The sequence below is a fragment of the Glandiceps talaboti genome, chromosome 15 (genome assembly GCF_964340395.1).
Source record: "Glandiceps talaboti chromosome 15, keGlaTala1.1, whole genome shotgun sequence".
Taxonomy (NCBI): Eukaryota; Metazoa; Hemichordata; class Enteropneusta; family Spengelidae; genus Glandiceps; species Glandiceps talaboti.
The window spans coordinates 23,590,874-23,735,052 of record NC_135563.1 but is presented as its reverse complement, the minus strand read 5'-3'; the positions used below and the strand labels follow the sequence as shown (position 1 = coordinate 23,735,052).

Sequence of the window (144,179 nt, the reverse complement as noted above, 5' to 3'; positions counted from 1 at the left end):
TGCCTCTATGCTACCTGTTGAGTTTGTCATCATTTGACACAATATTCTAGTTATAAAAAACAAAAGATAATATATCTTGACCTCTAGGAGTGCTATATGGATGCAGCCAAGTTTTGTTCTTGAAACTATGGTAAAGGACAAAACACTTTGAAAGCTAGGGGTCATTTGGTAGAGCACATAACTTAGCCAACTCAAAGCAGTTCTTCTAGTTAGCCAGTTATTGCATCAATTTAATTTTTAAAAAAAGGTAAATTAATTAAACTTGTAGCAGTGTTTTTGCTAATGCTGTGGAACCCCGGTAACAGCAAGGGGAAAGAGGTAAAAGTTGCATAGTTTCCCATACAATCTACCATAATTTTGTTTGGGAACCTTGGTAAAATGATTAGGAACCCTGGTAGATTTTACCTGCTTACCGCCCTTGACAAAAACACTGTCTAGGTTTGTATTCAGACACAGATTATAGTTTGTTGTATTCTTCAAAAAAAAACCCTCCTGGAATGTTTTATTTTATTTATTACTATAACCTATAACACGTAATATAATATTCAGAATGCAATGTCGCCATGTACATTCTACAGAATGCACCTATTCATGGCTTCTCAGATAGCAGTGAGTATCAAACACAGTGATATACTAGTAATTCAATGTCTGTACCCACCAAGATGTAGATGCACCCCTTAGTGTCTAACTAGACATCAGTGTTATGTGTCCTTATACACACACGTTAACACGAAGTGTGACACTAAAATCTGAGTAAGCGAGCTGTCATTATGAAAGCTAATAAATGATGATTACTATTTTGTAACAGCACTAAACCAATCAGTTGACATATTGGATCATAAGTCATTGTTGATCACACTATCACCATTTGATGAGACCCATTTTGAGATCTTCATTTTGTAAAATCTAAATGCCTTTTTGTGCAATACCCCTAAGCCACTAGGTTGTTAATACCATAGAGTACAATGTACCATTTGTCAGCATATGACATCTCAATATATTTACATTTCTTTTGAATGTTAAATTGACCATTTAAGTTACTGTTGAATGTTAAATTGACCATTTAAGTTACTGTTGAATGTTAAATTAACAACTCAAGTTACTATTGAATGTTCAGTTGCTAATTTCAGTTCCTTTTGAATGTTAGATTGACCATTTTTAAGTTACTGTTGGATGTTAGATTGACCATTTAAGTTACTGTTGGATGTTAGATTGACCATTTAAGTTACTGTTGATTGTTAACATGTATCCTGTAGAATAAAAACAGGAATATAAAAAACCCACAATATATTGCCAAAAAAATGAAGTGGAAGTATTCATAAAAAGATGTATTCAGACTGAAAGACAAGTTTAAGTCTTTATAGGAAACACAGACCCCTTAGCAGATTGATGAATGGATGCACACATGCACCACTGACAGATGGAGCCCACTGTAATAGTTCCCTCCCCCCTTACCGAAGTGATGATTGGATGCACACATGCACCACTGACAGATGGAGCCCACTGTAATAGTTCCCCCCACCCTTAATTGATTGATGAATGGATGCACACATGCACCACTGACAGATGGAGCCCACTATAATAATCCCCCCCCCCCCTTAACGGATTTATGAATGGATGCACACATGCACCACTGACAGATGGAGCCCACTGTAACAGTTCCCCCTCGGGAGGACTAAGAAGACATCTGGATTAAATATGCCACTTCTTCTAAACTACAACTTATATCAAAAAGAAACAAATAGCAAGTTAAAGAATTTAATTTTTAGCATAGCGATTTTGTACAGATTGCAGACAGTATCAGTCTACTACTTATGTCAATTCATTTGTCGTTAAATATCTAAGTGGATGTGCCTCGTTCGTCAGAATACTGTCATCTTATCTACTAGTCAGTCTTGACAGACTGAATAGCTCACAAGCTGCTGTGACTGTTGTATTACTTTCCCACTTTCTTTAAAAACACCCAGTAAGTTCCCCAGATCTTTTGCTGAAATTCTGTAAGGTCAAAAGGTGACTCCCAGGTGACAGTGCATGCTGTGATATCTCAAGTAAATCTAACAACTTTAAGTGGGACTCTTGTTACTGTATTATTATTATGCATGACATCCAAGAAACAAATAATAAAACTGGCTGACAGGACTCAGTCAGAGTTCATTCCGTCAACCAATATCTTCATCAATATTTTGATGACTGACAGCTATTGTCATCTGGGAAAGAGGCCCTGACCCAAAAGAGGGCCACAACCTCTAGCCCCAGGTAGTGTAAATGTCAGCAACCAATTCCCTGGGGTCTCCTCCCACAGTAATGATAGGGAAGGTTTGGTAGGTACACCAATTCCCTGGGGTTTCCTCCCACAGTAGTGATAGGGAAGGTTTGGTAGGTACATCAATCATTCCACCTTGGGCATAAAGTCCTGACCCCATTTTTGGGCCATGTCTTCATTTTCAGATGAGGTTGGCTGTCAATTATTGTGATGTTGGATGTATGTAATATTTACTTCACTATGGGTTGATGAAATTAACTGTTGCTGAGAGCTCTACACAGTGAATGAAAATTGTTTAAACACTAACAGGACTAACTGCATGTAATTAAAAAGAAAGGCTTTATTCCTACTCTGCAATTCCCCTTAATTACTGTACAGATCTCTTGTCAAATACATACACAGTAAAATTATACAAATATTACAAAATGTTAACATTCATTTTTGTTTGCATCAGGACTGTATAATAGATGGAATTAAGATACCTAAGGACTACGCAGCAGTTTACATTACATATGCAGCTCACAGGGACCCCAAAGTATTTCCTGAGCCTGAGGTATTTCACCCTGACAGATGGCAAACTTAGTAAGTAGATTGTTGTTGTCTGTCAAACTATGATAGATGTCACAACCTATTGGTGTTAATCAATGTACTGATCGTTATGTGACTAAAGGCTGAAAACAGATTTGAATCCAATAAAAAATATTGACTTGGCAGAGATTTGTCTGAAAATGATTATGAGAGTGAGTTTGGGAGATCATAAGAGTGATAGAAGGGAAATACAGTGACAGACAGACAGACAGACAGACAGACAGACAGACAGACAGACAGACAGGCAGGCAGACAGACAGACAGATGACAGACAGACAGACAGACAGACAGACAAACAGACAGACAGACAGACAGACATATAGATAGATAGATAGATAGATAGATAGACTAATGGAGACAGACAGCCAGTGATGGAGACAGACAGACAGACAGTGATGGCGACAGACAGACAGTGATGGAGACAGCGTGTACATAATGATTTAGAGAGACAAGAGACATCAAGACATGTTTTATTGGTTCTTCGTTTAAAATATAAAGAATGACAAGTGATAAATATTGGCATTGATCTATATTCTGACCTTTTAAGTGATAAAGGGCTGAAGACAGATTTGAATCCAATTACACCTTGTCTTGTGTGATGTATGTCAGAAAGTGATATATGTCATGTGTGATATATGTCAGAAAGTGATATATGTCATTGAAAACACAACAGAGAGAGTTCAGTTTGAGAGATCAAAAGAGAGACAGGAGGCAAATATGGGGTTAAAGAGAGACAGAGAGAAAGGTACATTGTAATAGAAAGAGATGGTGAGAGACGCACTCAAAGACAAAGACAGAGATACTTAGTGAAAGATAGAGACAGACATCGAGAGATGTAGTGGCACACCAGCAGACAAACAGACAGATGGACAGAGATACACAATAGTGTAGAGAGATTATTAAGAGACTGGCATACATGACTGCCTACAATTCTAATTGTCAATGTCATGACTTCTTAATAATGGTATTGTCTTTTGATCCAAATACATATAATATATCTATTAAACTTAAAACCAGAAATGTATACTACATTTGTCAATTTGATTTAATGTCTTTCTTCTATGTATGTGTCCATATATCATATTTAAAGTGTATAAGCTGTTCACATACATCAAAGTCATTAAAACTAAAGATGAATTTATTATTATTACCTAAATATGATTTCAAAATCTTCTGCTCTCATAAATATCATCTTTGAATATATATTATAGAGTAATTAAAATTGTTTGGAAGTCATAGGAAGTCACTTAGTTTAATACTGTCCATTTCACTACTTGAATCCTTTGCTAACACAACTGAACTGAGGTTGAAATATAACAACTGGGATCGGTAGGCATGTGGATAAACATATAAGAATGATCACTTGTATGCTTAGCAGCAAGATCATGCCCATAGCAACAGCCAAATGCTGGTGTATGTAAATGCAATAGGGATGGTTGGGCAAGTGGATAAACATTAAAAGAAAGGAACAAACACACATAGCAACAAGACCACACCCATAGCAACAACCAACTGATGGTGTATGGCAACGATAAGAGGGTAGTTAGACGTAGATAATCATTCAAAAACATTGCATGATTTAGTCACCCAGAAACTATGATACTGCACATAGCAACAGTAAAATGATGGTGTACATGTATATTGCATGGGTATCAACAAGAATGGATTGGCATGTGGATAAACATTTGTCAAGAATTATCACATTAACTATACAGTTGTGTTACAATGCCATTGGCACTAATTTTAGTAAAGAACTTGAAGAATGAGAGCTCAAAAGATTGCCTATGTCATCACACTGAAGGCTTTAATAAGATTCTTTCCTCAAACACAACATCAATTACTTAACTGCCAATGTCATAGAAACCTGAATTGAAATGAATGATTTCACCAGAGACTTGATCACACCTTATTAGATAGACAGCTTCTTAAGTGCCTTTGTGCATTGCCAAATGTCACCACTTCACTCATTTATAACTCTATTTATTGTAGTAATGCTGGACAGGAAAATCTACTCAGCTGTTATGGCGGAGGGCCTAGGGATTGTGTAGGAAAAGTACTGATGGAGAAAATGATACAGGTAAGACAGGTTGCTACCAATATAGGCTTTACTTTGTCTTCTGTATTAGTATATCATCTCCCAGTATTTTTCTTTATTCAGCCGGAAAATAATCATGACCTAAGGGTTTTGTCACTACTTGTCTTTTGACTCGTAGTGACAAGGCCCCCTGGGTCACTCATTATTCTCTCAGAAAAATATTGGAGTCAGATATATATTTGATTTTTAGCGTGGGTTTTTTCGGGTAAAATTCAAATTTCAACATGGCCGCTGTCAAAATTGTTTCCTCAAACATCGTTTACGATGTAAATAACAGCTCTGTTCGTGAAAATTTGTATTTAATTTCAACTTGGATGGCATTATTGAATACTAGTAGGTGGCTGTGGAAACTCGGTGTAGTCTGTGAATTGATCATATTACCGTGGCATACATTCAAATGGCAAGCTGTCGTGAAAGCATGCATGGGAAGATCATCGGTCAAACCAGGTCAGCTTCAACTTCCAGGTCATATTGCCTCTCTTTCTACTGAATTTTCTGGAATGGACCAGACCGTTACACAAAGACATTACCAATATTTTTCATTTAAAGCACATAAGAATTCATCTTTTTTTGAAATGCCAGGTTCTCACATTAGTGTTATCTTATCAGTTGAAGGCCAGGGTTTCAATCTCAGGTTCTCACATTTGTGTTATCTTTTCAGTTTAAAGGCCTGGGTTTCAATGCCAGGTTCTCACATTAGCGTTATCTATCAGTAAAAGGCCTGGGTTTCAATCTCAGGTGCTTGCAATAATGTTATTTTATCAGTTGAAGGCCTGGGTTTCAATCCCAGGTTCTCACATTAGTGTTATCTTATCAGTTAAAGGCCAGGGTTTCAATCCCAGGTTCTCACATTAGTGTTATCTTACCAGTTAAAGGCTTGGGTTTCAAACTCAGGTGCTTGCAATAGTGTTATCTTATCAGTTGAAGGCCTGGGTTTCAGTGCCAGGTTCTCACATTAGCGTTATCTTACCAATTAAAGGCCTGGGTTTCAATCTCAGGTGCTTGCAATAGTGTTATTTTATCAGTTGAAGGCCTGGGTTTCAATGCCAGGTTCTCAAATTAGCGTTATCTTACCAATTAAAGGCCTGGGTTTCAATCTCAGGTGCTTGCAATAGTGTTGTCTTATCAGTTGAAGGCCTGGGTTTCAATGCCAGGTTCTCACATTAGTGTTATCTATCAGTGGGTACCATAAGGATTACATCAGATCACTCATTATTCATTACCATAGACCCTCCACCAACCGGGTCTTTGTCTGTACCAAGTTTTCTTTTCGTAGCTCATCCAGACAACTGTTTTTCACACATAAATATTAATCCTGATCTCCTGATCCTGTAAAAATGATAAGATTCAATGATTGTTTTTCCAGACTGTGTGTCAGTATCTCCTAGATCACTATACATGGAAACTACCAGATGACCAGGACCTCACACATAAATGGCTACCTGTATCAAGACCCAAGGAGCAAGTCATGGTTACATATTACCCTGTATTGAAAGAAGAACAATCATCATCACAGCCACAAGAAAATAATCCATGAGTAAAAAGGCAAGGAGCTGCATACACAAAAATCACTTCTATGTCTCAAACTATAGGGTTTTAAATTGAGATAACCTAAACTTTGAAATCCCTGATAATTCAAGATGGAGTCTAAAGTGACTGTAAGTTCAGTCAGTGTGATTTTATTCTAAATTAATAATTATCAGTCCAGTAACTATGTGATGGTTTAATACAACTCTTGATTCGTACACAAGTTGTCATCTTTAACTCCTGATTGGGAAACAGACATGTGGACAAATCACTTGTAAGGTTAATGTCGACTGGTGACAGTGACATTATCACAGAAGGTGGACAGTTAGATGTACATAACTGACAAGTACTTTCACACCTGAATTTATATATATTAAATCTAACCTTTTCACACCTCTGGTTATGCAACACCTCCAGTAAATTTGGATTATTCTGTCAGATCCAGTTAGACACTAAAGGAGGACAAGTGATTTATTCAAATATGTTGGTTTTGTCAATCAAAAGTGGAAGAAGAGAACTTGTGTTTGAATCTTAGTGCTTCCATAATGAACATAAGTAGCGTGATAACACATGATGTCACTGCTTCTGAACAAGAATACAGTAACAAGTTTATGCAAAAGAAATACAGGAACATTTTCCCTGATGGACAAAATATCCCCCTGCCAATACAAGTAGTTAAATGTACAGGACATTTTGTATAACATACACATTACCTTAATGTACTTGACAATTCCATAGCAGGTATACTTTTATTGCCTGAAAGTTCTTTTTACAAGAGAAAATAATCAAGTACATCTAATCTATAAAACTTAAGTTAAATTTCCATGGATCTCTTATGAACCAAGTGAAAATGTCAACTGTTTAATGAAGTAAATTCCTCAAAATGAAAACATTCCAATGTATTTGAGTGTGACGTTTAGTTCATATCATAAATTAACAGTTTTTATATATTTGTGACAACTATAAACTTAAAGTCTGTTTACTGTTATGTGTCATTTGTTGAAATTATTCAAGCGCATGTTATGAGTATTTTAAGTATTTATGTAGAGATGTATGTAGTTCACAGATTACAATATGATCATTCTGGGGACTTTCAAGCTCTCAAATGTCAGATACATCTGTATCATTGACTTTTAATTTTGAATAATTTTATATATAATAATGATAATAATCTTACATAATTTACTTATTTTATATTTTGATTATATTATGATAACAATTATTAATTTCATAGATAGATGAACATTTGTAGAAATCATTAAAAAATAATTAATATACTTTTTCAGTGTGTTTTGTCAGAACTATACTGCTTGTTTTTGTATGTCACTGGTTTATGTACTTTGTCCTGGACCAAGGAATATAGTTACTTGTAAATTGAATTTCAGAATAAAAATGCATATCTCATCAACTGCGTAGCAAGTTTCAATACCCCCATATTGAACCGCCAACCATTTATCAATGACAGGAACAATTTACTATAGGTGTGAATTACTGTGTCTGTAATTAAGTGTGTTTCGACAATACATTCCATTTGCTAAATGAGTGAAATGGTACACACTAAATTGTTCGAAATGGTACACAGTTAACATTTTGTGAAATGGTACACAGTTAACATAAATGGTACACAGTTAACATAAATGGTACACAGTTAACATGTTCTAAATGTAGTACACAGTTACAATGTAACATGTTGAAAGTGTGATCATAAATGACAATGTTACCAGAATTCAGAGAAAATGTACATCAGCTGAAAGGATTAGTTCTATAAACATGCAGTAAACAATAAAATAATTGTTAGTCTTATTGTTACTCAGTAAGTATGAAAGTGGGTGTGAGCACAGTTGATGATTAACACATGGATTTGTACTGATAGTGTCTTCCACTATAGTATTAGCATTGAAAGTGGTCTACACTTTAGTACAGTGACTTTTTCTATGCTTTGATCTGTAGGAGGAAGTTTAGTTTGGCTTTACATCTTTTTAATGATGATGCCATTTTTGCAAAATTCTGTCATAAAAATTTAGACTGGTAGAATTTTGAGGGGATCACGGACAAAGAATGAAGTTTTCAATATGTGGCAAATAAATGCAGTTTTGAAATTCTTCATCAGCTTGAATGTATACTAAACAATCATATGGGACTAAGTGATGCTTTTGTCATGCACAAAAGAAATCTAATTTGAATTTGTATACAATGAACTATTTTGAATTTGTGCATAAATTAATTTTTGTTTAAATTTTGTACAAAACTACTCATTTTTGAATTTTTTGTTTAGTTTGTGAAATTGTGCACAAAAGAACTCATTTGAATTTGTGCACAATAAACTTTTTTGAATATGTGTAATTAAATTCAATTTTTGTTTTAACTTAACAGTTTTGGATATTGTGTACAAATGTTCACTTTGTGTACGAATATACTTTAAGTTTTCAGTTTGTGCATAAATGAACACCGTTTGAAAATGTCCCCAAATGGACATGTCTTTGCATTTTTGTAAGTGACAGCAACATAAAACTGCAAGTTCAGTGTAGAAATAAGTTGTGACTTAACCCGAGTCATCCCTATATATACATAAAGTTTCTATAATTACACAAGTGTGCAATTGATATGTGAAATACTATATCAATTTACAGTATGCATACTAACTAAGTTGTCGTTGAGTTGAGTTGAGTTGAGTTGAGTGTTGTGAAAGTATTGATGTCATGTCTACTGATCAATGCTAAATGTAGTATATTTTTTATCTTACAATGATTGATAATCTACGTACATTGCCGATAAATGCATAAATCAATTCTTGCAGTTAATATCTCTTTCTCTGTCGTATAAATGTCATTTAAAATCAAATTTGACTGAAAAACAGGTCTTGAAGAGTTAAATGTTCATTCAATAACCCCACCACATTAACTTATCTATGGAATATTGTGGTTTTTTAAAAGAAAAATGAATTTGTACTTGTTTTATTATTAATGTTAATGTATTTCCAAGCAGGTTATAATTCTGAACTGTCAATTCTTTCTGTTACATGAAAGAATGGTTCTGTTTGACTTTTGAAATAAAATCTCTAAAACTCATCTGTACACGTGTCCACATTTCTATTATTAGATTGTTACATTCACACACCAGTGCACCTCACATTCATACCTCACAACCTATATTACTGTACACCCTGTATTCATACCTTGCAAACTGTATTACTGTACATCCTGTATTCATACCTCACAGCCTATATTACTGTACACCCTGTATTCATACCTCACAACCTATATCACTCTACACCCTGTATTACTGTACACCCTGTATTCATACCTCACAACCTATATTACTGTACACCCTGTATTCATACCTCACAACCTATATTACTGTACACCCTGTACTCATACCTCACAACCTATATTACTGTACACCCTGTATTCATACCTCACAACCTATATTACTGTACACCCTGTATTCATACCTCACAACCTATATTACTGTACACCCTGTATTCATACCTCACAACCTGTATTACTGTACACCCTGTATTCATACCTCACAACCTATATTACTGTACACCCTGTATTCATACCTCACAACCTATATTACTGTACACCCTGTACTCATACCTCACAACATGTATATTACTGTACACCCTGTACTCATACCTCACAACATGTATATTACTGTACACCCTGTACTCATACCTCACAACCTATATTACTGTACACCCTGTATTCATACCTCACAACCTATTTTACTGTACACCCTGTACTCATACCTCACAACCTATATTACTGTACACCCTGTACTCATACCTCACAACATGTATATTACTGTACACCCTGTACTCATACCTCACAACCTGTATTACTGTACACCCTGTATTCATACCTCACAACCTATATTACTGTACACCCTGTACTCATACCTCACAACCTGTATTACTGTACACCCTGTATTCATACCTCACAGCCTATATTACTGTACACCCTGTATTCATACCTCACAACCTATATTACTGTACACCCTGTATTCATACCTCACAGCCTGTATTACTGTACACCCTGTACTCATACCTCACAACCTATATTACTGTACACCCTGTACTCATACCTCACAACCTGTATTACTGTACACCCTGTATTCATACCTCACAACCTGTATTACTGTACACCCTGTATTCATACCTCACAACCTATTTTACTGTACACCCTGTACTCATACCTCACAACCTATATTACTGTACACCCTGTATTCATACCTCACAGCCTATATTACTGTACACCCTGTATTCATACCTCACAACCTATATTACTGTACACCCTGTACTCATACCTCACAACCTGTATTACTGTACACCCTGTACTCATACCTCACAACCTATATTACTGTACACCCTGTATTCATACCTCACAACATGTATATTACTGTACACCCTGTATTCATACCTCACAGCCTATATTACTGTACACCCTGTATTCATACCTCACAACCTATATTACTGTACACCCTGTATTCATACCTCACAACCTGTATTACTGTACACCCTGTATTCATACCTCACAGCCTATATTACTGTACACCCTGTATTCATACCTCACAAACTGTATTACTGTACACCCTGTATTCATACCTCACAACCTGTATTACACTACACCCTGTATTCATACCTCACAACATATATTACTGTACACCCTGTATTCATACCTCACAACCTATATTACTGTACACCCTGTATTCATACCTCACAACCTGTATTACTGTACACCCTGTATTCATACCTCACAACCTATATTACTGTACACCCTGTATTCATACCTCACAACCTATATTACTGTACACCCTGTATTCATACCTTACAACCTGTATTACTGTACACCCTGTATTCATACCTCACAACCTATATTACTGTACACCCTGTATTCATACCTCACAACCTGTATTACTGTACACCCTGTATTCATACCTCACAACCTATATTACTGTACACCCTGTATTCATACCTCACAACCTATATTACTGTACACCCTGTATTCATACCTCACAACCTGTATTACTGTACACCCTGTATTCATACCTCACAACCTATATTACTGTACACCCTGTATTCATACCTCACAACCTGTATTACTGTACACCCTGTATTCATACCTCACAACCTGTATTACTGTACACCCTGTATTCATACCTCACAACCTATATTACTGTACACCCTGTATTCATACCTCACAGCCTATATTACTGTACACCCTGTATTCATACCTCACAACCTATATTACTGTACACCCTGTATTCATACCTCACAACCTATATTACTGTACACCCTGTATTCATACCTCACAACCTATATTACTGTACACCCTGTATTCATACCTCACAACCTATATTACTGTACACCCTGTATTCATACCTCACAACCTATATTACTGTACACCCTGTACTCATACCTCACAACCTGTATTACTGTACACCCTGTATTCATACCTTACAACCTATATTACTGTACACCCTGTATTCATACCTCACAACCTATATTACTGTAAACCCTGTATTCATACCTTACAACCTATATTACTGTACACCCTGTATTCATACCTCACAACCTATATTACTGTACACCCTGTATTCATACCTTACAACCTATATTACTGTACACCCTGTATTCATACCTCACAACCTATATTACTGTAAACCCTGTATTCATACCTCACAACCTGTATTACTGTACACCCTGTATTCATACCTCACAACCTGTATATTACTGTACACCCTGTATTCATACCTCACAACCTGTATTACTGTACACCCTGTACTCATACCTCACAACCTATATTACTGTACACCCTGTATTCATACCTCACAGCCTGTATTACTGTACACCCTGTATTCATACCTCACAACCTGTATTACTGTACACCCTGTACTCATACCTCACAACCTGTATTACTGTACACCCTGTATTCATACCTCACAACCTATTTTACTGTACACCCTGTACTCATACCTCACAACCTATATTACTGTACACCCTGTATTCATACCTCACAACCTATTTTACTGTACACCCTGTACTCATACCTCACAACCTATTTTACTGTACACCCTGTACTCATACCTCACAACCTGTATTACTGTACACCCTGTATTCATACCTCACAACCTGTATTACTGTACACCCTGTATTCATACCTCACAACCTATATTACTGTACACCCTGTATTCATACCTCACAACCTGTATATTACTGTACACCCTGTACACCTCACAACCTGTATTACTGTACACCCTGTACTCATACCTCACAACCTGTATTACTGTACACCCTGTATTCATACCTCACAACCTATTTTACTGTACACCCTGTACTCATACCTCACAACCTATATTACTGTACACCCTGTACTCATACCTCACAACATGTATATTACTGTACACCCTGTACTCATACCTCACAACCTGTATTACTGTACACCCTGTATTCATACCTCACAACCTGTATTACTGTACACCCTGTATTCATACCTCACAGCCTGTATTACTGTACACCCTGTATTCATACCTCACAACCTATTTTACTGTACACCCTGTATTCATACCTCACAACCTGTATTACTGTACACCCTGTACTCATACCTCACAACCTGTATTACTGTACACCCTGTACTCATACCTCACAACCTACATGTATATTACTGTACACCCTGTACTCATACCTCACAACCTATACTACTGTACAAACTCCTACCTTTCGACTACAAGAGACAGTTTGTTCTCATTTACCCACAATTGTATAGTCGTTTGTTCCTGTGCAAATAGTAAGACATTCTTTTTTGAGGAAAACATGACATATTACTTCAAATCAGTTAGATTCCACTCAATGATTCATAAAAAATATTTGTAAAATAATACCATTGTCTGTCCAGAAACACAAAATGCCATGAGGTGAATGAAATACACTAGTGCAATACATGGACATTGACCTAGATGTGGTATTTATTGAAGGAAATGAGTAATACTAGACATCTTTTAAAAATGTCATACTTTATATAAAAATCATATCTACTTTGACTCATATATACCTTTCCTGTGTACTTGACAGGGACAAGGTGATGTCCTGACTTCTGCATAGCATAGAACCAAACACTACATGAGTTACTGTCCTCAAAGGAAAAGTGATAGTGGTTGAAAATTGAGTGAATGACATTGACTTATAGCGAGGATTATGCCTTAAGCTCTGTTTGGTTTACCATGTATTTAATTCTTTGTACAGCCTTAAACCAGAACTCAAACGTATTACAGTATATGAATACTAAAACTCCATCGTATGCTTGGAAGTCAGAATTCTCTCCCTCTCTCTCGGAGTCAGGTAATTAGACTTCCAATTTAGGTATTCAGTTTATATGACAAAACCCCTGAGAGTTACAAAAGAGTGATAGAGTTGAATCTTTCCAGTAATTTTATTTCTTCATTTCATTTTATTTTATTTTGTTATTTCTCAGGAGATTTGTCGGTAGTTTTTGCTGCACGTTAAAACGAAATGTTCTACCTTAATAAGTGACACATACTTCATCACCATGTAATATTAGTAGAACTCAAACCTGCATGATATAGAAAGCATTTGATGGCATAATTCAGTATACGTTGTATGAACATTCAGAGGAAACTGTATTGCACCTTGAACTGTGTTAATCACACCAGATGAAGAATTCAAATGCCATTGAAGGTATGTGTCGATATTAAGATAGTAGTAATTTGAAAGTATAGTGTTTACCACCTAATGGGATAGGATATTGTGTTTGATTTTGGAAACTAGTATTTGTACTATATTTTTACTCATAATAAACAGTGTGAAACAATAGAGACCAAGTCTTTGTTTGGAAATAATAGCAACATGTTGCAAAAATCTGTAAAAAGTTTTTTATTGTACGTATGAAGCAATTCAACTCTGCTGAATTCACTTCTGGAAAACGTTATGAAATGTTTTGATTCAAAATCCAAAATAAATACCTATTTCTCATTCATATTACCATTTTAATATAAATGTATTTAGATGTTATTCTGATATGTTTTTCTTGATTCAGCCATTGCAAATAAGAGTGGCCTATGGGACATTGTCATAGAGAGTTGAAAAACAAGTATTCATGACAGAAGCCTTGGGTTACTAATATATTCCGGCTGAACGATGAAAATGTTTGGGAATAATATAATTATGCCCCACAATGAAAAACAGTTGTGGCGATTTTAAATATAATGACTTGTGCTTTGAGCACCACAGAATCATGGAAATAAGGGAGCCTTCAGAAATTACAAGGGGGAGGGCCGGGGGGAATTAGGGGGTGGGCCACTGTTTACTTGGGGAGGTAGAAAATGGAAATTAGGGAAGGGTCACATTTTACTTTGAATCCATTTTTTATCTACCTATGAATTATTTTGTGCATTTGACAAGATCCCACCTCTGCCACCGTTGCAACTCCTACTGCTACCATATACCATCACTTCCACCATTCCAACTCCTACTGCTACCACATACCATCACTTAATCCACCATTCCAAATCCTACTGCTACCATATACCATCACTTCCACCATTCCAAATCCTACTGCTACCACATACCATCACTTCAACCATTCCAAATCCTACTGCTACCACATACCATCACTTCCACCATTTCAAACCCTACTGCTACCATATACCTGTCCATCGCTGCCACCATTGTAAAGTAATATCACAACATATCAGTGAAATGATTTGAATTAACTGTTAGTTGTGGTGTGAGGACAGGAGTAGGTCTCACAGTAGAAAAGGGTAGCAGCATGGCATGGCAAGATATTGGGGATAATATGGTGGAGTGGAGATGTTGACCTTGGTCCTGAGGTTGTCAGTTATAAACTCAATCTAGCCTTTAGGAGTTGTGGCCTTCAGCTCAGCCAATTAGATCCAAAAACAGGCTTTGATTTAATACAAACACAAACTCACTGTGGTGGTAATAGTGGGAAACAACAAATGCCTTTAAAAATGATCAATGTGGTAGGATCTTACTGCCCTAACAACCATGCCACAGGGAGACGGTGCTAAAAAAATTTCATTGACATATTTTAACAAGTGGAGGGTCATGTTTTAGAGGAAAGAAATTGAGGGAGGGTCACTTTTTAGCACAACAGACAAGGGGAAGGGTCACATTTTATGCCACGGACCGACTTGATTCCCCCTCCCCTTGTAATCACTGAAGGCTCCCTAATACTTCCATGACAACCAGTGATCATGTAAGTATCATGGGAGATACTTCCATGCAATGAAGTAGAAATTGTGATCTAGAACGATGAGGATACAATTCCATATTTTTTGGCCAAGGCAACTTGGCTTGCAAGTGAGTATATTGATGGTGCAAATCACGAGATCTGATTGGTCTAGACATCACACTAACTGTGCTATAATAGTGATATATGCATAGTTAGCATGCTTCAAAGTCAACCCTGAATGAGAATAGCGCATACTCATTTCCCAGACTCATTTGTGATCAATGTCATCTGCATCCATCATCACGGCTGCCGCCATATCAGTACCATCAATCGCCCACCCGCGCGACATTAAATATAGTCCATGCCGAACACTAATATTTTCCCTGGCTGAGAGGAAATGAATAAGATTACCAAAGGCAACACTTGGAAGAACGAGCGAAAATTTAAAAAAAAAATATCCAAAAATCAGTTAGGATACCCCTTGGTTTTGACCAGTTGATAATAATAGATACAAAATGTCTTCTACTTTTTAATATAAATAATTAACCAATTTTTAGTGAATATATCTTTGGTTATATTGATTGTCTTAGTTGCAGCCAGTGCAGGTTTAACAATGATAGAACGATTTTGTAGATTAAGACAGCAATTTTAATTTGTTGCTTCTCAACTAATTCCATTATATTTGAAAGTGTCTTTTAAATTATACAACTGAGTTGTCAGAATAAAAGTAAATATATAAAACACTCATACGAGGTTTTGAAAAAAAAAATCTTTTAATTTTTCATTCATGTTAGATATCTTTATGTGATGATGTGAACTGTTATACAAATCCGTCATGTGACTTAAATGTAAAGTGGGAGGAATTCAGATTTTGTCCGCATGACAAAGTAATCCATTGAGTCGAAAAGAATGGTTCTTGAGAGCCCCTGTTCACGAAAAGATTTTAAAAAATAAAAGCTTTATTTTTTATTCATGTTTGTAATCTTTATGGGGTGATGTTATCTTTACAAATCCGTTGTGCAATGACAAGAATTCAGTCTGAGATATTTATTTTAAGGAATTCAGAATTTTTTCTATGGTAGTTCAAAGGCAATCGCAATCCATACAGGGAAACTGTGCCTGGGGATCCCTTGCCAATTGCTTGTGCATATAATTCCGTGTAGTATACTAGTAATGATGAAGGATTTTCTTCATAATACATACCTAAACAGACAATGGCTGCAGATAAAAATAGTAATAAATATGTCAGATTGTCATGTGACGGGTACAGAACATGGATTGCTTTGTACAAAGATTGCTGACAGGTATGACTGTCACAATGTACAATCCTCGACAAATATGCTGTTGATCAATATTAAAATCAAGTTCGCAGTAACAAGAAGGCATGATGCATAAAATTTGAAGAAAATACTCTTATGTATAATGTCATGTATAACCAAATGATGCTCAGTTGTTTGAGAAACAGAAATGGTATATAATACTGGTTGACAGTAAATTATATTGACAGATACATATACTATGTACTGCTTGGTAGGTCGAATATACGGCTGGTTGACAAACAGAATATACAGTTTCTTAACAGACAAAATGTATAACTTGGTGATAGGCAAAATGTACTACAGTGGATCGACAGACAGAATATACAGTGAGTTGACAGCCAGAACGCACTGCAGGTTGACAGTGGGTTGACGGGCAGAATGCACATACAGCAGTTTGACAGACAGCTTGTTGATAGACAAAATTTACTACATGTTGACAGGTAGAATTTATTGCGGGTTGACATGCAGGACATACTGCAGGTTGACAGACAGGATATACTACTGGTTGACAGGCAGAAGACACAGCAGATTGACAGGCAGAATATACAGCGAGTTGACATTTAGAATATACTCCTGGTTGAGAGGCAAATTGTATGCTGCAGCAGGTTAACAGAATATACAACTGGGTGACTGGCATGATATATTGCAGGTTGACAGGTAGAATATACTGATATGATGGTTAACAGACAAATTGTACTACTGGGTGACAATAGAAAATACTACTGTTGACAGACAGAATAGAATGCCAGTTGAGACAAATGATCAAGGTGAAACTAGTTTGTAAAAGCTTTAGTGTTAGTACGCTATACTAAATACTAGAATTTTCTGATTTCATTAATACGTAGCAAGTGTGAAAAGAGGATTGAAATCAAAGTTGATTGCACAAAAAGGAATATTACTTTAAACAGAAAAGAAGTGAAATAGTAGTAGACGAGAGTGTTGAGGAATTTTCCAAAAAAGACACATTTTTAGCCCTAATTTGCATAGCACTAATGGGATCAACACGTCGTGAACAATTCTTAATCTTAACACCCTAAAGAATGTTCCCACCAAATTTCAGACCGATCTGCCCTGTAGTTTTTGAGTTAAAGTTTATTGACCAAAAATCACATTATTTGACCCAAATCACACACCGGTGGTAAGACCATATTGATTAGAACATTTCCCAACTACACACCAAAGGTAATACACCCACCAAATATGGCAATCGGTCCAGCTGCTTTTGACTTTAAGTTGTTTACACACATCCACACACACATCCACACATCCAGACAGACAGACAGACAGACAGACAGACAGACAGACAGACAGACAGACAGACACTTTGTCATGCCTATAGCAATACTGAACCTTATCAGTTCAGTTGTGCTAAAAATGATATCCTCAATTTTGCCGAAGGGATGTGATGATCACATCATTCTGTATGTTGACATGGAGATACAACATATTATTTTGAGATAATATAAGATGCTCGTAGGAATATTTGATTTATTTGTTTGCCTCAAGGCTGGCATCCGTACCTCAATATACAATATCTTGTGATTCTCGTAGGGATACCAGATTTATTTGCATTGTCATTATGATTCAAGAAGACCATATTTATTCACTTTTAGAAATAAATAAGACACACTTTACAAATACTCAGGGGATTGTATTTTCATAGACGTGTTAATTGAGGTCACCAATTGTATTATTACCAAGACAAAGATATATGTATATAGTTGTGGAGAAATCAACTCAACTTAATACCGCAAAGGAAACAACAGTCATAGAGGGTAAAGAAGTTGAGATAGTTGTGAATAATAAATATATAGCTAGTGACGTAATAGTGAGTTACATTGATACTAGTATTAAGCCAGCATTAGTAATATACACCCTTAAAATAAACATTTTAAACCTTTGCTATTATACTTTGTTCCAACACAAACCCATTCTCAGTTAAAATCAAGAAGGCGCATCCTTGAAGCAGTTCCTACACCACGACTTCAAACTTTACTATCTCCTACACCATGACTTCAAACTTTACTATCTCCTACATCATGACTTCAAACTTTACTATCTCCTACACCATGACTTCAAACTTTACTATCTCCTACACCATGACTTCAAACTTTACTATCTTCTACACCACGACTTCAAACTTTACTATCGCCTACATCATGACTTCAAACTTTACTATCGCCTACATCATGACTTCAAACTTTACTATCTCCTACACAATGACTTCAAACTTTACTATTGCCTACATCATGACTTCAAACTTTACTATCTCCTACATCATGACTTCAAACTTTACTATTGCCTACATCATGACTTCAAACTTTACTATATCCTACATCATGACTTCAAACTTTACTATCTTTTACACCATGACTTCAAACTTCACTATCGCCTACATCATGACTTCAAACTTTACTATCTCCTACATCATGACTTCAAACTTTACTATCTCCTACACCATGACTTCAAACTTTACTATTGCCTACATCATGACTTCAAACTTTACTATCTCCTACATCATGACTTCAAACTTTACTATCTTCTACATCATGACTTCAAACTTTACTATCTCCTACATCATGACTTCAAACTTTACTATTGCCTACATCATGACTTCAAACTTTACTATTGCCTACATCATGACTTCAAACTTTACTATTGCCTACATCATGACTTCAAACTTTACTATTGCCTACATCATGACTTCAAACTTTACTATCTCGTAATACTAAGGAGTGTTTATCTACTGTCATGTAGGCACCATAAAGTCCTAAAGCTGAAAGCCAGCTTAGTTATATATATATCTTTAATCAGTCTGCCTACCCACAGTATCAGAATAACTGGTGAATTATATTCCCTTGACAGTATCAGAATAACTGGTGAATTCCCTTGACAGTATCAGAATAACTGGTGAATTCCCTTGACAGTATCAGAATAACCAGTGAATTCCCATGACAGTATCAGAATAACTGGTGAATTCCCATGACAGTATCAGAATAACTGGTGAATTCCCATGACAGTATCAGAATAACTGGTGAATTCCCTTGACAGTATCAGAATAACCAGTGAATCCAGTATCAGAATAACCAATGAATTCAGTATCAGAATAACTTGTGAATTCAGTATCGGAATAACTTGTGAGTTCAGTATCAGAATAACCAGTGAATTCAGTATCGGAATAACTTGTGAATTCAATATCGGAATAACTTTTGAATTCATTATCAGAGTAACTTGTGAATTCAGTGTCAGAGTAACTTGTGAATTCAGTATCAGAATAACCAGTGAACTCAGTATCAGAATAACTTGTGAATTCCTAACCTCAGGGATGGCATGTCTGATGCATCTCCGAAGAATTGTAAATTCCCAGTCGTTAGTATCTCAAGATAATATCAGTCAACGGATTAAAGTGTATTGAAGATGCAACACCAGATGTTAATATCATGCATTAAAAATTGATTATAGGACTCAGAGAGGATTAAACGAAGATGCAACACCAGATGTTAATATCATGCATTAAAAATTGATTATAGGACTCAGAGAGGATTAAACGAACGACGTCAATATGACTTCCATTGAGGGATCTATAAATTATTCACAAGAAAAAGAAAGCTCGTTTACTTGTAAAATGCATCGCAATAGACTATATATATAAGCTATAATTGAACACGTATGATACTTAGATCAAGTGTTTTAAATGTGAATTCCTGAGAAAGTAACATTGGATAACAATCGTGGTAAGGGCTGAGTAATCAAGTGAAAGGTAAATGTAGCGTCTCTACAATGAACTGGTATATGTATCTCTGGGATATATGTGCTTTAAAAACTCCGACACGTCTCTCTTCACCTCCAGGACGGAGATGTGTCGGAGTTCTTGGAGCGTATATATCCAGAGCTAACTTGTACACAGTGTTTGCATAACCGTAGTATACGTCGTTAACGTTGACGTTGACGTTGACAAGCATGTATTATCACAGCTGATCACAGGAAAACACCACATAGATGGTGACCCCAATAGACGAAAACACGCACATTACTTACAAACTGAGAGTTATTTTGGACGAGACGTTTCCGGATCGATTCAAGTCGATGGTTACGACCGTTTGTTGATTCACAAAGGGTCTTAAGGGGCTGATTGATGACGTGCGGGCAATCATAAAGATTAACACTTTTACAGCGAATACCCAGAGGGAATATACTTACCCGGAATAACAGATCAGTGATGTCTCAAATGAATAAAAATAAAGGTTTTATACCGCGTCATTGACTTTGTACAATTTCTTTTCAAGTACAGTCAAAGTACCTGCCATGCCAAACCTTCGATTTAATTGACTGTAAAAGGTGACTCATCCTAAAAACAGGATATCCAGTTAAACTATTGGCTACCTGCGTATAAGTACGACAGTTATCTTTGGGGATATTTGATTTGTGTAAATCGTGTAAAGACGAGTATAAGTGATAAGTGTGAGAAATGAGTACGTCATTATCTATGGAATGTTTAACTGCTATCTACAGTCTAGTGATAACTTGTTGTCAAATGCCTAAACGTATTTCAGATTAAAATATAAGCTAACACTACACAGTTTAATGACATCTTTTAAACTGCCCGTTTTCCAAGGAATTAAAATTGAACATGAATTTCGTATTGCACTCGAAACCAGTTGACCTCAAAACAAAACGTCGTCCGGCTTTACATAAAAGTCTTACTACCATTGCTATATTTTATAGTTTTGCTCGATAAAAATCTTATAAAGTTTGCTACATCATATCGTCTGGCACAACAAAAATCTTACAATACATAGCTGCATTTTATCGTGTTCACAACAAAAATCTTATAGACGTTGCAGCTACATTTTCCTTGACTGAGCAATCTTTAGATGAAGCACACATACATGTTCACTGAAAATGATTAAAATGTAAAAATTTCTGTGTTTAAACATAGATCCTACACGAAAGGGTCTATGGTTTAAATTGTTCTAGTTGTCCCTCCAGACGATAAAATATAGCAATGTTAGTAATATTTTTGTTAGTCGGACCAAGTTCTATTTCAGGTTACCTGGCTTCTGTATGTTTAGCTTTGATATTGCATAGGTGATCGTTATTTAGATATTGTACAAGTTAGTGTCCAATGTCCACCTTTACATATACTTACAATATGTTCAAATGGTACGACGTCGTTACATACAGAGTACCTTCATCAGTCAGTGGAGGAGCTATCACAAGCCAGGGCATGTTTTCCGCTGACGCAACTCTCTTGGAAAGTGCCGTAAAAGAGTTGGTATTTTTACAATGATTGATGTTATACAGCTCATTTCAGGTTACCGTTCACCGGCTCTGTTTGATCCAAATACGCGGAAACCAATAAGAAACTGCATATTCGACAGGAAGTTAGCAAGATCGCAATTTTTTGCTACATTTTGTCTCTTATGAAATAACCCATTTAAATGAACTGCAACTAGACAAAGGTACGCAGGTGCCACTGTTTTGACATCTGCATTTGATGCCTAATCTTACACCGTGGCAGATAGTTCATTTAAGTTAGACAGAATGTCTCAAGAAACTGTATTAATTCAATCTTGCTATCTTAAAGTGTAGTATGTGCAGTTTCTCATGCACCGGTTTCTGTGTGGTTGTATCAAACAGAGCTGGTGAACAGTAACTTGAAACGGACTGTATATCTCTATTGCAATTGTCTGGTTCCATCAGAGCTCCAGTGTGAATAAGAAATACTAGCAATTACTTAGTGCTGCACAATGTCTATTTATTCAAATACATATTCGTTCCTACAAAATAACTACTTTTAAAGAGTTGTCATTTTCTATAGTATAAATTCGGAATTCAAAATTATTACTACGCAACAATCAAACGTAGAATAATCCATAAACTGTGAAAGAAAGAAAAGAAAGAAAGGTATTACTATGAACGAATAGCAAGTATCACTGCAAACGTAATATTATTTGAATAGAAGAGAAGTATCTAATGTATATATATTAAAGAAGTAAATAGAATGAAGTACTCACGGTGCTATGTAGCCATATATACAAAAGTTTATAAGCAGTTATAGCTTAGATAGATAAATGCAATATGTTAAAAACTTAAGGAAATATTCCATCAATAAACAAAAGTTGCAAATTGTTCATGAAATTGTCGACGGAAAATGGCTGAAAAAAACTCTCGTAATTGAATTTAAACTAATGCATAATTGGTTTCCACTTTAAGCAGTCTTTTCTCAACATGCACTGTTATTTCAATTGATTGTAATCCTTAAAACATAAAAAATGAGAAAATTGCCTGATGGAATTATACATTCCAATAATCAAAGAACTGAAAACACATATACAATTTTATAGAATGGAAGAGACATACATTAGCCCGAGGGCTGTCCTGAAGCAAGTATTTCCCAATTCTGAAAGCCAAGGGTGGGAATATAAGCTTATATGCTACATAACAGCAGTGAGGGTATTATGACATCTTATAGTGTCCGAATATGGGTAGGGAATACATGTAAATGGGTCGTTGGTTGTTTTTTTTAATTACTGATCACATTCATAGGCATTTTATATAATTCAATAACCGTCCCTCCATCGAGCTCTCACATACTAATCATTGACCCCCTGAACAAAGTTCAACCACAAATTTCTTTTAGATCTGTTCTTTTCGATCAATTTCCCTTTTTTTCTTTTTTGATATCCTTGGCATCAACAAGTAATTGAAGTTCTTCCTCAAAGTCTTGTCATGGCATGTGACACATTCGAACCGCATTTGACAGACTCCAGACTTGCCATGGCCATTTCACAATAACAATCCGCAGGGCTCCTGTACTAGTACTAGTGCCCTATACAAAATGGGTGGTGCCCACTGTATGAGAAACTATGGTTCATACAGTGTGACATGGTCTAAACCAATCACTGAAGCGTATGCAACAGTAATGTGTTATAAAATATAACTAAAGCAAATATGAACTATAGTGACAAAACATGTGCCTGAAACATCCCGCTACTTCAGATCTCTGGGCCATCATCTGATACATTGAAAAATGCAGCAGCTCCTCTTCTTGGCTATTAAAAACCAGTAAGGCACCATTTATTGTCAATGGTAATTGGAAATAAACAAACTTATCTCTTGTTTACACGGGAATGTATTGTTTATTTCCAAAGATATGGTGGTTGGAACAGCAGGGCGCATGTTCCAATTAAGATCACAACGGCAAAAGTGATCATGAATATACGATCTATAATCACGGCAAGAAAACGCCAATCCTCTATGTCCTGTTGATCAAAAAAGAAAAGAATGTTTACTTCATTAAGGCATGAGTCTGAAATACAGTCATTCAAATTATAATAAACTTTTATTATTATGATTTTAAAACCTAATATTTCAATTCCTTTGTATTCACAAGTTTTTAAGCATTTTCTGTAACTTAGTTCAAGAAAACGCCAAGCGATTATGAGCAATAATCAAGGAAAAAAATCACCGTACATGTTTGAAAACTTGGTCAAACTTAACTCATCTTAGAATTCAAAATGGCTATCGAATACTTTTGGGAAAATAACAGATTTTGTATTTCCTTGAAAACAAGATGGTGGACAAAGGATTTCTTTTATTATTTCCAGTGGATTAGGAACAAGCTTTCAAATGATAGTATTTGGGGAGAATTGAAAAACTTAGATTGCAGGGAAATTAGTCCCTGTAAGGTGTATTTACCTTTACATTGTACTGTTATGCATTAGTGCATGTATGTGTTTATTTTCGTCCATTAAATTTCCGCTTTTGAACTCTAGGGTTTCTGTATGAATTTAAACTTTCTTCCAGAATAGAATCTCAAGTGCTAATTTAGTCAAGTGTTAACACTCGCAATCACTACAAAAATACTTTAAACTGGTGATACATGCATTACTGAGGTTGTAAAATCGATACCTATCTTATGTCTTATCAACTAAAACCATAAACACAACATATTTATTCCTGTGAGATTTGGTATAACACCACATGAAATGCATGGTTGTGAGATTTGGCATAACACCACATGAAATGCATGGTTATAACACAACATGAAATAGATGAAAAACATGGTTGTGATTTTTGGTATAACACCACATGAAATACATGGTTGTGATATTTGATATAACACCACTTGAAATACATGGTTGTAAGATTTGGTATAATACCACATGAAATACATTGTTGTGAGATTTCGGTATAATGCCACATGAAATACTTGAATGTGAGATTTGGTATAACACCACATGAAATACATGCTATAGTTGTGAGATTTGGTCCGTCTGTACCCCCCCCCCCCGCCCACTCTATCAAATGTGCAGGTAAAATCAATATGTCGAAGAGCACCATGCCATTTTAGTTTACCTGTCAATATATTGTTTTGAAATAATCTGGGTTTTTTCGTGAATAATTTATGGCGAAGCCAGAGCACAACGAGTACTCTCAACAGACTGCGATGATGCCCCATTCTAATCCCATTGGATAGAAAACACAGGCACTCAGGCGTTTCGCTGTTGTGATCTATACATATTTATACATGTATCTATCTAGTGATGTCAGTCTGGTATACACAATCATACTCATGTCATTAAATCCATGTCCTTGTTACATATGACAGGTAAAGGTTTGAAACAAATCAGTTTTAATTAAATATTATCAAATGATTTTCGTGTTTCAAACCCATTCCTATCTATAGCATAGCCTGCTTAACGCCGTGGTACACATGGAGCTAAAAAGTCCTTTGAGATTTTTAGTATCTGTATGATGAGTATAACTTAGTTTGCACTTTTTCGTATCTGTATCATGATTATAAATTTGCACTTACCGTATTTTCCCCTTCATCCGATTTCAATCTATTTAATAAAGAATGTGCGTGCTTCAGCATTTCCATTTCAAAAAAACTTAAGTTGTTTGGAATCTTTGATTTCTCCACCATCGATCGATACCCTTTGGCTAGATATTTCGATCTTCTAACGCCAAGTTGTTTTAAATGTATTCCACCTTCGTTTTGACGTTTTTTACTCCTTTTCTTTCCTTTGCAACATCCAACATCATCTCCAATTGCCATTTCACTCCTGTCAAGTTCTAACAGAGAACTGTGTCTGTAAACCGTGTCCGACTTCACCGAGTTTTCGTGAGAGCTTTCCTCGTCATTATCGGAATTTCTCTCTCGAAGCCAGGAGTTACTAATGCACAAATACTTTGCCATTTTATAGAATAAGAACTTTCTGAACCGTGGATTCATTTTGTGTATTTTTCCACTTCGACTGTGAATGTTTATCACCAGGATTGATATACACAACGACATCGTCACCATCGCCATGTTGAATAAGAAGTACTGACCAATCAAAGGCACTGTTTCAGACGTTGGCGGCATGATGTCTGCTATGATAAGTGTGAACACTGACAATGCGATCAGAAGTGAAATTGTCAATGAAATTTTCTCCCCTGATTCAGGTGGTAAGTAAAACACTAAAATAGTTAAGAGTGCCATGAATCCCCCTGGAATGATTATATTTATGACGTAATACAAAGGGCGGCGTCTCATAACAATGGTATATGTTAGTACACTGTACGTTTCTCCTGGACAGCATTCATCTTCCTCCTTAACAGTGACCACCGACGAATTTACAAAATCCCATTCCACATTGGCGATGTAGTTTTCTTTCACAATATGGTCATTCTTTGATACAAGCAGTACCGCATCGGTTGTGTACTCCCAAGGGCCGAAGGTCAGATCACAATACTGTACATCAAAGGGAAAATACCGAATATTTAAATAACACGCACTTTTTAGAGTTCCTGGTGGAGTCATCCATATTGTGCCATCCGAGTACACACTGGCATACTTCCATGTGTGCAACGAATAAGTTCCATCAATACTGAAAAAAACAAAATTTAGAAACAGTGGTATAATATGGTAATAGTTGTAATGCAAATGAAGCATTTGTATTCCAAGGCAAAATGCAACTTAATATAACATGTTCTTCATTGCATAAGTGACACACACACACACATATGTATGTATGTATGTATGTATGTATGTATGTATGTATGTATGTATGTATGTATGTATGTATGTATGTAAAACCCGAATCACTGACTTACCTGTTGTCTAACACTAAATCGGGATACCATAACCATTTGAATGGCACAATGGTGCCTTCAAGGCCACCGTAGTCTTCTGGATCCCAAACTAAACGGTAATCCTCCCATTGCTGTTACAAAAGTAAAATATACATGGCATTAGTTAATATTATTTCGATATACCATTTGCAACATCAAGTATATTTATTATTCCGTGTCTCTATTTTAGCAGCTTTATAGATTATAAAATTGGTTTGGACAACTGAGAAAGTAATTTGGAAATTGACATCGTCTTTGTCAGTGAATACATTTGTTTTGACAGCTGGAGACATTAAACAGAAATAATATTAACGTAGTTATTTGGACAATAAAGAGTATATTAAATTGGTATTTATGTTATGAATTGATTTCTTTATTTAGTCAGTTAAAGTAAGTAAACGATGAAAGCAGCTTAAATCGGGTAAACGTTACGTTGTATGCATGTATATAAGAACTGTATGCTACTACTTTATACCATGTTGTTATTGTTCCAGCCATGGATTGTTCTATGCAAATTGTTCATCCAGTGACTGCGATATGATTCTGGAATGACCTCATTTTAATGAGATTACGTCATTTTTGGTGACAAGCGCAAGGTCAGCGACTTCAGAGATTTCTCATGCCTTCAATTCAGCCGCAATACGTACAGTAAATTATGTAAACGCCACCCTATTAAATATATTTTCCAGCCAGTGTTGCAATCACCAATTTCCTCTCTTGATTATAATTCTTGTTCGTACTGATTCTATTTATTTGCAGTGATATAACGGTTTCTCAAGGTTATGCGCAAGGCATTTCCCTAAATCGACATCATTGACGGTTTATATGACATCCATGCCTGATTGTAACTACGCATGTGTCAGGTTTTCATTGATTTATCATCTCCAGTTCGTTGTTATCGTGAAATCGCATTACGTGTTATTCGCGTACCCCTCAAATATAACCACAGTTCAGATCTTTGTTTTCGTTTAATCGGACGAAGTCATAAGAACAAATTTTCTAACAACCAGCGACAGGCAAGTATTTACAAGCGGAACATGTTAGAAACAGCGAACGTAAATGAATTGGATTAATAACACTTGGCGCGTGCACTTCACACAGCATGTTTGAAGGACAGAGACTTGCATTGCATTTCATGGTTTGATAAGAACAGTTTTATGGTCATCATAACTCACAAACAAATTTCAAGTTCCCATGACATTTCATGTACATGTAAAGAGCATTTTTCATATTAAAATATGAAAGGAATACAAGTCTCTGTCATTCCAATATGCTGTAGCAAGTGTACAAGCTGATTTTACATGTGTTTAGGCGTAGTTTATGCTGCATATTTATAAGGCACTCGCAGTATATTGTACTTCTTGGAGCACACAGCCACTATTTGTAATTATCTGAACTCAAACCTGGTATCAAGATATAATTAAATAATGATCAGATGACGTAATTTATCATAGTATCAAACATGCTCAAGAAATCCCTACTATGCACTCAGTTGTTTTAACAACACCAGCAGACAACTGCAATGTTATAGAAAGCATGCATCCACATTAACATCATTTTCCAATACTTTAATTGAGGTTATTATAAACTCAGCTTGTGCCACATTACTTTCCCTCTTTGTAACAAGTGCTACTTGTAATGCTTGTCTGTCGCTGGTTATAGATTATTTTATGATGTAGGGGCAACAAGTGCTACTTGTAATGCTTGTCTGTCTCTGGTTATAGATTATTTTATGATGTAGGAGCTTTGCTCATGGTAATCTTCATATCATGTAGCCAGTCGGCCTTTGCGGTAAAAGGAACGTTCTGACATCGCCCATCAAGAATTATCATGTTACATTCCGTAAATACACTAAACGAAGCAATTAAATTCTTGATATCAGAACAGTATGACATTGGAAGTTTAATGGTCGGCTAATATACATGTCCAGATCGATGAAAGTCCCTTTGTTTGTTAAGAAAGTTGCACGTGAGTCGTCGTCTTGCGTTCACTACGTATAAACCTTCACCAATCCCAAGTTATAACCATAAAGTTGAATTTGGCTGATTTCCACGACGTCAAACTTTTCTATACGAAAAGGTCTTTAGTAAATCGTGGAAATCTTTGCTCAGAAATCTAAATAAGAGCATGGCATGACAGTACCGTGGAATCAGTGAATAGGAATGCAGGCCTTTAGATTTGCGTATACGAACATTGGGACAGAGTAGTATAGCGGCTGGGGATGTTTGATCCTATTTGTGACGTCACCATCAAACAAACCGTACTTTATCATGGTGATGTTTTTATGTTTACTGATATCTCGTCATTGTCATATTATTATACACAAAAATATAAAACTTGAAACACAATAATGACAGACGTTATAAAAATTCACCCAAATCACGATTATAAAAACATCAAATAGTGTAATAACAACAATACGAGGAATCATAGTACTGTCAGTCAGAAACGTCTAACTCAGTGATGATATAATACTTGTATGTAACAATAAACTAACGTTTATAATGAACAAATAATGAAATTGTTTTAGATAAATGGGAAAATGCTAAACTGAACTAACCATAATAAATTACTGAATATCGATTAATAGAAAATATAAACTAATACAATATAAGAATAGCTATAAATAATAATGACAGAATGATTACAAAATAACCTAATACAAAACAAAACAAAACAAAACAAAACAAAACAAAACAAAACAAAACAAAGCAAATTTTAAACAATGACTGGCAACCAAACAAAACATGTCAAGGCACTGATGCGATCACGTACAATATAAATGTATGTTCTGTATGTGCAATATATGCCTAGATATCTCACCTAGTGCATGCTATGTTTGTGTAATATATGCCTAGATATCTCACCTAGTGCATGCTGTGTTTGTGCAATATATGCTTAGATATCTCACCTAGTGCATGTTATGTTTGTACAATATATGCCTAGATATCTCACCTAGTGCATGTTATGGTTGTACAATATATGCCTAGATATCTCACCTAGTGTATGTTATGTTTGTACAATATATGCCTAGATATCTCACCTAGTGTATGTTATGTTTGTACAATATATGCCTAGATATCTCAACTAGTGTATGTTATGTTTGTACAATATATGCCTAGATATCTCACCTAGTGTATGTTATGTTTGTGCAATATATGCCTAGATATCTCACCTAGTGTATGTTATGTTTGTACAATATATGCCTAGATATCTCACCTAGTGCATGTTATGTTTGTACAATATATGCCTAGACATCTCACCTTAGGCTAGTGTATGTTATGGTTGTGCAATATAAGCCTAGATAGATATCTCACGTGGTGTATGTTATGTTTGTACAATATATGCCTAGACATCTCACCTTAGGCTATTGTATGTTATGGTTGTGCAATATATGCCTAGATAGATATCTCACGTGGTGTATGTTATGTTTGTGCAAAATATGCTTAAATATCTCACCTAGTGTATGTTATGTATGTGCAATATATGCCTAGATATCTCACCTGGTCTAACCATACGTTGAGTTCTATGCGTTGGTTTTTCTCGTCCTAGTTCGTAAAATAAAGAAATGTCAGTAATATTAGAAAGAGGAATAATCACGACATTTTATTCAAAAAATATATCATTAAAACAACGTAAACATGTTTCAAATGCAATTAAAATCAATCTACAGATAGAGGAATGTTTTAAATAAAAACATTGGTATTAGTTGATCCTTTCGTGATATATCTCATCCCCACATAGCATAGAATATTTGAATAGTTGATTTATGCCAATATCAGTAAATTATTTGTGTAAATAATGACTTATTGCCCCTCATCGTAACGTTGCTTTATATATCTTACTAAGGTTACGATCGCTTGGAAAAATAATGTATGCAATTACAATGTATAAATATTTATTGTACTATGGTTACGGTCGTTTGGTAAAACTATGTAAACAATTACAACACATAAATATTTATTGGTCTTACAATATAAATTAAGGAAGAAAGAATGAGACCAATGTTATATATGTCTTATCGGGAGTGTGGGAATAAATCCGCCGTCAGTGCAAGGTAATATGATAGATATATAACAAGAGTCTGTCATAATTATAAATGATATTCATGCAGCGGGGTTAAATTATTTTGAACTCCTTAAGAAATGTTAAAAGGTGGGGGTCAGAGATCAGATATGTTAAAATATTCTGCTAAACAGCAAATCACAAGGTAAATCCAAATAACTAGTTGTCAATACCTTGTTTGGGAATCATTGTACGGAAGCAGACATACTTCAAGTTGTAAATAGCTAGTTTTAACCTTACAAGTATTCATTCTTTACTAAATTCGTAAACATTCAATACTTAAGTTGTATCTTCTAAATAGAATTTGTACCAGCCGTTTTCGGGAAACGTGATCAGTTACACCGGGTCAGAATATTCAAATTAGCTGTATTTCCTACAACTTTTCATATGTGACAATGTCACGTTTGCAAAAATGGAAATATTATTATTAAATAAGATCACCAGGTCAGTAACATATCGTAATAATTAGTTCTTGTACCATAATGAGGGGTTCTATAAATTACTTAGAAATATTATTGTAAATATTCGTCCAGCTAGCAATTGCTCCTTCAATATAATCAACTCGCATTGTAGCCAGTTTAATATATTGCTACTATTCGGAAGCTTCAATTATACCACAACCGAACAATGACAGTAACCACGGCTAAGTTTTCAACCATCATAAATTGTTATGTAAAAGCTGTTTGGACTGGAATTACCGCAAAGACGAAGCTAGGCAGAATATTATCTGCCTACGAGGCAATCACACAAGCTGACGTTACGGACCTTAACGTTCCATATTTTAAAGCTAATTTGTTGACACTATTTAAAAATAGGTGTGAAATTCAATATAGTCACTATATTAATTTCATACTAATTAGACCATTTATTACAAACTATATTTGACATTAAACTTGTCGAGAGTATGAACAGTTAATTATTTACAAAAGATGAAAGATGTTGGACCGCCATGTCAGCTTTAAATTCCCTTTTGGACCGTGATTATTTTACTTTTCTACATCTATGATCGTTAAAACCGACTCGTTCTCTACGCTACAGTTACTGCAGCTATGTTCAGAGTGTGAATTGCTAGAGCAACCAAGACCTAATTAATAACCAGGGTCACAGTAGCATGACTTCCCACTGCATGGAGTAGTATTGAAGATGCCAAATCAGTGGGCCGTTCATTAGTAGTTAATACTTTATACAATACTATGAAGGAGGTCAGTGTGAATTCAGTGAGTTTTTTCTCCTGTACTAGGACTTTTGATCTAGCAACATGTGGGGTTCAGACTTAGAAACAATAGCGGATCCTCTAGCACTGTCCACTGGGCATGTCCTTTTAAAACATAATGCATCATTTTATGCTCATACAAATAAAACCAATTATTGCACGGAGCACAAAATAGAAAACGGTATTCTCAGAGCTCACAACTTTTCAGATACGGAATTTGTTCTCACATCTGATATTTTATCGAAATTCTGCTTTTGAACAATTCAATAATGATTCGTCGGTTGACAAAATGCAATTAGCACTTTTTGTAGTGAATTACTGCGGTTTGAAAACACACACAGATATATATAATGTATATATATATATATATATATATATATATATATATATATATATATATATATATATATATATATATATATATATATATATATATATATATATATATATATATATAACTCGGTGAGTATCAATCTGCTAAGACAGTGCTCTATACCGCAGTGGCAGAGCGTAATAGTTTTGGTAGTACTGGAACTCTTTCTTGGTTGTAACTCGGAGTTTCACGCATGGTGCGATCATCAGACATCAGTGTCTGATGATCGCACCATGCGTGAAACTCCGAGTTACAACCAAGAAAGAGTTCCAGTACTACCAAAACTATATATATATATATATATATATAATAACTCGAACACAAAACTAGCGAAAGACAAAATTTACCAAACTATCTACAACGGTATTTGCAATCTAGATTTTTTGGCAGTGCAATCATATATCAGTAAAGAAAACCTTCTAGAAATAAATTAAATGGCACAATGTCATGTAAAATACGAGGCGCAAGACTATTCATTAGTATGTAATATGTGTATCAGGTCGCCATTGTGAACCGGTTATATCAATAATTTATTGATGAGACAGTAATACATAGCTAACCTTTCGTTGGTAGTTACTCTTTATTGATATTTTACCAGATGGCATGATAGAAATGTTGACGCTTTGAATAATTACTTATGGCAACATAATACTTACCACATCAAGAATCTGTGTAATGGACAAACTAAAATTGAATAATACAGTATCTGAGATATTTGGTACTGGTCGTATATACTTTTCATATCCTTTAAAAATGATTTTCTGTAGTTTCTCTTCAACAGTAGCACCACTTGTACCTAAATGAATATATATATATATATATATATATATATATATATATATATATATATATATATATATATATATATATATATATAGAGAGAGAGAGAGAGAGAGAGAGAGAGAGAGAGAGAGAGAGAGAGAGAGAGAGAGAGAGAGAGAGAGAGAGAGAGAGAGAGAGAGAGAGAGAGAGAGAGAGAGAGAGAGAGAGAGAGAGAGAGAGAGAGAGAGAGAGAGAGAGAGAGAGAGGATATTAATAAAATCATCATGGAGTGTCATAATCTACCCACTTGGGAGTCTGGACAGGACGTCATGTTCTATTAGACATGGAATTGGATCGAAAGTAAAAGTATTAGCTTATATTTTACACGTAATGCCGAAGGTTTATGATTCTAGAAAGTCACAAAATAGCAAATGTGATCATGACCTTCAATACGCTATGGTCCAACATGGTACGTAGAGGATATATATATATATAACAATGGTAAGGTATTGTGTATTTGTGGTATGGTAAAATACTGATTTTTATATACGGTTAATTGATATATATATACTTTCATGTATTTATTAAGTCTAAAGATCTAGAACAATATCAAAACGAAAAACTGTCAAAATAATGTTTACGAATTGATAGTGTCTGATATTTAATAATACTGTATTGTCATATGTATTTGTACAATGAAATTTGTAGTGGTTCTGCGAAAAAAAACTCGATTTAAAATAAACATTTCAAACAACAATATTTACAGATTACTAAAACAAAGAATACATTCAGTAAAAACAGGACAGTGCAACAACATTATGACTCATTTACAATACGAACATCTGTTGGATAAAAACTGTTTTTGAAACGATTGGTTTTGGTTTTCAAAGATCTATAACGTGTACCGAATGGTAACATGTCAAACAACAGGTGAGCCAGGTGATAAATGTCACTGATGATAGACTTTGACTTCCTAGTAGTGCGGACTGTAAAAAGAAACTCTAAGGATGGGAGTTCATCGCCAATGATCTTAGCTGCTGTCCTATGATCTTTGGATGGTACTATCATACCAGACTGTAATGGAAAATGTAAGGACACTCTCAATGATAGCCCGGTAGAATTTCATTAAAATAACTTTGTTAATATAACCTTTAGACGTCGAAGGAAATAAAGGCGTTGTTGAGTTTTCTTGGCAATATGATTAACATTGCTTTTTCACTTCAAGTCATTAGGAAGGAGTGTATCGAGAAATTTGAATCTGGAACTATTTCCACATCCTTATAAAGAATTGTCAAAGGAATGTGATCAACCTTATTCTTTCTAAAGTCTACAATAATTTGCCTTTACAGTCTTTTGTCTTATTAACGTTTAGGCCTAAAAAGTAATGGTTTGGTTCCGGTTACCCGACCGCACCTAGTTTTTCACTGCCGACCCTAAACTTTTTTTAACGTATTTGAGAAAAAGATAATACAGTCGCAAAAATTGTGTGAAGTCTCGCGAGAAATAGTGGATGCGGAAACTGACATCAATTTAAAAGGACAATATAAAACTGTTCTTCCAATCTATAATGGCTGTACATCTGATGGAAGGAAATAAACAACACAGAGACCAAACAATGGAACACCTGAAATAGACACTCGCACAGAAAAAATATCTACCTACCCCACCTATTCTAAAATTGAGTGTAATCGGACCCACACAATGTTTTTTATTAGGCCGTACTTGCACATTATATACGACCACACCAGTCAACAAGTTTTTCCACCTCGAGCTCGATATGTTGACTCATTGTTTTTCAGAATAAAGCCTGTATTTAGTATGGTCGAATCCGAAAAAAGTGCCCCAACTTTAACAATCTGAGGCCTATTCAATAGGAAACCAAAACCCAGTTGCAAAATATGTTGTCGAAGCCAAGTCTGAGTAATTTCTCGTGAAGGTTAGCGGGTACTATGATATTAAACGCTGAACTATAATCAATGAAAAGGATTCTGGCATAAGAATTAGCTTTTTCGAGGTGATTGAGTACATGATGAAGAGTCATAGAGACAGCATCTTCGACGGAACGGTTTGTGCGATAAGCAAATTGATATGGGTCTAATGAAGGAGGAAGTACATACTTAATATGCTGAAGACAAGATGTCCAAATGCTTTCATGATCACCGATGTTAAGGCGACAGGCCTGTAATCATTAAGTTGAGAGATGGTAGTTTTTTTAGGAACAGGTGTATTATCGACTTCTTAAACAGAATGGGGACGTTACAAATACTAAGGTGGCCTATTGAAAATGCCAGTAAAACTGAAGGAAGTTGACTTGAGCATGCCCTTAATAAACGTGGTTATATCTGGTCTGCGCCAACCGCTTTCCTAATGTTCATGTCTAAAGAATATGGCTTAGATCGTTTAAGACATTGGTAAAACGTTAGCATCGGCAATATGAGTATGAGTTCTGGCTTTGTTACTTTGATTGTCAAAACGACTGTAGAAAGTGTTCAGTTCATCAGCCAGGTTTTTGTTATTCGTCATAGTTGATTTAGATTTAGATTTCAGATTTACTATTCGTTGAAGTCCTTGCCGCAAATATCTAGAATTACTTGATGTTAACTCGTTTTCAAGTTTGTCTCTATAGCTTCGTTTCGCTGACAATATGGCTTTTCATATCTGGCTTGTTTATATTTTCTGTTTGGCTATCAGTTTATGTTTTATATTTTTGTCAAACTAGCGTTTGTCGTTTGGATACTTGGTAACCGATTTAAGTGGAATGAACATATCCTTACAGGATTTATTGTAGTCGATGATAGACTCTGTGTACTCATCGTTGTTGGTTGCAGATTCTTGAAATACATCCCAATCGGTAGCATCGAAGCAGGCACGCAAGCTTTCGATAGCGGCATCTGACCACTGACGAATCGATCGTTGTTGCTATGGGCATGTTCTTGTTTCCAGGCATCTTTGCATTAACCATTGGATGTTTATCCATTTGCCTAACCAGCCCTGTTGTTGTCTTTATATATAGACCTTCATTTGGCTGTTGCTATGGGTATTGTTGCTAGGCAAGTTGGCATACATTTTATGAATCTTTATTCAGTTGTCTGCTAATTCCTGTAGTTATATTTGCAACGATCGATCGGTGAATCGATTCTATATGAATGGATTCAAGTGGAGACAGGGCTATAGTATTACATTGTCCCACATGGTGGCAATAATTTGTTATTTGTTGACATTTTACAGTCAGAATGATTTTTATATTATATCTTTTTGTCCTATAATCGACAACATTCCTAGAGTATTCCAGATTACATGTTTACATTAATGGTATAAGCTACCCCTACATTTATGTGGAAACATTCACTGCTACTAGAGATTACAATATTTAACTCTTTTACCGACCGATTAATCAATTTGTTCGTGTGGGAAATTTTCAAATATCGAATTTCGATTATCAATCTGTGTGATTGTTAAAAGACAGCTGCAAATATAACTCTATTTTTCTACTTGGTATAAGTAGCAGACACAAAGTTTAATTACTTTGATAACAACTATAAGCTTACATTTTCATGAAATGCAAGATATCATACCCTTAAGCAGAAAGAACCAACATGCATATGGAAACCCCAGTTCACTGTTGGGAAGGTATTTTGATTGCCATCGGCAATGGAGCTAAGCCAATTTATTTTGTGAAGTGCCAGGTTCCATCTATAGAGTTGACATGAATGTTAATGTCGCGTTCCTCAAATGTGTTTAATATGTTGGGAAAATTAGACAGTACTTTTCAGACGTATCGCTAAAAGTTATGAGGCTAATTTACTTTCAATATTTACGACTCAATTCACAAACAACACAATTCCGGTATTCGCATCACAACTGATATCGTTAAATCAAATAATTAACATTTATTTTTGAATGGCGATTACGTAAAGTGAATACAGATCTCACATTGCCCGATAGAGTTACTGTTAACATAACGTCATGCAGCTCGACTTAGACTTATCATATCATTTGGAAGTAGAAACGATTTGAAAGAATTCATCAAGGAGTATTGACCAAACAAAAAGATACGACTTGTAGACGTATAATTATGTCGTGGTATGTGTTCTTTCAAAAATGTGTTGTCCCTTCATGCTGGTTTCTTTGGATGAGCAATACAGCAATTCAAAACTATCTAACTGAAGGCTTGTGCCAAAATTTCAAACATAGTTTATAAATATTTCAAATGTATTCGTGTCATTAATCCGATCATTCAATCGTAACAACCACATAAGTTAAAAGAATATACTATTCAAAAGATATGGAAGACAACATCAGATTTGCTTTTATTTCGTAAAATTTCAAGTGTACAGTGTGTAAATAATTTAAACTGTAATATTGAAGTTCAAAGAATATTAGACTACTGTGGAAATGAATCATTAGAAATTACATTTTTGCATCTAGGAAACTTCAAACTAATCTTTCCGTGTAAAATCCCGATAACAGCTCATGCAACATTTTGAGAAAAATCGTTTGTTTTTTTAAAATGTACATTTATCCGCACTTTTATTTGAACTCGCTACTTTAGTTGATTCCAAAGTGCTAGCTTCTCTACCAACACTTTAAAAACTGAAAAGTTAGAAAAGAAAATCTTGTACATCGACACTTTAGGATTGAACAAGTTACACAAACGGAGGTTTTAGTATTTGGTATGGTATTGTGATATCAATTACATTTATCATATAGACCTATCATAAATATATTAATTAAATGATATTATTAATTTGATATTGATGTTGATATTGTACTGGGTATACCAGGTGAATAGTATGAGTATCTGTGTATGTTTACTGATTATGGGACCTTAAGAGAAAACAAGTTCATATTTGTACAGAAACCATAGATGTCAAAAGTTCATACCAAAGATAAGAGACAACGGAATGAATCAATTGACCAGGCTTTATATGTCGTTCACATCTGTGCAGTGATCTTATAGTACACAGTACTTTATGGGATATTATTGAATAAATCTCCTAATTTGTTACCACGTTTGTCAACAATTAATTTGATTACAGACCGACCATTTATTTGCGAGCATAGAAAAATTCTGAACAAATAATTTAATTCCACAACCTATATAATTGTTAAAATAAAGCTATATGTACATGTCCATGTGCCAGAGGTCACAAAAAGAGTGTATAAATGAAAACAGTGCATGAAATTCCATTAAACGTATGAAATCAAGATGCAATTCCTTTTAGTAAAACTCTTAGTATACCTATTAATATCCCTGGTGTATAGAAGTAAATTTCATTTAGTAAAATGCTACGTTTCATCGTTAAATTTGACGTGACTACAGATATAATGTATTTTTAGGTCAGAAATTTGACCGTACTTTTCTAGACGTGTTTAGAGGTACTTGCTATGAAATATCGCTATCTAAGTTAATTTTGTGTTTGTGTAATAATGCAAGTTATCAATACATTTATAATTACAGAGATCTATGTTCATGCATAACTACGTAATGTTATTGCATGTTCAAAAGTACACCAGGAATCAAAACCTGCAGTGTAAACGTTAATATGTGTAATTGAAAGACCGTGATAACAACTCTTTAAGTTATAAATTAATAATTCTAATAGTTTTACTTTTATCAAGAAACACTAAAGAATCATTAAGACCCCTCCCATAAACTTGAATTGGAGACTAACAGACACTACGTACATATCTGATTACATAAGGGAGCCTTCAGTAATTACAGGTGGGCCAGGGGCATTAGGGGATGGGTCAGATTTCACAAATTGCTTCTGGATGGAGAGTCATGTGAAAGAAAATTATATAAAGGGAGGGTCACATTTAAATTTTGCTCATTTTACAATCTAAATTTGCATTGCTTTGTGATTTGGTATCTTTCAATCTAACTGCTGCCACAGCCCACTCCTGTCACGTGGTACCGTACTGGTATACACAGAAGTTAATTTCATTTGTGAAGTGTTAGCTGTCAAGTGTGTTCTGTAGGACAGAAATGGACCGTACTTTTCAGACGTATTGCTAAACGTTCAGAGGCAAATTTATTATCAATATTTATGGCTCAATTCACAACCAATGTTCATCCTGTTTGTGAATCACAAATGAAGTCATTACACTAAATAATACAGACGCCACATTGGCAGATGGTGTTACTGTGTAATGACACAGCGCCATGCAGTTCAATACAGAGATTGTACTCATGATAGTTTCTTATATAATTTCAACCTTCGACATCGTAAGGGAGTGATCATGACGTAAAACAGCGAACTGTAACTATACTAGCCAACATTCTTTTAGATGAAAATTTAGATGTTATACTAGCGTTTGTGGGACATGCGTATTTCAAAAGTTTGCTCGGTGAATTGCGAAATATATAAATTCGATTATAAATGCAAAAGTTTGGTGACAGAGTAATTTGTCGATGAGAAGACAAAAATGACTTCCGCAAATATTCACGGCAGCACTCCGATTCCAAGGTATTCACTTGATTGAAGTAATTGTACACTGCATTATACACTACTTCAAAGTCACATGAAACGTTTCAGTGAAAACCAGACTCGAAACGAGACTCATAATCCAAGAATTCTGAAAAAGTATGGAGTTGTAAAAGGTATGGAGTTGTAAAATGCAACAACAGTAGACATAGAAAAAGTATGGAGTTGTAAAATGCAACAACAGTAGACATAGAAAAAGTATGGAGTTGTAAAATGCAACAACAGTAGATATAGAAAAAGTATGGAGTTGTAAAATGCAACAACAGTAGACATATATATATGTGTTTTGGATCACAAAATCATGTCTCAATAAAAAAACTTTTTTAAAAATCCATTAACCACCAAAATTCAAACCCAGGTGCAATTCCGTTTAGTAAAGTTCCAAGTAAGCATATCAACATGCCCGATGTAGAGAAGTGAATTGATTTGTTAAGTATTAGGTTTAATTTTAAGAGCTGATACGAAATGCTAAAGACTATATTCTGATGTTGTTTTTATCAAATGTGTTTTGTGGGAAAGATTAAATCGTATTTTACGAGACTTCGATTTATGATCTATATTTATCGTTCTATTCACAAACAATATTCATCCCCACTTCTAAATAACAAGCCATTTCAATAAATTGATAACATATTTTGAATCGTGATTACGTCAATAGAATGCAGATCCCACATTTACACCGTTACTGTTAGTTACAGAACATCATACAACTCAATAAGACATATTCACTAGATTATTATATAATTTACATAACCCTTCGACATCGTAAGGAAATATAGACTACCTGGAAACGTTTATCGTGAGATATTGACCAAATAACAGACGTGTCGCCGTATACTTATACACTAAATGTAAATGCTTTTGTTTCTAAACAGGTCTGCCTATGCGAACTGATCTCATTACATGAACAATACAGGCACGCACTATCTAAATTAAGTCTTTGCCCAATGTACCCTCAGCCAGGTTGAGTATGAAATATAACGAAAAGACATCCTTGTGCAAAGTACAGGTACACATTTTTCCAGCCTGCCAACTTTGACATTCTTGAAAGAACACCTTCAAAATCACGTGGCATTTGTATTCAGTCAAAAAGTCTTCAAAGGTTAGAATTTCATGGAACTTTGTGATCGACAATGTATGTTTCATTGTCAAGTACACAAAATTCACTGTGTATGATAGCCTTGGGAAATCCTTCTGTGACATGTATCGAACACATTGGGACGTACTGTCGACAGGAAAGCAATAGACAGTGTAAAGACACAAGTAATGCTAATTCACATTGGGACGTACTGTCGACAGGAACAGAATAGACAGTGTAAAGACACAAGTAATGCTAATTCACATTGGGACGTACTGTCGACAGGAACAGAATAGACAGTGTAAAGACAAGTAATGCTAATTCACATTGGGACGTACTGTCGACAGGAAAGGAATAGACAGTGTAAAGACACAATTAATGCTAATTCACATTGGGACGTACTGTCGACAGGAAAGGAATAGACAGTGTAAAGACACAATTAATGCTAATTCTCCCAAATTGTAAACAAGTGGGATTTGAATGAAGTTTTCATGAATATTCGTGTATTTTTGATTACGTGTTAGCACTAGATGTTTATTCAGATGGTGAGGAAACGTACTGTAACACCTTTTTTATGAATTGTGAACTATAGTTTGTTGATTATGACTAGCTGTCTATCCCTAATTAGGTTTGTTATGACTAGCTGCCTATCCTAGGTTTGTTATGAACACCTGTATTGTTGACAGGACTAAGTAGTCGGTTGGAGATTGTCGAAATCCGTTGATCCAAGAGCGTTTGAGTTAAACATAACTCGTGTGTATTTTTGATATGTGACCAGGACTTCACTATTCAGTTTCAAAGCGACGAGAACATACTTGTAAGAACATTTCTAAAGAACCTACCATCAAATCACAACATCCATACAGGTATATTCTTTATGTGAGAAATGCCAATGAAAACATAATCAAAATTCACTATTATTTTCCTTTAACAAGTTTGGGTCGTTAGCATGAACTAAATCTGGCTGCAGACCTAAATATTTGAAGGAACCGCAACGACTGTCAAAGGAATTTGGGAGATTGACAGTGTGTGATGGATATGATATGAGAGAGAACAAGTCTAAAGAAGCTAAGGGTATAAGCTACATCATAGCTTGACAGATAGTGAAGTATGTGTAGACATCGTATATGTTGTTTCATAGTTATACGACACACTGCGGTGGCAAGTTCAGTACCGTAGCCTGCGGGGGGAGGGGGGGCAGCTCCCCCCCTGAGATTTTGGAAAAATGAAAGAAAAAAGCGACTTTTTGAATACATAGCGATGTTTTTAAAATCGTTATTTGCGCGACGATTCCTAGCATGCGCGATTTAAATTGATAGGTGAATAAAGTCAAAGGTGACTGTACACTGACTCCTCGCTAATATGTATCTTATATCTCTATTGTACGCTGGCTTAACTTTGAAAAGAAATGTGCCAGTTAAAAATTGTAACTTTTTGCTGCATAGCAAATTAAATGCACTGTGCATTTTCCGCGAGTAACAGTAGTCTTGATAGTCTCCTTCATTTAAAGATAGCAAGTCGCAAATATAATGTCAGAGAGTGAAACTCCAAAAAAAGACGGAAAAAGTCGTTCAACGTGAGGTCTTCCAGATAATATGTAATACATAGAATAATTGTTTCAATTCTGGTATCTTATTACCATATTCAAGCATTGTAAGACTTAAGATTATGTCTATGGTTTGATATTTTATGCCTCTAAATGGCCTCCTATACTGTCTTATTTTCATTTGTTTTCACATTTGGAGTCGTCTCCTTCCAATCAGTAGCAATCAAGGTGATAATTGTCTTTCTCCCAAAACAAGATGGATGATGTCTGGCTAAGTAACCTCCCTGTACAAGTTAGAGCTAATTAGAGACATCTCCTTATGCATGTGAAATCCACATCCTGTCGAAAGTAATCTCGTTCGGAGTATTATTGTAGTTGGCTATCACTGTAATGCATCATTGTACCATATAATTGTATATCTCCACTGTAGTGTAGGTGACAGAAGGGGTGGCTAAAATAATGATTGAGTTTCATTTGACGGGGCTTAACATTTTTTTAGAAGAGAGGGTGAGAGGAGCTACAACATTTGTTTAACTGTCAATTGTGTACATTTCCTAACTGTAGCTATGCAGACAAATTGCAAGAGATAGTATCAAGATGATTGAATAAGTTCTATCTAAACTCGACCTGAAATATTTTGCTATCATTACATATGGTTTGTTTTATTCTTGTCAAGCATTTAAAAAATGAAATCTACCTACCTACCCAATGTGATGAGTTAGGTTGCCTGTTGACCAGCTTTTTTATTTTTTCTGGCCTTACATATGATATTTAATTGCGTATGCTAAAATAGGTGTTATGTAAATGGTATGCAAATTTATGTAAATTAGTCATTTCTCTAAATTGTAAATGCATGATTACACCAAGACAAAGTTCAAAAACAGCAGCTTGGCTGTAGATGTATTTCGCATGATAGTACATTCAAAGGAACATTATAATGCCAACACAAGTGCTGAAAAGTTTATACTATATTAATATGGCTAATACCACTAATTTACATATAATATTTTAAAGTACGTTTTTAACATAACAGTATTCTCGACCACACTGTAATGAAAGGCTTCAATGGCAACCAGGCTCGTCAGAAGTTGCATATGTACTGTACAAATACAAAGATAACGTTACGCATATGTATATGGTATGATGTTGCAAACGTGTATATTTAATAATGTTTCAAATTCCATAAGACTAATAAAATCAAAACTCAGATGCGATTCCTTTTAGTAATGTCTAAGTATATAATTATTATATTCATATTGTAGAGAAGTAAATTTCATTTGCGAAGTGTCAGGTTTCAACTGCCTTGTTAATGTTGTCCCCTAAATGCGTTTGCAGAGAAAACTAAATCGTACTTTACGAGAGACTTATTTGCTATAAATCAAGACTTCGATTGATGGGCTATATTTAGGGTTCTAGTCACAATGTTCATCCTGTTTGTGAATCACAAATGAAGTCATTACACTAAATAATACAGACCCCACATAGTGTTACTGTTATTGACACAACATCATGCCGTTCAATAAGACATATTCATGACAGTTTGTGATGTCATTTTAAACCTTCGACATCTTAACGACATTTTGATGACCTCAAAACATTCATAGAATGATGAGCATTGACTAAACAAACAAACAAACAAACAAACAAACAAACAAACAAACAAACAAACAAACAGACGCGTAATAATACATCGATGTAGGTGTTATGAATTTTTGTTTTTGTTTCTTCTGTAGAATATGAAACTTTTTATAAACTTTTTAATTATATCAATACAAGTTTGTACCTCCCGTGAGGGAAGTTTAATAATGTTATAGCTCTGTCTGTCTGTCTGTCTGTCTGTCTGTCTGTGGACTTCATATCTAACAACCTACTACATCAATACTAGTGAAATGTTATCCACATCTTGCTTATAGGACTCACAAGAGCCGATTAGGTTGATGTAAACATCGCATACATACATACATGACTGAGTCATGTCCATAGATAATCATTTCATATATTTCACTATAATAGAATATCGCAACTACCAATATATATACGGTGTAACATTTTCTATCCGTACGATAATGCCAGCAATTTGAAAACACTGAATTTGAAATATCATAAAAAGCAGAAGAGGTACACAGATTTTAATGTTCCGGTTACGCTTTTGATTATGGTAGAACTAAGTGACGGTGCTAAGATGTAAAGACCGGTTGCATTGAATGATAAACTTTAACCTCGCCGAATGCTCTAAAATTTCTGCTTTGTCAATCAACAGAAAGTATAAATTACATAAGACTAAGTATCGGCTATATGTAAACTAAGACCTGCGGCTGTATGGCGTTATCGTTTCACTAGGGTAATCACGTTATTGAAACAACATCTCGATCGTCTGGCAGATTATGTACGATTTGTACTACCAGATAAATGAACCGTCACTTGCCAATTTAATCAGTACATTGGAGAGCAAATATATTCAAAATTACGCAAAATGTTAAAGGGGGTGCATATAGTAATTTTGTACTTTGGAACATTGGAACACTATCGCAGGTTATCCTTTTGGACAAAGATACATGTTACAGAAGTGGTGATGAAACACGTGTACTTGTATTTGAACTTTGACCTAAACATAGAATATATGCAAATTAATGTGGTTTTTATAAATCATTGAAATCGTCACCGGGCTTACGGAAATCTTTAGCAGTGTCTGTCTTATATTAAAATGTGTTTAACATTAGCTGAGCAATTCATACATTCACTCAACACATTTCAACTTATATTCAGCATGTCTGTTAGAATGATTATGTCCTTTCGGCTTAATACTAGAATTTCTAGAAATGCAAATCAGTTCCTTTGTTCCTTTAATAGCTCAGGGAAGATTAAATGTTGAATAACAATGTAGACTTTCTTCATTTTACACATAACATAATATTTTGATATTCACAACATGTAATTCTACAAATATTCCACTAATGTACTGTTGTTAGAATCGATCGCTGTTTAACTCATCTATGGCTCGAGTACAAGACGTAATTAGCAATAAATACATTTCATGATGTCCTGTCACAAAATATGACAAAATGAATAAAACATTGTTTTCGTGAGCCTTTCTCATCTGGTACAAGTATTCTATTAGTGTGGCTCACATAACAAATAATCGTGACGTTTTGTTATCGTATGTACATTTTAACCCCATTAATTTGACACATATTATCATTGAACGATAAATCGACTAACTTTTTTATACCCATGTCTGTTCCCCTCTTTTCTTTCTCACATGTTATCCATCAAGTTAAATTCTTCTGACTTTGATTAAACATTGCAGTGTGATTAAATGTAACTAACCATACTGTTACCTACTCAATGATTTCTAGACACGTATATTATTATTACATTACATTAAATGCAATATATATCATTGCCTACACCGTTCAAAGACCTCAACAAAAATCTTGGCTTTTATTCTTCCTATCACATTACAATTATGTATGACTTGCAAAGCTATATATATATAAATAAAACAAAGAGAAACAACAACACGAGAGAGAGAGAGAGAGACAGAGACAGAGACAGAGAGACAGACAGACAATTAGAGAGAGAGAGAGAGAGAGACAGACATTCAGAGAGAGTGACACAGAGAGAGAGAGAGAGAGAGAGAGAGAGAGAGAGAGAGAGAGAGAGAGAGAGAGAGAGAGAGAGAGAGAGAGAGAGAGAGAGAGAGAGAGAGAGAGAGAGAGAGAGAGATATGAACACTATCTGGAGAGGAAGATTAAAAGGATCCGGAGAAAGAGAAAGAGGAGGAATGAAGGGGAGGAGTGAAGGGGAGGAGGGGGAGAAAGGAAGAGTGGGAATAGGAAGAAAATTAGGATGAGGATCCCAGGTCCTCTCCTGTGTAGTTTGTTATTAAAGGTCATTATATCTAATGAAACGATGACTCGTGAAAATTATTTCAATCCAATTCAATTCAAACCTAGATTTTATTTTGACATGAACATAAAGTTATATTTGATTGGGTTCAATTTAGTTGGATTCAGGGATTATTTGGTTTCATTGAATAATACGATTACAAATAACGAATATACAAACAAGCATAGCTTTTCATCTTAACAACACGTTCTGGGTATATTCTATGTGAGTAGCACGCCACGTCGGTCCTGGTGAAAACACAGCTGAATACGAATGACGTTGATGTATGACAGTGTTTTCAACCGTCTATCTGCATGCTATTACTATAGATGAAGCTAGGAGATCAAAACGAGTTGTTTCTTTTATCCGAAAGAGGCAACTAAGTGTAAATTGAACATGATTTAGTAGCTCGTAAAGGTATTTGAACTTAGAGGTTTGTTTCAATAACAGAGGCTCTGTATATAGATGTACAGTGAGCTTTTAACTTTATACGGCTTCATTTGCCATTATATTATTTTGTTTAAATCAAGTTTTATTATTGCCACATTGCTTTGATATAATTATTACTTGTAAAAATGAATATTTTTGTTGAGGACTCAATCCAAACTAAACCAAACTCCACGCCACTACCAACACCCAAACCCATCGCCAGCATCACAACCACAATATCATCATCATCATCACCACCACCATCACCAACAACACCACCGCAAACAATAACAACGACAATGACGGGGGAATAGTGAAGTGTTACATTCGAACTATAATTTGATATCTTTTATGGAAAACTGTGAAAGGTTAACGTCTCTTTTAAGTACAACCAATACAACATACCTACATATCTGAATTTATATACTGTGCAATGAAATGTACATTCAGATTTTAATTTTCGTAAGGAAGGATCATGCGATGATTTTGTCTCTGTCTGTCTGTCTGTCTGTCTGTCTGTCTGTCTGTCTGTCTGTCTGTCTGTCTGTCTGTCTGTCTGTCTGTCTGTCTGTCTGTCTGTCTGTCTGTCTGTCTGTTTGTTTGTTTGTTTGTTTGCAAGATATCTCGATTAACTAGACATCTTCCTTTTGGTTATGGCAACACCTGAGACGGTTTTGGTAACCATGCTATGAATATTAATGAATTATTCGCACAATTAACGATTTTCGGTAATTAGGCTATATCGTTGCAATTCAAGCTTCAAATTCCATATAATTCAATGCCTACTTCAACGAGAACAAAGTGACGTAGCCTGTAGAATTTGTCAATATAGCTTACAGGTTTAATGAGTTATTTGCATAATTAAAGATTAATAGGTAACTACGCAATATCGGAAGAATGCAAGCTTCAAACGTCATAAAATGTGGTACACACAGCAGCGATAACAAAGTGCTAATGTCCTTAAATTTGGGTTGTGGTGTAGTTTTTAATTTTGATAAGTCATTTGCATAATTAAAGAGTTTTGATTGTTAGACAATATCTTCAAACTCCTTATACTTGCTTCAAACATTGATGGTAACAAAGCAAACGTGTCCATGGAGTATTTTTTAATTTTTAAAGTCATTTGCATATCATTAATTATTTTTGGTACTTACACAATACCTTAATGCAAACTTTGAATTCCATACAGTTTGGTTCAGAATTACACATTCTGGTATTACCTGTAAGAACTAATCGAATGGGTTTTGTCTTGTCCTTAAATTACTTTGTCTTCATCATTTCTTAATTTTTTTTATTTTATATTTCATATGTTCTCTTGGCCTGTAAGGACTTAGCCTTTCTAACAAGTAAACCGACCGGAAATCATATAGAAATTATTCATTTTGCACTCATCTCAAGATGATTTAAGAATGTTATTTGCACCAATAATCTCGTTTATTTACATTCCCCCATCAATATATTACTACCTTTATTAATAGTTAGTGTATGTATGGTATCTGTGTACGTTATGTATGGTATCTGTGTACGTTGTGTATGGTATCTGTGTACGTTGTGTATGGTATCTGTGTACGTTATGTATGGTATCTGTGTACGTTATGTATGGTACATGGTATCTGTGTACGTTATGTATGGTATCTGTGTACGTTGTGTATTGCTTTACTCTTTGGTTGTAATGTTATGTATTGTTACAAAAATGATAGCTAGTTGTATGGTACAGACACCAAGGGATTATTTTGTATCAAAAACAGAAGTGTCTTACTCTATAAATTCTTCAAAAGCAAAGTCAGAGGCTGTCGAGCATAAATCTGCTCAGAGAGTTTGCTATATTTTACAAGTTGGTTATCTGGTTGTCTTCTCATTCCAAGGGATGCAAATTACAAAATTCTTGAACAAACGACTTTCTTTATCCAAATTACCATATTTTAACACGTTCATTTTAGAAATGGGTTTTCCAAATTATAGAATAACTGTAAAGGTTATTATTCCTATCTTGGAACGGGAAGAAGGGCTGGGGTGGACTTTTGGAAAAAAAAGTGTTGTTGTTTTCTATTTTTAATGTCATGTTGTTTTGTGGTTATGTAGAAACTCTACAGCAAAGGCAAGACACCTTAATTATCTTATCAAGAAAAAGTACTTATATTTATTGTTAAAAGTATCTAAGAAAGATTTTTATATAACACAGGCAAAGACGTGCAAGATCAAATTTGGTACCCAGTTACAGTATGCCCTTAAGATGGTGTCTACGTCTGCTTCGGGTTGAACATTGTCAATAAACTCACGTAGCGATGACATTAATCATCTGTCGTTAGAATTACGGCAACGCGTTGGTATGCTATCATTGAAAACTACATGTATTACTTCAATTACTTGCAGGCGGGTAAGGTCTTTGATATCCACTAATGTACTATTTATCAATCTGAAGCACACCCAGTTAAATGATTGTATTACTTTAACTAAGTTCTTAGTAGTGTTACTAAACCCATTAGGGCTTTGATATACAAGAATGATAAGGTCATCGCATGGGAATCTAAGTTTAATGCACTAGATAGTGGAGTCTATCAGGTTCTCACGCTGTTAAACCTCACAGTATTGTTTTATCTTGTCTCATGGCCGGTCTGCCCGCTTTTATTCCTAACTATTGCAATCCTTTTTTGATACAAGTATCGTATTAGATCGAACATCTCTAGTGGATTAATGGACTCTCGAAGTTACAAAACATTGACAACATGATAGTCGCATTTGATATGATACTTGTTTGTTTGATGCATTGAGCTAACTTTTAATATTGCACTTGAAATACAAAATAATAAAAATTGCCTTGATTACTGAATACGATATTTTACAAATTGCTGTCGATCAAGCGTTCGGCCTACATGCACTTTTGATAAAATAATCCTGTGGGCCTACATGCAATTTTCATTAAAATAATGCGTATTGGAAAGGTAGAATCATTAAGAATTTAAAAAGTTATTTATTAAGTGTATTCATTCAGCGACAGTGATTTTAGTTTAATTTCTTGATTTCTCAATTTCAAGAATTTACAAATTCTAGAGGAACACGATATTGTCGTATTGTTGATTTCAGTCTGAATAGATAGTGGAACGCAACATTGTCGTATTGTTGATTTCAGTCTGAATAGACAGTGGAACGCAACATTGTTGTATTGTTGATTTCAGTCTGAATAGACAGTGGAACGCAACATTGTCGTATTGTTGATTTCAGTCTGAATAGATAGTGGAACGCAACATTGTCGTATTGTTGATTTCAGTCTGAATAGATAGTGGAACGCAACATTGTCGTATTGTTGATTTCAGTCTGAATAGACAGTGGAACGCAACATTGTCGTATTGTTGATTTCAGTCTGAATAGACAGTGGAACGCAACATTGTTGTATTGTTGATTTCAGTCTGAATAGACAGTGGAACGCAACATTGTCGTATTGTTGATTTCAGTCTGAATAGACAGTGGAACGCAACATTGTCGTATTGTTGATTTCAGTCTGAATAGACAGTGGAACGCAACATTGTCTTATTGTTGATTTCAGTCTGAATAGACAGTGGAACGCAACATTGTCGTATTGTTGATTTCAGTCTGAATAGACAGTGGAACGCAACATTGTTGTATTGTTGATTTCAGTCTGAATAGACAGTGGAACGCAACATTGTCGTATTGTTGATTTCAGTCTGAATAGACAGTGGAACGCAACGTTGTCTTATTGTTGATTTCAGTCTGAATAGACAGTGGAACGCAACATTGTTGTATTGTTGATTTCAGTCTGAATAGTCATAAGAAAAAAATACAACCATGAATGATCGATACAGACTACAGTTAAAATTCGATTTGTGCATCTTGTTGAATATTACATGAGATCTAAACTATAAATGTCATGACAAATTACAGTATCAAGCTACAAATCTTTTGCAAAGTTCTAGCAATCAGTAATGACCTTGATTGTCATCGTTTTCTCATCTAAGATTCTGCTGTTAAGTTGACGTGTATTCTGATAGAATCCTTATAGATGAGGACTCGGGAGTGTTGTTTTATAGTTATGTAGGCTCACATGTACACACTTTGAGGTGATGAGTATCGTTCGAAATTATTGTCAAGTTGAGCGATTAAGAACAGGGTCAAACAGTTCAAAAGTTACTGTAATGGATGTCTCGTAAATTCTTGTCTAGCAGTTTCATTGGTTTGTTAGTATCAGCTGCAGAGAGAACACAAACACGTGAGGGGAATAGATACGTTAATGGCCGTTTAATACACAGAATAAAATAGGGACAAATGTACTTTTACGAGGCAAATTTGGTTGTGTGGGGATATGGCTTACAGGATATCGACTAGAATACGCAGACGGTTTTTGCCGATTGTCATTATCAAAGTGCCGCCATTCACCGAGTGTCGATATCAAGGTGGTCCCAGCCTCTACCTCTCAACGAAGGTTTGAATCCTGATTAGGCGCTAGGCACTCTGTTATTGGGTCACCGACCTTACTTTAAAGACATTTAACACCAATAACAGTCGTTATTGTATTTTTGACCCCACTTTCGTGATTGAACAAATATCCGATGTTATTATATTCTTAACGTACACTGAAAAATCAATCGAAGTATAGCTTGCTATAATTTTACATAAAACTCGACTGAATGTAATAAGTGATATAGCTTTGCCTATTACAGTTAGATTGATAGCAACGGTTAAAGGTGCAAAAAAATCCACATTTTGTTTATAAAATAACAAGTTGGCTACTCTACCTTAATAACGATTTATAGGTTACGAACAACAACGTGTACGTGTTAGTCCTGAAATCCATTTCAATTTGTACGATATTATCTCAAAAAAGAGTCATCACTTTAGAAATCAGTTTTCTTTCTAATGATCAAGAGATGTCAATTTTTTGTCGAATCCTTATCATGTCAGAATCTATATGGATCTAGTCAATGTGTTCTATTGGGAATTTCGTGTAACACATTTATATGTCGCATGCAGATACATACTTTTGAGTTTTACATACAGTACACACTGTACTGACAGTGTACTGTCTGAGTATTATTTTGAGTGAAACTATTGTATAATGCAATATCGTAGCGTCATATGTTCTCTAAGTTCACACGATAACTGAATTAGTAGGTTGTTTTCAATTGTATTTTGTAGAATAGAGTTGGACATTTCCTGTAATTGTAAAAAAATGTCTGAAGTCTTTCATTTCAGAATCGATCGATATGATGTCATCTGATGGTGATTGTTTTGCGTCAAAGTTCATGTACAAATTTAAAAGTTGACATTTAAAACTGGCAGTAACAAATTATAATATTTATTAATTATGACTAATTATTGGCAAAAAAATAAATATGAAAAATTCAGATGAAAGTATAAAATATTCTGGTGGCGAAATGGCGAAAAATGTGAGACCACTTACCTGTAGCAAATATCATTGCCATACAAATCGCAATGTATAAGCCATATGTATGGAGTAATCGTTCGCCTCTAGTTATCTTCATAATGAAAACTGCTGTAATACTAATGTCGGATTTGCAACTCGTCTTGGACTTCCAATCACTCACTGCATGATGATTTGTAAAGCAGGTTAAAGTTGTTAAAGTGTTAACCTTGTTTGAGCAGCACTGACCACACACACTGTCCGTTGAGCCTTAGCAGAGAAGGAGTTTTCATAGATCTACTTTACACTGTAAAATTACGACCCGCTAATTAAAATTCCATTCGACGCAATTCTATATTCGAGCCTGGGAGCACAAGAGATAATATCCTGGAACGGATGTGGTGTGAAACGTTGGACACCACAATGCATCATTGGTCAGTTGAACAACGCATGAGAGAAGTTAAATGGCAAAAGGAGAGAGCAAGAGAGAGAAATGGGTAGAGGAAAAGCAGAGTAGATAAAGATGTTCCATGCGCGTGACGAAACTTCACATAGTCAGCCAGACGCGTGGCTACAAGGCAATTCTCGTCTGATTATTCTTGTATGTAAGTCAGCAATAAGTAAAGCGAGACTTTTGGCGGGAGTGATTTGTTCAGTATGAAGAACTTTGTGATCAAGCGTAGCTAATTAACCGATGTTTTGGCTGCCATTTGATTCGCCTACGTCTATTACACCCACAGCATGACTAATCTATTGTCAACATAGGTTTTAAATCACGATCATCGCCATCAATATCGTCATCATAATCTCCACGTCATCCGTATGGAGAACTTCAAAGTCGTGGACTGAATTCAAATGAATTATTGATAACATGAGCGAATGTAATATGTATTCAACGAGTTGGATCGTGTGACACGTTGTGCTGAACGTTTATTAGTCGGTAAAGTGTCGGTTTTCAATATGAAAACAAACGTTAGTCTGCCTACGGTTTGAAACAGTATACTTCATATCAAAAAATTGCATTTTATTCATTTTTTACAGTTCACGACTCTTTAGAAATAAAGAATTCGTGTCAGGATAGATTTATTAATTTCATCGTAATTCAAGACGACATTGAAGAGCTCTTCAATTTTCGTCAATATTCATATTAAATTTTGATACTACTAAGCGGGAAGTTTCTTGAAACAACACAACGTCAATGAACAAGTCCCCTGATAATATAAAATCAATATCATTATTGTAAAATCTCGGGTCACACCAACTGATCAGGTTTCGGGGATGGTGTGTTCATGTTGACAGAAGAAAATCTCTATGAGCATGAGAATTGTCTACTAATGATGCAAAGCCATTCAAGAACAATATTTATCCAGTTAGTTGGTAACCACAAAGAATAACTGTACGCAACACGTCAGCCAAAATAGTGATGTTTATTTGCTCTCAGATCGCTTGATCAGGAACATTATAGTGTTGAAAACAAGCATGTCGCCGCAGGGATAAATTCGAGGACGATTCGCCACTTCTCTATATGTCTTATGGGAATCTATCAAGTTATTGTATTAAGTCATTTATTTCTATAGGAGAAGCTGATAAAGCAAACTGAAAGCGGTCTCAGATGTGTAGATTAATATAAAATCAAATTATATTCATCTCCCATAAATGGCTTTACGATATAGCTCTGTCAGTCAGTCAACCTGTCTGCCTGCCTGCCTGCCTGCCTGCCTGTCTGATTGTCTGTCTGTCTGTCTGTCTGTCTGTCTCTCTGTCTGTCTGTCTGTCTGTCTGTCTGTCTGTCTGTCTGTCTGTCTGTCTGCCTGCCTGTCTATGTTGGGGACCATGGCTCGAACTGATAGTTTTAAGTCAAGATATATACACGCTATGGTTTTTGAAATGTTCAGTTTTATAATAGCAAAATATTAAAAAGTGTGAGAAAATAAAAACTCAAAATAGATTAGAAGGTTAAGGTTAGGTTTCTTGAAAGGACCTGTCATAAACAATTTTGAGGAAAGTGACCGATTCTTCTCCTTGGTATCAATTTTCATCTTATGTTTAAAGCACACTTAAACCTTTCCTTCGCCAGGATACTTAAAGACGAATACATGGAATGTTACAAGGACATAGAATCTACTAATCACGACTCATGGGAGATAACAATCTATCTGCATAGCGGCGGAATATTTGATATGGCCAAGGAAATGATTGACATAAAAGGGGTCAGTACCCTTATATATATATATATATATATATATATATATATATATATATATATATATATATATATATATATATATATATATATATGTACTACTAACACCTGGTTACGTATGTATAAGTTGGGAACCACCCAGTGGAGATTCATACATGAGACAAAATGTGCGCATATCGGCTCTGAATCCTAAAGGTAATTAGAATAGCGTGAGAAAAAAACCCTATTACAATCGGAAACGAATTGATTCTTCATTACCGCATCCTTTGCCGCCAAATGGTATCCAAGAGTTCTATGACAAATGTCTTGAGTTTTGAAAATGTAATTTATCGTTACACAGTGTCGATGGTCTGTTTTACAGTGGTTGGAATTATCACACTAGACCGATGTGTACTGAGATAGATTTGCGTTTGACAGCAATTGCAGGATGGAGGACAGATGACGCACGATTTCAAAATGTATAATACGTCTAGTAAGGAAAAATTGCATACAAGTACTGAAGAGTTACAGGTTTTTTTGGACATTACAAACATCAAATACGTTGTTTTCTTGGTCAGAATGTATTACATTCACATGTGCTGGTTGCTTGTGATGACAGGTTCGTATTTATTATGACTCCAAAGGACGGTCTTGTATCTTGCTATGCTGCTTTCGATGCAAATGTATCTTTACTAATACGTTCCCTGTTATTCGTCGTCTTTTGCTCATTTTCGTGTAAGTAGCCTTGATAATCATTTCAAGGAGATAGTCGAGGACTCGTGGTGATTATTAGATTGTGTTAGATTTAGAACAAAAATGCTAACAGCTTAAAGTATGTCTGGTATTTCAAACTTTTGCACCATGGCAGTTATTTTATTAGGACTAGAATGTACACCCAGTCTCATTTTTTTGTTTTATCACTACAGTATAATGACAACGTTTCAATCTTTTATAACACTCAGAATGAAGGTATACATAGGTATTGAAACTGTAAGGTATATTGACCTGATAAATAATACTAACTTAGGGTGTACTAACTTACAATTGAAATTGACAGCTATTATATTAGTAGTTTCATATTAAAGTGGTTTTGTGTTTATTACATTCTGTACTTTGTTAGTTTAGCAATTCTAAAAGATCAAATATTTTCATCGTCTATTACACTGTCGCCCCAGCAGAAGCGCATGCGCATGTCCTGAATGAACATATATACAGTATATACAGTACCGTAGCCTGCGGGGGGGGGGGGGGGCATGGGAGTTGTCTCCTTCCAATGCATCATTGTACCATATGGGTTTATATCTCCACTGTAGTGTAGGTGACAGAAGGGGTGGCTAAAATAATGATCGGGTTTCAATTGACGGGGCTTAACATTTTTTGAGAAGAGAGGTTGAGAGGAACTGCACCATTTGTTTAACCATAAATTGTGTACATTTCCTAACTGTAGCTATGCAGACAAATTGCATGAGATAGTATCAAGATGACTGAATAAGTTCTATGTAAACTCGACCTGAAATATTTTGCTGTCATTATATATGGTTTGTTTTATCCTTGTCAAGCATTGTGAAAAAATGAAATCGACCTACTTACCCAATGCGATGGGTGAGGTTACCCGTTGACCAGCATTTTTTATTTTTTCTGACCTTATAGATTAAATTGCGTATGCTAAAAGATATCATGTAAATTGCATGCAAATGTATGTAAATTAGCATTTTTCTAAATTTTAAATGCATGATTGCACCAAGACAAAATTCTGCCCCCCCCCCCCCTTGGCAATTTGGTCAGGCTACGGCCCTGATATATACTCCCTTGACTGAGGAAGGAAGGATATGGGTCAAGCAGTGGTAATAGTAGTACAGTAGTGATAGAGGTAGTGGTAGTGTAGTGGTAGTGTGGTGGTACAGGTAGTGATACATGTAGTGGTACTGTAGTTGTATAGTGGTGGTACAGTAATGGCATAGATAGTGATACAATGGTGGTACAGTAGTGATATAGATAGTGTTACAGTGGTGGTACAGTAGTGGTATAGATAGTGGTATAGATAGTGGTATAGATAGTGGTACAGTAGTGGTATAGATAGTGTTACAGTGGTGGTACAGTGGTGGTATAGATAGTGGTAAAGTGGTAGTACAGTAGTGGTATAGATAGTGGTACAGTAGTGGTATAGATAGTTACAGTGGTGGTACAGTCGTGGTATAGATATTGGTACAGTGGTGGTACAGTAGTGGTATAGATAGTGTTACAGTGGTGGTACAGTAGTGGTATAGATAGTGGTACAGTGGTGGTATAGTAGTGGTATAGATAGTGTTACAGTGGCCGTATAGATAGTGTTACAGTGGTGGTTCAGTAGTGGTACAGTAGTGGTATAGATAGTGTTACAATGGTGGTATAGATAGTGTTACAGTGGTGGTACAGTAGTGGTACAGTAGTGGTACAGTAGTGGTATAGATAGTGTTACAATGGTGGTATAGATAGTGTTACAGTCGTGGTACAGTAGTGGTATAGATAGTGTTACAGTGGTGGTATAGTAGTGGTATAGATAGTGTTACAGTGGTGGTATAGATAGTGTTACAGTGGTGGTATAGATAGTGTTACAGTAGTGGTATAGATAGTGTTACAGTGGTGGTATAGATAGTGTTACAGTGGTGGTACAGTGGTGGTATAGATAGTGTTACAGTGGTGGTATAGATAGTGTTACAGTAGTGGTATAGATAGTGTTACAGTGGTGGTATAGATAGTGGTACAGTGGTGTTACAGTAGTGGTATAGATAGTGTTACAGTAGTGGTATAGATAGTGTTACAGTGGTGGTATAGTAGTGGTATAGATAGTGTTACAGTAGTGGTACAGTAGTGGTATAGATAGTGTTACAGTGGTGGTACAGTGGTGGTACAGTAGTGGTATAGATAGTGTTACAGTGGTGGTATAGATAGTGTTACAGTAGTGGTATAGATAGTGTTACAGTGGTGGTATAGATAGTGTTACAGTAGTCGTATAGATAGTGTTACAGTGGTGGTATAGATAGTGGTACAGTAGTGGTACAGTGGTGGTATAGATAGTGGTACAGTAGTGGTACAGTCGTGGTATAGATAGTGGTACAGTGGTGGTACAGTAGTGGTATAGATAGTGTTACAGTCGTGGTATAGATAGTGTTACAGTGGTGGTATAGATAGTGTTACAGTGGTGGTACAGTGGTGGTATAGATAGTGTTACAGTCGTGGTATAGATAGTGTTACAGTAGTGGTACAGTGGTGGTATAGATAGTGTTACAGTGGTGGTATAGATAGTGGTATAGATAGTGTTACAGTGGTGGTATAGATAGTGTTACAGTCGTGGTATAGATAGTGTTACAGTGGTGGTATAGATAGTGTTACAGTCGTGGTATAGATAGTGTTACAGTGGTGGTATAGATAGTGTTACAGTCGTGGTATAGATATTGTTACAGTCGTGGTATAGATAGTGTTACAGTGGTGGTATAGATAGTGTTACAGTCGTGGTATAGATAGTGTTACAGTGGTGGTATAGATAGTGTTACAGTAGTGGTACAGTGGTGGTATAGATAGTGTTACAGTCGTGGTATAGATAGTGTTACAGTGGTGGTACAGTGGTGGTATAGATAGTGTTACAGTCGTGGTATAGATAGTGTTACAGTGGTGGTATAGATAGTGGTACAGTGGTGGTACAGTAGTGGTATAGATAGTGGTATAGATAGTGGTACAATGGTAATGTAGTGGTGATACAGCAGTGGCACAGTAGTGGTATAGATAGTGGTATAGATAGTGGTACAATAGTAATACAGTGGTGATACAGTAGTGGTACAGTAGTGGTATAGATAGTGGTATAGATAGTGATACAACAATAATACAGTGGCGATACAGTAGTGGTACAGTGGTGGTATAGATAGTGGTACAGTAGTGGTATAGATAGTGGTATAGATATTGGTACAATAGTAATATAGTGGTGATACAGTAGTGATACATGTTGTGGTATAGATAGTGATATAGTAGTGGTATAGATAGTGGTACAATAGTAATACAGAGGCGATACAGTAGTGGTACAGTAGTGGTATAGATAGTGGTATAGATAGTGGTACATGTTGTGGTACAGCATATAGGTTTATTTTTGGAACGCACATAGTGCTTGAAATGGGGTGAAAGTATGCCCGATATAGTTGTAACAGATTGCGTGGTATTCAAAATCAAGAGGAAATAGTCAACAAGATTGTCGAGGCCATTGTGATCGGAACTGCTGATAACAAGACCCAGAGTTTCAGAGAGGAATACTAACAAAAACACAATTTCTGGCAAATTTTATTTGATGTGATCGATAAGAAAATCATGGATATGGCTCCAGTAAGAATGATGATAGACGAATTGACCTTTATTGCCAAGATATAATTCTAAGAAATAAACCTTAATTTAGAATTGAACAGTGTAACAAATAACTGCATTGAATGAATCAAATGTCTATAGAAAACAAACGTGTATAACTATAAATACACGATATTTTTAAGGATGTCCGAGAAATATGACTGCTCGAATCACAAATGTTTAATGGTGAAAAATAAACTTTAAAGTTTTGCGTAAAATGTGATATCAATATAAACTTTTGTCACTAGTTATTACATTTCCGACACCGAATACGAAAAACATTTTAACAAAAATAGTATACAAATACAAATGAATTTGTTCTACACTATACTATGCTACATGGCACAACAGGGCAGGGTATGGCAAGGTGCGACACTACACTGCACTGCACTACATTGCACTATACTCTAAAATTATAGTGAATGGGTTATTACAATGTAAACAATAAACAAACCTGAACTGTGTTTACTCCTCTAAGATTACAGTGAATGGGTTATTACAATGTAAACAATAGACAAACCTGAACCGTGTCAAATGTGATAATATAAAACTATGAAAACATGTAACAAGCTTATCAGTAACTGAAGTTCTTTAAAAAAAATAAAGATATATGAGAGTTGAGTTGAATATTCGTCTCCAAATAAATGTGGAGCTGAGTGGATACAAGTGAATGTGGCAAGCTAAAAGCAATGGTGTTTATAGGCAGCTTATATACCAGAAAAGTTTATAAAGTTCTGATAAAGTACAAAAAAGTAGTGATTATATTTTACAAATATTCAAATTATGGTTGTCTATCATTCTATCGGAAATAAACTGTACAGTCTTTCCTCGTTCGCAAATGAGAAAATCATATTCACCGTAAAGTATTTTTGATCTCTATTGACCCAAAAGTGGGAAATCAAAAATAAAATATAACCATATATATAACTTTACAGCACTAAAAAAAGAAAAAGCATCACGAAGGGTTAAACTGTAAAAATGTCCGACATAATACAGAGAGATGGACATCCCAACTTAGGGTTATTGTGTGTTTGGATGGATATCAGGTTTTTTTTTGGTCGGATATCAAAGATTATTGGGTGTTTGGATAGATATCAAAGAATAATCTAATCTAATCTAATTTTTTTATATAGCGCATTCCATATAACTATCACAATGCGCTTTACAAAGCACATAAACACGAGTACAAAAACAGACTCAAGCAAAAAAGTCTTATTGAAGTTATACGTCTTAAGACCTGATTTAAATGCCTGGAATGTAGTGTCACTCTACAGATACGATGGCAGAGCATTCCACAAGCGTGGGGCACAAATTGAGAATGCTCTGTCACCATAATAAGCAGTATTGCTGAGTGGTTGGTGTAATGCTATGTATTTGGTCAGATATCAAGGGTTATTATGTATTTGATATCAAGGGTTGGGCTATGGTGTGTTTAGATGAATATCGAGGGTTATTTGTGTGTATGAATGAATATCAAGGATTATTGTGTGTTCTGGTCGGATATCAAGGGATAGTGTGTGTTCGGACGGATATCAAGGGTTATTGTGTATTTGGATGGATATCAAGGGTTATTGTGTGTTTGGATGGATATCAAGGGTTTTTTGGTACGGACGGATATCAAGGGTTAATGTGTGTTTGATTGGATATCAAGGGCTTTTTAGTCGATGTCAAAGTTTAGTGTGTGTTTGGTCGGATATCAAAGGTTATTGTGTGTTTGGTTAGATATCAAAGACTACTATGTATTTGGTCGAATATCAAGGGTTATTATATATTTGGTCGGATATCAAGGGTTATTGTGTGTTCGGACGGATATCAAGGGTCATTGTGTGTTTAGGTGTGTTTGGTGAATAGCAAGGTGTGTGTATTGTGTGTTTGGTCGGATATCATAATCAAAGGTGTGTTTTAATGGATATCAAGGGTTATTGTGTGTTTGGTATGAAAACTGTACAAACCTCTGATAGGCCTTTTTCTAAATCGGCATGCATAAATTGAAACCTATTAAAGTGGCCCCTTTTTATCAATTTGAAAATATGTACCTCAAATACAATGTGTGTGTTTCCCTTTTTTATATTTATCGTTAAACAAAGGCCTCTGTAACCATCATTCATGAACCCATTTTAAAATGTACAGTAGTAACTCTTAAGTCTTTGTCCAATTTACTACGACTGTTATGTTTCGAACGCAGGTTGGAAACATTCGATCACATCATCATACATCGCAAAGTAACACTGCAAGATAGGCATATAGGTGATCAGCAGTATGCTACGTCCTAGCTACGCTGAAACAACAGGCTGAAAGAGCCGATTAGCGTGATCAAAGCGAAAAACCAAACACTTATGCGATCCACTACAATGGCAAGATGTTTCCACTCTTTTACGATCTGAAAATTAAAAATAAAACGTTTGAGTAACTTATATGTTCTGTCACATCATTTCAAAAGTTTGGAAAATCAACGTACAAACTTTTCTATTCATAACACATTTTCTGTTAGCCTCTCTCTCTGTCTCCCCCTCCCCACCCCCCTCTCTCCCCCCCTCTCTCTCTCTCTCTCTCTCTCTCTCTCTCTCTCTCTCTCTCTCTCTCTCTCCTGCAAAACGTCTCACAATGAGTGGAATGTTATGAAATAAATAAGAAATGTCACACACTCTTCAAAATAGAACACTGTGATGTTTCTGTTTGTGCTAGGAATAAATGGAACGAGAGCTACTAATAGCAATTGGTAAAGTAATGAATAGGGTTGAAGAAGAACATAATCTTCATATATTACGTTGTTCGGAATAAAAAAGCAGTTTGTTGAGAATGTATAGCTAAAAAATATATTTTAGCTGGCAACAATTATAAAGAAATAAATTTATAAAAGAAGAAGAAGAAGAAGAAAGGAATAACTAATCAAGCAAAGAAAAGTGTTTCACTATATCTGAATTAAAGTGGTACTCCAAAGATTATACAAACACACACAATTTTAAGTTAACCTCTCATTTTTGAATATTGTCTAAGTTTCTTTGATTTTACTGACAAAATGTAACTTATGACTCTCTACTCATTTCAAATATAGTCTGAGCATATTAATATTAAAGATGTACGTACCTTCTCGGCGTATAAGGTTTTTTTCAATTTTGGTCTCTGAAGTTCCATCAATTTTAGCAATAATCGTTCCAAATTGTCAATGTCACTTTGAACTTTCACCTCTCTAACAGCTGTCATGCTGCCATTTTTGTCCATATTTTGAGCTGAAAGTCCGTTCGACTTCACATCTTTATCAATAAGTTTTGAATCATCCCTTTTGTCGAGTTCCAAGTAGCTCATGGATTCTTGGGGATTTTCCAAGTCTGTGCACTGTGAGACTCTTTGAATTTCAAAGTCTGCAGTTGAGGGCGCTACACAGTTTCTTGGTACAGAAGATCTTTGGTCAGACTCATCAGGTGTAGGATCCTTGGTGAAATCATCTCCCAAAAGCAGATATTTCGGTAAAATTTGGAGGAATACCTTTCTCACCCAAGGACTCATGCGGTACTGCCTCGCGGAGCGGTGACGTATGTTGATAATAATAACTGTCATAATGACGGCCGCTGCGGTAATACACATGACGAACAACAAGTATGTGCCTATCAGAGGCGAAGTTTCTGAAGTTGCCGGCATAATTTCTGCCACCAAAAGACTGAAAATGGAGAGCGCAATCAGAATAGAAATGCAAATTGTCATTTTCTCACCGCTGTCAGAAGGCATATAGAACGTAAACACGGTAAGGAATGAGAAAGCAACGCACGGCAACACAATATTGAGCACGTAATAAAGAGCTCGTCGCTGAAAATGTAAGGTGTATCGTATAACACTGTACGCTTCATCCGGACAACAGTCGTCGAAGTCAAGATATGCTTCGACCTGGCTTTCGTTTGGAAATGTCCATTCCACGTTATCTATGTAATTTTCTTTCGGGACGTGATGTGACACCGGTTGAAGCACAATTTGAGAGGCATCAAAGTCCCATGGACCGAAGGAGAGTGGACATCTTTGGTGGTCGAATGGGAAATAGGTAACGTCAATTGCACATGGACTAACCAACTTTGCCGGAGGCACCATCCATATTTCACCGTAGTAATAAACGGTTGCATATTTCCAAGTTGGAAGTAACTGCTCGCCATCGCCGCTGTCATGATAAATAAAAAAAGAAAGGAATTTATCTGTCTTGTTCCGATAGATTATCACAGAAAATGACCGAGGTAATTAAAATGCGCTCACACGAGCAACAATTTGTGCGCTTTTTTGAACTTGCATCTAAACTTAAAACAGATCTCGGGACACCTGTTTCTTATCATTACATGTTTTTTTAACATTCAACTCGTGGTTGCCGTACGACCAAAATATTAAAGACAATCACTGTAAAAAGGAGGTTGCTCTGTTGTTTGTGTTTTCCATTTTTGGTTGGCACTCCCAAAAGCTCCTGTCACAGCAATGCTGAATATATTAAGATGACGTACCTGTTGTCGAGCACGAGGTCAGGATACCACAGCCAATCAAATGGCACGGAAACAGACTCAATATCACTGTAGTTTGCAGGATCCCATTGTAGACGAAAATCGATCCAGTACTGCAAATCAAATCGTAAAATAACAGTCAACGGAGTCTGTCGCCCTTTTTATCACATACATGATTTTCCCACCTGTTGATTTGTCACATTTTTTCTGTAGTTACATTCATTTTGGCATTACACTGTAATGTATCGGACGTGTTGTCACATAGAACCGTTTTCCCTCTACCTCCAGTAAGTTTTCATTTTCATCATGTACATTGTAATACCTTTTAATATCCCTTTATTGTCAACCAGCTTTCGTAGCTTTTAAGTTTCCACTGCGTAGTACTTTCAATCATCACATTATTTTGTAATTGTTGGTTAAAGCCGTTTTAGTTGCACGGTTTCCGTAGTTTTTATTTAGTGTTTTTTCCCTACTACTTTTATTGTATGTAGATTTCGCTGATGCAGATCTTCTTTGTAGGATCGAATCGTCGGAAGTTTTGAATTAATAAACTCTTTTTGAAACCTAGTTCTTCCTTCATCGTCGACTAAAGTCAACCTATAATTGTAAAACTGGCCAAAATGAACAACCTGCTAGTTTATTTCAAACATTGGCGGCAACTTCCAAGCAATTGCGTAGAGGCCGTTGTCATATCACATCAGTTATGTATTCACATAAATGTAAAATACTTCTGCATGCAAACCTACTATCAACTTAGTGGTGTGTATATAGGGCTTACAATATGTCCTGGTTCATTGGCTTTATCAAACTAAAAGTATTTTTTCAACTAATCTGTGATTAGTCTAGTACATACAATCTAATTAAATGTCACACGGGTCATTTTTTATTTACGATAGGTTGTATTTCACATCTACTTTGTTTGACCTTTGTTGGCATTTACCATCTCCCATCGGATTTACCAAAGAGAACGCAAATGACACACGTAGATGTAAACTAATCACTTGACATGCACATTGAATCTATAACTCTTAGTTGTAGACTAATCACATGCACATTGAATCTAGAACTCTTAGTTATAGACCGACCAGGTTTTAATCAGGTTTGTACTCTAGGAAATAAAAACACTAATCTGCACTTGCAATCATACCAAAAGCATTGTGGAACAAATTTTTTTTGGCTATTACAGAAATGTTCAAAAACATACAATTTCCAGTAGCAATGTTTGGAACTAATCAGTTGAAATGGCTGTTACCTAAATTTATTTGCTATATTTCTATTCTCACCACAAATTTCATATATCATTGTAAAAGTAGAAGTAAGGATTTAAACTTTGATCATCTAAAGAATCTTATTTATATAAAATATAGAACAGAAAAACGTATAGCGGAGAATAGTATTGCACTTCAAAAACACTTTGAGAAATGGCCGCTGACTTTACATGTAAATGAAGTGTACATCCTATCAACTCCACACATAGACTTATACATTACAAGGTACAGGTGATTGTTTTGAATAGATGTACAATGTAACTTGTATATTGTAAGGCATCTTTATTATATTTGATTTTCATGTTTGCTCCTAAGGAAAGAGTCCCATGTAATAAAAGTCACTAATGATACACAAGAATTACCCCTAAAAAGTACTTGTGATAGCAAAAAGTCACTTCTAGAAGTCACTAATGACTTAAGCATCCTTATTATAATTTAAAAGCCTGTGAGTGAGACAGCACACATACCTGATTCAGCCACACTCGTGTTGTAATTAATTGGTTCTTCTCGTCCTATGAAATAAACAAGAAAGTTTAAATAAATCTTTCACATCAGAACTTGTTAGCAACTCTGTAAGAGGACTTATTTTAGTACCATAATGTGGCAAACAGTTTAAATATTTTCCCCTACATTAAGTGTGCTTAGTTTGTGATAAGATTTGATATTGCACCTGGCCTAGACCTGCTGCGGTACAACCCTTACAGTTTCCAACTACTTTATGGAGACCACACTACGCTAGAGCTGGATGTATTCTCAATCCTGCAAATAACAATCAGATAATATAAAGTACCATCAATGTGCAAACATGTTATTCTATATCGTATCATGAATTGATCAATGCAAACACACGTGAATGTGCATTTTAAGCAGAGTTTCAATACACATGGTAGTAGAATGTTATAACCTGATTTGCTAGTGTTGATATATCTACATGTGCATCCATGCTTTCTATATATTGTATAAACAAAGCCCAGTACAGTCACTGTAATTTGTAACTATATTTTACAATTCTGTGGGAATCGAGAACGGGTTGCAGAGTGGTACTGGAAAGAACGAATAATTTATAATTAGAGTGTCGATGATAGGTTTATCCTTTTCATAGTTTAATAATGTAATTATAAATTAACCGTATCCGTTAGGTAAATAATAGGCTGTGAGTTAGGCTTATAGGTCTCTATCAACAACATTCATAAACTTTTCCTGTTCTCTACAGCATTAGATTGTTTAGAACTGTATGAAGACAGTGTTATTGATTGTGAATTCCTCGACTCTGTAAGCTGCCTTTGTAAGTGTTCAAATGATGTATTGATTATTTGCCAAATTAAGTCCCTGTGTGATAGGAGAATTTATGCGCTGCGTTCACAAGTACCACCATTGACAGTAACAAGCCATATACTATAGGTTCCGAGTATACAGTAGTAGGGAAGACAATATATATTTATGTTATACTTACTACATCCATAATTTGATTGACAGATAGACCAAAGTACATCGTCAAAGGTACTCCGCTCTCATTCACGGGCATGACATGTTTACTGTAATCAGCGAAAAGATCAGTTTGCAGTCTTTTTATTTCATCGGATAATATTGTTCCCAAGGCATCTAGAGAGAAAATTTGAAAGATGTTTTGTAGCTATTCTTTCTCAACAAACTGTGTTTTTATTCCGAACAACGTGTGAAGATTATGTTCTTCATTCATTACTTTACCAGTTGTTATTAATAGCTCTCTTTCCATTTATTCCTAGCACAAACAGAAACATCGCTGTGTTCTATTTTGAAGAGTGTGTGACATTTCTTATTTATTTCATAACATTTCACACATTGCGAGACATTTTGCAGGAGAGAGAGAGAGAGAGAGAGAGAGAGAGAGAGAGAGAGAGAGAGAGAGAGAGAGAGAGAGAGAGAGAGAGAGAGAGAGAGAGAGAGAGAGAGCGAGCACACTAATTAAATGTTATATCAAAGCTTAGATTGATTCTAACTAATCTTATCTGTCTATCTACAAGACGTCTCACTGCCTTCATATCAGGAAGCTTTAATATAAAGTTTTGTAGTCCGTATACGCAGTGTACATCTTACCAAAAACTTTACAACATAAAGCCTGAGTAAGTACGTTAAATAAAACATACAATGGGCCAACAATGACGACATTCACTGTATGTTCATACTCATGAAGAATACACGATTCGCATGAATAGAAATACAAAGAAGGGTTCATCCTATTATGTGAATTGATTTGCCAAGAGTTTGTCACAAGTCAATAACGCTCTTTTCTCTACAAACGTCCACCTCGACTAATGACGTCATCGATTTACTCAACAGCAGGCGACATCACTCACACGTAAAACATCTAGCTTAGAATTAACATGACACTTATGTCGACATACACAGTGCTTTGTTATAGTTAGAATTAAAATGAAAAGACTTGAAACTTTGCTACAAAGAGCCTTGGTACATTAAATTACGACTTCAAACATTGAAGGTGTTACTGCATGGCATGGATACAATTGTTCGGTTACTATTATACGAACTACGTACGACAGCAGCATATAGGACAGCTCAGTAACACCTACTTTTTTAACTAACTAACTAACTATATACAATCATTTAAGTTCAGTTTTTGTTCAGTTATTGAAATTATGAAGTACTTCCTAGTTGGTTTGTAGTTTACACCCCGGTTGGTACAGTAAATATGTTGACGGCCAAGCTACAGTGTATTATTATCGTCATGGACACGGATAACATCTATGCGCCCCCTCTCACAAACTAGCTTTCGTGGCAAGTGTTCACGTAAAACGACCGTTGCCTTGGATTAGTTCTCATTTTGTATTTCTACCATTTATCAAAGTTCTTTATTTGTTTCGAGTAGTTCAACATCAACCCAACACACAATGATATAATAAGAACGTCTATTGATGGGATAGAATAGTCTTATTCCGAGCTGTTGAGTTTATAGTAAATGGAAGAAAAGTTGCCGTGACGTAACGAATAAACGAACAATGTAAAGTTTAATTAAGAAACTTTCAATAGAAAGACAAATGTCTGACAGAGATCTGTGAAGCGTAGTTAACGAGAATGTACAAGTTCTAGTCTTTCTTTTCAGTGCTTTACTATCCGATTTCAACGACAACGACAGTTATATTAAAATCTCACTGAATAATACTACGTAACAGGTTAAATAAAAACTTCACGGTGAAGTACGAAAAGATAAGAAAACGTTTAAATATTGTTATAATAAAGTCCTGTATATTACTTCTTTTCCGAATTATTGAAATGGATGCAATTATATTTCTAAGCCTCTCGTGATATTCTTTGTAAATTTATCTTACCGTCAACTGTTCATGAATTAGTTATTCTTCAAATGATTATAATGGCCGATACCAGCCTTAACCCTTACAACCAGTAAATTGTTACCACCACCACCACCACCACCACCACCACCACCACCACCACCACCACCCCAATATTGATAATTTTTCAGACACCGATATTAATGTTAATTTACCATGGATTGAGTAGCACGACTTCATTGAGATACGACGAGGTACTGTATAGATACTAAGGCATGGGAAAACGTTGTACTTTTACATACCTGAGGTTAAACTTGTGAGCAGCAACGCCTGCAAACACAAAAACGTGGCGGACGCTTGAGACACTGTTCCCATTCTCATGTTCACTGAGTCCATCTAAAACTTGTCAAAGTTATATATTATGGCCAAATGTACGGTCAAAGAATGAAAGTTCCGCTGATACATCGGACAGACACGTTTATAAATAGTTGCATTGTTGTCTTTGTTACCAGGCGGTACATTTGTAAGACAAAGGACGTTCTTGTCAAACTAAGTTGTCATTCAGGATTAACCGTTTTCCATCAATCGACCAGTGACAGTGAAATCTGCAGTGAGATAGCGTTACTTTGAGGCGCGCCCTCTAAGTTTATTTATGAGTTTTACTTTCTTTTTAATCATTCCACATGGAAAAGTTGAAGATACGAAATTGTCCACTGCAAAGCCGATACAATACTCTATTCGGGGATTCTTAACTTGTGTAGAGATTTGTCGTATTTTTAAATGTTTGTATTTGTTCATGTGTGTATTTGATAAATGTCACAATTTTTTTTTAAAATCTAGGACATAACAAATAAAGAACATGCATTTATTTCATCCATCATGGTCGAACACAATCTGATTAAAATCCGATGTAGATGTCGGCGATCAGGCTAAAAAATGTAAACATGTACTACGAAGGTCAATTCAAGCTAAATAACGATGGTAAGATAGCAATGCACGATTAGCCGACATCTACATCGGATTTTAATCAGATTGGGTCGAACACAGAAGTAAATTTTTTGAGGGAACTATGTGTTCTACAAAGATTTGTTTTGCTTCAACATCTAATTTTATTCTACTTCTTTCGCAGGTTGTTGATGTGTTCTCACACAACTAAATTATGAAGTCAGCTGAGATACTAACTAAAGATACAAATTCAACTATTGGTCAGCTGAGAATAAGGATACTAAGTTTTGGACAAACATTCTTAATAATTTACTCAGCAAGGAACACGGATAAAGTGTAATGAGTAAAAACATAATCAGCTGAAAATGAAATAAATTGAATAAAAGGAAGTATAAAAATAATATTGTATGATAGTGCCCTCACTGCACTCACTACTGAAGTTTTTCGTGGTGGGAACTTTCCATAAACAGTTATTATCAAGGCTTGCAATTTTATTCGGAAGGTTGTGAGTAGGAAACGAACCTGAGACAGTCCTGTGCACTAACTATTTGGCGTCCCGAAATTGACCCACGACGCCGTTTTGGTCCCTTCTTTCCCAATGTCGCTTACTCACTTATATATCTGTGGTCCTCAGTACATAAAAAATATTCTCGAACTCTAATAGGTATCGAACCCGAAACAGTTACATAGGCTTAGGTCTTGATGTCCACCACTTCAACCACTACTCCACATGGGGGTGTTGTGGATACATTGTTACATTACAAACATCTATGTTGCTGTACACTTACTTTTGGCGATCGTTTCAGCCATGTACGTCCGAGGTGCTTATTTCCATATACTTCCATGGTGAGACTAATACATCCATGGTCTATTGTATTGTATACATATAAGGGTGGTGAAAAATAAGCACCTCGGACGTACATGGCTGAAACGATCGCCAAAAGTAAGTGTACAGCAACATAGATGTTTGTAATGTAACAATGTATCCACAACACCCCCATGTGGAGTAGTGGTTAAAGTGGTGGATATCAAGACCTAAGCCTATGTAACTGTTTCGGGTTCGATACCTATTAGAGTTCGAGAATATTTTTTATGTACTGAGGACCACAGATATGTAAGTGAGTAAGCGACATTGGGAAAGAAGGGACCAAAACGGCGTCGTGGGTCAATTTCGGGACGCCAAATAGTTAGTGCTTTACTGTCTCAGGTTCGTTTCCTACTCACAACCTTTCGAATAAAATTGCAAGCCTTGATAATAACTGTTTATGGAAAGTTCCCACCACGAAAAACTTCGGTAGTGAGGGTAGTGAGGGCACTATTATACAATATTATTTTTATACTTTCTTTTATTCAATTTATTTCATTTTCAGCTGATTATGTTTTTACTCATTACACTTTATCCGTGTTCCTTGCTGAGTAAATTATTAAGAATGTTTGTCCAAAACTTAGTATCCTTATTCTCAGCTGACCAATAGTTGAATTTGTATCTTTAGTTAGTATCTCAGCTGACTTCATAATTTAGTTGTGTGAGAACACATCAACAACCTGCGAAAGAAGTAGAATAAAATTAGATGTTGAAGCAAAACAAATCTTTGTAGAACACATGGGGGTGTTGTGGATACATTGTTACATTACAAACATCTATGTTGCTGTACACTTACTTTTGGCGATCGTTTCAGCCATGTACGTCCGAGGTGCTTATTTTTCACCACCCTTATATGTATACAATACAATAGACCATGGATGTATTAGTCCCACTAATACATCCATGAATAGACGAACCATTGTGCAAGTATGCGCATAACTTTGCGCAGTGGATATGATTTCTCAAGCGTCTGGTGATCAGCTGATACAGTGCAGTGATAGCAATCAATGAGCAGTTCGCAGAAGAACAGGTAGCTAGCTCGGAGCTCCGTGAAGATTACTGAATATATGTAGATATAGCTGATGGCGACTTTGCTGAACATTATGTCAACTTTGAAAACACCATTAATGTTTATAAAACTCTTTCTCGTGTTGTGCACTTGTCTTCCTGTGGTCCATTTCGCATGTTCGACGAAAACATACAACATTACAGTACACGGCAATACTGTTTCAAATTTAACGCATTTTTGGAAAAGTACGGGCTTTTGGTAAGTATATTTAGTGATCAAATTCTCTGAATTGCACGTTGAAATTACGTTCAGATACGTTTTAGATATGCAATTGAAAGTAAACCTTCAGGAGAGCACTGACTGTATTGAGGGCGTGTCGAAGTCCGGAAATTGACAGTGAGTATAGGAACAAAATACTACAGTATGAAAGTAACGGGGTCCAAAAACAAAAATCAGGAAAAAACTACAGGATTGTATAAAATATTTGATTCTGTATGTATTTGTTATTTTTCTAGCGGCACGGTTTCAAATATTTGAATGTTAAAAGAAATGAATAGCAAGCTAATTATAAATTGTGTTTTTCATATTGGTTAAATTTGATATACAATGCATCTTTGGAAGTGAATACTAAATTTTGCTATAGTATAAACATCCCACCAGTATCATCATCAGGGGTGTACAATGTCAGCAAAAATTGGGATTTTTTTGGACTTTGAGTAGGAATTTTCATTTGTCATTTACACTTTATATAATACCTTGGATAAAATTAAAATGATCTCTTGTAGAGTGGTAATAGACTCGTCATCAATAGAGTCATAAGTCCTAAAAAAATAATTGTTTGGTTCTGATTACTCAACCCCACCTAGCTTTTCACTGCCAACATTAAACTTTTTTATTTTTCAATTTCAAGAAAAAAGTAATAAAATCTAAAAAACTGTAAAGTCTTACAAAAATTAGTGGATGCGGAAACTGACATCAACTTTAAAAAAAGTTCTTCCTGTCTGTAAAATTATGGCTGTACATCTGATAGGAAGAAATAAACAACACAGAAAGAATTTGGAAAATAATAGAAAACCTAAACTTGACACTCGCAAAGAAAAAAAAATATAATAAAATAACATAAAAAATCTACCTACCCCACCTATTCTAAAATTGAGCGTAATCAGAACCATACCATTTTTTAGTTAGACCTAAAGTAAATGCTTTTCCAAGGGTTAATATCCACATTTTCTAACACACTACTTCATGACATTCATACTTTAAATTTTGTGTTCTCAGTCCCCCTCAACCCCATCAGGAGGACTCCAAATACTTTCTGAGTGAGGATGAAGTCCAGAATTTAGCGTACATAGGATCTGTTCCTCACAATGGAATTGAGCAAGTCAGAATACACTGGTTACTGGATATGGTCACTCTCACGTAAGTTTCTAGAATTTAGAACTTAATCCTACTTTTTGCTTGAATTATTCTGTTATTTATTCAGGAAATGATCCAACTGTAATAATGATATTAACACATGTAGGAATAATGATCATTTGACACCGCCACAAATAATGTCATAATCATAGCATTTTAGATGTTATTACCCCTGGCACATTTTAGATGTTATTACCCCTGGCACCGACCCATGCAGAATAATATAACTTCAACTCCCTGGGGAGCATAGTATCCCAAACTAGGCAGTAACTATCCCTAAATGTTGGGTGAAAATGATGGATGTACTCAATCAGTTACTACAATCTTCAGACAATCTTTATTAGTACCAACGTTTCGGCAATACACAAATTTCCTTCTTCAGGGTAAAAAATACTAGCTCATCTGGTAGTGTCTGTGGATGGTAACCTGAAAATCCCTAAAAAGTATGTTTTCTTGTTTTTTATTAACTATTAAATGATGACATCTTTTGATGTAGTTAAAAAATAAATATTGATATGGTAATTTGAGTGGAAAATAAACCTGCTCAGTGATGATGCGCTATGTCAACATTTACCAGTCTGTCCTTTTATTACCCATTCAGAAAAGGAAATGGTACAATCACATATCATTATGAACTACTGGATCAACTTATTAATCTGTTGTGGCAGAATGGATTAAGACCTGGATTTGAGATTATGGGTAATCCGTCCAGTTATTTCAGCTCATTTGATGATGGTTCACAAGTCAGAGAATGGAAGAATATGGTAACAGAATTAGCTACCCGATATATTGGTAAGTCTGTGTATGCTAACAGAATTAGCTACCCCATATAGTGGTAAGTTTGTGTATGCTAACAGAATTAGTTACCCGATATATTGGTAAGTCTGTGTATGCTAACAGAATTAGCTACCCGATATATTGGTAAGTCTGTGTATGCTAACAGAATTAGCTACCCCATATAGTGGTAAGTCTGTGTATTGTAACAGAATTAGCTACCCGATATATTGGTAAGTCTGTGTATGCTAACAGAATTAGCTACCCGATATATTGGTAAGTCTGTGTATGGTAACAGAATTAGCTACCCGATATATTGGTAAGTCTGTGTATGCTAACAGAATTAGCTACCCGATATATTGGTAAGTCTGTGTATGCTAACAGAATTAGCTACCCCATATATTGGTAAGTCTGTGTATGCTAACAGAATTAGCTACTCGATATATTGGTAAGTCTGTCTATGCTAACAGAATTAGCTACCCGCTATATATTGGTAAGTCTGTCTATGGTAACAGAATTAGCTACCCAATATATTGGTAAGTCTGTCAATGCTAACAGAATTAGCTACCTGATATATTGGTAAGTCTGTGTATGCTAACAGAATTAGCTACCCGATATATTGGTAAGTTTGCCTCCATTTCTTTGTTTGGAAATTAAAACAATCTTGTCACTTACAGAGATGTATAATGTTATCTTTAAGTGAAATAGTGCAGTGATTTATCCAACACTCTTGTCAAATTGTTATGTTACAAACTATAGTTTAAATCAACATATATGCCATGTCTTCTATTAAGGATAAGCTAACCCACAATATGGGATTCACCTCAAGTCTACTAGTCATGGTATCATGGTAAGAAAAGGGTGAAATCAACACTCAGGCTTTATACATTGTTGCATTCATTCATTCATTCATTCATTCATTCATTCATTCATTCATTGCCAGGTCAATATGGTTTAGAGTATGTACAACAGTGGAATTTTGAAACTTGGAATGAACCAGACCACCATGACTTTGATGATTTGGATATTACAATACAAGGTAACTTTATTATTCATTGTTTTTACTCATCAGATCAGTATGGCCTTGGTTATGTATTTCAATGGAACTTTGAGACATGGAATGAGCCTGATTCGCATGATTTTGACGACATCCATTTTACAACACAAGGTAGTCAAAGTTTGAAATTTTTTGTCAAAAGTCAAATTTTGAGTGTCACGCTGCCGAAATGGCATTTGTGGTGATATGACGAACAATGAGGTGATACCAGGTAATAACCTCATATAATTACATATACCAGTATTACAAACGGTTGTATATCATTGCAATTCACAAAACTTAATATCAACTTGTTATTCTTCATAAACCTTAAGTATCAACTTTCAGCATAAAAAAAAAAAAAAAAATACTTCTACTTAATATATTCATATTTCAGTGCAATTTAGATCCCTGCCTAGACATTCAAAATAAGTTCAATTAATGTTAATATATCTGTTCTCACTCAATCATAAATTCTACAATGTTATTCTTCATATACATTTTCAGGATTTCTGAATTACTATGATGCATGTTCTGAGGGTTTGAAAGCTGCAAGTCCATTATTGACCTTTGGTGGTCCAGGAGGTGGATGTAAAGATCCACCCAAATCACCAATTTGCTGGACACTACTGGAACATTGTGAAAGTGGTCAAAACTACTTCACTGGTGAAACTGGGGTTAGATTAGACTTTATAGCTATACATCATAAGGTAAATGTTTATATTGTAATTGCAGACATTCATTGTTATAAAAAAGTATATTCATTCTACGAGATTAAGATTGTAAAATTGCAACATTTTCTGGTGGTGAAAATATCTATGTTTATAATACATGTCCAAACTGAACATACTATTATTTTTGGCAGGGAACACTACATGTTTCAAGAAGCCAGCAACCTATGAACACAAATGAATGTCTTCACAGAAAGTACCTAAATGTTATATTTCAAATTCTTTCGTTATAATTTTTGAGAAGCCAACGTAAAATGAGTACCTATTATTGTTCGATTTCAGGGTGAAGGGTCATCAACATACATATTAGATACAGAATTAGAAACTATTCAAAGAATGCAAAGAAAACACCCAAAGTTAGCTCATCTACCATTCTATAATGAGTAAGCAGATTTTTTTTTTAATGTTCAGTTTTTGTGAATGGAGCTTTGTAGTGGCACATATTGACTTAATTATATTATAGATCTCTCTCCAATGTCTATGATTATACACGTAGCCAGTCGATGTAAACAGAATGCATCTTTCTTAATATGTTGTTGATCTTGCAGATGCAGTCTTTGTTATTTCAAATATTTGCATATTCATGATGCTATTAGCATATTTGTTAGTCATGGGATATTTCCGTATTCAGTGTAATTAGCATATCTGTTTTAGTCATATGATATTTTCATATTTATAATTCTTTAAAGTTTTATTAGTTGTTTAATTTATCAAGTCAAAGCAAAATTTTCTTCAGTATCTGGATTATTTTCAAATTCATAAATTATGTTTTGTTGACTGTAGTGTGACACAAATATGAATTCTAGATAGTTAAAAACACTCCTTATGTTGAACTATTTATTTATGTTTCCATGGCAGTGAAGCTGACCCCCTAGTCGGCTGGAGTAAAGGTGAAGATTGGCGAGCAGATGCTAGATATGCTGCTGTAGTTGCCAAGGTATTTATAAATTTATATCATTTCCTGTAAGAGATATTTTATTAATATTACAATGTGGTCTATAAACACTTTGGTCTTGTGGTCTTTGTTTTATTTTCAAAGCTCTAAGTTGGTGCCAGCCATATTAAGTAAAATGCAAACTTTCAGTTTCTTTTTCCTTTCACCAGGTCATAGGTCAACATCAAAATCAGGTTCTCAGTAAGCCAGGCAATGCCATCAACTATGCACTTCTGAGTAATGACAATGGATTTATGAATTTTAATCCTCATTTCTTTGATGAAAGAACCCTGCTTGCCAGATTTCAAATGAACAATACTACACCAAGAAGTGTACAGTTTGTCAAGAAACCTGTCCTGAATGTGATGGGTCTACTAGCATTGCTTGGAGAGAAACAGCTACAAGCTGAAGTCACAGGTAAGGAGGTAGGGCTAGAATATAAAGTTAGTGCGTTAGAATCCAACGTCTATGGTTGGTGACACTCCCATACTCTAGAGTGCACCTATATAGCGCCACCAACGACTTTGGTACAGTCTAAATTAGGCCCTAAAATTCCCATTCTGTTACCACTAGTTGTAACTGTATGCTTTCTCATTACTATAGAAATGAAAACCACTAAAACTTTACAAAGTTTGTTCAATCATTCATGTCCTATATGTTTCATCTCTGAATAGCCCCAAAAAGATAGTTATCCCAATGTTGAAAACATACACTAAAAATATAAGAGTCACACACAAGCTATATATCAACAAGTTTATTTCATTCAATTCTGAATTGATATATAAAATTATACCAAATTGAGGTGGTTTTTTTGAGTTCTCAGAATAGAAGATGCATTTATTAGAATAGAAGACATATTTATGAAGTTTACACCATGTGTGAATTATTAAGATGTTATCTGTTTACTTATTTAAATCTCATTATGTTTGTGTTCATAGTGAATGGATCAGTTGTTAGCAATGATAGTAATGTTGGAGTAATTGCATCTGAACACATACCAACAATCAATGGCACAGCTGATAGGTAAATTAGTATTCTTGTCTCTGTCTCTGTCTGTCTGTATATATGTATGTATGTATGTATGTATGTATGTATGTATGTATGTATGTATGTATGTATGTAATGTATGTGTCTGTCTGTATGTATGCATGTATGTTTATATGTATGTATGTATGTATGTATGTATGTATGTATGTATGTATGTATGTATGTATGTATGTATGTATGTATGTATGTATGTACACGTACGTATGTATGTATATATGTGTGTATGTATGTGTGTGTATGTATGTGTATGTGCATGTGTATGACATATACATATCTCTGTGTTTGTCTGTGTTTATCAGTCAGTCCATCTCTCATTTGTCCTTTTGTCATGGTAGGACTATCAGTTTGCAAATTAATCTTCATTTCATGCCATTATTAAACAAAGTACAATACTATGAGCACAAAGAATATAATTAGTGTGTAAACAGCTTTACTGCAGTATTTACACACAAGTACATTTTATCAGTTATGTTATTATTTTTGTCTTTTCTATTTAATATCACTTTCTTATTCTTGTCTTTATCCAGTTGGCAAGTAGCAGTACTTATTTATAATAGTGATGATACAACTCATACTTTTGGACAAGATAATCTGATTTTAAATTTTAAACTTTTTGAGAAAATACAAGAAAGGAATACAGGTAACTTGCATCCAATTGTCTTATACATTGTCTGCTATTCTGTACAAATGTGGGAAATTCAAACTGGCGTAGACAGCATCTTCACCGAAGTCTTGTTTTCACCCTCTTTTTCTATCCCCATGAAATGCGTGACAACTTGTTTTTGTACAAACTGTTTTTGAATGTCTAAACATTGCAAAAATATTTTTAAAAAATTTGACATTATTCATATTGCAGAGCATAAAAATAGACACAGAACCTAAACCTAACGTTGGCTTATCTGATAATCTGTTACATAGTACATATTTTGAAAAATTTTTCATCTGTCATTATAATTTCTATGCTGTATATTCAGAACAATTTTGTACATCATTTTTATTTGTTTCAGATAATCTAATCTATGCTGTATATTTGATTGATAACCAAACTGGTAACCCAAGTGCATTATGGGAAAATATGGGCAAACCCATTTTCCCAACAAAAGAACAATTTAGAAGGTTAAGAAGAGAACAGGTAAAGAAGGAAGGAAGGGATTATGCCAGAAGTTATCAGAAACAAACTTTGATGCGATGTGATACAGATGTTACTAATTTACATTGTGTTCAGAGTGAAAGTGTCAAGGACTTTATGCTATACCTAAGCCTAAGGAAAGGAATTCTATTTATCTACAAGTTACATTATTTGGTCAATGAATTGGCTATTTTACAATTACAATTGATGTGTTAGCCCATTCTCTACTAATTTTAATAGTTGTCATATAAACATGTTATCTACCCAAACTTTCCTGTTGTATTCAACCTGAACTTTGAATGTACATGTACATATTTCTAAATTGAATGATAGACTTAGCAGTCATAGTGATAACCATTACTAGGAATTCAGCCATTCCAGAGTTGTAAAAATTTGATTTTGTTAGTATACCATCCAATGAAATATGGTGTCTGTCAAAGGGTTTGCCATACACTGACCTTGTTAGTATACCATCCAATGAAATATAGTGTCTGTCAAAGGGTTTGCCATACACTGACCTTGTTAGTATACCATCCAATGAAATATAGGGTCTGTCAAAGGGTTTGCCATGTACTGACCCTCACTTCTTTCCATGTTTAGGAGCTAGTCAGAATCCAAGATCCCAAACCAATCACACCAAGTACAGCTAGTATGAAAATGACATTGAATATGCCAGGAGTTCTGTTGGTTCATGTTTGTCAGAAACCAGATGTTCAACCAGACCAGGTGAGGGTGATGGCATATTAAGTGAAGAATAATTTCTGTCTACAGCAACATTTGGGTGTTTTCTACAGCACATATGAGTACCAAGTTGATGTAGCCTAACATTTCAGAACTTGCGCTGGTTATTAAAAGCCATGGAACAAAATGATTTGATGTACCAAAATATCATTTTCAGTGTCTGTTTGCATTTTCCAAAACCAATAACTTTTTTTGAGGGGGGAAATTTCATATTTCTCACTTTTAAATTTAATACTTAAATAGTAATGTAGTGCATTCCAAGAAAACTGATTTAAAAAAAAAAATCTTAAAAGGCAAAAATTTTTAAGTTAAACAAGTCAGACATTTTTAAATAAGTTGTTAAAACTGTTTTGTGTCATCCTTGGCAAATGTATTCAATGATGTGTCTGTTTTGTCTTTCCTGCGAATGTGATAGCTGTCATATTGTATATGCACTTTTAATAGTTTGTGGTTTTCCAAATTGTTTTTGCCAAATAAAATCAATTAATTAATCTAAGTCAGTTTTCTTCCCTTTCCTTCACATAGACAACTGGTGTAAGACTACATAACATTACCAAAGATGAGGTCTTGATTATTTGGGATGATGGCTGTGTCAACTCTAAATGCCTTAAAACTTTTGAAGTGGAATTTTCATCTAAAAGTTCTCAGGGTCCATATCAGAGGATAAATGATGTTGATTTGATTTTTACTTCGTATTTTTTCTCCCCAGAAAATAACAGTGTAGGTAAGTATTAGTGATGTAATTTACTGTGTCAAAGGTCATAAGGTCGTGTTTTCAGATATTATATATAATCCTGTCTTTTCAATCAATGAAGTTTTTTATGTTTAACAAATAAATTATCTACCTCTCTGACCCTTGCATACAAACACCAAAACTGGGCAAATGATGACAAGATGTACATTTGTTTTGAAAGAAAGATATGTGTAGTGTTCTCTCTGAACAAACATGGGTATCAAGTCCTCTTGTCATTTCTGTGTACCCTGTAAAATAAAGATCATACTCAAAACAAGATTTTATGTCAAAATGTTATGATTCTGCTGTGTGCTGTGACCTTGTAAGGGAATATATGTTAGTTTGATAGTGTGTTAAGAACTGAAGACTTTCTAGTACAATGTAAGGGAATATATGTTAGTTTGATAGTGTGATAAGGAGATGACTTTCTAGTACAATGTAAGGGAATATACTAGTCTAGTATGTTAGTTTGATAGTGTGATAGGTTTTTTAGTTGTACACTATTGATATTAATATGTCAATCTGGTCACAGCCATTTTTATTTAGTAGCTATAATGACTGTTTTGTCATCTTTTTTTGTTTCAGATCCTATGACATCCACTATTACAGGTTTCTACAGAGTCCGAGCTGTTGATTACTGGGGAAGACCTGGTGAATACTCCTTACCAGTACAACTTAAACTATGAACAGACAAACATGAAAAGAAAACAAAAACTCTACAAAGCAAAGTAAAATGCAGCTTACACCTTTGTCAGCAAATTATGTTATAAATATTGCACTGTACAATAACTCTCCTTTGATTGACAATGGGTATTCAGAAACTCATCAGTGGCAATTCTATGCTTTGCATATGGCAAAATTGTTTTTACAAAACCTGTACACACATGAGATTTATTTGACTTCAAGGAGATGACGTCCAACAGTACAAATCAGAGAGTTGATGGTAGAATATTGTACAGTGATATTGGTTAATGTGTCTCTTTCAATAAATTGCATCAAGCCTGTCAAAATTTGATTCCTGTGACTGATGGGAAACTAGATTTATGGAGACCAGTTTAAATATTTAACTTCAAAAAAGATTGAGAAGAGTACTTTGTGAAAAGGTAATCAAAAGGATGACATAAATTTCTAGAACATTGGTGAGTGACTTATGCAATCATAATTCAAATATGTTGTAAAGCAGAGAAAAACTTCATATTTTTTTCTTCATAAATTCTATTTTCATAGTCATGAATTTTACTTGTTTTTATATGAAGATGTTTTATCCAATTCCTGAGTTCATTTATAGTAGAAAATGGTGTACAAGATACACACATTTAAAAAAAAAAAATACTGCTGGACAGTAAGTCAGTTGTTTTTTTATACTTTTGTCTTAATTGTTGAGTAAGGTTTGTGGTTAACAAGTCATTGAGAATGACATACTCCCCGCTATAATTGGGTTTTAAGGAATTATCACTACTCTGATCACGCAACAACATTTGTGAACCTAAAACAAACAGCCTTAGATATGTTGTGTGTGCTTGCTGGACATGGAATATGCCTCCAACAATAAAGGATTGGTTGGGTATGGGGGATCATATCACGATGAAAATGGAGTCTGAGTTATGGCTTTGGACATGGAAAATTCACAAACAAAATGGCTGCCAGGCACAAATGTTGTTGCGTGATCAGAGCTATATAAAAGTTAATCTTCAACAAAAGGTGTAATACCGGAGTTGCAGTTACTGCAGCTTTAAAACAAGTCAGCCCTCAAATAATGGATGCAGAAAAAAACAATAGATACAATAAATATTGATTTAATGTACAAGAAAACAGTCTTGTAATTTATTGGAACACAGATTACAAATAATAAAGTTCATGTGACTGCAAAATAAACACAACACCTGTACAAGTGTCAGTGAAGGTCAAAGTTCAAACTGAAAATGCAGCCAACAATTTCACCGAACAATTTTCCAAATAAGAAAACAAAATTCTTAGAAATAGTGAACTTTACAGCTCATTGTCACAAGTAAACAAAACAAGAATCACACATTTCTTGAAAACTATCGCAAAATATCTGACTAAGTAAACTAATCTTTGTAGTTTTGAATCTCACTTCAGTTGATAATATTCATTATTTCACAAAATCAAGGGAAAAGTTCATTCAGTGGGATTAAATTTGTGCAGCCAAAAAGTCTTGTCTATTGGAGATTGCCGTAATTGCCCAACAATAAGTTTATTTGTTTGCCTGCTGAGGGCGCTGTTGTCAATGTGTTTGTTAACATCCTTGTACTTGTGATATGTCGGGAATGTTTTTTTAAAAAACTGTTTTGTGAAAAATATTTGTCTTACTCATACTATCGTACACCATGAACAATAAAGGTACATCCAATGAAGGTACTGATGCAACGTACTGTATATGTGATTTTGGCTCTATTCTTTGTGTTATTATGTATGCTATATATGATATGATATGGGTTCGAATCTCATTGTCTGTTACTTTGGATTTTGATACGTTGTTTTCTTTCTCTCTCTATCAATTTTGCTCTCTCCCAGGCATCCTTTGTCAAAGTTTTCTGTCCTGTAGTCAATGACAACCACCTGAAATGGGAAAAAGTAAGATTTCACCATTTTTCTTGGGGAAGCATTTTCTGTGTCATTAACTGAACTACTGGTAGTACTGGAATAGTGATGTACTCTATAGTATCTGACATTTGTGCCAAGTTTGGTTGAAATTTTGAAATACTCATGGGTGTCTGAGATAGGTTGTTCACTGACATGGACAGACATTCAATATCATTCATTCCTCCCTATTGAGGGCTAAGACCGTTTGCACAATATACGATAAAAGTGTCAAAAATTCTTTTATGAGTACCCAAAAGGTGAACTTTTTAATGGATTACTGATATTATAAATGGTATTTACACATTTTGATAGACATCAAATTACAATTTTCTGATCTTTACTTTGAAGTTTTACAGATGATGAAAACAGAAAGAGACAATTATGAGTTGTGAAAGTACCCCTGACCCATCCTCAAACAAAAGTGATCCCCTCCCCCATGCCACAGTTACAGCTTGCTATTGCAGCTTCCAGTTTCAGTTACCTAGACACTATAAATTGTTACACTCACCTAGACACTATAAGTAGTTGATGGAAGTCCTCTGCAGTCATACTTTGCGGGTCATTTTTACGCATTTCAACAAAATCATCCTCTACAGCCTGAAGAGGGAAACAAAGGATCATACAAACACATTGTGAGACATATACCAAGGTGCAGGTATTGGGTGGGTTGGTTCACATAATCAGATAACATGTTAATCTATTCAAATATGATAAAATGAGGTGATAACTTATTTATCACATACCAATGACGGATGGAGGTGATAAGTTATTTATCACACATCAATGAAAGAGTGGAAGAGATAACTTATTCATCACATGCCGATGACACAATGGAGGTGATAAGTTATTTATCTCATACCAATGACAGGGTGGAGGAGCTAACTTAATTATCACATGCCGATGACAGGACGGAGGTGACAACTTATTTATCACATACCAATGACAGGATGGAGGTGATAACTTATTTATCACATACTAATGACAGGATAAGGATATTTGACAAGAACAAAAATATCTTGTAAATATGTTATCTTGCACAAAATCCAATATCATGGATAAGTATACACCTGACAATTCACTTAAATATTAGCATTTCACATTTTGATGTCTATGGTGATGAAATACAGAGTGTATGTTGTGGGAGAAGTACTCACTTTCTGTAATTCTTCAGTCAGGTCATAGTTCATGGACTGTATAACACTGATGTAGGTTCTAAATCTAGATAATAACACAGGTGTAAGAGATCTATGGATTGCAGCAAATGAGTCACCAACTGAACTACTACAACTGGTAGTCTGAACTTTGATGGGAACTTGACTGTCACTCTGCAGAAAGTAAAATAAAGAAGGTTGGTGATGAGTACTGAAATCTACAAATTAAACTTTCTCTAGCCTTTTGTTGAGTTACTAATTTATAAAACCTTACTCAGAAATTCAAATTATTACTAAATGTACTGAAGATGTATCATATTACAGGGTTTCTAAAACCTTAGCTGAAACTTACACATCCACAAACTTCAAAGTCTGTTCTTATTGAGTAAAATAACAAGAATATCATAGACTTGTAAATAGCCATGAACTACTAGGAAACATGTCAAATTATTCTGAACTGCCCATTCCAGTCATTTAGGACATTTTGAATAGCATTTCTTGATGAGCTAAAAACATAATCTTCTATCTTTCCAAAATGGGAATATGACATATTTAATTACTCATAATTCTAGATTTGTCACTACTAATTTGTTATTCATGTGTGCCGTTATCCCACACCCCCTCTTCCCCTTAGAAAATACACTAGATATTATTTTCTTCAAAAATAATTTATTGTTACTTTTTGAACAGAAAAACAGAAAGTTACTTGACAAATAAACAAGTACTGAAAGGGAGAGCTTAGAAAGCCCCCATAACAAATAATAATTAAAGAAAACATAAGAAACACAAAATAAATGAAGATAAAAAAGTACAAAAATGTACCAGTATACAAAATATACACAAGTTATTAACCTACCGGTAATAATGACTTCCCTTCTGACAATGTAAGGACTTCAATATTAGTTGGAAACTCTGATCTATGATAATTAAAATCATAATCTACTTTCTGCCATGATATCACGTTACCTAAGGCTGTCACATTCTGAACTCCTGCAACAAAAATTAACATTTTATTTTAATGTCAGTATATGTATAGGAAATAAAAGTCAAACTTTAACTAGTACTTTAGTCAAGTAAACTTCCCATTCTCAGTTAAAACTGGAAAGAAAACAGGATCACTGCACAACATTTTTAAATAGACAACAAAATTAAACAAAAGTACTGTCCATATTATAGCGGGACTTCAAAATGGTTATCAAACAGGGTGTTCACTATACTGGAAAATCATAGATATAATAGGTGAAAACAAGATGGTGGATATCAAATTTCACTTACTATTTCTAAAGTACAAAGACTAAGTTTTCATACAGCAAAGTTTTGGGTGATTCATGCTACTTTCATTTTCAAACAGAAGATACATTCTTTCCCAAAACCAAAGTATGAATTTTTCAGCCATAATTCAAAAGCTTGTGATGGATCAATGGATGGTATATGAAGTTTTAACAGATTTCTTGAGCTATGCATGCACAATTCCCATGGCTAGGCCTAAAAAAATCTTGTTTGGTTCCGGTTGCCTGACCCCACCTAGTTTTTTCACACTGACCCTAAACTTTTATTTATGTATTCGAGAAAAAATAATAAAATCACAAATATTGTGAAGTCTCGCAAGAAATAGTGGATGCGGAAACTGACATCAACTTAAAATCACAATATAAAACTGTTCTTCCAATCTGAAATGGCTGTACATCTGATGAGAAGAAACCAAAACACAGAGACCATATGGAAAGCAACGGAAAACATAAATACCTAACTTAGACACTCACATATGAAAAAAATATATAAAAAGATAAAACTAAAAATCTATGTCCCCCACACCAATTCTAAAATTGAACGCAATCGGAACCACACAATTTTTTTTGTTAGGTCCTATCAGTGTGGGGATAACATATTTCTTCATGTCTTACCGTTTGTATCTAATTGTCCTGGTTGTAAGGCTGTTTCATCAATGACAAGATGTGTTCTTTCACTTAGCTGTAATAATCCACTTGTAAGTCTATTGGCTGTGTAGTCTTTCTTTGGAATAAATTTCAGTGTGTTCATATTTTCCAGAGTCATTGGTAGTAAATAAACCTAAAAATAATATAACATTATTATAAATTACAAACTTCCACTTTCTGTATTCAAGCCACTGATGTAGAAAATAACACTCAGTATACAAATTGTCTAAAAAACTTACAGATTTATTTTTATATTTATTTCATATTTATAATATGATAATTATAAATGTAAGATAAAGGCTGCAAACTTAGGTTGGAAAGTAAAATATGAAACAAACACATAAATTTGATGGGCCAGTGACAACATGAACAATGCATTATGGTCACTTAAGGGACGATTGCACAATGTCGCACAGGCTCAACAAACAAACATTGTTCGTTTAGGTAAAAAAAAACCTCGCCCCTCCCCTAAACGAAAGTTCACAAATGCAACATCAAACATTCATGTGTAAACTATGTTGAAAACTACAGCAGTCACACCACTACAATCAATGTAATGTAAAAACATAGTTATAAACACATTACATGTAAAATACTTAGTCTACAGAAACCCAGCACCATATCTCGTGTTTAGATGTAAATTTGTATCAACTATAAACATCTCAGTAGTAAATACAAAAGCTGTTATCATTGAAGGAGTGAGTTTTCCACCGAAGTTTGGTTAGAAGTGTGAAAATGAATTTCAGCAATCGCATTCACGCTAGATCCCCTCCCCCTAAACAAATGAAGTCTGCTTATTGAGCTCGTGTGACATTGTGCGATTGTCCTGTAAAGACTACTCGATGATACAAAGAATTTAAAACATTAGTTAATAAGGAGTTTAGATCATTCAACTAATAAATTACACCTCTGTAGGAGTGAGGTAGTTTTCTGGTCATTTTGTATACTGAGTGTTATTATCTACATCTGTGGCTTGAATACAGAAAGTGTGAGTTTGTAAGCCTCCTTATTAAAATTCAACAAATTGGAAACGATTTCCTTTCTGAATCAAAGTGATGAGGTATTACCTTTGTTACCAGGTCTTGTATAAGTAGATATAATTGTTGTGAGAAGCCTGTATTTGGTGGACATCCTGTTAAGTTTAAAGAAAATTTACCCAAAGCCATCACGTCTCTCCTTGCATACCTGAAATTAGAGTTGGGATCAGTTTTAGTAATTACAATGTCAACACTAACTGACGATAAAGTTATTTATGTTTTATTGTATTATTATTTGTTTCATAGTCCAACAAAAATAAATAAATAAATAAATAAATAAATAAATAAATAAATACATACAAATATTAGTTGTACTGTATTCAAGTTATTGGAAAGACAAAATATTATGCAGTTCAGCCATAAGAAGTGCTGTTAGGAAGGAGCTTTTGTATAGGAAGTGAGGTTCACAGCTGTCAAGTATTGTAGCCTCCTGTGAAAAGCATTATATCTCACTGTTCCAAATCTAAAGTGAATGACATTCTCGGCTAGTCAAAACATCCATGCACGTTTCTGTTTTGATGGAACTCATGAACTTGATTTCAACACATTTCAATGACTGTGATGTGATTGGTGTCCATGACAAAAGCTTTGCACATTTAATATATTTTCTAAACTCTAGTGCCTCATCAGTCGTGTGATAATTCTTACAAGAATACTGCAGTATGTGACTGGAATATTCCAATAAGAGTTCTATTTGATTGTTTCCAAGAAGATAAAATGTTTGTTGTCTGTATACTTACACTGATGAGACAAGATGAAGTAACAGATACTCTGCAGCCAGGCTATCACCAAATAAGGCTTGTTGTAACATTGCTATTAAATCTTGCCTTACAGATGCAGCCTCTGATAAAACACTTTGGATGACTATAAAAATACAGAGAAATATCTCAGTACGTAGATAAGTGTAGACATGTCTCACTACTCACATCAGCAGAAAGTAGTAGGCAAACAACAGTTGCAGTTCTAATGTGTCATAGCAGACGTACTAGCAAATCAAGTTCAAAATAATGCAAGACAGTTTCTAATAAAAAGGTTTGGGAACCATGGTAACAGATGGGGGAAATCTGTAAAGCATTCCAATTGGATTAACCTTTGGGAAACACAAATTTGATATTTTGATCAAATCACTTGTCCTTCATCAGTGTCCACACTAGATCTGACTGAACGATACACATGTAGTCATTGAAAGTTTGTTACGGCCAGTTTCTTAATGTTCACTGACTCTGTTTCATAAAACCATACAGAAACCAATTAGAAACTGCATACTCTACACTGAGATAGCAGGATTGCAATTTCCAGCTACATTTAGTACTGCAACTAAACACCAGATGCCTTTGTTTTGACGTCTGCATGGCGGCAGGTCTGTTCATTTCAAAATATCTCAAGAAACTATTCATCCATTCTTACTATCTTAAAGTGTAGCTGTACAGTTTCTTATTGGTTTCTGCATGGTTGTATCAAACAGAGCCAGTGAACGGTAAACTTGAATTGGGGTATAAAACACTTCATACCTGTTTGGTGTTCTTCAGAGTGGAGATTTTGTGGAAGTAATGGATTACAATGTTGTAGTTTATTGACTACTATAGCATGTAACCTTGGTACTAGTGATGGAGGTGGGGAGTGGGCATGTCGTTCTTCTACGCCTTCCATAGCATCACTCGGATCTACAAATGGCGATGTTTCTCTGAAGAAGGTACATAGGAAATAGTCATAACATTAAGTTCATGTCCTGCACTGTTAGAATTGTAGTATTTGAAAAGAGAAAGACAATTTCTTTCCATAAAATATTATAAAATAAAAACTTACAGTGGTTGTTGAGTGGCTGTTGCTAATGCTGGATCCACTGATAGCACACCAATGAACTCAATGACATCATTTACACGAAAATTATCAAAATTTTCATAAACCTACAGAGACGAGAAACAACAATAAAAAAATCAATAACAATACATATTTTTAGTTCTTTTACTGGAAATCTCAAATTTTCATTGAATTCAGAAATAGATTTCAGAATTATCCATTCTGTTGATATCAATTCTGATGTGAGTGGTAAATAAATGAAAAGCCAGAAACAACGAACGAACTTACTAATATTCAACATTTTATCTTTTCAGAAAGATTGTAAAACAATATAAGAGTAAAAGGAAAACATGAAATATTCTTCTGTATACACTGAATACACAGGCTCTTACTTTTACAAGACATGCCGGACCGGTTTCACCTGGCAGTGGAAAATTCAAATCAGGAGTTACAGGGGGTGACACACCACTGCCTTCCTCTGTCCTTGATCTCTTGGTCTCTGATGTTTGTCCTTCAGTTTCCATGGTAACTTCTGTGCCCTCTGACTCTGTGTTTGTTTGTTCATCATTGTCTAGACTTCTCTTCTGTCTGACAGTGGAATAGGATGTTGAAGGTGTTGCCCTAGCTTTACAATCACTGGAGAATGCTTACAGTGGGCTAAGGAAAACAAACACTTCACTGACATGAAAAGTCATTGCCATGCCAGATGAAGATTTATAATGTGGATGTTAAAATTGGTGCCTGGCAGATCTATAGAAAAGATGGTCCTGAACAATAAAATGATTAGATCCTATCTGTATGTAGATTCACTTTAAGTAAGCACTATAGCGAAAACCTGGGATTGAATCCTGGGCCTTTCAGCCTATGCGAGTTCCAACAGTATTAATACTAGGGTTCTCTGCCAAAATTATGGTACAGTACAAGTATATCAATAGAAGTTTTACCAGATTTCTTGTCTGTTTTTTTTCTTTTTTCCTTGAACTTTATCAAAAACTCACACCGATAACAAATTATGCTGTGTGTATGTAAATGAACACATAACAAATTATAAGTAAGGGTTGATCGCACTATGTCGCACAAGCTCAATAAATGAACATAAAACCCTCCCCTCTCCACCAAAACAAACATTCACAAGTGCCACATCACACATTTATATATATGATGTAAACCATGATGAAAATTTTAGTAGTCACACCACTCTGATTGATGCAATGTAAAAACATGATTGTAAACATGAAGTTCCAACCTTATGAACCTGTTTACTGAGATGATTGTAAACACATCAAAATACTACCCAGAAACCCAGCACTGTATCTCACATTAGACATAAATGTTTATCACCTTATCAAGATCCAGGGGTGAACAACTCATTTTGTGAACTGGTGGTCCCCAGACCAGTGCCTTAAAAAATCTAGTGGTCCTGCTGAAAGAATTAGTGGTCCCAGGTCGCGCTAATGTGAAGCATTAAATCTTGCCTATGAATCTGTGTATTCAGAGGACTTTTTAACATAGTCATTAACAGTAAGGTACTGGTCCGACCATGGAGGTATAAAAATAGATGGTCCGACGGACCAGACAAGGTAAAATTTGTGTGGTCCGCCCAAAAAAATCGCTAGTCCTGGACCCAGGACCAGTGGATTTGTTCACTCCTGATCATCTCACTTGTAAAAACAGAAGCTTTTATCACTGAAGGCGTGAAAGTTTTCGCAATTTGGTTAGAAGTGTGAAAAGGATGTTCAGCAATCACATTGATGCCAAACCCCCTCCCACTAAACGAATGAAGTTCGCTTAGTGAGCTTGTGTGACATTGTGTAACCATCCCTAACTGACAGAGACATGAACATATTCAGATAAACCCTTTACCAATGTCTGATAGCAATAAAAACTGAGAAATGTAAAGTTCTGACAATGTAATCTGTCAATGACATTGCAACATTAATACAATAAACGTGATCAACTCTTTTAGTCATATTTGAACAAAATGTTCAATTTTTTTTTCTAAATTCTTGATAGAAAGGATATTTCTTTAACCCATTGTGTTTCAGCAGGTACTGGTACACAATACAGTGTTTGCCTATCTAAAGTTTGATTCCTGGCTGACTCTACATTGATTCGTTGGTGAGGTAAGCAGTCTGCTATATCACGATATCTCCCTGTCCTAAGGCTCTGTAATACAATGGAAGGAAGGAAGAGATTTTGATAGACATGACTTGAATAAAGTGAGGATACAGATACAGTACTGCAACTACTGCAACACATACTGCAACACATACTGCAACTGCTACCATATTACAAATATTCCAATAGTCTGAAAAGGTCCAGTCCTTTTACGATCATTACAAATTCTATGTAATAAGAGTCATTCACTTACTGTTTGTCCTGTTTTTGTATCTTCAACTTCATACACTCCCAAATAGAACTCTGGATCAAACATGTCCTGAATCATACACCTAAATTTGACAAGTGTGTTTGGCTTCAAGTTGTGAAGCATAGTTTTGTTCAATGACGGTACCTATAGAAGGGTTGAAGGAAAAGAAAGACTATATATTAATAGACTGAGAGATATTGAGACAAGAACAACGGCCATGCTTCTGTCTAATACTTGCAGAGTTAAAATTTCAACTTTCAAAGAGACAAATTAGTGCAATAAAATCTTTATGCAAATCAGCTATGTAGGAACCACCTAATACAGTGTTGCAGCCAGCCTTTTGAAAGAGTGGGACATAGTGTCCCGAGACTTTCATTTTTCTGGGTCATCATAAATTTTTTGGGGACATTATAAAAAAAAAAGCCCCAATGGCATTGTAGCACAACTGTACAGTTTTGTAAAAATATTTACCCACATGCTGATCCATGCTAGATATTTGCTTCAAATGATTATACAGTTGCCTATCCAGTCCTGTTGTTATCAATGCAATGGCTGTTGCTATACATGTAGGTGTGGTCATGTTGCCAAACATATTTGCACACAATTTTAGTATGGGTCATCTATGACCTGTCACTTCCAAAATTGTGGGTCAGGTCCAATAAATGTGTGTCAAATGACCAAAAAAAAACACTCTGGCTGCAACACTGCTAATATGATTTACATAAATTGACTGTGGGTGACATACAAGTGACATTAATCCAATAAAAAATAATTACTTGTGTCCAATATGAAGTTTATTCATTTGTCCATTAGTCACTGTCGTTTTCTTTGAAATAGACAATATCATATTACTAAGTCTATGTATTTGGTCAATTTTGACATTTAACTTTGAAGATCAAGGTCAAGGTCAAATATAATAACATCAGATGAAAGGATTTTAATATAACTTTCCAAATCAACCTTTCTGATGCTAACCCAGCCTTTGACCAATCTCTTTGTAATCTCTATCAAATCATTGCTTACCCATGATAATGTATTTTTTTCTTGCAATCTTTTACTAAAATATTCACATGTTGTTTGTGTCCAGTCTTCTTTGTTTTGTTCTGAAAGTAAAACCACAAGAATGAAAAAGTTACTGAGCTAAAACAGTAAAAACGATTTTAAATCTAGTGTTGGACAGAATAGTTTTATGATCATTTCATTGGTCTATTGTGCTGCAAATTTCAAAAGACTTTATTATATTTATGTCATAAATGTTTGTGATGTTGTAAGAATAATTTCTGTATTATTGCATTTTTTGGATGACACCAGGAGAAATATCAATTGCATGCTTCATGATTACAAACTTTCTCATTTATAAATTAAATTAATAAATTAAAAAAATTAATTAGTTTATATATCACCAACTTCATTCTCGAAAAGGATGATAAAAACTAAAACACAAAGAACACATACAAAAGACCATGGACGTAAGCTACAAACATAACCATCCAATGTTGATTGAAAAATTGAGTCAATTGTTGAGTTATTATTAAAACAGCATTCATTTATGAAAAACTAGATATTTCATTACTCATTCTGAAAATATTTGAAATCGACAATGTTGATATGAACATACGGTAAACAATCTGTAATATCACAGACCATTACCAAAATAAAAGTTGTATTCAGTGAAATGGCGTATTATTATACATGATTTCATGGAGGATTGGAAACGTGAAAGAATAATATAATATAAATAGACATCTTCAAAGCTGTGACGGAATTCCTAATTGTTATTGTTTTGACTATTTTTTTTCATAAAATGTTATATATAAAGTCTTGTTTGTGTTTTGCTGGATTGATTGTTTTTTCTCGGGATAGACCGACTCTTTCTTACCAACTATGTCAGCATCATGCTCGTACAATTACCACCGGCACAAACACATTTGTACCGCCAAGCGATGCATGTCCATTCACGATACGCAGTGCCCATTTACACCACAATAGTCAATACTATCTGTACTGTACATGCGCTTGTTGTCAAAATTCTTTGTCTTTCAATATACTTGCCAAACATTACTTTTCATCTCTTTCTCTGAAAGTCGTTTTACTGAAGACCACAACTTACCAAAAATCCGCTGAACTATATCAAGTGGACAATTCAACCAATCCTCTAAACCCGGCATTTTACTTTTTCGTTCTCTGACACACACAGCAACGTTCAAATAGGGCTTGCAAGCAATTCTAAATGGCGGGAAATTTTCACATGTGATCTTGTAACCTCTGACCTAAATCAAAACATGTGTGTAAGTTGGTTGGGATTTCTTCTTCTTTACTATTTTTGTAACAACGCCATCTAGAGGTACCGGTGAGAGAATTTTCTGACGTGTACGTTCATAACATGGCTGACCAACGAGACCAGTCGCAGTCACCACCACTCTTATTATTCCCTCCAAGCGAGGGATTAGCACCACAGCTGGTGCCTGTCCCTGCTACCGCATCTCTTTTTCCGGAAGGTTAGTGTATTTTTCACAAAAATCGGTACCGACAGTCCTGTTCATCACATTTCCGACGAACCGGTATGGTGACTTGGACTTCCTGATTCACTTCACGAACCTATGCTCCATACATGTACCTCCTACATCATCAGGCCTCAGTTCTGACTGTTCAGTGATCGTGACAATTTGCATGTTGTACTACAAATGTTATTTTATCGTATGTACATATTTTATATTCATTGGAAGGGTGAAAGGTCGGTGGAATTATTCATTACGACGCTGAATTCATTAATTTTGTGTATTTTGATTTTGAAGCTTGTTGTTTCCATCCAGTGCACACAGTACAGAACGATATCATATGTACATTATTAGTTCTTTTTTCACTAACTGAAGGACCAACTAGAATCATAGATAGCGATGTTAACTGTCTGGGGAAGAATTTCTAAAACATTTTAGGATATTGTAATATTGAGAACAATAACGTATTAAATTTGTATTGTATACAGAGTGAACTAGTTAACAAATAATATATTTGTGAGTTTTTCAAATATATTGAATTTAATATTAACAGTAGTAATAACGATAATAATAATAACTTTTATCTTGTAGAAGGACAAATATATAGATATGTGGATGACGTTTTTAGAACCAGCCTAATCTACCCAGGGCTTTTGTCAGTGGAGCCGTAAAGATTTAGTACATAGGAATGATAGGATCATTCTTTAGTTTGGACAACAGACAACTATAAAAAATTAAATTTATGTCTATAACTCGGCCAGATAACTGTCTTCTACACCTAAATTAGTTTTGACAACAGACAACTATAAAAAAATTAATTAATTTATATAACTCTGCCAGATAACTATCTTCTACACCTAGATTTTAATTTATTTGTATAACTCTGCCAGATAACTGTCTTCTACACCTAAATTTTAATCCTAATCTGAACTGGTCCTTTAAACCAAATCCTCTGGAGTTTACCTTTCAGCTTTCTCACCACTGTCTACGTATAAATTTATCTTACTATTGTGTACTTGAAACAGTCCATAAACTTTAAATACTTGTTAGCTGTATGTCATGACAACATCAAAAGTAATATATTAAAAACTCTGCCTGTGCCGATCTGTAGTATTGAGCAAAAACTTTTATATTGGTACTAAGATTTTTTGTTGAAAATTGTTGGAAATGACCAGCTGTTAAATTTCATGTACTAATTCATATTTTGTATAAAAGTCTACCACTATGCAATGAAAGTGTACAGTGGGGTGCCAATGTTTTGTGATTTTATTAACAGAGAAAGGAATTCTGGTAAAACTTGCATTAATAAATATTCATATTGTATTAAAGTAATTTTTTTGTTCCAAACACAAACTTGAAAAGTTTTACATGAAATTTTCAATTACAAGTTTGTGTTTGGAAGAGATGTTATACTTTGATACAGTGGTTCACCATACAGATGAATTGATATCTGTGTACTATGGACCTTAATTTTGGGAGGGAACCTCTGTGAAATACTTAGGGAATTCAGAAAAATTTATTAAGTTTATTTGCAAACTTATCTTCATTTGTTTTACAGAAGAGGGAGAAGCAGACAGTTTTCTTGGTCAGAATGATTCAGTACCTATGGTAGATCCACAGCAGCAGCAACAACAAGGCTCCTTCTCATTCTTTCAGCAGCAGACAGCACCCTCACATTCAGACCCATTTGCAAACATTGGCCACCAACAGCACCAACCACCATTGCAGCCACCACCACCATCAGTGGCAAGCCCACAGTCACATTACAGACAACAACCACCACAACAACAGACACCAAGACAACCTCCACCACCAACGCATGAACAAGCTAGATATGCATCAACACCTACAAGACCACCAATGTCGTATCCACAACAACATGTACCACTGCAAACCACTCCTGCTGCACCACCACCAACTACAGGATTTGCACCAAGGCCTCAGGTACACAAAGTTAACTTATGTTTTTCATGCATTGGGATGTGGGATGGGTAACTTTTGGAACATTTGGTTGTGCAAAGTACATTTATCCATAGACCCTCCTCACGCCGGGGTTTATGGTTTATCCATAGTTATGTTTGATGAAATAATATTGAAATAGTCTCAGTAGTAATTCAGTTCAAAAGTATGGCTTTCTTAGAAAACAATTTTTAAGATCTAGCTTTCTATAATTGTAATATTTATATTGTCAAGTTCAAGCATGCTGTGGAAGGTCTGGTTTAAGAGGACTGCCTAATTTCCTTCATAATATGTTGTATTTTGTTCCCTTTCTTGCATTTGAGTTTCATCAGAACTAAACATAGTAATAAAAGCACTGTGATCAGGCTAATACCAGTAGTAATATGTACTTCTGTTCTATTTATACTATTGAAGTTTGATCCAAGCAAGCCACCACCAACGTCAGCTGATCTTCAAACGATGCAAGCAGCATCTCCAAGTACAGGGGTGGAAGGCCCACAAATGTTGTACCAACCTGTACAGGCACACTGGTTCTACTGTAGGGAAATAGAACAGAGATTTGTGTGGACTCCATTTACTATGCTTGATTCACTGAAGTTGGAGGAGACAAGGACCACAGGTAAGGTCAATGAAAGGAACTGGTGTGGGGAATTTGGAGACTATAAATAACAATTTGTTTATGCCTCGAAAACAGTTTTGTTTCATCATCAATTATGTGTCAGTTTTGACATGTTGATATTTTTAACAGAATTGAGGACATGTTTAAAAGAATTTGTTAACAATATACAACTGCAGATTTAAATTAAGGGTAAGACCAAAGTGACCAGTATAGGTCAAGTTCATTTTTTCATAACAAAACAACTCCAAATACTAATATACATGATGTAGTCTAGTACATACTAGTACAATTGTGTCTCCATTAAAAAACTGAAAGAATGACTTTGTTGTTGTTTGATACTGTGGTTCTAATCTTGTACAATGTTTTCATTACACAGTACAACAAGATCCTGAAGAATGTATTGTTCAGACTGATGGTGGACGTTATGATGTCAACATAACAAGACGTATACGTAATGCTATTTACTGGGAGGAAAAACCATCTGAGGTCCGAAGGTGTACATGGTTTTACAAAGGTGATGGTGATAACAAATTTGTGCCATATAATGAAGTATTTGCTGAAAAGTTAGAGGTAAGACACAAGTTGGAAATAGAGATCTCAAACTTTTCCTGTAACTTTGTCCAAGAAACTTCAGACCTATTCTCAGTTCAAACCAAAAAAAAACTTGGGTTAATGTGCAGATTTTGAATTAGAAGTCAAAATGATATTAAAATTTAGTCATTTTAGAACCCAATATGGCTGCCGATAGTCTAGGTCCTGACAGGGACCATATTACATTTATGGTCGGCGGTGAAACCCTAAGGGTTTTTTTATTATTTCAAAATGACTGGGAACAAGATTTCATAGGCATTGTTTTGAGAGTTTTTATGTGATTTTCAGGAAAATTGGTTGATATGATTCAGAAAGAATTCTGATTGAAATTACAACCTCATCAATGAACAGTTTGACAATTTGCCGGGCTTTGTGTTTTTTACTATATTTGCAGGAAGAATATCAAATTGCTGTGACAAACAACGCATGGCATCGTCGTTTGGAATTCCCTGATGCAGAGACAGTGGTTATGCATAATCCTAATGTCATAGTTCATTTTAGACCTAGTAGTCAGGCTGATGAATGGGGTACTACTCCTGATAGTCATGTACGACCAAGAGTTGTGAAAAGAGGGGTAGATGAAGATGTTGGGGAGATTGAAGAAGGCAAGTCAAATGCCACATGTAGTTTTAACCAAAGTGAAAATGACAAATTTTGTTTGTCTGTCAGCCTGAGGCTTTCTGTCACTCTTTATTTGTTGTTTTATGATTTCTGAATATTAAAAAATATCATCACATGTTTTGAATAGTGCATTAGTGGGTCAAATTGTTGACAAAGAAGTGTGCAGTCAATAATTTTAGGTAACAATTTTCAAATTTGTGTTAGGAATAAAATTGAACGTTGATGAAATAAATACACGTTTTTAAGTAGAAATTTTATGATATCTTCCTGTAGGTGAACCAGCTCAAATTGATCATGTATTATTTGTTGTACATGGCATTGGACCTGTCTGTGATCTACGTTTTAGAAGTATTGTAGAGTGTGGTGAGTATTCATTACACAACATTCTCCCAAAATTAGTCAGGTGAATAACATCCTGATCTGAAGGTACTAATGCCAATATTATGATATTATATTTCTGCTTCTTGATTTACAAAAATAAGTGTTTTTCTGCTAGTATTACTGACAAATTGCTGTGATAAACATTTTGAATATATATATGCAATGATGACACACTATTTTGATTGTTGAAAGTTTGAATTTTACAGTATAATGCTATAAATAAAGTCATTGATTGCCTCCTCAGTTGATGATTTCCGTAGTGTATCTCTTGGCTTACTTCAGTCCCATTTTAAGAATCACCAAGATGAAAATAGAATTGGTCGTCTTGAGTTTATACCAGTCAGTTGGCATGATGTCTTACATGGAGATGCAACCGGTGTAGATAGGTAAGAGACTGTCATTTGCATTTGTTTGAAAAGTTGCAGTGTTTTCTACTGTAGTTTCATTGTGCTCCTGAAAGTATTGCTACAGAAAATATCATCATACCCTGGGGTATGCAAGGCAACAACTCACCTGTCATGGGGTCTGTTATAATATGACATTAAAGGCATATACATCAAAATTATACTAGTAAGAATAGTTTCATGAAATTTTATTTTTTGTAAACCTCTCGATTTGAAAATGCTTGTAAATTAATTGTGCCATCTTTCTCATTGTTTTAACATCACTTTTGAATGGTCTTTTCACAGACGACTTAGGAAGATCACCTTACCAAGCATCGGTCGTTTACGTCATTTTACAAATGATACTTTACTAGACATATTATTCTACAGTAGTCCTACATATTGTCAGACTGTCAGTGACAGAGTAGGTGGTGAAATTAATAGACTATATCAACTATTCATGGAAAGAAATCCAAGATTTAATGGTCAAGTTTCAATCGTAGGACACAGTTTAGGTAAGTACGTCTCATATTTGTCTTCTATTGTTTCCCCATACCATAGTTTTGATAGGGACCCCAGGTTTTAATTATGTTTCTCTTTATCTCATTTCAGGGTCATTAATTTGTTTTGATTTGCTATCACATCAAAAGAAATCAGGTGAAGAAAAGACAGCTCCAGCCTCACAACAACCAGAGTCTAGTCAAGCATCAGTAATGGCAGAAGTTGATGGTTCACTTGATGCATCAAACACAATGCCATCAGACACAGAGACAGAACCTCTACCTAGTATTGAAGATGCCTTGTCTAAACTCGGTCTAAGTGGTTTTACAGAAGCTTTCCAAAGAGAACAAATCGACATGGAAGCACTGGTAAGTTTGTGGTTGGTAGAGTGTGCAACTTTTTGAAAGACTCCTAATTACATTACCTGAAACAAAAACCTCCACATGGACTCAAGTGAATCCCTTTGGTACCTTCAAATAAAACATTCATAAATGTGTATACATGTCTGCTTTAATACTTCAATGAAATGATGCATGTCCATGGCAAGGACATACACTGAACAAATGAATGAACAACAACTCTCAACTCATTTTTCTCAGCAATTGTATGTAATGTACATGTGTATATGATGTAGAATCATGAAATTAAGCTCCAGAACCCGAAATTTATGGGAATGTCTTTATTTCATGAAGTGGCATTCCTCTCAAATCAATAATCTATTGTTGTCAAGTTTGTCTTGTTCGTCTTACATTTTGAAGTGTCAAAATCTTCTAGAGTAATGATTAACAACAGAAAGTTGATAACTAGCATGGATGTATGTATTTGTCAAGGATATACAATGAGGTGTGCTAGCACTGAGTTGTATAGCCTACTAATAACATAGCTCCTTTTCTGGTGATGACTTGATGATATTCATTATACACTTCATCTTCATCTCTTATTTGACAAATACACCCACATTCACACTCAAACCAGGTCACATTGATTGGTTGTCAGGGGCAACGAGGTATTATAGCATTTTATGAATAGGATGATGTATACTATGGTCAGTGTTCCTTTTTGAGAGTTGACGACTTTGTGTATTAAATTTTATATAGACAATGTGCAGTGAATCTGACATCAAAGAGATTGGACTACCATTGGGACCAAGGAAGAAATTGATGGGTTTTGTGAAAGAACAAGCAGAAAAACAGGTAAAATATCTGAGTGACTATTGTATTTACACTATTCTAAGTTAAGTATAGAGTATAAGTTTTCAGTTAAACCCCAGTGTCTGAATCCCACAGTCTTGAATTAAATTGAATAATATCTTATCCTTATCAGTGGAACCATTTTGAATATTAAAAGAGGACCATTTATTTGTTCAAGACCAGACCTACTTTTTCTATAGCTCTGCCAGACAATTGTCCGATGTGAAACACCTATAGATCAATGTCTGAATTGTAATCCCAATCAGACATTGATCTATAGGTGTTTCACATCGGACAGTTTAACTCAGACCTGAATCACTCTACCTAATAAGGTCTATCTGAACATGTAAGGTCAACCTAAGCCTGATTTAGTTTAGTCCCAGATATTTAGGCCCAAACTGAACTTCAGGTGATGAAATATGATGAGTTATTGCTGTTGTACTATAGGAACAAAGGAAAAAAGATGCTGCAGTACGAGCTAAGATGGAGGCAGAGATTGCAGCACAAAAGAGGATACAAGAAGAAGTGCAACGACGACAACAACAGCAGCAGCAACAAGATAGTCATGAATATTTGCATTCAACTACATCTGTACACATTGATTACACTCCAGGACTAACAGGTAAAATAATAAGAGTGAAGTACCAAAATAATAAAGTATATCAAATTCCGTAGTGGCACAGGGGCTGTGTATTTCTGCTGGGGTTTTTTTGTGTACATTTTGCTCACTGAAATATACACGAAACCTTGACTGAAATGGTTCAATACTTGAAATTAGCTGAATTACTGACAAATTGGTCATTGATAGTACTGTGTACATGGGTTTGACTTTTGTCTGTATGTGTAAATGGTACAAACAGTGTCCAAACCATTTCATCTCTTTTCAAGACTGTGTAAGGGTGAGGGATGCTGATAGAGTTTGAGAACTAAGTAATCATGCCATGCTTCAACAGGTATAGCCACATAAAGAAGTTGAAAATAGGAAAAAAAAGTTATAAAAATTACAAACTTACAGCTACTAAGGATCTAAAATAATTATAAGTAATTCTGTCTCTCTGTGTGTGAATGAACTAGCATGTACACTGCATGTACTCGTTGCATGTACTCCTTGCATGTGATCATTGCAGTTGTATCTATTCAGTTCTAGATATAATGTCTATGTCCATATTGTCTATACGTATACATTTGTATTTATAATGTCTATGTATACATATGTATCTGTACATTGCATATGTATACTGTATCTGTATGTATATTATGTGTGACTGTTTCATATCTGTACATGTACTGCACAATATGTAATCCTTATGTTATTAATATTTCATACATACTAAAGAAGAATGGACCTAGGAATTACAACTTGTGTTAATATTATTCTTGAAAAAGAAACACTACATTTTGTACCTTTCATCCAAATACTATTTGTAAACAATCTCTGTTTTATTGAAAAAATTAAAATACACTGTATAATTTTATTTATACTGTGCATGAGCCAGGTTCAACAAAAAATATGGAATATATACTCTGGTCATTCTACATCACGACAATGTGCATGTACGTCATTGGTTCAAGAAATGCTTTTTAAGTCAAAATGCTCAAAATGCTAAGAATATTTACAAGAAATCATCCCTACCAGTATTATTTGTCAGTAAAACAGGGAGGAATATTAATATATGTATTGATGTCTGCTTTTTCCATTATATGCCAAAACTAAAATGTACTTTTGTACATGTTACATTTGTCACAAAATTCTGGGACAAGAAAGTTGTCAGAATTCTTCAGATGAACAAATTATTCCAAATGTTCATTCTTCTTTACATAAACCTTGTTGTATTATTGTAAGATCTGTATGTCAATTATTTGTTTATTTTTTATATTTTCGTCTTTTTATTTGGCACATTATGTTTATAATGACATCACAACTTATTGTTATGCAAATCACTGGTTGTCATGGTGACTGGTAATTGTGTAAATCCACCAATCATCTGTACTGGTGTGTATGACATCACAGTAAGGGGTACCAGTGCTGTTCTGGGTAGGTTATGATATGGGTATCAAGGTTCAGTGGTGTTACTACAACATAAAGGTCATTTTAGATCTATCATTAACATTTAACTGATATTGGTCAAAAATAAAAGTTAAACATGACAAAATAATCTAAATTAACGTCAAGTTACAGATTTCAAAAATATTATAAATTTAATGTCAAATACTTGCCTATCACAATCTCATGCCAGCCTTATGCCTATTGGGATTTAAGCCTTATATGCTGGCCTGAGATTATGATATGTTATTTATGCCAAAATTGGCTATGAACAAACCCCTTGTCAATGGCAAAATTATTTTGAATTTCCACCTCCATCATGAAAATTGTAGCAAGCAAAACGAAATTATATCGTACATAAGGAAGTACAACTATAATAATATTTGTTTTTGTGCCTTAAACCCAGGTATTGGACAGCCTCTTGTAAAGTATCCACAGTTAGTATTCAAACCATCATGTTTCTTTGCTGTGGGATCACCCATTGGTATGTTTTTAACTGTACGAGGTGTTGAAACTATTGGAGAAGATTCCAAGCTACCTACTTGTGATGGCTTCTTTAACATATTCCACCCAGTAAGTATACATGTCTTGAGGGTGTTTCTTGTTTTAACATTTAGTAGAAAAGACGTAGTCACTGACATTGTATATGTTACTACATAGAGTAACTACTAATCCTTAGAATACAACACTACTGTGTACACTATCCTACCAGTGAGGGCACTAGAATCACAACAGAGAAAGAGAAATTGTGCCATTCAAGTCCCAATATTTTACCTCATTTATATTTATGTATACACTATCCTGCCAGTGAGGACACTAGAATCACAACAGAGAAAGAGAAATTGTGCCATTCAAGTCCCAACATTTTACCTCATTTATATTTGTATTGTAATATCTAGTGACAAATGAATTTGATGTGTTTTTTGTCTCTGTACAGTTTGATCCAGTTGCATACAGAATTGAACCATTGATAAATGCTACTTTTTCTAGTATCAAACCAGTTTTGATGCCACATCATAAAGGAAGAAAAAGACTTCATCTTGGTAAGTTTTTGGATTAATAGTAGTAAGTAAGACTTTGGAATGTGATTTGTTCATATATTTAGAAATTTGAACCCAGAGCTATTTTATGATTCATTTCTGTAGACAACAGAAAACTTTGTTCCACAACATTGTTCTTGTGTGATGGAGATGTCTTTGATAGAAATGACAGCTATGGTTTGGATTACAGAGGGTAATGTCAGCTTAGAAATTAACAACAGTGTCATACTTCGCAAGTCTGATATAGATGAGATTGTTATTAGTTTGCTTCATTTACATTGTGTGCAGTCATGGAGAAGTATGACAGAGAAACAAAAATAGAACTTAAACTTCACATTCTCATGCTTGCATGTAAGAGAAATGAAATAATTTTTATAAAATCATTCATGTAATATGACAATATCTTTTCTTCACTGACGTTTCCTTCCAGGTATAGTTACATATGTACAGATGCTGTGTTTCAGTATGCTACTTTCATTATTAAGTGTTACCACAACATTTCTCATCCAAAATCCATCACTCACATTTACGATCTACAAATGTAACTTGTGTCATTTTTTGATGCTTCGTTGATAGAATTGAAAGATAGCCTGAGTGCATTTGGTGCTGATTTGAAACGAAGTCTAGTGGACTCCATGAAAAAAACATGGAAGACAATACATGAATTTGCATTATCCCATAAATCCAGCTCAGCTGCAGAGACTGAAGAAGAACCAACAGAGGAAGAAATGGAGAAAATAGTTAGTGAACGGTTGAGTCAGGAGGAGAGTAAAGCTGCAGCACAGACAGATACAGCTAGCATTTCATCAACAGGTTAGTTGACATGTTATAGTTCAGAGAACTACTTAGATTGGTACGTACTAGATCTGTTGCTGGTTACAGATACAGCTAGCATTTCATCAACAGGTTAGTTAACATGTTATAGTTCAGAGAACTACTTAGATTGGTACGCACTAGAACTGTTGTCTGTTTCAAGATACATTGTGTGTCTCCATACAATGCCATGTATTGTGTACATGTATACAGACATCAGAGACTTCAGTGGTAACAATGTGTTACTCTCTTCAGTGATCATTTCAGTTGAAACAATATGTTACATTACTTGTATTTTAGTTTTATTTTGCATGAATCGGCATCTCTGAAGTGTTGGCCTTACCTATCAATATTGTATAATTTACAAGTTTCAACAATGTCTGCTATAATTTACTGTATGTATATCTTCACTATCCTATACATATTTATGTCCTTTCAATATTTTCATTCATTATGTTTCATTTTTTTAAACCCTTTAAAGCCTGACACCCTATTTTTATGGTGTAATTACATAGACTTTAATACTAGAAATTACAATTACTTTAGTACTAGAAACCAAATCCTTAAAAGTTGTTTTCTCTCCTACCAGATTCTTTTGAATTCCTTGGGGACGATGTCAGAGTTGGTAAACTAAATAAGGGCAACCGTGTTGATTATGTCTTGCAAGAGAAACCTATTGAAAGTTTTAATGATTACATATTTGCTTTGGGAAGCCATGCTTGCTACTGGTAAGTCAGGTCTCTTCCTCAGATCAAACTTTGGGTAATTGATATTGAAAGAAAGGATAGACTGCCAGTTGTCATTGCAGAATTTGGTTAACACAACAAGCATACCCATATCAACCAAACAGTGATTTCACCCTGTGTCTGGAGTGAAACATTTGACTTCAATATTGCCCTGTAGTGGTGACACCTGATATGTGATCACTAGCATTGTGTAGTGACAATTGAATACACTGCTTTGAATACGTATATGAGATATCATAGTATGAAAAATCTGACTAATTTTTGTCAAAATGTAATTTTCTGCCAACATAGTGATGGAAATGAGCCTTCATTGTTTCTATTTTACACAATATTTAAGTATATCATTCTGGTATGTGTACTTGTTTTGAGAAGATAATGTTGGTATGTATGTGTGTGTGTATGTTATTGAATCCCCAAATTTGAAATCCCAAACTCACAACTTTCATTGTTTTTCTCCATGTAGGGAGTCTGAAGACACAATGTTGATGATATTGAAAGAAGTGTATGCACTGCAGGGTATTCTACCACAGAAACAGGGTCCTGATAGGATGCACCAGGCTTGGAGACCACCACCACAACAACAAACTCTTTTACCCTCTCCATGAAATGGATCTTTCCACTAACTAACCATTCCCATATACTATAAGATAACTGACAGGACTATACCAAGGTTCAAGTTAGGGGTAGACAGGCCACATTTGATGTATTCTCAGTTCAACTCAAATCAATACAATGTGCAATAATTCACATCTTGGACTGGCTGTATATGGAACATCTTGATCACATACAGTAATTCTAAGTATTTCACCAAGTAATGCTCTTACAGCCATATTGGCTGTAACTCAGACACATTTTTTACAGTACTGCAAGATATCCTATTCTAGCATGACATCGCGTACAGTAGTCAAGCTCTGTAAAGACCACATGCCTTAATACAACACTATAGGCTAGTGTAGAATAGTGTCCAGTCATTACAGATGATACAGCGCAGGTATGTGCTAGGGAGTCCAAACTTATTTCTAATCTGAACTCCTTAGCTTACCCAAAGGTGTACTATCTATTATACAGTCAGTCCATTCATAGACAGTGGAGGGGAGCCCCTCCACTGTCTATGGTCCATTGTTCTACATGCTTGCCTGTTGTTTTGCTGTGAAAAAAGTTCAAAGGTCATGCCTGAATTCAAAAGTCTAAATTGTAAAACACCCATAGTAGGGAGGGAATATGAAATTGAGCCAGTGTAGGAATGAAGTGTCCATGTATAACATTACGACTTTAATGACAACTAAAATATTATTAGAGAATAAAACAGCTAGGATGAAGTTTTAGTTGAATTGCATAGTTACAACTATGAGGTGTAGTAATACACAAAATTTAGATCAACTATGGCAGATTTGTAGGCTCTGGCAAGTTCAAAGGTCATGCTTCAAAGTTTAAATTTTGAACACAGAGGAAAGAGTATGAATAAAAGGGTATTGGGCTATGATTCATCAAATAATGATCACCTATGGCAGATGTGAATTAGGCTTTAGCTTAGATTTTCCATGCATTCATATATTTACATGTATGATGTTTGTTACCTGTTCTTTGCCATATGAGAACACTTTATTGTTTTCACATGAAGAATTTCAGTTCTCTTGGTTCAAAACTTTGATGCTATGAGTGAAGTTCATTTCTTTTTTCATGAACAGATGTAACACAAACTCAAATGGTTTAAATTCCATCTGAAATTCAGTCAGTGAGTTTGTCCAGGGGATTTAAATATGCATACACTGAAATATGTTCTTGGGAGGTATACTAATGTCCCAATAGAAAATTCTATTGAAAACACCATAATTAATAATTTATAATAATTTTCAGCATTATAACTGATTGAGTAAGTTGACAAATATAAAGAAATCATACATTGCACTGGAGAACAAACTTTGTATGAATGTTGTAGCTACTATTACCCTAATTATGGCACTGAATGAATGAATGAATGAATGACTCCGATAACTCTTGTCTTATATCGGATATGAGAGATGACAGAATAACACAAGAGTGCTGTAAACAGGCTAAGCTACGATATACATATGTGTAGTAAAAGTTACCTTGTAAAAATTATGTCAGAACACTCTGAAACATGTGCACAGAATGTTACAATACATGTAGTGTTACAGCTGTTGACATGTGAGCAGTAATAAGGGGACATTGTTACAAAGGTAAAGTAAAAATGCTAGGATTAATAACACTTGACACAGTATGTTGGAAGTAGTGATATGTATTACATTTCATCTTATGTGATAAGTTTTATGGCATTACATGTACATGAACTGAAGTGATAAGTTTTATGGCATTACATGTACATGAAGTGCCAGAGGAACTTGAAATTCCATTGTGAATGTAAGACCATTCTTATCAAACAATGAAATATATCAAACATATCTGTACTGCCAACAAACTGTGCCAAGTGTCATGAATCTAATTCAAGGATTTACTTTACCTGTGTGTGACAAGTTCTGTGTGTTACTCCTTGCATATCAACAGTTCTATTTTAATTAAGTATAATTTCAGAGATTTATTATTTGCTGTTGTTGTCTTTCCTTTCCAAAATTGATTATCAATACTCTCATATCATATTAATATTTTTTCAAAATTATATTCCAAAATGATTGGAACTTTTATTCAAATTGTTTAATTTTTTTTTTTAAATTTATTATTTATGTTTTGAAGCTGAATATTTTCTAATCAGCATATCCTCTTCCTTTCTATTTGTCATGGCTGTAATTTGGTAAATGTGGTTTTAGAATTTCCAAGTGTGTATGTAAGATGGACGTATGTACTTTGATGTACCATAAACTGAACAATCATTGTAGACTCTCCACACTACTGTTGCTTGTTGTAAGCAATAACAATGTGGAATGCCCGCAATATCAAATCCTTGTTTGTGATGTGCCACAGACTTTATTGATATCCAGACCTATCTTTTGCAATATTGTAAGTTAACAATGGAATGACCATACTTTGCATTTATTTGTAACCTGTGAACCTTGATCTTTCAACTTTGAACTTAACAGCTGATTTACTATCATCACATATGCATTGAACCATTTCTTTCCATGTTCTGTAGGAACAGATTTCCACAATGACTGCTAAATATGAGCAATTTAGTTTAGTTTATTGTTGCAGAATTACTTTAATTAAGATAGAAACATAGTGATCTGCTATGAACTAAATAAAAAAAAAAACATCTGCATTTCGGTCAACATGCAATGTTATTCTATTTCTTGCTTTTATAAATGAATTAACTTAAAAAGTGTATTTTCTCTGCAGCTGACCAAATATATGGTCCTGATATTTGATTACCTATAGATTAGAGTACAATTGATAATACTGTATATCCTTTACTGTATTTTGTCTGGTCTGTAAGGCCCCCCCCCCCAAAAAAAAAAAAGAGAATTGTTTCTGGTCAGGACAGGTTGTCTAAAATAGTGCGACGATGTGATTTTTTTTAAAATTCTCAGCAAACCTGTCATTCAGTGTACTATTTATGGCAGTTACTGTTCTTTTTATTTAGTACTTTAGAGCAAGTGTGTATGTGGTCTTCACTGAAGTAGGAAGGGTTATTTTTGTGTTTCCCCTTGGATCTGCAGACTGCATGGGCTGGACAAACACAAAAAAAAGGGTATTTAAGTGATGTGCGCGCTGACCGGAAACAATTTTTTTTCTTTCTTTTTTTGCCATTTAGATACAACATGTCATGCTGCCCTATCAGCCATCACTACAGTTTTACAGGCAGCATGACAAACTCTGTCTTTCCAGACTATATTTTGCCCAATGCGATGTTTTATACAATGAAGTTTTGTTTATGCTGGAGAATTCTTCAGTTTTGTTTTGTTGATGTATTGACATTGGTATAATGTGGCAATACTACTGTAATAAACTTTGTAAGTGAATTTGTTAGCAGTGTCCATTTGTGTAACATGAGTATGAATGCCTTGAAAATATCAACTCATTGCCAAACTACTACCAGCCTGCACAAGTAGCTTCTAAAGCAGTGCATGCTGGGGAATACTTCACTTCCAACATTGTAGGCTAATTGATTTAGGTACTTTGCGACAAGTTATCACTTTACAAGTGATTGATACACCTAAATTACAACAAACAGGCCTCGTAAGCCCAATTTTTTGTGACTTGGAAGAAATGTACTGTGTGAATCCTGGCGCGGGGTAGTTGAAATGTGGTTTCTCCAGACTCTCGTAGAAGAGCCCCCAGTGTTGAGAGTCTGGGTAACCAAGACTAGATGGTCTCTTAGTAGTAGAGCCCCCCGTGGTGAGAGTCTGGGTAACTGAGACTATGTGAGACCTTAATTTGTGAATCGCAACCTTGACCTGAATAACAAAATAGTGACCATGTTTGTGATAAACAAGCACATTTTGCCCGTCATCTCCAAAAGTTTGATACATACAGATACTATTCAAGTGTCTTCTCTCACATTATCGACGAGCTTTCTAATTGATCTTGACCTTTGACCTTGACAAACATTTTCAAGGTGAACTGACCAAATTTTTCTATGCTAGCTCAAGAAGTTGAATAATAATAACTCCATTTAAATGTCTATTATACCCCAAAGGTCAGCTTTCTTTTTATATCTTGACCTTTGCCTTTGATCTCCATATTTAAGGTCAAACAGCAAATTGGTCAATAAAGTATGCAATTTGTATCTAGATACACCATTTAAATTCACACAATAACCTTGCCATAAAACACACAAATTTGAGCTATGTCTTCGATTGAAGGCTTGTTGGAAATTACTTTGGATCTTTTAATTTTTAAAGCAATTTTATCATTGGCTTCCTACTTGAAATATCAATGTGGAACATAGATTAAGTCTGTGTTTGTAACTCAATACATTGCAAAAAGCTATTTTAAAAAATGTGTAAAACGTTCATTATTGTATGTACAATAACAAATGTTTTACACATTTATCATGCTTTTGCAATGGCAGTATGTTGTCTCACATTGATTTTTTAAGTAGGAAGCCAATGAAAAAATTGTTTCATAAATTAAAAACCCAAAATAAATTCTCATCCATTTGGCCACTTTACAATGTAAAAGAAATGTTGCATCCAACCAGACTCTTACCCGCTCTGTGAAACACTGATAAAAAAATATGCATGAGAATGCATACACAATTCTTATTTCAACTGTATATTGTAAAGAGTCTGTACTCACAGAAACAATGTACCAGTACATTAGAAAATAAATAATGCAACAATATACCAGTACATTAGAAAATAAACAACACAACAATGTACCAGTACATTAGAAAATAAATAACACAACAATGTACAGTATATTAGAAAATAAATAACAGGTCTAATAAAGTAGGGAATCATTTCTTTATTGATTGACACACAATCACCTGTACTGCTTCTATATAACTCAGTGTCATAGTGCAGGATTTTATATCATTGTACATTGCATAAAAAAGAAACAATCTTCAGGTGAAATTTCATCAATTATCATAAAGTTTATTCAAAAATAATTACAATAATTGGATTTACATTGTACACTGGTATCACTGACTGACTGACTGACTGACTGACTTAGTGAGTGAGTGAGTGAGTGAGTGAGTGAGTGAATGACTTCTGTTTGCCTCTACCTGCTGTCATATAACAACAGGCAAGATGGAGTTTGTTAATTTTTCACCTTAGCTTGTCTTTGCCATCTGTGTCGATTTTGGTGTGGAAGAGCAAATCCCAAATCTGTGCAAATGCTGTAACTTTCAACATAATGGCAACCACCTGGTGTCACATCATTTGATCTCAAGATTCAAAGTGTTGATAATGGCAACCACCTGGTGTCACATCATTTCATCTCAATATTCAAATGACAGTGTTGATAATGGCAACCACCTGGTGTCACATCATTTCATCTCAATATTCAAACAACAGTGTTGATAAAGGCAACCACCTGGTGTCACATCATTTGATCTCAAGATTCTAATGACAGTGTTGATAATGGCAACCACCTGGTGTCACATCATTTCATCTCAATATTCAAACAACAGTGTTGATAATGGCAACCACCTGGTGTCACATCATTTCATCTCAATATTCAAACAACAGTGTTGATAATGGCAACCACCTGGTGTCACATCATTTGATCTCAAGATTCAAACGACAGTGTTGATAATGGCAACCACCTGGTGTCACATCATTTGATCTCAAGATTCAAACGACAGTGGTGAAAATGGCAACCACCTGGTGTCACATCATTTGATCTCAAGATTCAAACGACAGTGTTGATAATGGCAACCACCTGGTGTCACATCATTTGATCTCAAGATTCAAACAACAGTGTTGATAATCTTTACAAGTACATTTAGATTGTGTGTCCGTTTGATTTGTTGAACTGAATTTCAGTAAGCAGTTTACATACTCTCATTTGGCAAGATACAGGAAAGCCAACATGTAGCTATTTCAGATTCTATAGTATATGTACTTGTAGTTTGGTACATCACATAATAATTTACACACTTGTAGAGCCATGCAATAGAATACTAGAAGTCTTGGTGTGTGTGACTACAAACCTACTGCTGTCTGCTGTCCCAAGATATACTCTCTTTATACATTAGGAATAAGAATGATGGTGACAAAAATAGTAACAGATAAACATAAATGTTGCCAAACTTGATCACAAATAAGGAACAAATATATCAAACCATAAATTACATCATATATGAAAGGAAAACAAAACTGTACAATAATCCTGAGGTTGGACTACTATCCATGTTTTGCAAAAGAAAAAAAAACTATATCTTTATACAAATTCACACTTGTACATGAACAATGTCCACTCAGGTTTTGTTTGGTTAAAAAATGCTAGATGACTTTTTTTTGGAGAAACATTCCAATTTGTACATGTTAAACAATACAATTTGCAAGCAGGCATTCAAAAATGTTGGGACATGAAACCAATATGACCTGAGGTCACATGACCCAGTACTACATCACTCATTGGTTGCTAATTAATTACAAATCTGGATTGGCTAAGAGCTGGTCATGTGACTTATTTCAGAAGGAGTGATTGGCCAGTCATATCTGCAGGAATATCCAATCCCATCAGGTCAAGAACTGTAGGTGCTACATCAGACAGTCCTGGGTCATCTGTTGGCTTGAATTTGTGAGGACCGGTCATTATGAATGGAACTGGAAAAAAAAAACAATTTGCAGGCTTGTAATTTTCTGATGCTTTTTTGAGTCATTTGTGGGAATAATTGCATGTTTCTTTTTTCATCCTGAAGTACATATAACATTTGTTCAGACATTAATTAAGGATACTGTATCAAAGTGAACAGAAGATTTTGAAGGTCTTTTATAAGCCTGGCTACAAAGAATATCATTACTATCAAGATTGATTGATTGATTGATTGAATGTCATTACTATGGCCTCCATGAATGTTTTAGCATATGATTGCAACACTGCACACTAAAGTCTCCCAAGGTAAAAAAAAGTACTTTTACATGTAATTATCCTATTGGTCTTAAAGTGTTTGCCACCCTGCAGTTGTATCACATAATTCTATACAACATTCATTCTATCATGTAATACATACCTCTTGCTGTTGTGTGGGCTGTATGTGGACCACCCTTCTCACTTATCATTTTCTCTGCATTTCCATGATCTGATGTAATCAATAACACATAGCCATGCTCTTCACAGGCTTGGTGGATGTCACCAATAGCAGTATCTGTACAAAAACAAACCAAATCACATGACCAGGGGTTCTGACCAATAACATGATGTGTACAGTCACATGTTCCATGAAGTAGCAAATGACACAGCCTTTATGATCTTGTGTTGATTTGCATTAATCAAAACAATAGCACAATTTTTAGAATGTCATGTGAACAATGAATCAACAGATCACAGTTTAAATGAAGTACCATGTGCAATGAATCAAATGACCAATAGTACAGAGAATATGGAATTATGCGTACAGGAGGATTCTACATTTAGATAAATTTGACATGATTGCCATGGTGATAGTATACCATAACACTGACCTGTTGCTTCACAAGCTTTGATTGCTGGTTCATACTGGCCTGTATGTCCAACCATATCAGGTGGTGCAAAGTTACACATCACAAATGGATACTTGCCACTTGCAATGGCATTTGACATCTGTGGGAAAATAACATCAAGTTTTTAATAATTCTGTCTCTATACTCTCGATCAAAACTACTCTGCCATTAGTTAAAAAGTAATGGTCTACTCAATTCAATGACAAATGATAAATTTGAAGATTTACACATGTCTATCGATTTCATTTCATGATTCATTGCATGGTCCCAATACAATAGAGTCATACAGTGGGTGTTTTTCTCACATGCTCTACCCTGTCTGTGCAATATCATGCCATTAGAATAACAATAATGAAAACCTAAAGCCATCACAAAGAACCGAACAACTTTATTCTTGACAGCCCATCTGAAATGTACTTCATACTGCAAACCAGCACTGTATAATTTGATAAATCAATTAATTTCTAGTGATATCGAGAGGTATACAGTGTAAATGGTTATAATAGCATGTGTCATTACATAGTAAAGATCTTACTCAAGGATAATTTCTTTGAAAATCAGACTCTCTTGAATCACTCAAAAATGTGTCATTTGAAAGATTCTTCCCGATGCTTTTGACATCGTTAGAAAAATTTGGTTGTTTTTGTTTTCAAGGAAATCATCAATCTAGCTATATAAAAATATTGCATGGTGACCCTAATTTTTATTTTTACTTCTTGATTTTCACTGAGAATGGTTTGGAGTTTTCTTTGGCAAAGTAACACCACAACTTTTACACTTTTATTTTTGAGGTGCAGTCTCCCTCAATGTACCATATACAGTAAGATGCTGTTGTTTAGGCCTGCCTGGAATTCATATGTGTGGAGTATAGCGTCTAAGAGTGCATCTTTACAGACTATTGACGCTAATGAATTTTCTAACCTCTTGGCCGACACCAGCAGCATTCATTTCAGGTTGCATGTCATATGTTGGTACTTTAGGAGATGGTACCATACATCTGTCTTCCTTCTCAAATGCTTCCTCTCTCCCTCCGTTGAAAAAGAATGTGACATGGGCATATTTTTCTGTTTCTGTAAACATATGAAAAAACAGTTACATGTCATATATACGGTGAAATAATACCACTGATTCTAAATAACAATGTCATATGCACTAAATTTTCTAGAATTTTGCAAAGAAAACTTGTGATGCCATGTTAGTGTCAGAGTGAGTGTACAGGGGTATTTGCACTCATACTTGTGGTGTTTTCTGCGACACTTTCATGCTTGTGAAAGTATGGCCACAGAGAACACTGCAACCAGTCATGCCACACTTGCACTTACAAATCATAGGATTCTGTTACATTACTACAAATACTAATCAGAATATTATTTAGCTTTATATACTTTACCTGCACAATGATACTGTGGTAGACCTTTCTTTTCCAACCATTCTCCCAACACATTTGTTGGTTGTTGTGGTGGATACAACATTGGGAATGGCCAATCCCCTTTGTACTGGGCCATAATTGCAATATGCTAAAATATAAAATAAACATTTTAAATTGTTTTGAAACTGTGTTATTTATATACAATTGACTGAGAACATTTGTATCAACTATACAGTTATCTGTGAACAACGTTATTGTCCATGCAACAAATTCTGTGGTTGGGCATACCTTTAAATTATAATTGTTCCAAAAGAAAGGTCATTGTAGCTTTCTGAGATAAATAATAGAAAGAAGATATAATCATCAAAATGACTGACTCACCAAGTCTTTGGGTACAACATCAGTCTCAAAATGTCTCTTGAGTCCAAACGCCTCCACTATCTCCCTCATTCTATCAGCACGGAAGTCAATAAAGATTAATGTGTCACCATCCTTTATTCTTCCCTCTTCATTCACAATAATAGGTTTCAAAAATTCATCAGTTTCTGTTGGTTCCAAGGCATAACGTTTCTTGATAACCTATGAATGTAGTGTAAAAATCTGTTATTATATTAAATTTATGATCTTTTAAAAACGATTTATTTTTTGTTTACGTACATGTTAGTAGATTCAAATTTAATAGTGGTCTGTACCTTGACCCTAGAGTTCAACAATGTACAACAATACTGCAGTGTGCCCTCTACGCCAATTTGACATGCCACTGACACACACAATTCCTAGTGACGCACCAAAGTTTGGTGTTCCCCTATCTCTTACTATGTGGTGACCAGTGTGCCCTCTAAGCCAATTTGACATACCACTGAAACACACAATTTTTAGTGACGCACCAAAATTTGGTGTTCTCCTATCTCTTACTATGGGATGACTCACAAGAAATCCCAGTTTTTCTCATTTTGACTCACAACAAAAAATGTGGCTATCATAGAAGGCACACTAGTATACTGATATTGATAATCTTTATCAATGTTTGTACTGGTGTTATCAAAAAGAACTGACACTGATCAAAAAATGAACAGTGCTAGAAATATCTAGGTCCATCTGATAGGAGATACTTGGCAAAGACTTCCAATAGAGAACTTGCAATCCAGACTGAGCATGCTCAGACGCAAAGGACTATGGAATTATCTGTGGGTGCTGTAATACCTAATCTGGAGCTACCGATAAAACAAACCTCCTACAATGATCATGGTAAATATGAATTGATTATTTGTGGTTACAAACAATGTATCAACACTGTTTACAATACTAAGTGATTAGTATTTATTATCACATTTCCCATGATGCAACATTCAAAATGGCAGGTTTTGACATTCCCTATTGATAAAGCCAGTCTAGTTGGTAGACCCTTGGAGGCATAGTGCCAATGGTGCTGTTGAGGGCTTGCCAAAGACTGACACTGCGCATCAGAGCTACTGTCATCCTTGGCTTTTGTTTGGCAACCTGCAAAGCAGAGATGCAAGGTCTACTACAAGACTAGGGTAAAGCCAATAACAACCAAATGTTACATTAACCTAGCCTTGTACTCAGACATCTCTTAAACCAAATGTTCAAGGTTTCTTCATTTTGCTTAATGTCTGAAATAAGCTTGGGAAACATACATTGCACCCAGTGTTTGAAAAAAATAACTTGTTCCAATAACATTGATGATGATGGCATGTAAATTACTAGGTAATGATGTAACTGTCAGGTTGTGGAATACCTTATTCTGATCTGTCAGCTGTGTTTTGATAAAAAATAAAAGAATACCTCAATGACTTGATCTGGTGTTGTTTTCTCTCCTTTTCCCTGAGTCAATGCTTCATAAGCTATCTTGATTCTTTCATATCTCTTGTCACGATCCATAGCATAGTATCTTCCAACAACTGTAGCTAGTTCTCCATAGTTGTTAGTCTTCATATGATCAAGTATTTGTTGCACATAATCAACTGAGAAAGATAATTTTAAATATCTTTGGTCAAAATATGTCATTTCACAACAGTGCCCAATATCTATCAGTCTGTCTATTGTTTCTATGAAATCTGTATGGAAATGAGGAGTACAACACCACTTGGACCAAAAGAAACAATAAATACAGACACTATTGTTTTTTATGACATTAGCACAGACAGGTAATTGGGCACCTAAAGTTAATTGTTTGCATACCCAGAATTCTATAGCTAATTTGAATTAGTTTATTTCTCTCATTTTTCAAGACGTCACGCAATACAGAGGTGGTGACAGTGGCTTTTTGTGACTTACTGGACATCAACTAAAGCAGTTATGATGAAAACAGCTTTGCCTTTGTTCCCCGTTAATAAATACTGCCACCACTGGCCATATTCAGACCATTATATTAGAATTCCATACCTCCACTTGTTGGCCTTGTATCTCTGCCATCAGAGAAAAACTGAACATAGCATTTTGGGACACCTTCTTTCTTGGTAACATTAATCATTTCACGTAAATGATCAATATGGGAATGGACACCACCATCACTGACCTAAAGTTAAAACCAACATATATCTATTTCACTGTCACACATCAAAACATATCAGATTTCAAAATACAGATGGTAAATTTATGACATTTGGAAATATGATAAAGATGAATAATAAGATATGACAACTGTTTACATTTACAGAGTGGTATGTTTGTCGTCATCATGATGATATATAATCGGAAGTTATGCTAGATAGTTGTGTAAGTTCAACAAAGCTATTACAGAAGAAATCATGTAATGCCTGGGCATCTTTCATGAAATTCACTCACATAGAGTAACTTTTATGATGAAATAGTTGAGTGTTTATTTGTGCAGAATGTGTACTTCCCTTTTGCATATTGTCATTTCATGTACATGTGGACATAATACACTCATATTTTATTATTTTCAAATTTGACACTTACCAGACCTAAGAAGTGAATTCTACCATTACCACTCTTTGCTCTGCTACATGCTTCTACCAGTGTCTTATTACTGTATAAGGATTTATTCTCAATGGACAGGTTGATACGAACAATATCCTGTGCAGAAACAAAGATGACACATCAATGAATAATACAAATACAAATACAACAAATTAATCTGGATAAAAAATCATAAATAAAAGTAATGGATACAGAAAAAAGTGTGTTGTCAAGGCTTATATAAAGCAATATGATGAAAACTTTATGGAGGAATTTTGTTTATCTTGTTTCTTTGATATTTTTCCCAATATTTTCTTCATTCAGCTATGGAAAATATGAGTGACCTATGAGGCCTTGTCACTATGAGTCGGACAACAAACCGTGACAAAACCTGTAGGTCACTGGCATTTTCCAGCTGAATGAAGAAATATATAGGAGAATAATTTCATTGTCTTCCTATCTCCTCATTTTCTTCGTTGTTTAGTATTTCACAGAAGAGATGTCTTCATAATGTTTATATGACTGCCATTTACCATGATAGAGAATGTAAAACATTACATATAATATTTACCTGGTACACAATTCTACCAATTCCAATGGTAATATGTCCTACTTCACTGTTACCCATCAGACCATCAGGTAAGCCAACAGCCAGACCAGAGGCATTCAATGTGACGGCATTCTCTTTGAACAGAGTGTCCATCACAGGGGTTGAGGCGGCATGGATGGCATTGCCTACAACACAAAATACAAAGCTTATCAATATTTGACCAGTCAACCAAGACTTAAGATACTAGAGGCATGTCAAACTGTGGCTTTGACAAAACTGAATTTTTAATGTTGTGTTTTGCTAACCCTTGACTACTTCAAAAATCAAGCAAAGAGAATAGAGACTTTGAAATTGATTTTAGGATAATAGGGTCTATGTGATATGTTAGTTATGTGTGTCCACCTATCTTCAGAAGACCACATATGAGCTTTTGTCAAGCTGATTCTGAACTTATCAAAAGTATTAAAATTGTATACAATGACTTATGTGAACATCCCATCACCATGGTTACAGCTCATACTTAAGCCTCCTCTGTATGCATACACAAAATGTGTGTACCAGTATATGATTCAAAATAAAAATTGATTCCAATGCCACATGTAAGTCTATCTTGCATATGATAGAATGTATCCCTTGTTTCTGCCAAAGAAATTTACAAAACAAAATGATACCTAAAGTTGTTCCTTGGATAATCCTTCAAACCATACATTCAAATTCTGACCTTGTTTTATGTTAACCAGTCAGTTTTCAGTCTAAATTTGGCAAAAGTGTTTAGAATCTTCCATAAACATGACTAAAATGAGTGAAAGGTTAATAATTTTCCAACTCTCAGATGGGTATGCACATTAAACCCTGCACAGCCTTACAACTGCCATGTCTATTCTTGAGTGATAAAGTATTCAACATGTCCTGGCCTTTACAAACCATTGCTCTGTTTTGTACAATTCTGATAAAATTTACCAAAAAAACATGACATAACAGCCCCATTCAACGATGAAATTCAAAATGGAAACAAAACAATATTTAAATGGTTTATACTCAGAAACAAATGAACAAACACAACTTGTATTATGTGACATGTAGATGACTTCCGTAGAAAATTAAATCTTTGAAACATTGACTGAAAATTCAATGCATAACATTCATGATTCCTTGATATTTAATAATGGCTAATTTCTATTAGTGTAATTTGTTATTATACCTTTTGACCGTATTAGTATTACATAAACATTACAGAAACATTAGCTGTGGGGTAGGTTACAAAGCATTGACCTTTTCCCCCTATCTTGCATTGTACTAATTTCAAGCAAAAAGTCAAACATATCAAATTATACAAAATAGGTTGTTAGACACACAGAAAAAGAAAGAGATAACGCTGTGCTGTGTCACATTAGTAGACAGATCACTGATCGCGGGGTCAACGAAGGTCAAAATGCCGGTTATCGACCAGACGCAGACCACATTGAGAAAATTTAAAGTACTAGTATTATGTTTTGGTATGGGGCAAATGACGAGTCATCATTACAGAGGGTTTCTCTGTCAGGTGCACTGGGGGACACCTTCACCAAAGTCGTTTTAGAGAATCAAGCACGAACCAAATAACTGACTGTAGCTAGCACAGTCGATGACATTTGAAACGTAATCAAGGTCAACCCAGTTCGCCTGGCTCACCAAGGCTGTGGATTTGATGTCAGAAAATCGTTTTATGGTGAACATTTTACACGTAAATATGATTATAAAGGCATGACAGGCGTTCCTTACCTTCAACAACGTCTGAAACTCCCCAGCCATCGATTACTATCAGACAAACCTTGCTCATTTTGTAATTTGAAGAAGTTGCAGACAACAATGTTCTCAGTTTCCACACCGATCCTGCACGTACAGCACAGAGTTATTCTGCAGAGCTCAGGGGGTTATATTCCTGTCGCGAGATTAGTTGAATATTTCGAGAAGTACTCACAATTCAAATTTACAAGAATACATTATAACATATCATTGATTTGTGTTTTAAATAAGACCTATCTTTGTGGTTATGTTTAGAGGGAGATAGCTTGTCGATAATAGTCAATATACTTATTTGGACGAACCTATTGCACTTCACAGACGACACCCCCGAGAGCAGCTACTGTCGTAAAACAAAAGTAGGAAGATTTTGTCGTCGATAATAAGAGACATCACTCGTTCTATGATGATATCACAATTTTACAAACATAGATTTTGATAGTATGGAATCTTCTAACATCAGATCTTCCTATAATATGCATAACTACTAGAGTCTAATAAACGTTTTACGGCAAAAAGGTCAAGGGTCACTGATCGAGGAGGCCGAAGGAAATCAAGATGGAAAGGCTACAAAATTGCTGGGCAAATATATCATGGAACCAGGATTCTGCAGGGTTTGATATCAACTCTGTATTACACCGCGTAATGAAGGATGATTCGAAGTAAGTCTGACCCTTTATGTATTAGTGAGACATCCATGGTCTTACCCGTATACTCTGCGTATACCGATAACTTTTCATTTCATTTCACAACACAAACAAACCACCACTGGCCATGGCACCACAGGCACTCGAATCAATCTGTATGATTTGGGGAAAAAATGTAGGCTCTTATTCACTATACATTTTTTAAAAATCATACACATTGATTCGAGTGCCAGTGACTGGTACCATGTACCAGTAGAGGTACAAAATAAGGTATCCTCTTATTATTATACCTCCATGAGCAAACAGACCAAGTAACACATGTACTGTTTGGTTTAGAGGTGTGATCTACATCTCATTCTCGTGAATCATCGTCACACCACTGTTACTTCAGTATTAAAACTATGCAAGCCTTTGAAAATAACAACAACAACAACAACAACAACAACAACAACAACAACAACAACGAACGTGGCATTGTATGATACTAGCCCTCTACTACTGTAGTTTACATGTAAATATTATGTATGTTAATAATTGTTATATTTATATTTGGACCACAGTAAACAGCAGATTGAATGAATTACATTTAATACATTGTCACTCATTAGCAATTACTTCCAGGTCTGATAAAAAACAATTTTTCAGCAGATTTTGCTAACTTTAATTTGTTACTTCTTTGCTTTACTGTATTTTTTCTCTAATTTCATTTCCAATTTTGTATAAACAGCATAATAATAACACAGTAATAGTATGTCATGGTAACTTTTGAACATTTGTCATGATAATGTCATTATTATTATTATTATTTATTATTTATTCATTCATTTTATTTATTTATTTTTTGTTGGGGGTGGGGGAGAAGTCAACAATGCCAATACAATACATCCAATTGCTTAATGAGATAAAAAGAAAAAAAGGAAATTAAAAAACATACATATGCACAAATACAGAATATTGGTATAAATTATTAAAAATGGATATATGAAAAAATGAAGAGTACTTACTTAAAATGATGACAATATCAATTTTAGATGATGATAATAAATGATTAAGTAAAGATCAGAGGGTTATTTATAATATAAAGTTTAAAAACTAGTTTTTTCCAGAGTAAAAAGTCAGCTGAAGTAAAATTATGCTTATTATTGCTTCTCTAGTTAATATTGTTTTTGTTGTTTATATAGTGATCCTGAAGAACTAGAAACCATGGCAACCAGAGGTATCAGCCTATCAGCACCATCATCATCTGATAAGACATCAGATCCCTGTCTCTTGAATTTGACATGCCAACCAAGCTTTGACATTGTTGCCATAGTAACAATAAGTGAAGCCAAACACACAGAGGTGTATAGTAGTGGCAGTGATTATTGTGGCACAGTAAGAGGTCAAAGGTTAAATATGGATGAAAATGATGCAAACAGAGCAGATGTGTTGTATAAAGGTGAATGGACTTTTCAGAATCCAGTCAAAGAATGCTCAGTGAAGGTGAGATGTGATATTTCAGCACAGTTTTTCACACATTACTAAATATTGTAGAAATGCTAGAACCTGCAGAAGATGCTGTGACATTTTACTGGAAATGAAGCACGACCCCTTGATTCCCATATAACTTTTAGAGGGCGCTGTTTATAGGCAATGTCCCTTTATTCAAATATAATTATCAGAAGATGTATTGTTCAATGTGGAAATTTTAATCATCACAGTTGTATTACCGGTAATTAATAAAACCAAATTGTTATGTTTGTAATTTCTCAGTTTTTGTCACTGAAAGACAAGCAACAAATGTGGTTATACTATGTAAAAGTAGTCCTGGAGCAGTCTACAGAACCACAGTCATCTTTGAGTACTAGTGGTGTACTACCAAGTCAACACTCTATAGATATGTCACAAGTCAGACATTTACTAGATTCAATGAACCAAGATACAGATGAAAAAACAGAAAAATTAATGTCATCCATAGAAGACTATCAGAAGGTAAGATATCCTTCTAGTTTCATTTTATGAATACACGACACCATACAAAGAAACATCTCACATGGCAATAGTGTGAAGTCATGATGTTTGACTGGTTAGAGCGACCAGCTTGGAATCTGCAGGGTGCAGGTTTTAGCCTCGCCACATACCATGGCTGTTTGTTTCTGAATGGCTAAATTCCTTTGGCAAAATTTGAACCAAGATTGTGCCTCAGTCAACCCAGTTGTATAATTGGTGACCTGGTACAATAGAGGTGGCTATGTGAATGCAGTTATTGAATTTTTGTAATTAGATTAAAAATTCACACAGCAAAATTTTTTGTACTATAAAGACAACAGTGTTCCCTCTAAGTCAATTTAATGTGCCTCTTACAAACAGTTGTGATGCACCAAATTTTGGTGTTCCCCTATCCCTTACTGTGTGGTAACTCACAACAGAATTTTCCCTCAATCTTGACCAATAGTTAAAATTGTTGTCTTGTTTCAGGGTGCATTGTAAGACACCCTGTTTGAAGAGTATTGTTTATGCGAATATAAAAATATAAAAATAATTCTCTGCCTTTTCTTGTTTTTGTTAGAATCAAAGTGCAATGTATGAAGATATTCATAGTTTAATGAAGGACTCCATGACGTCTCCAGCCGCCACTGTAGGAGGAACAACTAGTAAAACTAGTGAAGCTATTGGAATGCTAGGGATGCTGAGTAAACTATCTCTTCTACAAAACACACAAACACAACAAGCAGCAAGTAGCAACTTTCCTCCTATCCCTGGATCTATGGCTATCCCAGACCATGGTAATGACTCGGACAATGCAGCTATGTTTTCTATGCTAAAAAATGTCTGCTGTGAAGTCACAAAAATGAGAGAAAATAGCAAACAGAAAGAAGACAGACAAGAGTTGGCAGATACTGAGAATAGAAAAGAAGGTCTTAATGATGCAAATTCCATCGGAAAGTAAGTAAAAGTTCTACACTATTACCAGCTGAATGTCAGTAAGTTTTTATAATCTTCTCAAATTGTCCATATAGATCTTACTAAGTTCCCCATTACAAAGTATGGATTTGTACAATGACATACCAAATATCCCCTCTCTCTTATCAGGGATTGAAGATCTCCTGAAAAGTGTGTTTATTAAGAATTGAAGCATATTTCTATCATTACATATTTAACACATTTTTATTGCATAGTTTCCTAAACACTTGTGTCTACATATGAGTCTAGATTATATTTGACATGTACTCTGACATGTTTGAAATTTGATGATACAATTGACTGTTAGTAACTCTCACATTTTAACTTTACTATCAGCTAATGAAATGTGCAGACCAAGTAATACTAGACATCCAATAGTCTTGATTTGTTGATTATACATGATTATTAATATGTTAAAAATTAATGATTTAGAAGTTTGTGTACACATTTCCCAGTGATCTATTATTTCATCAAATATTACATTGATCACACAAATCACCCATAACTTGTATTTATATATGGTATGATGTCATTTACATAGTAAACTATATAACCTGTCAGTGTCTACAAACTTAAGTATATGTGGACTTACTTTATTTATACTCAAAGATTTGTTTTTATGTACACTCCTTTAACCACATATTAGTCAATATTTAACAGGAGTGTCAATGACATATTTTTCAGTCTATGTTGCAAAAAGACCTGATGATTTTACCACATGGAACTTTTACCATTTATGTATAGTAAGTAATAGATCAAATTGTTTCTGTTTCTTATTTCACTTGCCTCCTTCAGAGAAACTGGTTTGTCATCAAGTGAAACCCCAGGTGATGTCATCCTCCAGATAGAGGAGAGATTGATGCAGAAGATTGAAGAAGCAGAACAAAGGATAGTAAACAGAGTTGAAAGAAGATTAACAGAGTTACAAACTCATCTTGATACTAGACTTGATGGTATAATGGCAATACTTTGTGATAGAACTATTAGCAATACATCAGACTTGCCTGTAGACTAAAAGTATGAACTGCGAACAGCTACAACTACACGTTACATACTTTGAAAGTCATGAAACATGTGCCAATGAGTGACACTCTGAAATGAATTACCAGATAGCTGTATGGTACCCATTAGTATTTTTAGTATTTTGTGTATCACTTTTGACAACTTGCATAAATTTGTTTTATTCCCTCATAATTTGGCACATCAAATGTACATACCAGTACAATATTGTATGGACACTAAATTATTACATATATACCAGTGATTACTTACGCAAGCCAAGAACAGTATTGCACACCTTCATGCAAATGAGGACACAATCGTTCGTTGTGCACAAAAGCACATGATCACACAGTACCATTTTCATGGCAATTTGCTCTTCAGATAAACATTTCTTATAACAGAACACAATGCCACTTGAGTACCAGTGTGGGTACAGGGTATTTGCACTGATGCTTGCAGTGTTTTCTGCTCATACACACATGAAAGTACGGCCGCAGAGAACAAATATCCAATGTACACCATGGGGTTGTCATAGTATAACAGTTCTCGGATTCACTCATGAAAACTCTGCCAGTAACTGAAGACACTCCAGCAGAACTTTGTTTCTGAGCACAAATTTACATAATTTATGAAAGTTTTTCAAAAGTGAACTCTAGTGTCATGATAATATAAAGCTGAATTCAACAACGTGGTCAGAACTTGGTCAGGATGGGCAAAAGCTTACTGTGATCACGACATGACATAATGCATCTTGTTTGTCAAAACATGAAACACACTACATCTGGACATATATACCAGGTGACCACATACTAGGAACTCATTACATGTAATCCCTAGCCTTGTCAAAATACAGTCTTATCATACTGTTCATTACTCTGCAAGTATATATCTATACCATTCACTATACCCGGTAGTAATGTGTTCTTTTCTGGCATGAAATGAACCTAGGATTACTAACTAACCAAGGTCTCTCATGGGACAGTTTAGTTTTGATAACTTTGTATTTTATCAAAAGTAGCAGGTATTAATATGTATAAAAGTTATAAGCGTTTGAAAGTAAACAAGAACGAGTTTCAGAAAAATATTTCCATCAAGTCCCGTTTCCACATACAAAAAAATTAACACTTGGTGATTGTTTAATATTAATTGTAGTTGGACTGATACTTGTTTGTCTTATAAGTTTATTGGCTGGTACAACATAGAAATAATGTATTGTGATTAAATAAAGCAAAGACTGTGTTGATCAGGTTTATATATTTAAACAGCCACTAGAGTAAAGAATAACAAACAAACATAAGTAGGACTTGTTTTGTAATGGCAGCACAAACTTGGTAGTCTAGAAAAAAAAATTGTTTGTCAGCAATTTAGTTTTTAAAAAAATACAACAGAAACATTTTATACAGAAGAAATACATCATTTTATTGATACAATATGTACAATAATAAAAGTCTGAAAATAAATCACAAGTAAACTCATGGTGTGCTATAGACAATTTGTTTTTTTTAAAGGCAACATACAGTATCACATCATGTGTATATGCAGACTTCAGCTTACACAGAAAGTACAATGATATTCTGTTGTCCTTGCTACCTTCTGTCATACAACTCATATGTCAAACTTAATATTTCAACAATAGTTTTGATTCTCATTATCTATTTGTTACATTTTCATGATAGTATGTTCAATTGTTGGCACTTTGTGACTAAAAGCAATTTACACCTTGTATTTGATAGGATAGGTTTCCTTCACATATAATATACACTATACAAAGAATTACAAGAGCTTGGATCAAGTTGTATTGGTTTCACCATTAGCCTGTTAACGGTATGGTACTAGTGGTGCTTGTGTTGAGAACATAAAAAACGTTTGTAATTATGATTTGAAAATGTGCAAGCCACACCCCAAAGTCATTATCAAACTCTTGTATGTTAAATTGACATACACTGCAATTACATGTAAATTATCACATGCACACTTCACATGTTTTATGTGTTAACTCCTGTGTTCATCTCAGTGTACTGTGTACATTTGCATAATGACTTCATTTGAATAATTATGTCTTGGTTGTAACCAGGGTTATTGGGTGTACACTTACATAATGACTTCATTTGAATAACGTCATGGTTGTAATCAGGTTATAGGGCACACATTTTCAAATCATAATTACCAACGTTTTCACAACACAAGCAGTGGTATGAGAGCTAAACAGAGAACCACTAGTGCTGTAAACAAGCTACTTCACCATGTATTAAAGATGAGTAACGATGACATATCTCCAAATTGTGCTGAACTATTCACCATGCTTCAACTAAGGATAAAAGCAGACAAACAAAGTGATACAGATATAGATATATGCTGAAGGTGAAAATTGCAATATGACCTCTGAAAAAGAATGACATAGAGGTAACTTTTCATTCAAAGTTATTGCACAAGGCAGTATGTGATTTGAATTCATAAGTCACTATTTATTGAGTAAGCCTTTGAAACGTTTGGAGTAAATAATACAGACAAAAAATATGTTTTCTAAGAAGAACAGTCAGACTTGACAATATAGTGGGGTCTGTAATACATGTATGTTAGCATGTAGGGATTACACAAATAACAGTATTCTTTGCCAAGGTTTGGGTACCCTGAAAATAGAGGGTGGAAGCAAGGTAAAATGTACACACATTTACATACAATACGATACTTGGGGAACTAATGAACTTTTACCTACTTGCCAATATAACAAAAACATTCCAAATGAGAATCACTCAGGAAAGAATTCACAGAAATAAGAAATTCTTCTTCATGTGATATGTGCACAAATTGCACAATGGAAGTTTTTCTGGCCCTGTTAATACATGACACCATTTTCAAATGAAAACACAACTATTTGAAAACACTGCCGAAAGTGGATCATTTTCAAAGTGGTCCATTTTCGTTTGAAAGGGTAGTCATATACAGTATAAATGGAAAGATTTGAAAGTGGCATCATGTAAAAGATCTACATCACAGCAATTCGAAACTGCACAAATTTGACCTCAGGAATGATCCCATTGATGATTACTTTAATGTGCGCATGGCTTTACTGCTGTATTATGTGTGTGTATGTGCAACATCATTTTTGTTTTCGAATTATTCTGTCTTTTTGGTTTGTATGTAGTTGGTCAGAAATGTTTATTGGGCTACCATGTAAACACATGAAAACACAGTCTATGAAAATGATTTTAGCATTTTAATTTGAAAATGTCATCGTGTAAACTCAAGTCTCAGCAATTTGGTAAAGATGTTGCTGCTATAATCAGTCAAGAGCTGAAGCAGCAATGTCGCCAAGAGATTCAATCTCTCTCGCTCCTTGCGTTGTAAGTGCATCACTTAGCTGCCACACACGAACCATTCCTTTACCATCACCAGTAGCTAACAACTGACGTCTGCAAAGAAAGATAAAGTGCACAGATTCACTAAATGTTTAGTTTTCTGTCATATTAGCACCACAATACTTCAATCTTTACATTTATAGTTGCAGCAGACATTTTGAACTAAAGCAGAAGAGCTGCTGCTAATTAACTGGTTATGTTAACATGCTTGATATAGTATTTGTATTAGCCAGTCTCTACATCTGTTTGCACTGCAGTATATCTACCATTCACAATATATGCCCTCTATTGACACTATTCCATGCACATCAACTCTACATGTTTGCTGCATACATTTAAGTTTGTATATAAGCCCCAGCTTTCTGTGATGAAGACCGTCAGCTCACCTAATGCATTTCCAAACCACATACAGATGTCTGTGGCATTTCTTGTGTAGAATCTGATACATTCTCTTTAACAGTCAATAAACTATATGTGTAGATTCATTTTCTATGATCTCGCCCTCTCCACATATAGTCAAATGGACAATTCTACAGAAAACATAGCTAAATCTGAGTCCTGTTAGGGAAAGGGTGAACAATGCATTTCAGAAGTAATCCATCACACACTAATGAGCGGTTGTAATTGGTTACTTCATTCAGTTTACTACAAACTCAACCTCCAGTAGTAAAGTAAATCACATGAGAACACAAAAAATAATGTCATCACGTTTATATCAATGCTCCAATAGCATTAAACTAATGCAGCTGATGGTAAGAACAGAATGTCATTCTAGAGAAAGCTATCTGACTACACGTTGGAGAGAGAGAAATGACCACACATATAGTTTCTAGACTAAGTTTAATGGTGAGATACAATGAAAACTCATTTTGATAGTGCCAACAATTCTATTACATGCCCACAGACTGTTGTCACAGGGATGACTTGTGTATCTCACTTGCAGCTGGCAGACACAGGGGTGCAACATTTACAACTTCAAAAACAATATAACCCTTAACATGTGTTCAATTACTTGAAGTGGTCAATGGTAGATGTCTGTGCCAGCCGTGAAATGTAACCGTTTTTGGTTAGGTTAAGTGAGGGATCATGTAGATGTTTTACATCAAGTTTTAATAATTTGTCTGGAATGCAGCAAACTCTGGTCAAGCTCAGTGATAGTGATAGATGACATCACAGTACCTCTAGAGGGACTGTGATTGTACAACAATATCAAAACCATGACTTTGGTTGAAGTCTATACCACTTGGTCTTGCAATGTTGTGTATGATATAGCATGATAGAATGATGTGCTGTAGTATAAATGTCACCATGAAATTGAAGTTTGCACCAGTACAAACTGTATGGTCGAATACACAATTTATCACACCCTGGTTGTTACTGCTAGCTGAGCTGAAATACCATGATAATAGTATTTGCCATTCTGTCAAAATTATGATAAGCACCCTGCTTTAGCCTAATTATGTTTATTGTAGTAAACCTTACATTGTGAAGAATTAGTACGCGAACACTTGATTAATGATATGAACAGCGTATTTTGTACAGGAGAAATGAAGTTACCTCTGTGTTTCACTCATGTGACATGTTTTTAACACAAAGATAGACAATTCAATTACGAACAGAAACACAATAAACACAGCAGGATCCTTTACCCAATCACATTGAACACTGATAAGCATTGCTATTCTTTCACAGTGCAGTAGAAACAGGCTTCTGCTGATTGGACTTGATGATTTTAATGGTGTCAGTTGTTACTCTCCAACTCGCTGATAATCAACGTCATGGTAACTTTTCTGTTTTACATCCCCACTGTGCACGGCACCTCTATAATTGTTTAACTTGCATTTGAAGTTGTCCGAGTGTGTGTAAAAACAAACATCACGTTGCATGCGTGAAACACCAAGGTATCTTTATTTTTCCTGTAAATAATCTATTCAGGACTGAGAAGGATAGTCTTAATTTACTAAAGGTTAATGATCACAGCAGTCTTCAATTTGGGTTTATTGTCTTATACAATTTAAACAATATTTTACTCTCCAACAGGGATAACATTTACATTTCCGAAATAAAGGAAATTCATATTCCTTCCAAAGTATATAATATTAGAATGTAAAAAGTAATTTTCATTGATTAAAACAAATTTGAGGAGTGTTGTCTTGTTTACATACAGGAGAAAAAAACAAAGCAATAGTTTACTTCCCCTTAGGAATAACACATATGCTTTTATAGTCTTAAATTATATAGTGGGAGATGTTAGCAATGGTCAAAGCTAAGTAGTCCTGAGAACTATTATTTAACATCAGATAATAAATATAGTAAATAAGACTATCTGTTGTGTAGAAAACTAGACATAGGATGGTTTGATAGGAAATGGTCCATCTTTGAGCATTTAATATTTTACAATGACTGTAAAGGGTTTATAAGAAATGTATAGAATAATTTTTGCAGGTATTTTCTAAAAGTTAGATTAAATGTAATTTTGTTTGATGTCACAGTGAGGGAAGGGGTGGGTGGTATTTTGTCAGGCTTTAAGATCGCAATAGACCTGGGTTTTTATTTCTTACTGAATTTAATATATGAAAATGTTGCATGGCATGCATATGTACCAAAGGGTAATTATCCTCATATGTAATGTGATATTAATATGTGATGTAAATATGTAAATGTGCAGTAAATGGTGTAAAACATTCCTTTATCAGAAAATCAAAGCAATCCTGTGCAAGGTGTCAGTGTTCAAAAAATTTTAACAACTGAAATAAAATAAAATATGCGTTTGTGGCAACCATTACTTTATCTGTTGCAAATACATGTTATGTCACAAGTCAATCGTGTGCATTAAAAGCAAATTTATTACAGTTGTAAGTAACATAGCAATACGGGTGAGAAGTACTTATTTTTCATGCTTTATTTGAAAATGGTAATTGTATGTTGAGCATTTCACTAAATCTTCATGATTCATTTAATAGGTAAATAACGACAAAGAATGAAATTTCAATAGAAATCTTGTATCTAAAATAAACTTTGTTTGACATTATCCATTTTAGTTTCACATGTAAATGAAGTAACTGTTCACTTTATAAATAAACAAGAAAACATTGGTTATTTAAAAATCCAATATGGTCACCATTTTTCAAGATGGCCGACAAGAGATATTTCTTACTGTTCATTTAACGAATCATAATGTACGACCACAGTTTGTCTATCCTAGATAGATAAAGTGATACACCAACTGTGCAGCAAGTAAGAATGATGTCCATACATCACCATTTCAAACAAAAATACGAATAATAATATTTTTCTCATTAATATTATCTCTAAATACAATATCAGGGAACATGTCATATTTTTTGTAAGGAAACTCAGAAGAATCTTCTTTGTAGGTCAGATTGGTGTATACATCAAAAACAAAATGGAATATGTATTTATTTTTTTTTATGGGGGGGGGATGTTTTTATACATTTTTATTGTAATGTCATGTACTTTTTATAGTAATGACGAGTATTTGAAATCACCTAACTTATGTCTGACATGTTCCTTAAAATTGAGCTAAATATTACCAGTACTTAGAGAGACATTTTCCATAATATCACATATTATTAGATTGTTGGTTTTTTTTAAATATATATACTGAACAGTAGAACTGAAATTGAAAACTACAGAACCACAACAAACAACCTATGTCATATGATTTACAATGAATACAATATGGCTGCCAAGTAACAAGGTGCAAATAATTGCAACCAATTTCCTGACATACTGTCATACTATGAATTTTCTGTACAATTGACATGTTAAAATAACCAAGGAATCACATATTTCTGTTTGCAATAGTCTACATTAGCAATAAAACTGCAGAATTATGGAAAGTGTCCCTCTAATATACACTACTTATATCTGCTAAAAAACAACCACATGCTGAAATAAACATGCTGTGCCCACCACTAGGAATACCATTACTTTACATTTACATTTACAGGTACAATAACAAGTTACATGCAATGATTGTTAATGTTTCACTTTACACCACTATCCACTCAGAAAGAATCACTATAGTTTTTCCCTTTCCATGTTACCAATACTTGCTACAACTGTATCTATTAAAGATATGATACCCCTTCATCTGTCACAAGTATGATATTTTGATCACCCACGTTATGGCTCGTATCTTTAGTTCAAGACAACCATTTTCTTTCTGATTGTTGACTTTTTACCATACTGTTTCTTCTGATTACTTTTGTAGTTGTTGTCCTTTATAATCTCTATTTCATTATTATTTTGTAAATTTTCTCATACCCAATATTTTGCTCTCTAGTGTACATTTATTGTCGTATACCTCTTTCCTAAGCTCTACATGCATACACTTGAACAAACCAACTGGCTAAAAATCACAATCAGTACAGTTTGGAAAATGGATTACGTTAAGTTCTTAAAGGTATCTCGGTATACCTGTTTATTTCCTTGTAATGATCAATGTTGTATCAAACTGCTACTAACTTTAACCATTGCCTAAAATATGTCTGAATCAGAGAATTTTTACCTAACTTGGTGAAATTTGAAATTTGTTTCTTGATATTGACACAGCTGTCAATCCCACCCCAGATGACACATTACTTACAGACTAGGATGATGTTTGTGAGGGGTGAAATGAAATCAAACAACAAAACACAGTTATGAGGTGAACATATGACATAGTGTTTACTGTTACAAGCCCCCCTGACATATCCACCCCCACAACACTACTTACTCATGACCAAATTGTTTGACTCCAATTCTGTAAATGAATAACAAATTAGTGGGTTGCATGTTAGTAACAAACTTTTGTTTGCAAAGTATTACAAATCTAGCTGATTACATGTATCATTATCAGTTAAGGTTAGTGACACAATTTACTCACAAGTGAAAAATTCAAATGCCTGTATTACAAAAATCATTTTGTTGTTGCGGGTGCTGTCAGCCATTTTGTTTTCTTAAAGTCGGCCATTTTGGTTTATAACCAGTTCAGTTCCAATGAGGACATACCCAAGGAACGTGTTGAAAATTAACAAAGGACAAAATTTATTGATTCAGCCTACAACTATGTTTTTAATAGGAAAGCTACTTTGCCTTCAAAAATACCAGCGTATACTGAACTTTTCATTGTATGCCGAGTTTATGACTCACTAGGAATTCAAGGTATTGTATATTAGAATACAGCAATCCCAGCCTTTAAAGCTCAACTCATCACACTTGTACCAACTTTGTCAGAGATATCAACAAATTAATACAGGTATTTAGTAACTGTCACCAATGTTCTCCCCAGCTAACATGTCAAATAATGGTCATACCAATTATGTACCAACTTTCTCAGACAAATTATTATTTACATTTGTAATAGCTGCCGCCAGTGTTCTCCCCAGCTAACATGTCCAATTATGGTCATAACTATAATATGTGCATTATAATTTACATATTCTAAACATGCAGGAGTTGATATTATGGACATGCATAATGCATAAAATGCAGTAGTTACTTTATCAATTTAGGCAAAATATTCTTTATACAGAGTACAGTTGAATCTTGGTAATCCAATAAATTGAAAATTACTTGAATTTCTAACTAGCTATGCTCCTGTGTGGCCTTTTATGAGGAAAGTCATAATGCAAAACATTAATGATACCATATGGTAATCAGGTAAAATGACCTGAATTTTCTTTGGGTGATATTCTACTATTCTACAGAAAAATTGTTAAGACTTCTGATTTCTGAAAGCCCTTGTAGAATCCATGAATATTAAAAAGTGCTTTTTTAATGTGTTAATTACTTTGAATTTACAAGTTTTGTATCAATGAGAAAAACAATCCACACTAATTCTACACCTTCTGCAGTATTTGAGTATTGACATTAACAGAATTCCAACAATTTGAATGAATTATGATTGCTTCAGGTATCAACTTACAAAATTCAAATTGATGAAACAATTTCTACACTTTGGCAGCAAAAAGTATATAACAAACAGAAGGTGAAAAGAAAGTGAAGTTTGAACTAAAACAAAAGTATCATTCTAAGGTCATACCAGACAGTTGATAGCAATTTGGAAGAACAAACAGTTGATAAAATTGAACTAACAATTTATCAAAAGAGTGGATATGACAAGACTATATAAAAAGGGAAGAATGGAGAAATGAAGGAAGAAAAAAGAAAGGACTGCAAAGCAAAACATGAAAAGTAAGAATCAAGTTTGTATTGATGTGTATTTATGTAAAATAATACCAATAGTTTGATACTAGGCAAATTCTGACAGACAACCTGATGGAGAAGCCAATTTGTTCCATAATCTACTATCTCTGTGACTATATTTGACCCTCCCATGTTTGATTTGATGGGCTGTTATCCTTTACTCCAATAACCAAAATACAACTATTAAAGTACTTACTGGTTTTGGTTGAATTCCAGGGTGAAAACAGCTTCCTTGTCTGAACCAGCTTCTAATGTATACACAGGATTAATTTTACTAGTCTTCAAATCATATATAAGTAAATGACCTTCTCCTGTGACAACTGCAAATACCAATGGACGGACTGGTGACCACTTAGCTGCAAACAGGTAACCTAGACCAGGTTCTATACTAATGATGGGTTTATCCTAGAAACATTTATAAAAAATTAAAAAAGCAGAAAACAAACAAGTCAGACAGCTGGGAATTTTGGTCACAGAATATCATCAAGTTGTTGTGTATATACTGTGAATATATGTATTTTGACTCTAAACGTATTTCAGCTTACATAGCGAAAACAATGTTTGCACCAAAAGAAATTAACATTAAAGAAGAAAAACTTTCACTCATAGATTCTAAGTAACTATTGGTAATAAACACAAATTTATCCTTTAACAATTTGCAAAAGAAACTGTCATTCAGATAGGATGGAATCCATATTAACTATAGGCATCTCATTTCCTACAGTAAGAAAATAGGGTAGCAAGAAGTCTGGGCTGGAAAACATTTTGCTGGACTTTCTTTGTGATGCTGTAATGTTTTTTCACATATTGGCATCTTTTCATGGATACTATCGGTAGCTAGATGAAACACAATATCGTACCTGTAACATGCTGTAAATTCTAGCTGTACCACATGACATCTTACCTGTAACATGCTGTAAATTCTAGCTGTACCACACAATATCTTACCTGTAACATGCTGTAAATTCTTGCTGTGGTGTCTGTACCACATGACAACAGTAGATTTCTATGGTAGGGTGAGCAGTCCACAGCATAGACAGGTCCATGGTGTGGTTGGAAGGAAAATGTGACTGGTGATCTCAATGGAATGGACGATTCAATGTTAGTTCCTGCTGTTGAACCCCTGGCATTCATTGAACATTTGAAGACTCCACCAGACTCGGAACCAACAACAAACAAGGACGGATCTTCATGTGCATAAGATATACATGTGACTGCATAAGAGAAAAGATTGGCAGATAAGTGAATTAGTCAGATATTTTTCCAGTTTCACTAGAACTACCATGACCTCAGAGTCACTTCCTTTGTACCTGGTACCTTGGTAGGACAGACAGGAGGTATCACTTCCCTCCAGCAATTTCATATCCATAAGGCTTCTGTGTTGTGTCATCTCTCTTCTCAAACTGTATAATGAGCCCGAGATGTAAATTGCTGTATAAATCTCTGACTACTTAAACAACCTACCTCCCATTTCTGCATTGCCTCTGACCCTAGCTGACCTCATCAAACTCCTCGGCATACTTTCTGTGAGTAGGATGAACCCTTCTGTCAATTCAAGACTACCTTTTCTCCGATTCACTTGCCAGATAAGGATTTTGCCATCACTACTAACACTTACAATCTATGGCAAAAAGATAGAATTTGTGATATCTATGTGAAATATTCATCATTATATTCAGTATCATGATTGTAATACTATTCCAAACAATGCTAACTCAAACATGAACTGTAAAATACATGTCATGCTGCCCTCATCAGTCTCCTCTGTGAAAGGGTTGGCTGATCCATGAGGGCACCCTAACATGGTGTATCTTACAGTCCAACTCAAATATGAACTGTAAAATACATTGTGTTGTGCTGTCCTCATCAGTCTCCTCTGTGAAAGGGTTGGGCGATGCATGAGGGCACCCTAACATGGTGTATCTTACAGTCCAACTCAAATATGAACTGTAAAATACATTGTGTTGTGCTGTCCTCATCAGTCTCCTCTGTGAAAGGGTTGGCTGATCCATGAGGGCACCCTAACATGGTGTATCTTACAGTCCAACTCAAATATGAACTGTAAAATACATTGTGTTGTGCTGTCCTCATCAGTCTCCTCTGTGAAAGGGTTGGCTGATCCATGAGGGCACCCTGACATGGTGCATCTTACAGTCCAACTCAAATATGAACTGTAAAATACATTGTGTTGTGCTGTCCTCATCAGTCTCCTCTGTGAAAGGGTTGGCTGATCCATGAGGGCACCCTAACATGGTGTATCTTACAGTCCAACTCAAATATGAACTGTAAAATACATTGTGTTGTGCTGTCCTCATCAGTCTCCTCTGTGAAAGGGTTGGGCGATGCATGAGGGCACCCTAACATGGTGTATCTTACAGTCCAACTCAAATATGAACTGTAAAATATATTGTGTTGTGCTGTCCTCATCAGTCTCATCTGTGAAAGGGTTGGCTGATCCATGAGGGCACCCTAACAGGGTGTATCTTACAGTCCAACTCAAATATGAACTGTAAAATATATTGTGTTGTGCTGTCCTCATCAGTCTCATCTGTGAAAGGGTTGGCTGATCCATGAGGGCACCCTAACATGGTGTATCTTACAGTCCAACTCAAATATGAACTGTAAAATATATTGTGTTGTGCTGTCCTCATCAGTCTCATCTGTGAAAGGGTTGGCTGATCCATGAGGGCACCCTAACATGGTGTATCTTACAGTCCAACTCAAATATGAACTGTAAAATATATTGTGTTGTGCTGTCCTCATCAGTCTCATCTGTGAAAGGGTTGGCTGATCCATGAGGGCACCCTAACATGGTGTATCTTACAGTCCAACTCAAATATGAACTGTAAAATATATTGTGTTGTGCTGTCCTCATCAGTCTCATCTGTGAAAGGGTTGGCTGATCCATGAGGGCACCCTAACAGGGCGCAACAATTGTTCAAATATATAGAATCACTCGGTTGACAACTCACATCTAAACTACCAATGTTTGAGTTAGTCTGCAGGGGTCAATATAATGGCCTTTTACTTGCCGTGGGCAAGTGATTTCAAGGCTTGGGCAAGTTGTTTTGAAAAGTACTTGTCCCAAGGGGCAAGGAGAATTACCCTTTTGAACAATTTGTTCAAAAGGGTAATACACTTATTCACTGCCAAGCTAAGATGCTTATATTACTGCATGACATAGTACTGATAGAAGTTGGCCTACACTGTATGCTTGATTGACTTGGCTATGCTTACGTTGCACAGCTCCTTACTGATTCAGATCAAGAGGTAATGCCCTTGATGTCATTTGACAAGTAGATTTAAAACGCAGTAAGAATTTGTGACCCATATTTTTGCCAATACTGTACTTCATTTTATAGAGTAAAATATTTGAATTCAAATATCTAAAATGACTGTTGACAAAACATAGCCAAAATCAACTAAGCAAAGAGTCAAGGCTATTTATAAGGACACCTACAAATTTTCTAGCTCAAATGCATAAACTAGTAAATAATCTTACATTATATTTTTTTCCTTTAGACATTGGGTCTTGCACCCATCTGATCTTTGATACTGGTTCTCTGTGAGAGTCGTCTCCAATACCAGATGTAGCTACAATGGTCTCATCTTCACGACTCAAATCCCATACAACAATCTCACCTATGAACAACAACAACAACAACAATAGTGTTATTTATATGTTGTCCCCTAAAATATTGAAGAGATGCTATGAAATATCTGCTAAATTTCCAGACTTTGTTATGTACAACACACATTACACCATACTCAAGCCAAGCTATTGTCTTTAACAGAAAATATGGATATTTACTTTGGTCATTCTATGTAAGACAACCTGTGTCTACATCACTGGAATGAGTCAACTTGCTATTATTTTTCCTGATTTTTCATAAATTATGCATGAGGAAGTATAATTGTACTATATATTTGTCTTCATTCAGCTGAAAAATACTCATGACCTAAGGGGTTGTCACTACGAGTCGACTAGGCCCCCTTACGTCACTGGTATTTCCCTCAGCTGAACAAAGAAATATATTGGGGAATAATATCTCTAATTATATCACAAGCAAAAAAAGTTGAATATGTTTAAACAAAATACATGGGATTTATACCCAGGTTATTCTACATTTTGACAATATAGATCTATGCCATTCATTATGCAGTGCTTGAAATATGGTACATGTTTAAAGTCACCATTACTCTCCTAGAATTTTCATAAATTATGCTTTCACAGATATAATTATATATCCGTTGCCTTCTTCCTCAAATACTTGTAATCTTTAGGTTTTGCCACTTCTCATCTTTGACTCAAAGTGACAAGACCCCTTAAGGTCACTTGTATTTTTCTTGGCAGAATGAAAAAAAAATTGGGGAATGATAACTAAGCATACAGCAACGTTTGAGTCCAACGTTTATCTATGATTTAACACATGAAATGAATAGAGAGGCTTTATAGCAGATTCCCTTCATACATGACACCAGTATCAGTGACCACATTTTTACTTTAAATGGATTTACTTGGAGTCCAAACTCACTCTCATACCAACAGTCGCCAAGATTTAGTAAAACAAATCTTATTCCAGTTATCTTTATGAACATAAAATCCTAATCACGATAACTTTCTGACAATTCTAACCTTACCATTAAAATTTCCTCCTGCTATGATAGCTGGCTTCTTTGGATGAAAAGCAATGCACATCAAACAGCTCTGGAAAAAATAAACACAACAAATATAGATTACACATCACCAATAGGTACAATGACTAAAGATTGTTGTATGCTAGTCCTAGTACGGTCACTTTTAATTAGTTACATTCAGTGTTTATACATAAAAAAATAATCTTGAGAAATATTGTGATGACGGTCAGATGGTCAAGTCAGTCTTCTGAAAGTACTCGATTGCAACTGCAGAATGGAAGTGGCTGCAACCTACCTAGAGTGAGTATGTCATCAGCAACAAAACATTTCAAAATATGCTATAACGAATTCAGAACATCAAGCCGTCTGCATCAGATTTTAAATAATATTACTTTTGACTGAGAATTTGAGAAAAGAAAACTACTGAGGAATAACAGCTAAACACAAAATACATAATACTCACAGATGTGTCAATTGTTGACACTGGTTTATTAATATTAATAGTCCTGTCAATATTCCAGGTACACAACACAGACTGAAAACAAAAGACAACAACATTGGGCAGTCATCAAACGAGGGCAGTACTCTCATGTGCTAGGTCCAAATTAAAAGACCCAAATGAGGAAATAAATAATTCCAGTTTGTTACCTAAATACTTTGCAACTTGTCACTAAATATGGAAAGTTAGGTTGAAATTTTTTGATAGTGTTTCACTGAGTTCCTTTCAGAAATATAACAGTGATATATGCATAATTTGACATTATCAGTTTGCAGTCTCCTCTATGAAAAATTTCAGAGTAAACCTCTGAACTAAGAAAGCAGTCAATTGTAAATTAAAACATACATAATGTTAGCTGAGAGCCTTGGCTTTCTGACTTGACAATGTCTATCGCGCAGAGCCAGACAGCAAAGTCTCCGGGTTAACATAAATATGTCTTGGTGACGGTTTTGTAAAGATGAGGACAATGATTATAGAGATACCTTGTGAGTACACCAGTCTTGGTGATCAAACCTTCCATATGAAACACCTATAACAGATCCAGTAGAATTCCATGACAGCCCTGTACACTGCAACTCTTCATCCAAGGCAGCATAGGATAATGTATGTAAACAAGTCACAGCATGTGTATCCTCTCTCCAATTCACTTCATAACCTAAACCAAGAATACATCCAATACTTGAGGTTATCCTGACATGACATAATCCTTGCATAGCTAGTACAAGCATGGAAGTTACTCTCAGTAGACAACAATATTTAAAATTTAAAAGCCTTAGGACACTTCCTTAGCTCCGTTGTACACTATTTGGTTGATGCATGTAAACCAATAACCTGAATGAGACACTGAAAAAAATTATATTTTTCATCTTTTCAATGATGATCAAGCTTTATATCACTCTATGTTTAGAATCTTTTTGAGTTACACAGTCTACCACTACAGTTACAACTGCTGACATCAGTTCATGGACAAACAGAACCCGTTACAAAGAGGGAAAGTAAACAATTGTATTAATAACAGTTAGCATAGCATGTTGGCAGTACAGAGATTTGTATATTACATCATTTGATAAGAACAGCTGTATGGCCTGTTTACATAATAGTTTACATTTTCACAAAAACAATTAGAAGTTCTCCTGGCATTTCATGTACACATAAAGAGACCATAAAACTGTTCTTATCAAACCATGAAATGTAATACAAGTCTCTGCTGTTCCAACCTGCTGTACCAAGTGTTATTAATCCAATTCATTTCTTCACTTTCTTTTGTAACACCTTCTGTTTATCCACTGTCTAAAGTCGGCAGTTGTATATCAGTTGAACCTATTACAAAATCTAGTACACATGGATTATTGACTTACCATCAAATGCATGACTTCTAATGTTTTGCTCCAACTGTTTACTGACAAATGGTTCCACATTCCTCAAAAATTCTGCCAATTCCTGGACATTTCACACAAAAATATCATTACTAAGTATGGTAATTTCAGCATGTAGGTATGGGAATAGCTAGTCCTCATCAAATATTTTGTACAAGCTGATTTGAAAAATGATATTCTCATAACTAAAGTTAAACTCACGATGTATCAAGACATTATAAATTTATGCAAATGACTGAATGTTACCAGCATTTAGTAAAATATACTGATCATTATGCTTTCCAGTCTGGAGTATGTCTGTGTAAAGACTAGGTCAAAGGTCAGCACTTCCTTGACCAGCTTGACTTTCCATTATTACATGTCAGTTATTACTTGTACGTAATACTAGTGGTATTTGCACTGCAGTGCAATACCAAAACAATTATTGCAGACCTGTATGCAAATCATATGCAAATTATGGCATGATCATATTTTGTATATAAAAGGCTGCAAAAAAGCACAGTATCATTTTTACAAAAATTTACTGTTTTGGATAAATATATGTAATAATAACAGAACCCAATGCTGTGTAATACACAAGTGCCAGTGTGGGTACTCAGGGGTATTTGTATTCTTGTTTCCAGTGTTTTCTGCAGCACTATCATTCGCTACACTGGTGAAAGTATCGCCATACAGAATACTGTAACTGCTCATTCAAATATCCCAAGTACAGTACACTTGCATCCACATGTCATGAGATCCTGTCATATTAGTATACTCCATGGTAATACAAACACAAGATTGTTTACTTACATTAGAATTATCATCAATCAGTCGGAAAGTTTTCTCTGGTTCCTCCTCTGTTTGGATCTAAAGAAAGAAAAGAATCCTGATCTATGTATATGTCTTTCAGTGTTTCCACATTGTCACACAAATTAAAAATCTGGTACAAGTTATATAAACTTCCATATCTTCTGCCATACTTTTGGTAGGAAACATGATGAAAATTCTGGTGAACCAGGTAGACTTTACTAATATACTACAACACTATAACAAAAACACTGACTTTCAGCTCATACAGCAATTACCCAACTACATTGTTGCATGTTTATAGCAATAGGTGACGACATTAGGTACTATCCATGCACATATTGTTGAGAATGGCTGTTGGACCAAAACAATAGCTAGGCAAAATAAGTATTTTACTTTGCAAATATTTATCCCAAACAAGTGTCTTTCTTACAAATTGAAATCCTGACTTATTTTCATTTCATTTCATTTCCATTGGTTCTGTAGGACACTCTACTGCAATGCAGGGCATGAATACAACATCTGGGAATGAATCAATAAATCATATGTTAATTTTTGTTGTAAAATGAATATTTTAGTACCTTGATACTAATTCTTTCTATTGATTGCACTTCAACCTCATCTGTTAATATCTCACTTGTCTGTGCACTGCTGTTTCTCACTGATCTGCAAAATAAGTAAAAATAAACAGAACAAATTATAGTGTACTATCCAAACTATGAACAGACAGTATGAGTGACATTACCTTGTCACAAGTCAAAGAGAAGTAAAACATACTCTCATATCACAAGGATTTTCTGACTGAAATTTGAATAGAGAAAATATTGGGAGATTATGGAAAATGATATACATATTGAATGTTGTGACATAATGATGTCAAAAAATATATTGTTATGACATACCATGACCGCAAAATAAGAATACAAGAGAACTTGACCAGTAGGAGAATTTGGCCTGTTGAATTTGGCAAGAACAAGTTTGTACATATTTCACACCTTGTAGTAATATAGTTGTTATCACCCTTGGGAGCTGCCATACTGCACTGTACCCAAAGGGTGCTACAAAGCATACATACCACCACCAGTAGTAGCATTGCATATGGCAACCTACATGTAGGTCTACACTGTATATGATTGTTCCATTGATCATTTACAAAGCTGGGCATTATTACCCCTTACTCTGGAGCTGTGTGTGCCATTGGCTATGCTATATTCACAAAGCATACATACAGAGCTTACATCTGACAACCTGAGCATTGTCTTATTACATACTGGCCAACTTCTCAAACAGGCTGAGTTCTCCTGGCCGAGTTTGCAATTGGCCGACTTCTCTTGATACCTAAAATAAGTCTCATTTTCTGTTCGAAGGGGTACAACCTAGTTCAGCATGGTATACCTGATATATCCCTCACAATGTGGATTTGCATCAATGTTTATCATATTCATCAATATGTTCACTAACGTGTCATTTATCTGAGAAAAAAATACACATCATTCCTGCCAATCGAGAATACTGTTATACTTGAAATGTATATATACATTGTAACACACAGCATCACAATCCTCCTGGTCCCCTATAATATATCATTATCTTTTTCATTATTATCATCTCAATTCGAATTTAACCAATGGAGGTTTGCTGATGTGTATCTATTAAATTGATTGATTGATTAGTATTCATCAATTTCATGAATCAAAACATATTTCACGAATATTTATTTTGAATATAATAAGCAATACAGGCTGTGTCGAACGTGTGGTTTGGTTTGGCAATATAATGGTTCTGTGGCGCGGCGAGTTTTCATGAGGAGAAGAAGCAGAGTTCAGACTTTCTCCCATCATATTCATACACACGATCAACGATCACATGATTTTATATGTAGCATCGATCATGTCATGCGACGGACATGGACAAGATGGAGCTGGGTAAATGCAGTACTGTGTAGCGGTTTCACTACGTCGCTCTCGGTCCTACACTAGAACCCTTAAGAAAATAAACAGTAAAACGAACAATGTTGAGTCACACAAAATCACATATAAAGATATATGATATAAAAAAGTATTGTAAATGAAAACACAAGCCACAAATTACAATTATTGATAGGAGCTGGGTTACGTTCCTTACCTCTCTTTCCTCCACGTAGACTTGAATTCTACGCTGTCAAGCTGTTCATCTGCAAACATTTTGCGTGTGGTAAAAGTCTGTCTCTGTTAATACAGCATTTCCATTTGATGTCCTATTCTGCTACAAATGGTAAGAGTCAATCAACCTACTGCAGCTAGCCCTCAACTCACAAGTCCTCGACTTCGCGATTCGGGACTTCAAATATTCCCACAAATGGAATGCTGGGAAATTAGTGCACCCTCACATTTTACATGTAACACCGATGTTCCTTTCGTTTTTATGCATTCACCGTACAGTCTTTGTCCGACGTATAGTAGCCTGAAACAGGCAGGTAAAAAGACAATGAGCTATAGCCAGTACTGGATTACAGTATTAATGTTTTACATACCATGGTTTAACTAATTTGCAATTTTAACGTAAACGACTAAGCCACCTGGTAGGACTATAACATATATTTGTTGATCTAATAGATTCACGCGAAGTTGGCACATAATCTGATTAGATAACATGTAGCAATAAAGGCACGAGCGACTGTCGACAGTCGCTCGTGCCTTTTTTGCTACATTTTATCTAAAACTAATCATGTAATAGCGAGCTCGAGGGCCGTAGGCTCGGGCCTATGGCCTTCGCTTTCAGTAGTACACGATTATAGTAGTATTGCTCCCGATCGGAGCGAGGCGACGACTTTAGTTTTAGATAAAACGTAGCAAAAAGGGCACGAACGAACGACTGTCCACTGTCTAGGTATTAAAAACAGAACTATAAGCTTAAAGCTGATTGATGGAGAGAGGCAATAGACTCCGACGGTCAAAAGCAGTGCGAGCATCGTTAGTTATTTGTTGTTACCATTGATTTCCCTAGAATAAAATAAGGATCGTTGTGGGTATTTACAAGTCTTAGAATAGTAACAGTGAGTACCGTGTTCTTTGACAACCTCTTAGGAGATGTATTCGACATTCATACGGTATACAGATCTACAAGCTTACACTAGTACACCAACAACACAGTATATAAGACTGAGTCATGTGAAGCGACTTTCGAATACTAAATGATTATATTTACACAGACGACCTGATGACACTCATGGGTAATTATAATATATGATATATTGGGCGATAGCATATTATTGAAATAGTCACACACGCCATGTTTCTGGTTTGGTTTTAAACTAACAGTTCCTTGATACAATAGAATACGACATCGTCGGTAAGTGGATTCTTTATTTTGTTGATTTGTATCTATGTTGTCTGCATCAATTAGTATTCTACTCCTTAAGAACTCGAATTAGTATCTTTGTACATTACATAAGCGATTTGATAATATACTTTGATGTATAAACAGAAGATAGTCAAGAAATATATACCATCAACTGCGCCAACAATGTCAGATCTCAGAAGATCGTCAAATGTATATATACTAGATAGGGTTTAATATTATATTTGTTTTGTGTCTTAGTTCGTATTTTTTTTGTATAAAAGCAGCTTGTACCACATCATCTGTCAATAATTTAGCTTGGAAGGGCAGGTTGAATCTGAGAACGTTATGCAAATAGATTCATCTCCGTTTATACATTGTAACGTTTCCATGGTAACACTATTTACATCACAACGTTATACTTCACACATTGCAAGAAGGATGCTTATGTTTAATGGGTACGGCATCCACTTCGTTTGTCTTTTACAGCAACGCGTGTGTTGCCATGACAACGAACTGTACAACTGCATAATCACGTCGCTCGTAATACTTCCCAAGTGTTTATAGCATATGGAAAGTTGTCCTATTTAGAAATCTTCCTTGTTAGATCGTAAGGTAAAAACGGATGTATCGCTTGCAATGAATAGTTGGTCCATTAAGAATACGCATTTTACTTTGACGCCTATCCATCATTAAGGTAGATGTAATGAATTCAATATCAGCGTGGTTTTAATGCACAACAGCTTGTAATTTTACAGCTGAATGAACAATCAAACTGAGTCGTCATGAATCATGCGACTTGTATTATGACGAAGGAGGTTATAAACTCGTTCCTTTCACACTGCATTGAAATCTGCTCTCTATATAACAAGAGACTGGACCTCGGAGACAGCTTACATACAAATCACAGGACTTCATCCAAGCACGATTCGATTCAGTCGTCAAATGAAGCTTGTACAGATAACACTTTACAAATACAATCCCCCATACAGTAAGCAATTTTGAAACTAAAAACAAGTCTACCAATGAATAAACAGGGGTTTCATCCGCAAACTAAACGTATTTACTAGACTAAGTGCTGATTACACCAAATATTAACATTTTGAGCTAGTTT

General features: G+C 35.0%; 9 protein-coding genes across 11 annotated transcripts in view; 4 read left to right on the top strand and 5 right to left on the bottom strand.

Annotated features, from left to right (window-relative positions):
- LOC144446581 (uncharacterized) overlaps positions 1 to 7,257 on the top strand; it is a 15,893-nt gene extending 8,636 nt beyond the window's left edge. For both annotated transcript variants that reach the window (XM_078136381.1, XM_078136380.1), the window contains exons 8-10: positions 2,718 to 2,845; positions 4,841 to 4,928; positions 6,313 to 7,257. In XM_078136381.1, coding sequence (XP_077992507.1) covers positions 2,718 to 2,845; positions 4,841 to 4,928; positions 6,313 to 6,483 — 387 coding nt within the window. In that variant the 3' untranslated portion in view covers positions 6,484 to 7,257. The remainder of the gene's footprint in view (positions 1 to 2,717; positions 2,846 to 4,840; positions 4,929 to 6,312) is intronic.
- A 15,695-nt stretch (positions 7,258 to 22,952) lies between these two features.
- Positions 22,953 to 52,777, bottom strand: LOC144446692 (neuronal acetylcholine receptor subunit beta-3-like). The gene is made up of 6 exons (XM_078136513.1): positions 52,385 to 52,777; positions 33,434 to 33,573; positions 30,630 to 30,674; positions 27,109 to 27,218; positions 25,826 to 26,882; positions 22,953 to 24,269 (listed from the first exon to the last, which is right to left on the bottom strand). Exons 1-6 carry the CDS (start codon positions 52,464 to 52,466, stop codon positions 24,147 to 24,149), a joined length of 1,557 nt encoding a protein of 518 aa, XP_077992639.1. The 5' UTR covers positions 52,467 to 52,777; the 3' UTR covers positions 22,953 to 24,146.
- An 8,387-nt stretch (positions 52,778 to 61,164) lies between these two features.
- Positions 61,165 to 68,306, bottom strand: LOC144446366 (neuronal acetylcholine receptor subunit beta-3-like). Its single transcript, XM_078136113.1, has 6 exons — positions 68,228 to 68,306; positions 66,092 to 66,240; positions 65,106 to 65,150; positions 63,374 to 63,483; positions 61,983 to 63,042; positions 61,165 to 61,275 (listed from the first exon to the last, which is right to left on the bottom strand). Exons 1-6 carry the CDS (start codon positions 68,304 to 68,306, stop codon positions 61,165 to 61,167), a joined length of 1,554 nt encoding a protein of 517 aa, XP_077992239.1.
- Positions 68,307 to 70,779: 2,473 nt separating this feature from the next.
- Positions 70,780 to 80,070, top strand: LOC144446785 (alpha-L-iduronidase-like). The gene is made up of 14 exons (XM_078136620.1): positions 70,780 to 71,002; positions 72,023 to 72,163; positions 72,762 to 72,952; positions 74,007 to 74,102; positions 74,478 to 74,680; positions 74,984 to 75,084; positions 75,560 to 75,638; positions 75,806 to 76,052; positions 76,574 to 76,658; positions 77,210 to 77,322; positions 77,690 to 77,814; positions 78,412 to 78,537; positions 79,078 to 79,276; positions 79,871 to 80,070. Exons 1-14 carry the CDS (start codon positions 70,818 to 70,820, stop codon positions 79,969 to 79,971), a joined length of 1,992 nt encoding a protein of 663 aa, XP_077992746.1. The 5' UTR covers positions 70,780 to 70,817; the 3' UTR covers positions 79,972 to 80,070.
- A 1,421-nt stretch (positions 80,071 to 81,491) lies between these two features.
- Positions 81,492 to 92,350, bottom strand: LOC144446562 (mini-chromosome maintenance complex-binding protein-like). The gene is made up of 14 exons (XM_078136354.1): positions 92,293 to 92,350; positions 91,206 to 91,285; positions 90,186 to 90,326; positions 89,839 to 89,980; positions 88,207 to 88,463; positions 87,827 to 87,921; positions 87,519 to 87,701; positions 86,755 to 86,868; positions 86,045 to 86,162; positions 84,945 to 85,110; positions 83,897 to 84,030; positions 83,044 to 83,214; positions 82,398 to 82,486; positions 81,492 to 81,865 (listed from the first exon to the last, which is right to left on the bottom strand). The coding sequence occupies exons 1-14, from the start codon at positions 92,348 to 92,350 to the stop codon at positions 81,751 to 81,753; spliced, it is 1,863 nt and encodes a 620-aa protein (XP_077992480.1). The 3' UTR covers positions 81,492 to 81,750.
- Positions 92,351 to 92,565: 215 nt separating this feature from the next.
- LOC144446108 (triacylglycerol hydrolase DDHD2-like) lies at positions 92,566 to 107,503 on the top strand. Of its 2 annotated transcripts, XM_078135818.1 has the most exons (17): positions 92,568 to 92,680; positions 94,239 to 94,624; positions 95,054 to 95,258; positions 95,635 to 95,828; positions 96,244 to 96,454; positions 96,744 to 96,833; positions 97,096 to 97,237; positions 97,541 to 97,749; positions 97,847 to 98,103; positions 98,833 to 98,928; positions 99,373 to 99,547; positions 100,937 to 100,960; positions 101,376 to 101,542; positions 101,907 to 102,012; positions 102,586 to 102,822; positions 103,412 to 103,550; positions 104,032 to 107,503. In XM_078135818.1, exons 2-17 carry the CDS (start codon positions 94,286 to 94,288, stop codon positions 104,171 to 104,173), a joined length of 2,733 nt encoding a protein of 910 aa, XP_077991944.1. In that variant the 5' UTR covers positions 92,568 to 92,680; positions 94,239 to 94,285; the 3' UTR covers positions 104,174 to 107,503. The 2 variants fall into 2 exon arrangements, with proteins under 2 accessions (XP_077991943.1, XP_077991944.1); XM_078135817.1 differs by lacking the exon at positions 100,937 to 100,960 and having other exon boundaries at positions 92,566 to 92,680.
- Positions 107,504 to 108,964: 1,461 nt separating this feature from the next.
- On the bottom strand, positions 108,965 to 118,528 carry LOC144446146 (2,3-bisphosphoglycerate-independent phosphoglycerate mutase-like). Its single transcript, XM_078135868.1, has 11 exons — positions 118,261 to 118,528; positions 116,521 to 116,684; positions 115,950 to 116,066; positions 115,413 to 115,545; positions 114,813 to 114,991; positions 113,388 to 113,585; positions 113,028 to 113,154; positions 112,559 to 112,707; positions 111,620 to 111,737; positions 111,169 to 111,303; positions 108,965 to 110,761 (listed from the first exon to the last, which is right to left on the bottom strand). Exons 1-11 carry the CDS (start codon positions 118,316 to 118,318, stop codon positions 110,622 to 110,624), a joined length of 1,518 nt encoding a protein of 505 aa, XP_077991994.1. The 5' UTR covers positions 118,319 to 118,528; the 3' UTR covers positions 108,965 to 110,621.
- A 297-nt stretch (positions 118,529 to 118,825) lies between these two features.
- LOC144446147 (ATPase PAAT-like) lies at positions 118,826 to 122,910 on the top strand. Its single transcript, XM_078135869.1, has 5 exons — positions 118,826 to 118,943; positions 120,110 to 120,410; positions 120,681 to 120,899; positions 121,477 to 121,853; positions 122,667 to 122,910. The coding sequence occupies exons 1-5, from the start codon at positions 118,840 to 118,842 to the stop codon at positions 122,884 to 122,886; spliced, it is 1,221 nt and encodes a 406-aa protein (XP_077991995.1). The 5' UTR covers positions 118,826 to 118,839; the 3' UTR covers positions 122,887 to 122,910.
- A 1,380-nt stretch (positions 122,911 to 124,290) lies between these two features.
- LOC144446410 (cytoplasmic dynein 2 intermediate chain 2-like) lies at positions 124,291 to 142,071 on the bottom strand. The gene is made up of 12 exons (XM_078136165.1): positions 141,872 to 142,071; positions 140,329 to 140,413; positions 139,751 to 139,807; positions 138,941 to 139,022; positions 138,065 to 138,237; positions 137,547 to 137,618; positions 137,087 to 137,153; positions 135,948 to 136,087; positions 133,910 to 134,066; positions 133,394 to 133,659; positions 132,642 to 132,850; positions 124,291 to 126,286 (listed from the first exon to the last, which is right to left on the bottom strand). The coding sequence occupies exons 1-12, from the start codon at positions 141,928 to 141,930 to the stop codon at positions 126,157 to 126,159; spliced, it is 1,497 nt and encodes a 498-aa protein (XP_077992291.1). The 5' UTR covers positions 141,931 to 142,071; the 3' UTR covers positions 124,291 to 126,156.
- Positions 142,072 to 144,179: the final 2,108 nt, after the last annotated feature.

Bases quoted from the DNA above. Each gene is read 5' to 3' on its own strand.
- LOC144446692 (XM_078136513.1), bottom strand. From the start codon at position 52,466: ATGAAGATAACTAGAGGCGAACGATTACTCCATACATATGGCTTATAC. The intron at 33,574-52,384 runs GTAAGTGGTCTC...ATATTCATTTAG, and splicing joins GGCAATGATATTTGCTACAG to GTACAAGTGGTGCTACTGTT. The intron at 30,675-33,433 runs GTAAGTATTATG...TTTACGAACTAG, and splicing joins TTACACAGATTCTTGATGTG to GACGAGAAAAACCAACGCAT.
- LOC144446366 (XM_078136113.1), bottom strand. From the start codon at position 68,306: ATGAGAATGGGAACAGTGTCTCAAGCGTCCGCCACGTTTTTGTGTTTG. The intron at 66,241-68,227 runs GTATGTAAAAGT...TTTTCTCTCTAG, and splicing joins GCTCACAAGTTTAACCTCAG to ATGCCTTGGGAACAATATTA. The intron at 63,043-63,373 runs GTACGTCATCTT...TTATCATGACAG, and splicing joins GACCTCGTGCTCGACAACAG to CGGCGATGGCGAGCAGTTAC.
- LOC144446785 (XM_078136620.1), top strand. From the start codon at position 70,818: ATGGCGACTTTGCTGAACATTATGTCAACTTTGAAAACACCATTAATG. The intron at 74,103-74,477 runs GTAGTCAAAGTT...ATACATTTTCAG, and splicing joins CATCCATTTTACAACACAAG to GATTTCTGAATTACTATGAT. The intron at 76,659-77,209 runs GTAAATTAGTAT...GTCTTTATCCAG, and splicing joins ATCAATGGCACAGCTGATAG to TTGGCAAGTAGCAGTACTTA.
- LOC144446562 (XM_078136354.1), bottom strand. From the start codon at position 92,350: ATGCCGGGTTTAGAGGATTGGTTGAATTGTCCACTTGATATAGTTCAG. The intron at 91,286-92,292 runs GTAAGTTGTGGT...TTTTACTTTCAG, and splicing joins TATAGTTCAGCGGATTTTTG to AACAAAACAAAGAAGACTGG. The intron at 90,327-91,205 runs GTAAGCAATGAT...ACCCTTCTATAG, and splicing joins AAAAAAATACATTATCATGG to GTACCGTCATTGAACAAAAC.
- LOC144446108 (XM_078135817.1), top strand. From the start codon at position 92,566: ATGGCTGACCAACGAGACCAGTCGCAGTCACCACCACTCTTATTATTC. The intron at 95,259-95,634 runs GTAAGGTCAATG...TTCATTACACAG, and splicing joins GGAGGAGACAAGGACCACAG to TACAACAAGATCCTGAAGAA. The intron at 99,548-101,375 runs GTAAAATAATAA...CCTTAAACCCAG, and splicing joins TTACACTCCAGGACTAACAG to GTATTGGACAGCCTCTTGTA.
- LOC144446146 (XM_078135868.1), bottom strand. From the start codon at position 118,318: ATGAGCAAGGTTTGTCTGATAGTAATCGATGGCTGGGGAGTTTCAGAC. The intron at 113,586-114,812 runs GTATTCTTTTAT...CTACATTCATAG, and splicing joins CACCAGATCAAGTCATTGAG to GTTATCAAGAAACGTTATGC. The intron at 110,762-111,168 runs GTATGTATTACA...TTTTTTTTCCAG, and splicing joins AGCCCACACAACAGCAAGAG to TTCCATTCATAATGACCGGT.
- LOC144446147 (XM_078135869.1), top strand. From the start codon at position 118,840: ATGGAAAGGCTACAAAATTGCTGGGCAAATATATCATGGAACCAGGAT. The intron at 118,944-120,109 runs GTAAGTCTGACC...TTGTTTATATAG, and splicing joins GTAATGAAGGATGATTCGAA to TGATCCTGAAGAACTAGAAA. The intron at 121,854-122,666 runs GTAAGTAAAAGT...TGCCTCCTTCAG, and splicing joins GATGCAAATTCCATCGGAAA to AGAAACTGGTTTGTCATCAA.
- LOC144446410 (XM_078136165.1), bottom strand. From the start codon at position 141,930: ATGTTTGCAGATGAACAGCTTGACAGCGTAGAATTCAAGTCTACGTGG. The intron at 139,023-139,750 runs GTAAGTAAACAA...TGAAATGTCCAG, and splicing joins TGATTGATGATAATTCTAAT to GAATTGGCAGAATTTTTGAG. The intron at 126,287-132,641 runs GTAAGTACTTTA...CTTTCTTTGCAG, and splicing joins CTGGAATTCAACCAAAACCA to ACGTCAGTTGTTAGCTACTG.